This window comes from Bos indicus x Bos taurus, chromosome 3, assembly GCF_003369695.1.
Source record: "Bos indicus x Bos taurus breed Angus x Brahman F1 hybrid chromosome 3, Bos_hybrid_MaternalHap_v2.0, whole genome shotgun sequence".
Taxonomy (NCBI): Eukaryota; Metazoa; Chordata; class Mammalia; order Artiodactyla; family Bovidae; genus Bos; species Bos indicus x Bos taurus.
In genome coordinates, this window is record NC_040078.1 from 20509505 (window position 1) to 20621836 (window position 112332).

The 112332-nt window shown below is 40.1% G+C and overlaps 2 protein-coding genes across 3 annotated transcripts; both read right to left on the reverse strand.

The window, feature by feature from the left end:
* Window positions 1-28346: 28346 nt before the first annotated feature.
* Window positions 28347-37958, reverse strand: PLEKHO1 (pleckstrin homology domain containing O1). Of its 2 annotated transcripts, none has more exons than XM_027534749.1 (6): window positions 37831-37958; window positions 36513-36659; window positions 31987-32127; window positions 30988-31092; window positions 30512-30613; window positions 28347-29173 (listed from the first exon to the last, which is right to left on the reverse strand). In XM_027534749.1, the coding sequence occupies exons 5-6, from the start codon at window positions 30518-30520 to the stop codon at window positions 28469-28471; spliced, it is 714 nt and encodes a 237-aa protein (XP_027390550.1). In that variant the 5' UTR covers window positions 30521-30613; window positions 30988-31092; window positions 31987-32127; window positions 36513-36659; window positions 37831-37958; the 3' UTR covers window positions 28347-28468. The 2 variants fall into 2 exon arrangements, with proteins under 2 accessions (XP_027390550.1, XP_027390544.1); XM_027534743.1 differs by lacking the exon at window positions 37831-37958 and adding an exon at window positions 37346-37699.
* Window positions 37959-42711: 4753 nt separating this feature from the next.
* VPS45 (vacuolar protein sorting 45 homolog) lies at window positions 42712-109361 on the reverse strand. Its single transcript, XM_027534729.1, has 15 exons — window positions 109167-109361; window positions 108397-108531; window positions 105855-105915; window positions 101477-101556; window positions 100354-100422; window positions 100095-100232; window positions 99546-99656; window positions 96655-96789; window positions 96110-96223; window positions 95543-95710; window positions 84065-84223; window positions 83579-83686; window positions 82412-82533; window positions 68386-68517; window positions 42712-43725 (listed from the first exon to the last, which is right to left on the reverse strand). The coding sequence occupies exons 1-15, from the start codon at window positions 109257-109259 to the stop codon at window positions 43638-43640; spliced, it is 1713 nt and encodes a 570-aa protein (XP_027390530.1). The 5' UTR covers window positions 109260-109361; the 3' UTR covers window positions 42712-43637.
* Window positions 109362-112332: the final 2971 nt, after the last annotated feature.

The following is a 112332-nucleotide window of genomic DNA, read 5'->3' on the forward strand; positions in this document are numbered from 1 at the left end:
ATAATGTACTGGGTGGTATGTATCACTCCTCTCTCTCTGATCAGAATAAGATCCTTCCAGATTGTTTTCCTTTTTTTTATTTTGGTCTAAATCATGTAACTTTCTACGTTACTGTTTTATTTATTTTTTAATTTAAATTTATTTATTTTAATTGGAGGCTAATTAAGTTATAATATTGTATTGGTTCTGCCACACATCAACATGAATCTGCCACGGGTGTACACGTGTTCCCCATCCTGAACCCCCGCTCCCACCTCCTTCCCCGTACCATCCCTCTGGGTCATCCCAGTGCACCAGCCCCAAGCATCCTGTATCGAACCTGGAGATTCGTTTCTTATATGATATTATATATGTTTCCATGACATTCCCCCAAAACATCCCACCCTCTCCCTCTCTCACAGAGTCCAGAAGACTGTTCAATACATCGGTGTCTCTTTTGCTGTCTCCCATACAGGTTTATTGTTACCATCTTTCTAAATTCCATATATATGCATTAGTATACTATATTGGTGTTTTTCTTTCTGGCTTACTTCACTCTGTAAAATAGGCTCCAGTTTCATCCACCTCATTAGAACTGATTCAAATATATTTTTTTTAATGGCTGAGTAATACTCCATTGTGTATATGTACCACAGCTTTCTTATGCATTCGTCTGCTGATGGACATCTAGGTTGCTTCCATGTCCTGGCTATTATAAACAGTGCTGCGATGAACATTGAGGTACACATGTCTCTTTCAATTCTGGTTTCCTTGGTGTGTATGCCCAGCAGTGGGATTGCTGGGTCATAAGGCAGTTCTATTTCCAGTTTTTTAAGGAATCTCCGTTACTGTTCTAAATATACATTCTATATCATTTGGTTGTCCTTTAAAAGATCAAAGCCTAAAACCTCTTTGTCCCTGGCTTTATTATATGATTAGAAGGCTTTCTAATTGAATTTAATTAGGGAAGATAGAACAAAACCAATATAAAAAGTCAGCAAAGCAACAGCCTCTAAGAAGAGGTCAGAAGCGATCACAAATTGCTCTGAGCGGCTAAAATAGATATCCATTCCAATATTCTGCTGATAAGGGCTTGTCAGTTGTAGAGAGCTTTAATACTTTCAATTTCATTAAGCAATAAATAAAATATTAGATCTGAATGTATTAATAAAAAGTAATATACTTTTATAGTGAATTAAAATTTATTGATTCTTATTTCTTGTTTATTTCTTCAGTAAAATCAATTAAGCTAGAGAGAAATTTGATGAGAGGAGAAAGTTTCACTGTGTCAGTCTAAACTACTTTTTTATGTTTAAAATATCAAATCTTCAGTCATTTGTAGGTTTTAAAATTCATAGAATCAGGACTTACAAACAAAGCACTTACACGAGGAAAAAGATCATTCATAGCAGACCTGAATAAACCCTCCTAATCTAACTTTCTAAAGTCTGGATTTGAAACTTCTTTTGATATTTTATAAGAATTTTCATATGATGTTTACAATCAATACAAAGTCTCCATTGCCTGATCCTCTACCTTATGCTAAAACACAGAACAAACATTCATATTTCCCCTGACCCTTTCCTTATCGTATTTCCTACATTCAGTTAGAAGTGCAAGTTTTATTTTCTAAGCACTTTGAAAGGACATGAATAGATCTAAGGAGTGAAGCTGGAACATAAACGTGTAAAGACTTTCCCACCAGCCAAGATTTTGGGGGTGGGGAAAGAAGCTGAAAAATCTTAATTCTTTTTTGTTTTCATGCAGAAATGAATTTTTCTTTTATTTCACTCAAATGAATTAGTCTAGAGAGACTTTTTTTTTTTTTTGGCTTGTAAGAGACTAGTATGAATGTTTTGGATAGCTTTTAGTAGTTTTCAGCCAGGGATGATTTTGCTCCCTAGGGACATTTAGCAACTATCTGGAGACATTTTGTTTGTCACAATTGAGATATGGGGGTGCGTTAGCCTCTAGTGGGTAGAGAGGCTGGGAATGTTGTTAAACATACAAGACTGCACAGGACAGCCCCACAGCAAAGACTTATTGACCCCAAATGTCAAATGTATGAAGTTGAAAGATCTTTGGTCAAGAGGATGTTATTTAATTTTTGACAGGCTTGCTTTGATATGTCAGTATTTTTAAAAAAAGTTTTTATAAACGTGTAAGCACTAGAGGGCAGTGCCTCCCCAGCAGTTGTGATTGATACTACGGTACTTTGGGGGGTCTTCTGAACTTAAAAAGGAGCTTGTAATTTACGTTGCTTGAAGATAAATGACTTTAGGAGACCCTTAAAGAACTATTCAAGTAATTCTAGATCAAAAGGCAGTTTTAACGATTACTCTTTCTGAAATCAGTAAAAGCAGAGCAAGCGGGATTTTTCTTCTTTTTATAAATGATGCCTTGTGAACTTTTGCCAGAGAAAGGGGAAAATTCACGCTAGGTTTTCACACACAGTAACACTAACGTCATTGCCACCTACACTTCTATTTGCTCTGTCAAAGCAGGTGATGGAAAGTCGCTATTCTAAGACATGTGGATCATTGTAATGCTGTGGAAGCAGTGTCTGGAACCCCCGGACTACGAGCAGACAGGTGAAGCTGATTGAACCCATTAGATGAGGCAGAGAATCTGACTCAGCCATCTCTGAAACAGATTAAATAATAACCAGTTTGTGTGAAGGTGTTTACATTAGCTAACTGTGCAAGAATGCAGTGCCATTTTCTGTTTTCTCCTAAGGGTCAGTCCAGTTTTAAAAAATGAAATAATATTTTCTCTTTCAGTGTGAGACATCCAGGCTGAAGTCTAAGTTTTTGGGTATTTTAGTAAAAATTGAAACTCCTTCCCCCAGACAGGACAAGCCATTTGTTAAACTCACATGGAACCTACACATTCCTATTTATTAAACATTCAAGGTGTGTTGTTGTTCAGTTGCCCAGTTGTGCCCAACTCTTTGTGACCCCATGGACTGCAGCACAGCAGGCTTCCCTGTCTCTCACTATCTCCCAGAGTTTGCTCAAACTCATGTCCACTGAGTCAGTGATGCCATCCAATCATCTTATCCTCTTTCACCTGCTTCTCCTTCTGCCCTCAATCTTTCCCAGCAACAGGGTCTTTTCTAGTGAGTTGGCTCTTCGAATCAGGTAGCCAAAGTATTGGAGCTTCAGTTTCAGCATCAGTCCTTCCAATGAATATTCAGGGTTGATTTCCTTTAGGATTGACTAATTGGATCCCCTTGCTGTCCAAGAGATTCTCAAGAGTCTTTTTCAGCACCACGGTTGGAAAGCATCAGTTCTTTGGCACTCAGCCTTCTTTATGGTCCAACTCTCACATTTGTACATGACTACTGGAAAAACCATAGCTTTGACTATACTGACCTTTGTTGGCAAAGTGATGTCTCTGCTTTTTAATACACTATCTAGGTTTGTCATAGCTTTTCTTTCAAGGAGCAAGCGTCTTTTAATTTCATGGCTGCAGTCACCATCTGCAGTGATTTTGGAGCCCAAGAAAATACTCTGTCATTGTTTCCATTTTTTCCCCATCTATTTGCTGTGATGTGATGGGACCGGATGCCATGATCTTCATTTTTTGAATGTTGAATTTTAAGCCAGCTTTTTCACTCTCCTTTTTCACCTTCATCAAGAGGCTCTTTAGTTCCTCTTCACTTTCTGCCATTAGAGTGGTACCATCTGCAACACAGCATAAAGAATGGACATTTATGAACCAATTCAATTGAAACCCTCTGTGCACCCTTCACCAATCGCATCCTTCTCTTCCTGCCTCCTGTCCTGCCATCATGCCCAGGAGCCCAGGTAAGTGACTTTGATGTTTAACATTCCCATCTATTTCTTCATAGTTTTATTATATATGTTAAATATGTACAGTAATACATAACTTTTGCATATTTAAAAACTTACCATAAATGGCATGTAAGGATACTCTAACTTGTGTTTCCCTTTCAATATTATGTGTGTGATTTATCCACGTTGATACAAATATCTCCAGTTATACCAATATTTATTTATCATCCTCCTATTATAGTTATTTAGCCTATTTCCAATTATTTGCTAATCCAAATAATGATTTATATGTATTCTCATATATATCTGCTTTTATGCAGTGGGAGAGTTCTCTAAGGCAGGAGTCAGCAAGCTATGACCTGGCCCATAGGGATTTCCATCTATGCTTGTATGATTCAGAAGCTAAGAATGGCTTTTACCTTATTGAATGGTTTTTAACAAAATTTTAAGAACACTGATACTTTATGACACATGAAAATGCAAGTTTCTGTGTCCATAAATAAAATGCTATTGGAACAGCCATACTCATTTGTTTATATATTGTCTATGGCTGTTTTCAGACCCGGTGAGTAGATGCAGCAAAGACTGGATGGCCTATAAAGACTGATATATTTACTCTCTGACCAGTCATAGAAAAAGTTTGCTGCTTTCTTCTCTAGCGTATATACATAAGGATGGAATTGCTAGGTGGCACATATTCATTTTTTGCTGTCTGATCAATTAAATCTGTTTAAAAATTCCAAATTCCTATAATATGTTACATCAGATAGTATATTTCCTCAAACTCTGAAACAAACATGAAAAAAATTCTTTGAATCTTATGCTTTCATTTGGTTTAAGTAATGAGCTTAGACACATCTTTGTTGTAGCTTCTTTCCCCTTAGCTCTGGGTGAGTACTAATTGGTGTAGCGCTACAGAATACCAATTAGATTTATCATTCTTTTGAGAGGGTGCTGGGAATGGGGAAAAGACTAGGAAATTTTTTTTTTTTAATAACTTTTGAGCTCTTTCAAATATCCAAGAATATGTGATTGTAAAAAAACCCAAGTAGTTCAGATTGACTTTATTGGTCACTGGCTGTACTGCCCTTTACTAGAATGTAAACACCATGAAGACAGCAATTTTTGCCTATTTTTGTTTATACTTGTAAATATGCCTAGCACATAGTAGATGTTCAAGGGATATTTAGTTGAATGAATGGATATATAGAACATAATCCATCTGAATTATTCACTGAACTACTTTGGTATACATCATTTAATATTAAACAACAGTATATTTGGAATTATGCAAGATATTTCCTGTTTTCACCTAGGTGTTTTATATACTAAAGGCATGGTTTGTGACTTTGCTCTCTTTGGTGAATAATAATGATACTGGAAATAGCTAACACTAGTCTATAAGTTGGAGAAGGCAGTGGCACCCCACTCCAGTACTCTTGCCTGGAAAATCCCGGGAAGGTTGGAGTCCATGGGGCCGCTGAGGGTCGGACACGACTGAGCGACTTCCCTTTCACTTTTCACTTTCATGCATTGGAGAAGGAAATGGCAATCCACTCCAGTGTTCTTGCCTGGAGAATCCCAGGGACGGGGGAGCCTGGTGGGCTACCGTCTATGGGGTCGCACAGAGTTGGACACGACTGAAGCGACTTAGCAGCAGCAGCAGCAGTCTATAAGTGGCAGGCACAATTCTAAGTGCATTACATGTATACACTCATTTAACCCATATAACAACTCTAGAATGTAGGTACTATTATTATCATCATCTCCATTTTTACTAAAGAGGAAACTAAACACAAGGAGTTTAAGTAGCTGCCTAGGGTTATAAAGCCTGTAAGGGGCAGAGCAGAGGTTTGAACTCAAAGTTTTTGGTCAAGCCACACGGCTTGCAGGTTCTAAGTTCCCTGACCAGGAATTGAAACTATGGCCTCTGCAATGAAAGCACAGAGGCCTGACCAGGGGACTGCGAGGGAATTCCTTGGAAGAATTTTATTGTTTAAACCTGGGAGGAAGGATCTTTGAAGTCCTGTAGTCCTTCAAGGTAAGCTGTATAATAGGAATATAACACGAACCACTTTTTAAAAAGTTTTTCCGTAGTCACATTTAAAAAGTTTTTTTAAAAATTGGTGAAATTAATTTTAAGAATATATTTTATTTAGCCTAATTTACAAAATATTATCATTTAAATACATAATCAATATTTTACATTATTTTCATACCAGTCTTTAGGCTGTGCTATGAATGTTACATATTTGAATTTGCAGGAGGCTCATTTCAAGTGCTCAATAGCCGCATGTAGCTAGTAGCTACTTTAATTGAACAGTATAGCTCTAAGTTATAGCAGAGGGAATCTAAACCTTGAAAGCACATAAGTTGTCCCAAGTCATGCAATTAGTTGGGTGACTCAAAAGTAAAGGTAAAAGTTTTAAGATTTTGGAGATGGTGGGAGTGGTGGCAGGGATGATGGCAAGTGAGAGTTTCTGAAACTCTGAGAGATGGACTGTGACCAGGGCAGACCCTTAGAAATGCACGGATAATATGAGGTCCTCCAGAGCCACAAAGCAGGTTTCACATGGATTGATATTAATGGCCAAGAAGTTGTGTGTTCACATTCTGAATTGAGGTTCATTTAGTATCATTTGTCTGCCTAATATGGTGAGATTAGTAGTAATATACTGTTTGTAGTAACTACACATCAGTTACAGTAACTGATCTCAATTATATTTGATTATTTCACTAGTTGCACTCTAGCTACTAGCTCTTTACCAGTTAGGGAAACAAATAGTCATCATCAGGAAGTTCTGCTTATGTGCAGAAGAGCTGAGGAATGCGAATATGTTCAATACATAGAAACCATGTGATCTTGGCTCTCATTAAGCTTGAAATCTAGTGCGAAAGTAATATTAGTATAGAGATTTAGAATTAACTTTAAACTGTAGTCCTAAAATGTTAAATGCCCAAAGTACTAAATTCATGTTCATTCATTCCAGAAATGCAGAAGGAGAAAGAGTTCATCATGGATTCTGAGTTAAAATGAAATATCTAGTTCTTTCAAAAACAACTTCATATTCATCCTAGCAGTCATACTGGCATTATTTGCACATGTTAGAAACATTAAGTTTTAAAGTTAAACTTAATCTGTTTTGTTCCATTAGGAAAAGGAGCCTTTTAAAATTTGGAAAATATGAAAAAAAAGAAGAAAACATTAATCCATAATTCCAAAGACAACTATTTTTGTATATTTCTTTCCAGGCTTTTAAAACATTAAAAATACTTGTGATTATGAAGTAGAATTGTTTATTTGTTTTTCCTTAAAGTTATAAGCATTAAAAAATGTCCATATATATAATTTAAAATACCTACTTGACAATAGTGAGATGTGTTATCATTTGTTCAGTCAGCCAGGCCCCATGGTTAGACATTCATTCAGATTTTCCACATCTGATGCTTCAGTGACCATCTTTGTGAAAGTGAAAGTCGCTCAGTCGTGTCTGACTCTTTGTGACCCCATGGACTATACAGTCCATGGAGTTCTCTAGGCCAGAATACAGAAGTGGGTAGCCTTTCCCTTCTCCAGGGGATCTTCCCAACCCAGGGATCGAACCCAAGTTTCCAGCATTATGGGTGGATTCTTTACCAGCTGAGCCACAAGGGAAGCCCTACCATCTTTGTAAACAAACTTTTTTCCATATTCAGGATTCTTTTCCTTAGGTCCAACTCCTGGAAGTGGAGCTGCCAAGCTAAAGAGTATACCGTTTTTAAGGTTCCTGATAAATTTTGACACTTTGCTTACCAGAAGAGTTGTCCCCATCAATGTGAGATCCATTTCACAGCAGTCAACAGCACAAAATAGTCTCATTTGTTTTTTATTTGCTAAGTTGGGAGACAAAAAATGTTATATTATTGTTTTAATATCAAGTCTTTGATGATTACTATTAAGTTTGAACAATTCCTTATATTTATGGTTATTTCTTATTTATTTATATTATTATTTACTTTGTAATTTTCTCAGGTTTTATCAGTTTGTTTGAGTTCTTGATGTGTTAAGACATTAATGTTAGTTTTTTTCTTAATGAATAGTGTTGATAGTTCTTTTAAAATTATATTCCTTTAAACACCAATTTTTAACATGTAGGGTTTCTTGGTTTTAAAAAATATTATTTGGGGAAAACATTTAATTTCCTTTTTTTTTTTTTAGGTACTCTTTTGAGCTGGTTTCTCACGCTGCCAATGAATGTGGGCTCAAGTGGTGTAAACTCTTTATACTAAGCAATTATTTAAAAAAAAATAAAATTACAACGATACATTTTCTGTAAAATGTATATAACGTATACCAAAGTGTGGTAAAAAAATGTTTTGGGAAATATTTACTACTTTGATTATCTGCACTATTTTCATATAGTAATGCCACTAGAGTAGATTGTATATGAAAATATTTTTTTGAGTTTTTTACATTTTTTTTAAAGTTTATCTTTTGAGATAAAATTTACATGTGAAAAGATTTTTTCCTTCAAGTTTTGGAAAGCTATATTGTTTGATTTAGAAAGGATGGATGGGCTGTGTACCTTTTCTTTTGTATCCTCAGACCTGAAGCCTTATTGTTAATTCCCAGCACTGACGACCTTTTTTTTTTAAATTAGTACTGGTTTTTATGGGCTGCAAACTTTCCCCAATAGCTGAAGCAGAGACTTCTGGGCACTTTTTCATTTCTTCTTTCTTCACAGTTTTAAAAGAGCCCCTTGCCTCCTCTGTTTGTCATTACGTGTACTGAAGTACAGAATAGAAAATGCAAAACAAGACAGCTGTACAGGAGGTTTTTCTTTTTAAAGAAGTTGATAGACAAATGGCACAGGGTTCACTGTTCTCGCCAGCTGAGAGTTTAGCTTCCAGAAAGCGCTACTTTAAGGGAACAAGTGAAGTAGTGTGCAAGGCATGAAAGGCTTCATTGACACAACAGCCGGGAGGCTCTTGTAGTACATTGTCTGGTATGCAATGCCCTTCGGAAACCAGCTCTCGAGATCTCTACACCCCCAACATCCCCAAAAGCTTAAAAAGTAGGCTTTTTTTTGTTGTTTGCCACTATACTTGGTTTTCTAACTGAAATTCCTGAAAAGGAGTTTGTTTTTGTTTATCTTTTGCCTTTGAGTGTCAGTCAATGATTCACATAATCTCTTGGCTTGCTTAGTGGGAACACTGGGGGTCTGGGCAGTAGGACCAAATGGTTGTCCCTAACAAATTAGTGGTCCAGCATTAGTGTTTGCTCTCTGAACTAGAGTCTAAGAGCTGGAGCAAAAAGGAGTCCTTGGGTGGGGGGAATAAGACAACTTTGAGGCTGATGATTTTGTTTCCTTGATGGTTGATCTGGAGAGATTTAAGTTTATCCTAAGGAATAATACTTTCCAGTAGAAAAAGGTATTCAAACTCATTAGATTTGTATCAGTGAAGTTGTAGACTCACTTGTAGGCTTTGAGAGAGTGCTTTGGGGAAGACACAACCATCTGTGGCATGCTAGTTTGCTGTAGAAGGGCTGGGGCCAGTCAATCTGTTTATCAATGGTTTTCATTCAAGTATTAATAGAGCTCCTATTATGTGTCTAGCCTTGAGAAAGGATGTGGCCTGTGCTCCTGAACTTTGAGGAGCTCAGTGTCATTGACCCCGTCGACTGGAAGATCAGCGCTTCACCCTTATTCTGCAGGCAGCACTGAGGCCCAGTTACTTGCTAGAGATTATGCAGAGTTAGTGGCAGATTTTTGACTGGAAGCTACATCTTTTTACTCCCAGTTTGGTATTTTTCCTTTCGACTGTTTTTGAAAGTGCCCCTTGTTAGAGAACAATTCAAGACAAGATATAATTAAGTGTAAACTGAATAATCAGTTGCCATAGCACATGGGAAAGTTCATCATTACCTGGTTTACCTGGAAGGTTTTGAGGAATGGGTATGATGTGACCATCACAAAAGAACAAGAAAAATCTGGTCTCTGCTTCTGTGCTGTTGGGGGACATACATAAAGAAATTTATATTCTTCAGTGCAAGTACAAGCCTTTAAATGTGCTGTCTGTTGGAGCACGTACATACAGGAGGCTCCCTTGGTGAACATCAGAATGTAAACTGGGTGAAGGTTGGGAGGCTGAGGGTGGGGGGTGAAGTGGAGTCCAAGTGATTCACAGATTTCTGAGTAAGCCTGGCCATCAAACCTCGGAGGATGAACCTAGATTGCTGGAACTTTGAGTCTATGACAGGAGTGGCCCTTGTGGAGGTCTTGATGTAAAGAACCTGAGTTGCTCCCCAGGAACTTCTGCTCAGTTGCTAGGAATTAGTTATTGACCTTAGTATTTGATCTCTTCTCATTCCATGCCTATGCCTTTAGGTTTTCTTTCCCATTTAAGAGCATCGCCTAAAGCAAAAGTAACAATCTTAACCATCTGCTACTTAAACCAGAGGGGATTTATTCCTTTTCATTGAAAGGATACTTGTTCCAACAGAAGGGTATTCTTTAGAGACGAAAGCCTGTGGCAGCACGTATATTTTGGTCACTGCTCTGCAGTCACGTCGTGTGTGTGTGTGTGTGTGTGTGTGTGTGTGTGTGTGTGTGTGTAGGGGGGCGCTCCCCAAATAGCAAATAACAGATATGAGAGTTTGAGGCCAGAGAGAGCACTGCTGGTTCAGGGAACAGAAAGTTTAGTGCATGGGCAGTACGGCTGGAGTGAGGGGTGAGGGGGTGCTGGGCCCTGAGGCATCTAGTAAACGGAGTGGGCAGAGGGAAGGCAAGTCTGCAGAATCCAGATCTAGAGGGCCTTGTAAACCGTGTTAAAGAAGGCAGACTTTAACTCAAGGGCAATGGGATATGGCTATGAGATTTAAATTTTAGATCACTCTGACTGCTGTTGGATTATGGAAGAGGGAGAATGAGAAACAGTAGAATCAGTGAAACAGAATCAGTGAAACTAATAAGAAGAATGTCACATTAGTTGAAGAGAAGAGCTGATGGCCTGAACCTGCAGGGGCAGAACTGTGAATAACAAGTTTGGCATTCAAAGCAAACAGCTAAAAATTGACCTTCAAACAATTCTGTATTTCAAGATATGGCTTGTAAGTGGGTGTGACTGTGATGTGCCTTCCAATAGCTTTCCATTTAACTAAATATTCTGAATAACCAGGTGCTGCTATTCCTTTAAAATACTTGTTTTTTAAAAAGCAAACAAACCCAAACTTCCCTCTCCACATTTTTGTCTCCACAGGCAAAGCACCATCAATTCCTAGTAGTTAATCTCAGGCAGAGGCAAGGGGAGGGAGAGAGGTGATCAGATCAAGGAGATAGTTGAAAAGTAGGATGGACAAGGAGAGCTTTTGAGGGAAAAAGATTTTAAAGTTTTTTTTTTTTTTAATTGAAAGAGTGACACGTACCACAGCAAAATTCAAACAGTACTAAAGATGTACATTGAAAAGTACGTCTCCTTAAACAGTCTAGTACTGTTACCAGTGCTTGTGAATCCTTCTAGAAGCTTTTTGTACTACTGTAAGCTTAAATTTTTAGTATTTTTATTTAAGTTTTCCTTTTTATGAAAATATTTCATATTTTTCTTTTTATAAAAGTAGGAACATACGATACATCCTGCTCTTCCCTTTACTAATTCACTTACATTATATTGTGGCAATTTTGCCACATCTGCTTCATTCTTTTTAGTGATTGTCCATTGAATGAAATGTGTTATCATAATTTTTTGAAATTGATCTCCAAAATGATGGACACTGGTGCTGTTTCCAATTTTTGTTAATTGATTTAGATTTGTACATAAGAGAAGAGGCATGAATTAATAAAGAAGGAATTTTAGGTTGTGGAAAAAAGGTTTCTATATAAACCGGATCCCCTGGCATTTTTGTGACTGCGGAATTACTCTTGCCTTGCCTAAGCCTTAGGGTGAGTATAGTTATGAGGGTGGAGGTGGGAGAGTAGTGAATGTTTATATGCACCTTTGAGTCTCTGAGACCTAAGAACTGGGCGTTTCTAACAGGGATGGATTGAAGCTGGCATAGTCACTTCTTCACCAAGTAAAGATCGTTCAGGGGAGGAGGCTGCCACAGCTGTGGACACTGACCATGCTCCCCTCCAGTAGAAATGCCCTCTTATCCATCCATGGCTGTCAGTCATGGTATTGTACCCTAAACCTACCTGCTGTCACAGTTGTTTACCTGGGCTCCCTAACCATTGTGAGAAACAGGAAGTATTTGTAAAAGACAGAAAGTAGGTTTGATAGCTTGGGAGGAATGAGAAATGGGTTGTTTTGTAAGGCTGCCTCCCACGAGTTCCTCCCTTTGGTTTAAGCACTTTGTCCTCTCCCACTGATGTTGGAAGAGTTAGTTTCAGATGCAACTATTTACCAGTTGCATGATCTTGCGAAAGTCTCAACATCTTCAAACTTCAATTCTCCCCATCAGCAAAATGGGTATAATAATTCCTGGTTGCCACAGTGTTGGTAAGTTTGAATAAACCAATGGATGTGAAAGGGCCTGTGTTTCGTTTTTACTTTTTTCCAAGGCCTGGCCAGAATGGAGTTTCTGAAGTAATATGTAATCCAACCCAAGACAGTGAAGCATATTCTATTCTTTCCTGGGATGTGCCTGCCAGTGTAAGCCTCCTATACCCTCAGCTTTTGTGATTTATTGAATCTTTTCCTGAAAGGGCATCACCTTTAGGAAAATATAACCAGATTTGTATAGCACTTTATGGCTGGTAAAGATACCTTAGTAACAACGATCTAATTTGAGACTCCCAGCAAACCATCTGGGATAAATAGGGCATACTTTATTCCCATGCAACAGATGGCATAACTGAGATTCCGAGAGATTGATATAAAGAAACTGAGACTCAGAAAAGACACGGTAATAAAGAGTAGAGAGCAGCAAGAGGTCCGTCTAGACTACTACATTACTGCTTTCAATCTGCCTAGGTTTGGAATTCTTTGGGTCTTAGTTGGAGCATGTAGGCTCTAGTTTCCTGACCAAGGGTTGAACCCAGGCCCCCTGCACTGGGAGAACACAGTCTTAGCCACTGGACCACCAGAGAAGTGCCTAGCTTGGAATTCTTGAGTCTTTCTCCCCAGTCATGTTTCATATCCTAGTAAAATACATGTCACTTTAAAAATAATTTCTCATTGAAAAAGAGTAGTATTAGTAAGATACTTTACAGTTTGCAAAATGCCTTAAAATCCATGGATGCATTTGATTCTTACAATAACCCCATGAAGTAGGTAGAGCAAATGTGAGTAATTCCATTTTGCAGATGAGGAAATAGATTTAGGAATTGAGACCTGCCCAAGGTCGGACTATCAATAAAGAGAAGAGTCAGGATGGGAACCTGGCCTTCTGGCCAGCAACTTCAATGCCTTTTTATACTTTCATTATTGTTATTATGCTTTTTATTGGGCTATGTAATTCTTTTATTTAAAAATTCAAACTAGATAACCTTGTGCACACATTCATTAAAAAATATTTACTGAGTACCTTTGTAAACTGCTCACCATCTAGTTGGAAGAAAGGTAAATAAACAAATGGTTACCATCAAAGACAAAATAGATTCATCAGTTTGGAAACTTTAGTAAATGGTTTTTAATGACAGCGTGATGACAACTTTTCTTCAAAAATTGATGATCACTACTGACTTTTGTGAAGAGTGGAATAAAGAAGCCATACATACACATACCCATGTGTGTGACCACTCCCCCTCCCCAACATCAGTGAAAGTCATCTCAATTTTGCATTCTAATAAGTAATTTGCTTGGCATGTTAATCTGTAGGAACATGTTTAATTATAGGCTGCTGTTTGTAGTATATCATCAGAAAATGTCAACTAGATTACAGTATTATGTTATTTGATGTCACTGTCCAGCATTGTTTTAGTCTTTTTCTTACTAACGGATACATTTGCTAGATCTTATTTCAACAACATCATGTAAAAAAAAAAGAGAATTTGTAATAATTTCCTTTGTAAACAGCATATTTCTTGTTTGATAATAAAGACTTTGCTTAATTCTGTCCTCTTGCTTTCTTGGGGCCATGATTGGTTGTTGGTCTGCTCATCTTTCTCACTTTCCAGGACAACATGTGACCTAAAGCAGACTCTAAAAGAGGAAGGATAGGTCAGACTCAGAGATTCAAGATTAAACAGAACAGCATGTTTAGAGCACTAGACTCAGAGTTTTTTTTAGAAAAGGAAGAGTAAAACTCCCCAGTATAATGAAGAATTATCTTTACCCAAAGAGATGTCTGGCCTTTGCCCTCAGCTGCTGGGAGGTAATATCTAGGCCCTTCAGATGTCCTACCTGATAGGAGTGTCTTTGTCTGCCTGGGGGGTTTGGCTACTGGCCAGTCTAACAATGTGATTTATGATGGGGGCTTCAAAACATGCCATCCATATCAGTTCTGGCTTCCAGAGGAGCAGTAGACTACAGGTCAGAGATGTGGGCAGTGTGTGACTGAGCCTCAGTAAAAACTCTGGACACGGGAGACTTGGGTGAGTGTCTCTGCTTGGCAGTGCTCTTGAGAGCTGGCACACATTGGATCCGGGAGGAGGTGATATCATCCAGAACTCCACAGGAGATGACCAGAAACTTCATGTTTGGAGCTCCCTGACATTTCACCCCATCTGTCTCTTCCCTTGGCTGCTTCAGATTTGTGTCCGTTTGTAGTGATAATACTTTAATAGTGTGTACCGTGTGTTCCTGAGTCCTTTGAGTAGTTCGAGCAAACTCTCAAACTTGACGGAGTAGCAGGACCCCTGCCTTTGAGGCTCGTGTCTGAAGTGAGGGCAGCCTTGTGGAGGACCGCGTCCATAACCTGTGAAGTTCGGTGGCCTAACACTGGCAGTTGGTGTCGGACATCATTGCATTTCCCAAAACCCGATTTTAGATTTAGATTTTGGCACTTTCCAGGTTGGTTGCTTCTCTCAGCTTCAAATTTTTCAAACATTTATTTTTTAACTTTATTATGTTTTTAAATTTTTGGCTGTGCCCATGGCATGTGGGACCTTAGTTCCCCAACCAGGGATTGAACCCATGCCCCCTGCATTGGAAGGCTGAGCCTTAAGCCCTGGACCACTGAGGAAGCCCCTCAGCTTTAATTTTTTTTTTTTAATCCTTCATCTGGGGGTCATTTCTGCCCTACTTTCCTCACAGGGTTAATTCTTAAGATCAAAATAAATGAACAATGTATGTAAAAGCTATAAATAGCAAACAAGAATATACTATTTAAAAACTGTAAGGAGCCGTCAAAATACATTAATATTATTACGATGAAAGTAAATGGTGGGGATGAATTTGGCAGAGGTGTGCGTGGGTTAGGTACCATTTTATTCAGTCATTCATTATATGAACAACTTTTGCCTTTACTTTGCGTTCAGAGTGTCAGGGAGATAACAGTGAACAGTCAAGACCCTGTCCCTGTGGGGGTTATGTTCTACTCAGGGAGAGAGATAATAACACAGTAAACAAGGCAAGTAATGAGACTGTGCTAATCGTTGCTCTATTTGAGGGATATGATGGGGCAGGTCCATTGGAAAGGGTGCTTCTTCAGATGGATTGGCCAGTAAAGAGTTCTCAGGAGAGCTGACATTTGAAAAAAAGATTCTAAGAGAACTAGAGTGCTTTTTTAGGCTGAAGGAATGGGAAAGGGCAAGGTCTTGAGGCAGGAAAGAGGCTGGTGCATTTGAAAAACAAAAAGGAGATCTGTGTGGCTGCTTCTGGATAACATCGGTAAGAGGTGTGCCTGGTCAGATGAAGGGGAAGAAGTCTGGATTTTTATTTTGTGATCGACGTGAAACTTGGATGATTTTAAGTAGGCAAGTAGCATGAATTGCTTTAAGAATCCAGCTGCTGAATGGGGAAGAGGAGAAGCTAGGGTAGCTCACCAGGTCCTAAGGGACTGAGAAAGGGAGGTCTGTGCGACAACCTCCGGCTATCACTGTGGTTGGTCTTGGGGTGACAGCTGGTAACTTATTGTCTGCCTGCTCTGTTATCTAAATTCCACTCTCTCTCTCTGCTGGAGATGAGTCCACTGTTACCACTGCTGGCTTACCTGATGGTGTAACCCACACCCTTATTCTTTTTTAAAAAATATTTACTTGGCTGTGCCCAGCCCTTAGTTGTGGCATGGGGAATCTGATCTTCGTTGAGGCACATGGGATCTTTAGTTGTGGTGTGTAAACTCTTGGGCTTCCCAGGTGGCTCTATTGGTAAAGAACCCTCCTGCCATTGCAGGAGATGTAGGAGAGGCAGGTTTGATCCCTAGGTCTGGAAGATCCCCTGGAGGAGGGCATGCAACCCACTCCAGTATTCTTGCCTGGAGACTCCCATGGACAGAGGAGCCTGGTGGGCTCTAGTCCATAGGGTCACAGAGAGTTGGACACAACTGAAGTGACTAGCATACACAAGCACACACATGTGAACTCTTAATTATGGCATGTATGATCTAGTTCCCTTACCAGGGATTGAACCCAGGCCACTGCATTGGGAGCGCAGAGTTGTAGACATCCAGGGAAGTCCCCTCACACCCTTATTCTTGAGGTGATCTGAGCCCTGATACCCTTATGCTTCACAGGCTGGGCTGTGCTTGCCATTCATGTCACAGTTAGGCCACAGAGTGCCCAGAGGTGCCCAAGTGGACACCTGTGTTCTGTGTATCCCTGGCCCACATAGTACCAGGTCTACCTCTTTTTTTTGCTGATCAGGGTCAATATTCCTGCCTCAGGCCCCTCTCAAAGCTGCAGCCTTGGGGAATGACATGTATGATATAACTTATATTTTTAAAATGTCACCCTGGCTGCTGTGTAGAACCTGAAGGAAAGGGAGTCAGAGTGGAAGCAGGGAGATAAGTAGAGGTTCCTGTGGTTGTCCAGCTGAGACATGGTGGTTTGGGCCAAGGAGGTGGCCATGGAAATACTTCTACTTGCTAGACTACAAACTCCAGGAAGGCTCAGAGCTATGTCTTGTATACTTATGTATTTTAAGCTTCTAGAAAGTGCCTGGCACAAAGTAGGTGCTCAAAAAACATTAGCTGGGTCAATGAGTGAATAGTTTCTTTCTGAAGTAGACAGGAATCAGGTTTAGGATAAATAAAAGTGTAAGCTCTTCTAAAAAAAAAAAAAAAAGCTGCAACTCTGTATGTCCCCCAGTACATCGGCTAAAGCAGTATTCCTAGGGGTGGAACATATTGTCTTGAGAACAAAGAGGTTCACTAGAGATTGTGTTTCCATCTTTGTGGATGCGAGATGCAGCAATTTGTCTTCTTCAGATGAATGTCCTAGCATAGTAGGCTGCGGGACCCCAAATGACTTTAATGAAAGGGCAAGTCCCTGAACCTTCATGGAGTTTATATCCCACCCTCTTGAGTGCTTCTGTCTTACCATGGCTTTAAGGTGCTAGTCATCTTTTGCTCATTCTCCCCAGTCAGCATAATATCACTGATATAAAGGATCAATGTGATATTCAGTGGGATGTCCAGACAGTCTAGATCTTTACTGACTATATCATGATATAGATTTAGAGAATAACCACGGCCTGGGGCGAAAAACAAAATGAATGTTGTCCAGTTCATATGAATGCTGTTTCTGATCCTCTTTCCTGATTGGGATAAAGAGGAATGCATTTGCTAAACCAGTGGCCACATATCAGGTACTTAAAGTTATATTTATATGCTCTGGCAATGAGACCGTGTCTGGTATGGTGGCTGCCATCAGGGCTTGCATTGAACTGGCAGCAGTCTATAGTCATTCTCCAGGATCCATCTGTTTTCTTTATGGCCCAGACTGATGAATTAACCGGAGATATGGTAGAGACCACTATCCTTGCATCCTTGAGATCCTAAAGAGTGGTACTGATCTCTATCTTCCCTCTAAAATGGGATATGTTTTTTTTTTTTAATCTACCATCTTGCTGGGGAGCAGAGGAGTGGGGAGAGGCACACAGTTTCAGAGGTTTCCATTTGCCCTTCTGCACTGTGACAGCTCTTATCACTTAAACCAACGACCTAATGTGGGGGCCTCTCCAACTACCAAATATATATCAATCTCACCTACACATTCAGGGACTGGGGCAATGACCACCAGGTGGAGCCATGGACCCAGTAAGCCCATTTGAAGATGACACCAACCAGGGCTCCATTTTGACCTGGCCCATGTCCCAGCACTCTGATTTGGGGTGGGGGGAGCTCATAATGACATTTTAGGTCTCTCAGTATCAGTATCATTTCAGACCCTGTGTCCTGTTGGATATCCACCCCCATCCCCCTCCACCACCTAGTTTACAGTCACCCAAGTCAAATGGCTGTGAGTCCCTTTGGGAGAAAGATTGGTGGAATTATTATAGCATATACTTTCTGTGACATTGCAGGGTCCTTTCTCCTGGAGACTTGGACACTTTTTCATTCAGCAGATTTCAGGTCTGAAAACAGTTTCAGGTCTTTGAACTGGGCAAGGGATTATGACTTTTTTAAAAAGTGTTTTAAAAAATATATTTAGCTGTGGTAAAAAAAAAAAAAACCAAACACATAAAATTGATTAGCTTAACCATTTTTAACTGTACAGTTAAGTTCAGTTCAGTTCAGTCGCTCAGTCATGTCCGACTCTTTGCGACCCCATGAATCGCAGCATGCCAGGCCTCCCTGTCCATCACCAACTCCTGGAGTTTACTCAAACTCACGTCCATCGAGTCGGTGATGCCATCTAGCCGTCTCATCCTCTGGCGTCCCCTTCTCCTCCTGCCCCCAATCCCTCCCAGCATCAGAGTCTTTTCCAATGAGTCAACTCTGCACATGAGGTGGCCAAAGTACTGGAGTTTCAGCTTTAGCATCAGTTGAGTAGTGTTAAGCATATTCACAATATTGTGAAATGCAGCTCCCCAAATTGTTCATTTTATAATTTTGAAACTGCACCCATTAAAAAGCAACCCATTTCCCCCTCCCCACAGCCCCTGGAAACCACCATTCTATCTTCTGTTTATATGAATTTGACTACTTTAGATACTTCATATGAAGTGGGAGTACTTGTCTTTTGTGACTGAATTTCTTAGCAGTCCTAAAGGTTCATCCATTAGTAGTATATGACAGGATTTACTACCTTTTTTAATGCTGAATAATATTCCATTGTACATATATACCAAAATTTGTTTACCCATTCATCCTTTGATGAATAACTTGAGTTACTTCCACATCAGGCCCACCTTAATAATGCTGCAATGAACATAGGTGTGCAAATGTCTCTTCAAGATCCTGCTTCCATTCTTTTGGATATATACCAGGAGTGGGATTGTTGGATCATATGGTAATTCTATTTTTTGAGGAACTGCCATATTATTTTCTATAGTGGCTGCACCATTTTACACTCCTATCAACAGTGCACAAGGGTTCCAATCTCTCCACATTGAGGGATCATGAATTTTTTTTTAATTGGTGCAACAGTGCTCAGCCCCCTGTTCATCTCGTCTTGCATTCTTTTTATGTATTAAACAATACCCATCTGTTTTATCACTGCTACTGCTACTGCTAAATCACTTCAGTCGTGTCTGACTCTGTGAGACCCCATAGACGGCAGCCCACCAGGCTCCCCCATCCCTGGGAGTCTCCAGGCAAGAACACTGGAGTGGGTTGCCATTTCCTTCTCCAATGCATGAAAGTGAAAAGTGAAAGTGAAGTCGCTCAGTCGTATCTGACTCTTAGCGACCCCATGGATGTCAGCCTACCAGGCTCCTCCGCCCATGGGATTTTCCAGGCAAGAGTACTGGAGTGAGGTGCCATTGCCTTTTCCGCTGTTTTATCACTAACCAACTCAAATATCTGTGGGTCAAGCTCCTTTGATTGGCTCTTCAATCTTCCTGTTCATTAAGATAATTGTGACCCCCAGGCTTCTACTGTTGCCACCTGGCCTCCATTGGTGTGGGGGAGGGGGGTTTGATTATCTCCATTGCTGTCAATAATCCCAACTCTGTGGTTGCCTCTCCTACCTTCATCCCAGTGTGCAGAGATGGGCCACCACTGAACTTAGTGATGTTGATGCCCCTCTAATGACTGGTGAATGGTGTGTCTTCTGGACTGTCCATGAAGTCTTCAGGCCTCAGATAATAGATCCATTTTAGTACGTCCACTTCCTAAGCTTTTTAATCCTTTCCTCCACTGTCTGATGTAACTTTGCTCAATGTGGGACATTACTTTTTCCAGGCTTCTAGGAGCACTCTAATAACATGTTGGAACCATCTCTGGGGTGCTTTCTAGAAAGTAAATCCTGTATCCCAAGAGCATGCCCCCAAATTAATAAACTCTTATTCAGCTTTATATTCTGGTACTCTTGATCAAGGGCTGCCCAGGTGGCTCTAGTGGTAAAGAACCTGTCTGCCAGTGCAGGAGATGTAGGACGTGTAACAGATTCGATCACTGGGTGGGAAAGATCCCCTGGAAGAGGGCATGGCAACCCACTTCGGTATTCTTGCCTGGGGAACCCCATGGACAGAGGAGCCTGGTGAGCTACAGTTCATGGGGTCGCAAAGAGTTGGACATGACTGAAGCAACTTAGTATGAACGCACACTTGATCAAGCACATTCAAAATCGAATCCATGGCATCTTCTCCTGCTCCTGCTATTACATGCTGGGTATTAGTTCCTTTTCTCCTTTATGAGGTCCAGCATGTTCTTAAATGAATTGTGTTGAACTTAGCCCTAGTTGTCATCCTGGCAGCTAGAAAAGGTGATGGAGCAGATCCTGGTCCCTGCCACCTTTTAGGGAGGGGCCTTTCCTGGGGACAGGGGGTGCTAACTCTTAATGGGGAGGGGTGGGCCACCTTTGTATGGGTAACCAAAGTCTTATGGGAGGTCTACCATCCGAGGGTACCAGATGTCCCCACTCTGTGTGTCAGGGTTCCCGTGCAGGTTTTCTCAACTAGGGCCCTGAACTTGGCTCAATGAATCTACCTTGTCTAAAGGTTCTAGTTACCTGCCTCAGCTGGAAATTTGTCTTTGAAGTTCTGCATGTCTGCTAGTTTCTGGGTTGAGCCTTCATTCTTTATTACTCTCTTAATGGCAGGAGAGAAGAACCAGAGAAGCCTCAGGCTTTCACACTTTGTTTCTCTTGGTTGGGAATTGCTTTTCCTTATCTCCCTGTAAGATGCCAAAGCAGTTGAGTAACTATCAGCCAGTTTTCTTGTCCTTGTATGAGTCATTTCCCTATCCTTTTCAAATACCTGAATCATTTCACTGGCTAGGAGGTCCCCTCCACCAAATCATTCTCCTAAGTTACCAGCGGTAAGTTTTTCTGGCTGGAGACTGGTCCTGCCTCTCTATAATTTTTCCTTTAAATTTTGCTTGCAAACCAAATGGTTCCTTCTTTAGTTCCTTTCTCTTGCAATACCTTATCATTTACAGCTAAGAAAAGCTTATTAGTACATTCGGTATGTTTTCTATCTTCCTAATACCATAGGTGACAGTTTCTTAAATTATTCCACCACTGTTTAACACAAGGTAACCCTTTCTCCAGCGTCCAATAGTAATTTCCTCCCTGTTCATCCAGCCTCTACTAATAGTCTCTTGGCTGCCCTTCTAGCCTCTGTTGGCTGCCTTATCCCAATGCCAATGTCCTGTGTTTTAGGTTTTAATTATGGCAGTTTCCCACTTCAAAGTTTCAGTTTCTACTGCTAAATAACAAACCACCCCAGATTTAGTGACTTTAGACAATGACTTATTAATTTCTCATGGTTCTGTGGGCTGACTGGATGGTTGGTCTTTGGTCTCGAATGGTGTGCTGCATTTAGCTTGTGTTTGCCCAGAGGCTTGAATCCTGGGATGGTTCTGTGTTGTTTCACTGCCTCTTCCCCCACGTGGCCTCATATCCCAGAGATGCTCGGCCAGGTTTCTTACGTGCGGCTAAACTTTAAAAGGGCCAGAGAGGAAACTGTCAGAGCTCTTAGGGCGTAAACTCTGGAACTTATACAATGGCATGTTCCTCTGGCCAAAGCAAGTCACAAGGCAAAGCCAGATTCAAATAGCACTTGGAGAAACAGCAATGCCTCTTGAGTAGGGGAAGCAGGAAACTCACAATGCAAGAGCATAGAGGGAGGTTGATTCATTGAGGGTCACTATTTAAGGATCTACCACACTTACTGCTAAATCGCCTTAGTCAAGTCCGACTCTGTGCAACCCCATAGATGGCAGCCCACCAGGCTCCCTCGTCCCTGGGACTCTCCAGGCAAGAACACTGGAGTAGGTTGCCATTTCCTTCTCCAATGCATGAAAGTGAAAAGTGAAAGGGAAGTTGCTCAGTTGCGTCTGACTCTTAGCGACCCCGTGGACTGCAGCCCACCAGGCTCCTCCGTCCATGGGATTTTCCAGGCAAGAGTACTGGAGTGGCTTGCCATTGAGGTGCCTATTAAAATGGACTACTACTCAGCCATAAAAAAGAACGAGATTTTTCCCATTTGCATCAACATGGATGGACTTAGAAGGAATTATGCTAAATGAGACTAATCAGAGAGAGAAAGACAAATACTGTATGATATCACTTATATGTGGAATCTAAAAATATAACACACTTGGGAATACAACAACAAAAAAAGCAGCAGACTCACAGATACGGAGAACAAAGTAGTGGTTACTAGTTGGGGGGTGATATCAGAGTGGGAGGGTGGGAGATACAAACTACTGAGAGTAAGGTAGGCTCAAGGATGTATTGTACAACACAGGGAGTATAGACAATATTTCATTATAACTGTAAATGGAAAGTGACCTTTAAAAACTGTATTAAAATTTGTTAATAGATCCTATGAGTTCTTATCACAAGAAGCAAAAAAAAAAAAAAAAAAAGATGGGAGTTCCCTGGTGATGCAGTAGATAAGAATCTGCCTGCCAATGCGGGGGACACAGGTTCCATCCCTGGTCTGGGAAAAGTCCACGTCTTGGAGTAACTAAACTCGTGAGCTACAACTACTGAAGCCCGTGCACCTGGAGCTTGTGCTCTGCAACAAAAGAAGCCGCTGCAACGAGAAGACCTCAAAACACAACGAAGAGCAGCCCCCACTTGCCATAACTAGAGAAAGGCCACACACAGCAACAGTGCAACCAAAAAAATAAAAAATAAAAATAAATTATAAAAAACAATGCCTGTTAGACACCCAAGTAAAGGAGCCAAAAAAGTATTTAGCTGTAAGTGCCTTGATCCCAGAGTTGGGGGTTAGGCCAGGAAAGAAATTGGGAATCAGCACATAGCCTTGATGCTTATGTGCATCGTCCTGCCCTGCAAGTTCGTGGTTGCTAAGGCAGAGTGCTAGCAGACAGCAGCCCTATGCACAAGGCTGGGAGAAGCCTAGGGGAAGAGAAACATTCTGCTCTCGCCGTGGCTCCAAGTCCAGGTCCCCACTTGAGTGTAGAGTATTCCACTAGCCCTCTCCTTCTTCCTGCCAGAGCCTAGGCATTAGGGATGAGGTTAGGATGACTGGCTTGCACGAAGAGGATGTAGGACAGGAAATCATTCCACTGCCTTGTCACTTAAAGAAAGGAACCCAGGAAAATGGGGAACAAGCCATCCATGATGCTCTGCTCAATCTTTTTTTTTTTTTTTTTTGCTGTTCTGCATTTGCTGCCAGGTAATGGACGGAGGAGCCTGGTGGGCTGCAGTCCATGGGGTCGCTAGGAGTTGGACACAACTGAGCGACTTCACTTTCAATTTTCACTTTCATGCACTGGAGAAGGAAGTGGCAACCCACTCCGGTGTTCTTGCCTGGAGAATCCCAGGGATGGGGGAGCCTTATGGGCTGCTGTCTATGGGGTTGCACAGAGTTGGACACGACTGAAGTGACTTAGCAGCAGCAGCAGGAGCAATTTGCAAAAGCAACCATATTCCTATTGTTACCACCTCTGACCACTTCCTCTCATTCTTCATCCAGAAGATAGTAGTTTAGACATCATCCCAAGATATCTTCCCTTGTGGCTCAGCTGGTAAAGAATCCGCCTGCAGTGTGGGAGACATGAGTTCGATCCCTGGGTTGGGAAGATCCCCTGGAGAAGAGAAAGGCTACCCACTCCAGTATTCTGGCCTGGAGAATTCCATGGACTATTAGTCCATGGGGTCGCACACAGCTGGACACGACTGAGTGACTTTCACTTCATCAAGATATCTGACATCACTTTGTTCAACCAAAACTGATTACCCTTATTTTAGATTTTTTTGTGTTTCTTGGGAGAAGGGGCTGTTTGCTGTCATGATTTTACTAGCAAGAATGAGATTGAATCTAGTATTTTTGAAAGAAAAAGGTGACTTCAGAGCTATTCCAAACCAGCAGGAAAGACAGGGGAGATAAATCCAGCTTGTCCAAAGGAGAAAGCAAAGAGGAGGAGGGAATGAGTTGGAGGCTGTTTTGCAGATCAAGGGTTCTCTGTTGCCTGCTCTTCTCTGAGTTACTCTTCTCCATATTCTCTTTATGAAAATGAAAACTCCCTTATGTCCCTTGTTTCTGCAGCTATATCAACCTCTCCATCCTGATAACTTAGGAGAAACCGGGAATCTGTATTCTCCAATTGCTCCCCAACCTTCACGTAGTTCTCTCCACACTCGTTAACTCTCCAAGAACTTATTTTTAAACTGGTTTTGCTAATTTTTGCATTCTCCCCAAGCCTGCTTTCAAGAAAGCTCAGGCTGGGGTTGGGGTTGGGGCGAGGCTCCCTCAAGAGTTTCTGGCTCCATCTCATTTCCTGAGCTGTGAGCTGGGCTGTACTAATTGACCTCGAGGGTCTCAGCTGCGCTAAGTTGGGTGTTTGTTAGCTCTCGTTAGGATTGTAATTAGTGCAGAGAATCTGGGTCACAGGCAACTGGTTGGATTGATGATCTCAGGGGGCATGAATAAAGGCGGGGAATAGCAAACAGGTTCCTTGTTTCGTGGGTGGGATGAGCTGGGGCAGGGAATGGTGGGACTTGTGTCATACACACAGACAGACACAGCGTCGCATGCAGAGAGGCGCTCAAGCTCTTAGGGGTGCACGCCTATGTGTGTGTGTGTGTCTGTGTGTGTGTGTGTGGTGTGTTCCCTCCCGCATTTACTCGGGTTTCTTTCCAATCTCTCCATATATGGTGTGGCTCTAGAGCAGGCTGGGGATTGGCTGCTGTTGTTGGGAGACTGGGAGGTAGGAAGAAAGCAGAAAAAGGAACGAACCCAGCAAGGGGAGGGAGTGTGAAGGGAAGGGGGCTGTAGCCCAGCTTCTTCAAGGGGTGCAAAATGGGCTGGGTCCCCTTGCCCGTAAGGTTTAAAGAGGGGAGAAATTCCCTGGGACTGTTGTTTTGTGGGGAATGAGGTACAGTTTACTGTTGCAGAGGGGCTGGCAGAGGGTAGCTATTTCCCTAGGGTCAGCATGGCATGGCTTGTGAAGGCTGGACCCGGGGTAGAGAAATTTGCTGTTTTTCCCTCCTCCTCTTCTTTTCGCCCTAAACAACCTACAGCTCTGCTGTGGAAATAGCATGCAAATTAATTCATCAGCTTTCCAGGTCAACACCTCAGATATTCTTCCTAATGGAGGCAGATCAGGACTGTAGTTCTGTTCCCCAAACCTCTACTTAACAATTTAATGGGAGAAGAACAGGAAAAGTTGAGGAAAATGTCACTGAAATAGGAAACGACATTTAGTTCTTTACCTGCCTCTGTCCCTCACCCCATTTCAACTCTGTCCTGGATCTCCTCATCTCCTCGCCTGGGGCCTCCCAAAAGATTCTCCCTTTTCCAGTTCATTTGTGGAAGAAAAGAATATAACAAAGATGTTGGAAGAGAGGGAAGGAGGAAGAAAAACACACATCCTGAAAAATGTCAGCAACTATATTGTAAGCAGGTTGCCCCACATCCCCTGCTCAATCCACCCATTTACCCCAAAACATGTGACTGGGAAGAAGTAAGGGAAATATTGCAGGTAAAGAAACTGGAGTGATGGAGTGAGGGAAGAGGGATCTGGGAGGAGGGGAAAGCTAGAGTTCCAGCATTGTTATCCTTAAGCCGCGGCCCTCCTGCTCATACTTTGACATCACAGGAGCAGCCCACCAACAGGGTATACTCTAAGATGTTTTTCTAGTGGGAAGCCTGGCTTTGTGCTAAGCTCTGAAATTTTTGAAGCCAGGAGCTCCAGCTCTCCTCAGCCCACCTTTCTATCTGTAGCCTTTAGCACAGTACCTGGCATTCTCTCCTTGAAGAAAGGCCTGTGGGCACACACAGTCCACGAACTGGATCAGCTTGTGTACCAGGATGCAGTGACAGTAAGCTCATCCTCTAAGCCTCATTCAGACTGTGCTCCCACCAGCTGAGCTATGGTTAACAAGCCAATGAGGCAAACTAATCATAGCAGCAGCTGCCACAGCTGCTATTCACCAATCAGCAGGCATTTGCCATACATCTCTACGCTTCCATTTTGCAGATGAGAAAACTGACACTTGGAGAGCTTGTGCCTTGCCCAGGGCCTCATAACTAAAAAGTCAGAGTTTGAACCCACATCTGTCTGGTTCCAAAGCTGGCCTCATTTTACTACCACCTTGCGGCCTGGTTTTGGTGCCTGAAGAGCCCAGGAGTCCCATGGCCAGTTCTGTTTCCTGGTTCCTGGTCTTTCTTTTATGCTCCCCCTCACCATCCTCCTCCTCTCCAGTGTCTCCCTCCATCCTCAAGCTCCCCTGGGAGACAACAGATAATTGGCATTTGGGATATATATGTCACTCCTGCTTTTGTCTTTTTCTTCATTATGTGGGAACAACAAAGATAAAAAAAGGGAAAATGCTAGTAAAATAAACTTATAGAAAGATGCAGACTTCTATAAAGGAAGTAAATACCATTTTAACCTAGACTATTTGTGACAACGGGTATCTCTGCTGACCGTTCTTGGAGTTTAGGTGAGTGAAGCTTGGTTGGAGGACAGAAGTCTGGAGACCCAGGTCCCTCCCCTCCTACCCCACGAGACTCTGGGAGTAACATGTAGGTGGCACCCTGGCGTACTCTCCTCACTCAAAGATGCATGTAATTATGGAACGGCAGGATAGATCTAGGAAAATTCTTCATGACTGTGAATGGTGGGGACCAAAAGAGTGTGAGAATCTCTCTTTCCTACAGATGTTCAACTTAGGTTCCACCATCTTGCTTATGTTGGGTTAAGGAGTAAAGTCAGAGCAAGAACGGCAACTGAGGGTCTTGCCCAAAGGGTGTTGTTTCCCTCCTACCCATCCTCCTGAGTGTCACATGAGGGCAGTCTTGTGGCTAAGATGTCTAGTTTGTTCCCATTTTCTCCCCTTCCTCCCTCTCACCCTTAGGGGAGCTCCAGGTTTTGGCTCCTAGAGGTTAGAGGAAATCTAGGGAAGAGGATAAAGAAGCTAACAAGTGGTCTGCAGTTGACCCTTGACCAACCTTTGACCAAGTTTGAACTGCACAGGTCCACGTACATGCAGGTTTTCAACAAATACTACAGCACAGCTTGTAGTCGCTTGACTCCTCAGATGCAGAGGAACCACGGGTATGGCTGTTAAGTTAAAGGTGGATTAACCCTTGTATTTTTCAAGTGTCAACTGTACTTCAAAGGGTTTTTTTAACCCTTCATTTAATTCAGGGGGCTATCTGTCCCCTTCTTTCCAAAAATCATTCCTATCTGGCCTTTATGACTCATCTCTTGACACTATCACTGTTATTAACTTGATCTTAGAAACTTCAGAGGAAAGAAGCAATCAAAAAGGCTCCCCACAGTCAAGGATGCAGGGGAGCCTGGCGACTCCAAAGGTGGTCGGGAGGATGGTGGTGTGAGTGTAAAGATGTTTTTCTAAAGCTGGGGCTTGATTAATATTGGAAGCGAGGTTTGAGGAAGGAGAGGGAGAGGCTACAGGAAACCCAAGCTTGGCCGAAAGAGGAACCCAGGCACATATTTGGTTTTCCCCTTCATCCTATGCATCACAAGTCAGTTTCTTTTTTAGTTTGGTTTTCTGTCGGGTTGACTATCCCTGGTTCTCCTGTGCTAGGCGCCCCCAGCCAAATCCAAAGCTGTCCCCTCCGTCCAGGGTTGTATCTCTGAATCGGGAAGGGTGTGAGAGATGAAGGGAAGAAACACCTCATATTAAGAAAGCTGGGCAGCTTGATCTCAATCAGAGGCTGCTAGGCATGAGAAGCCAGTGCCTGGTGAGGGCCAGGGTGGATTTTAATTGCACAAATCTTCCTTGGGGCTGGGATAAACTTCACTTCTGTGTGTGTGGACAGGTGGCACTGGCTCTGGAGTTGAGCAGCTGAAATTTCACCCTCAGACTGAAAACTTGGAATGGGACATGAGAGGCCCCCTCCCCTCCCCCTCTAAACTTAGGCGCCAAACACATGGTTGGGAGCAGCAGGTTATTCCTCACCACACCTCAGAGGGTGTGTGTGGGTCAAATGGCCAAACTGAGCCTTCATGACCCTCTCTTCATCCAGGTGAAAGCTTCTTAATATTGCTGTAGGGTTCACCTGCTCCTCATACCTGAGGCTTTAGGGCTCAGAGACAGAGGGGAAGGAAGGAAAGGAGGTTGGGAAATGAGGGCTGTAGGAGGGTCAGGCAGCAGCAAGAGCAACAAATTCGATTGTGTTTTTCTTTTTTGACTGAGGTAAATAAAAAAGCTTTTATCCTGCAACACTTGGGAGATAAGAATCTGTCCACCCCCACGAGTTCCAGACTCTGGCACCGGCCTTCACATCAGGCTCTTCCGGTACTGACTGTGCTGGGTGGTCTGTCTGAGGTGGGAGTCAGGGGTCTGCAGGTCCATCTGTCTGTACAGGTCCCTCAGCTCCCTGACCTCCTGCAGCACCCTCTTCGCTTGGCTCCAATTCGATGATGCCTCTCCCAGCAGCCGCTCCGTCTCCAGCAGCAGCTGCTCTGACTCAGAATCGGGAGGAGACCGAGGGGGCTCCTTGGCCTTTCGCTTCCCATCTCCCAGTCCCTGAACCTCTGCCAGCAGCTCCTGAGTCTTCTCCAGTTTCCTGGCTACCAGGTCCTGGATCCGGGACAGCTGCCCCGGGGCGTGTGGGATGGGGGTTGGGGGGTCCTCGGCCTGTCGTTGGAGGGTGTGGGCTGGCACAGCGTCCCGCTGAGACAAGATCTCCTCCAGGGAGGCACAACGGCTTTTTTCTGTGGCGGTCAACTTCTTGGGTGCCTGTGGGGTGTAGGTGGCCCCTTTGTCTGGCTTTTCCCAAAGTCGGGGAAGGCCACTTGCCCGGTCCGAGGAGGGCTGAATACGGTCTGAGTCTGCTCTCCGCCGGCTGCCTGCTAGCTGGGCCACAGACTTATCCAGGTCGACCCGGAAGCTCTCAGCACAGGAGGTTGGCTCCTCAGGGGAAGGGTCTTCCTCCTGGATCAGGTCCAAAGTCAGCATCCCATCCGAGGTAGAGGTTGAAGCCTGGAGAGGGAGAGGGCAGGAAGGAAGGGGGTAGACTGTCATCCATGGGCATTTCAGGACTGACTGCCTGAGAGAGAAGCAAGCTGTGGTCATTTCCCTCCTCAATGTGCCTTCCCTGAATGAGAAGTCCCCACTCCTGACAGAGCCCTCTGACTTTGTTTGCTCTTTCTTATTCCTTTGATGGTGATTTGAACTTAATTCTTTCATTCTTCTGTGATTTAAAGTAATTTCTCTGGTTGCCCATATTTTCCACTTTACCACGCGCTTCCCCTTACAGTGTCTTCTCCTTCCGTGTTGTGGACTCGCAGCATCAACTGGGTCTGACACACACAGGATGCCTTGCATGGCAGGGCAACTTTTCTTCTCTTCTGTATCCTCTGAGCCACACATCTCAACCCCCTCTGCTATTTGGACCTCAGAACCCCTTGCCTTTAGATAAAACTTGTTCTATTTCCAGAATACTGTAATTTTTTACAGGGTAAAATACTGTAATTTTTTAAAAGATAAAAAAGTAATACTTTAAAAAAGTTATTCAACACCTCACATGTATTGATACACATGTTATTTCAATCATTCCTCACAGCAGCCCTTCACATGGGCACGATTATGCCCCACTTTACAGCTGGAGGTGGGCAGCTTCAGCAAAGCTGATTCCAACCCAGCTTTGTCTGATTGCAAAGCCCTCACTCTTTCTACTATACCTGAGTGCCTCATTCCCTAGAGACTTTGAGCTCGGACAAGTGAAAGAAAATCCTTGCTCCCCTAAATGCCTGCAATATGTAATGCTCTTACCTGTCAGGATAGCTAGCCACCAGACATCAGTTTACATTGCCTCGTAGTATTCATCTCTTCTATTTCTCACTTTCCTTGTGAGTGTATCTCATTCTCCTCAAAGGACGCTAAATCTATTAGGCATCCGTGTGTGCTAAGTCGCTTCAGTCATGTCTGACTCTTTGCGACCCCATGGACTGTAGCCGTGCAGGCTCCTCTGTCCATGGGATTCTCCAGGCAAGAACACTGGAGTGGGCTGCCATACCCTCCTCCAGAGGATCTTCCAGACCCAGGTATCAAACCCATATCTTCTGCATTGGCAGGTGGGTTCCTTACCACTAGGACCAACTGGAAGCCCTTATTGAGGGCACATCTTTCAAATTCACAGTAGGTACTAAATATTTTTGGTTTGGAAGAATCGAGAAAGGGAACAGGGTGAAGGGACTTTCCTAGCTTTTGACCTTGGTACACAAATGCCTCTGGTGGGCTAAGATACAGTCCCGTCTGAGATGAACTGACATGGAGTTAGCCCTTCAGCAATTTTTACTTTCTAAAAATCTTACATACCACAGCCATTAGGTGTCCCCGAGTCGGAGGGCGGCGGGAGTGCTGGATTTTTGCCCTGTCTCGAGTTGGGTGGGCGAGATAGCTGTCCTCCTCAACGGTGACCTGAAGAGCCGAACTGTGAGTCATGGGTGCTATTCAGAGACTCCTAGTCCCAGACCAGCTTCCCCTGAGGCCTGAACACGCCTGGCCTGGGAAATAACCCCCAGCTCAGGAACTGCTCCTGAGCAAATCCAAGGGCAAGGATTTATGGGACATGAAGGGGCTTCTTAGGCTTGCTCACGCGTCAGAAAGCGGGGAAACAGGAGCTGGCAGAAAAGACTTGGAAGCTAGGAGGAGAGCAGGGCTTTCCAAAGGAGATAATGCAGCGGAGCTGGTGGGGGGGGCAGCAAACGGCCCGCGCCACCCTCTTCCCTCTGTAACGGGCCACCCAGCTCCCTGTGGCTCAGCGTCCACCTCCCCACAATTACCCCCCTAACCTCATCCAAGACGCGGTTCTTGGCTCGGGTGATGGCGGAGTTGAGGGCATTGATCCATGATTCCTTCTCTTCCGGACTCACTGCCAGGAAGATCAGGTTAGGTGCCTGTGAGAAGATTCGCGTTTCAGTCAGGGTTTTTACAGAGTTGGCCTCACCTTGACAGTGAAGAAATGAGAAGTTAAACTTCATTCTCTTAGACCCAGCTCTTGGAAGGAGAGAGATTCTACTTCTGGAGTCACCTGTAACTTAAGGAAATCATCCTCTATTCCTGCAAAATGCCCTTGCTTGGAGACTGTTTTAGAAATGACCGAGGAGGAGCTCAGAAGGGTACTGGATATTAACACAGCACTAGATAATTAGAAGAGGTTTGGTGAAGGACAGGTACTAATATAAAGATCTTTAAATGTTTGAAGAAATAGAATGTGACAGGAATGGTTCAGAATTTCAACCACCTACCATGGAACAGGGAAAAGTGGCTGCTTCCCAAGAGGGAGGTGTGTGTGTGTGTAAAGTGGCTGCTTACCAAGAGTGTGTGTGTGTGTCTGTGTGTGTGTAAAGTGGCTGCTTCCCAAGAGGGTGTGTGTGTGTGTAAAGTGGCTGCTTCCCAAGAGGGGTGTGTGTGTGTGTGTGTGTAAAGTGGCTGCTTCCCAAGAGGGGTGTGTGTGTGTGTGTGTGTAAAGTGGCTGCTTCCCAAGAGGGCTGTGTATGTGTGTGTGTAAAGTGGCTGCTTCCCAAGAGGGGTGTGTGTGTGTGTATCTGACAGAGACACAGAGAGAGACGGATGATTTTTGCGGCTGGACAGTTTAAAGTCTGGCCTGCCAGGAAGGAAATGGCCACCATATTCTCAGATTAAATAATAAAAGCTGGTAGGAGAGCAGTAATTCAGGGCCTCTGAGTCAGAGAGCTGAGAGAGATCCCAAAGGGGAAGGTGTTCTCCTCTGGCCTCCACACCCCTGACCCGGTCCGCGTTCCAGGGCCAAGGTGGCAGGAGGAGCATACCGTGTTCCCGGGCTGTTTGGTGTGGGCAAGAGTGAACTTGCTATGATTCTTCTTGCTCCTGCTCTTGGATTTCCGGAGCTCTTCACACTTCTCATAGTCACTCAGGTCAAACACCTCTTGAATGTTTTTCTCATCTTTTACCTAGGGGAGGATTGGAGGTGAGGTGATAACGATTAAAATTACTTAGTCCCTTCTCCCAAATTGTTAGTTTAGACCTGTCTGAGAACCAGAAGAAGCCTGAGAAGGGATGGATGACAGGATAGGAAAAGGCTGTCCTACCCAAGGGTCACAGAGGCCTGATAGTTGGGGGGGACCCCAAGTCCTGATTCCTTGCATGGGTTTCCATTTAAACTCCTCTCACAACTCCCCTCAGTCAAGCTACTGTTTCTAGAACCCCAGTAGGTCTCTTCATTATGACTCCTACTGTGTCCTTCAAAGGACACCATAACAGGGCTCATACTTTAATCCTACCATTCTGAAGTAAGCAGACCTGGATGGCCCTTGATTGTCCAGAGAAGATAAAGGCAGAGCCAACATTAGGGGATTTCTGGAGAGAATGGAGGGCTGCCTCCAGCCTCCCCTTTCTTACGTGTATGTTGATGCTTTCTTACCCTCATTTAGCTCCTTCCTTAAATATATTCTATTATGATGAGACTCATCTATCTCCTTCATTTCAGGAGCTTTAGCACCACAGGGTGGAGAAGGCAATGGCACCCCACTCCAGTACTCTTGCCTGGAAAATCCCATGGACGGAGGAGCCTGGTAGGCTGCAGTCCATGAGGTCGCTAAGAGTCAGACACAACTGAAGCGACTTAGCAGCAGCAGCAGCAGCACCACAGGGACAGCCACCCCTGTGTTCGGTTTGTTCAGATAGGGTGAAAAATACACCTATAGTTCCTACCACACCTTATTCCTTCCAAGGTACCATGACAACCCAATGTAGCTCCTGCAGGATTGAGAAGCCACTGAAGTCACTCCACTGCGCTCTAGGCAGAGACATTTATACCCTCCCTGGAGGACTACTTGAGAAGAGTGTTCTGCTACCTCTTCCCATGATTCCAGTTTGAGCCCTTTTAGTCAGGAAGTTCCTCCTTGTGTCTGAACTGAGCCCTTCCTGCTTGTAGAATCTATCCTGCAACCGGCTCCATCCTTAGCAGCTTTATCCACCATTTGGCTCTTAACTCTCTTGCTGAATGTCTAATGAAAGACCACAACTCTGTCTATATCCTCTGACCCCACAAAGTGAGCGCCACAAAGCAAATTCCATTAAATTTCTGCCAAGGTCTGTTTTAAACCCCTCAGGGATTTTCCTCTTCTCCCCTGAGGTGTTCCCATGGCTCTGGCCCTCTGATCTGGCTTACAAGAGGAGAGAAGACTTTGTCACTGGTCCAGACGGAGGAGTCTGTGATTAGAAAACCCTTTCACCCTCTGCTACTAAGTGCACCTGAGGTCAGAAGACCCTGGGGAATGAGCCTGTTCATGTCTTCTTGGGATGAGAGACGACAACCACCAGCACTTGTTAAAACTAAACAGACAGAAGTAGCGTCATATGTTCCTTGGATGGTATCTACCCTCCCTGACTGGAATTATTTCACAAAAGAGTCCCCACTTCACAAGTTCTGACATAGGAACTGTGAGCATGGAGGTGACTTCATCTATCTGCCTGGCTCTCTCTTCCATCCCCCAACCCATCTCTGCTCTTGTGTCTGCCCATCCTTCTGACTTGCCGCTGGACCCAGGGGACACAGGCCCATTCAGGTGAATGGCCGCTCATACACCCACCTTTGTTTGTTTCAACACGCTGTGGCTCCTCCAGGCCTCTCCCCATCCTGGCTTTGGGCTAGGAAGTGACAGGGGCCTTGAAGGATTGTGGGTGGAAGTGGACAAGATGCTGGTAAGGGGTGTCCCAGAACAATTCCCAGAAACATGGGAGCATGGATGCAGGGTGGTGCATCACTCCTCTCCCCCTCCTTCCTCAGAGCTGAGACTATCAGCAGAGGCCAGAAATCTTGGAGAGGAAAGTGCTGGGTGTGTGTACGTAGCCAGGGGAAGAGAGTTACTTGTTTCTGTTTTCCTTAGGGGAGGGGAGGGGAGGGGAGGGGAAGGGAAGGGAAGGGAGGGAAGGGAAGGGAGGTATTCTGGCTTGGACATGACTGATAAGCAGCTCTGGGGAGCAGGAGACACTGACAGAGGTCAGCCCTGCATAGGGCAGGGGTAGGAGACAGGGTAAGACAAGCAGTGAGACAGTGCCCGGGGAAGATGGACAGCTCCAGGCCCCTAGTTCCCCACTGTATTTTTTTTCCCTCCATCTAATTCATACAGTCTCATTTATAATTACCACCCAGCAAGGTCAACCCTTCCTTTCCCCTGATTCTTTGTCCTTAGGCTACAGAAAGGAATTTTTCCTATGCTTGCCAAAAAAGATGCCCTGAACTCAATTTCCTCTACCATGAGGTCTCCTGAAGGTCTAGTTTCTGTTCCTGTACATCAGCCCCATGGTCAAAAGGTGCCCTTTGACTGAGAATGAGGAGAACAGTTATTAACAACAAATACAGAAGGATTTCTTTGGTTGAGGCAGTTGCAGGAAAAAGACTGGTGCAAATTCTAAGACAGAGGGTTAGGGATTTCCTTGCATTAACATGTAAATTACAGATATTATAGTACATTTTTAAAAACTCTTTAATTCTATTGGCTCTGGAGCTTTCAGGAAGGGGACAGAATACAGCCTACATCCTTGATCAGTTTCACCTTTAGTCTAGGCCTTTGAAGCATGGAAACTGGCTGCAAAGAAGAGTAATACCAATAGGCTTGTTCCCTCTTCCTATGCCTTCCTCTACAGTGGGCAGTTGGCCCCATGACTGGTCAGATGTTCCTGACTCACAGGACACCAGACATCCTAGGCGGAAGTCATTCCATTCTTTCCCCTGTCTCAGTACCCCTTCCTCCACAAATAAGGGTCCGTCACACTCTTTCATCCCCAGACTGTTTTTTAGATTGCTACAAATAAAAAAAATGTCTTGTTCCTTCCACCCTTTCCCTGATCTCATGTTTTCCCCACTGACGTGTGGGAAGTTCTCCCTGATTGCTCACTAGAGTTTCCTGCCATTATGAAGTTCAGGGAAGACAGGAGATACACATGGACACTTGCTTTAAAAAAGAAAAAAAAAAAAAAAAAAAAAACACACCAGAAAGTCAGCAAATTGTGGGGGGGGGGGGAAAACTTGGGTAGGATTTGGGGGTAGAGGTGACCCTTAAAGATAAATTCTCCTGTCAAAGTGTTTTCTCACTTCACTCCAACACCAAGTTCTCAGCTTAGTGTAAACAGCAAGGTTTAAATACCCTTAAGAGGGATCTCTTTGGCCCTGGCATAGCTTAGTTCTTTCTTAGCTGCTTCGGTAGATGTTCTGTTCAAGATGAATACTTTCTCCAGGACTGCGTGTGTGTCTTGTTTCAATACCATAAAAGGATTTATTTACCTAAATATAGTCTAAGCAGAAAGCAGAAGAGGTTAGAACTCAGGGAGGACTTCCCAGTTAGCCCCTGGTGAGGGAACTCACCCTCACCAGGCAGGGGAGGGCCATCCTACCAGGGGAACTCAGGACAGTCTCCTAGGCAATGCTGACATAGTCACAGAGATAGGGATTGGAATGACTTCTAACCCACGGAGGGGCAATTTCAGTTTCTCCACATTCCTGTGTTATTGAGTCCAAGAATTAGGGATAAAACAGAGAAGAGTTTGGATTCAATATGTGGTCTCAGGTTCTGACCCAACGTGGACTGTTTTCATTTTAACTATAGACCCAAAGACACAGAGACATGCAGGGGTTCAAAACTCCACTCTCCCTTCTGATATAATTGGTGGGGGGTGTTGGATAGGAAGGAATGGAGAATGAGTTCCTTGCTTCTTTGTTTTTAAGTGGAGTGGGGGTGGGGAACAGAGAACATGTTAATTAAGGACACTGGCTTCAAGAGAAATAACTGCCACTTAGAAATACTCTACCTGAGGTTACGTGAGACTGCCTCTGGATGGTATGTGTGTTTTCTGTGATTTGGAGCAGCTGTACTACTGATATGACTTGCATATGTCTCTGTGAGAGACAGGAAAGGGGAGGCTAGCTGGGCTGGCGGGGCAGGAAGGAGGGAAGAATAAGCTGAACAGGGTGTTTCAGCAGCAACAGCAAAGAAAAAAGAATCCTACGGTCAGCTTGAGGCCAGGATAGGGGACAGTAGGGGACACTTAAGAGTTTTGGGGACATCTTGGGAGGGAGTTATCATGGCTATCAGAAAGGTATTTTCAAAGGAAAATCTTTAAATAAGATGCAACTTCTAACTCGGGTCTTCTCACTGAAGGGCGACCTTTCTCTGCAGATAAGATGGGGGTAAAGACCAACCGGACCGCTGAACTCGCTTTCGGAACAAAATGAGGAGTGAGGTAAGGGGGAGACGAGAAGTACATATAAGACCCCTTCGGAGAGAACAGGCCAGGACTATGAGAAAACTGGGTAGTTCTCGGCAAGGGCACCTACCTCCTTTTCAGAGATGTAGAGCTGGTCCCCTTTCAGCACCACGTAGCGGTTTTTCCAAATCTCCCTGAAAATCCCTTTCCCGCAGAATTTCCGGACCCAGCCGACCTTCTCAGGCGGTGCACACTGATGGTTTCCATCCTGAGGCCCCTGCCCCCGAGAGTCAGATGAGAATCGCACGGTTAGGTGGTTGCAGCTTTTTCCTCCTCGCGTTCCGTCCCCCGCGCCCTCCCGAGTCCCCGGTCCCCTGCCCGCGTCCGCCCCGCCGTAGCTGGAGTCGGGGAGCCCCGCGTTTGCTCCCCACTTCTTCAAAGCCTTTCACTCCAAGGAACTCGCGTCCCTATCGCTCCCCTCCCCCGTCTTCCAAATAAACAACTGGAATTGCCCGTGCCAGGGGTGAGGGCCGGGCTGGAGCCGAGGGGTGGCCTTCGGGGCTCCGCCGGGTCCCCCGCCCCCTCCCCCAGCTCCCCTCCACGCCGCGCCGGGGTTTACGGCATTTTATTTCTCATTGTCTTCTCGCCGCTGCAGAGCTTGGTGCCAGCGGCCAGCGGCCGCCCGCCGCCCGGGGAAGGCGAGGCCGGGGGTCGGGGTAGAAACTCAGCCAAGTTAACCCCCGGCCCAAGTAAACAAACAAAAGCCCCCGCGGTTCCTCGTCGCGGGCCCGGCGCACCGAGGCCGAAGCTAAGGGGACCGGAGACCAGGCCGGGCGGGGTGGTCGGCCCGGGGCTAGGGCGGGGTGTCCCCGGCCCCCAAGCCGGTCGCCCGCGGGTCCGACGGGGCCGGGGTCCTCGGGGCACAAAGTCAGCGGCGGCCACGGGGCGGGCGGACGTACTCACCCTCTTGGTGGAATTGTTCTTCTTCATCATTCCGGGCTGCCGGGCGGGCGCCGAGGGGCGGCCCCGCGTCGGGGGCCGAGGCCGCTTCCAGGGGGCTCCTGCCCACGGGGAGGGTGCGCAGAGGCCCCCGGCGCCGCCGCCGCTCCTCCCTCCCTCTCCCGGACTCTCCCCTTCTTTGTAGCTCCGGTTACACTAAAGGCCGGCCTCCCTCGCGCTCGCACACACACGCACGCCTGCTCCCCGCCCCTCGGCGCCCTCCATCCCGGCGCCCACGCGGCCCGGTCCCCCGAGCGCGCCCCCGCCGCCCGCCAGCCCGGCCCGGCCCGGCCCGGCCGCTCCCCCGGCCCGGCGCGATGTGGGCGGCCCAGCCCGCGCCCTGCAGCTCCATCCACCCGCCCGCTGACGTTGCGAGTTCAGAATAAAGGGCGAATCGCCGAGCCGGAGAGAGTGTGCTCCCCCCACACCCTCCTTTGTTTCTGACTCACTGAGGGTGAAGAAGACAGACCTACACCCCGCCGGGGAACGGCGTCTGGGGCGGCGGGGGCACCCAGACTCGCACTGACGGCCGGAGCGAGAGGTGGAGCCTGAGAAGACCGCCCGGGCCGACCTGCCGAGGGAGCCGGCAGGGGCCGATGGAGCGGGCGATGGAGAGACAGGCAGGTTCATAAAGACCGGGGATAACCTAGATCGAGATCTTCTCCCTCCCAAACCCCAAACAAAAACAAGAGCGTGAGCTGGGAGGGCGTGTTACCCAGGACTGGCATCCGGAATTCACACGCCCTAGGTGGTGGAGTAGTGGTCTGGGCAGGTCAACTGTTGGGGAAAAGTTTTATGCTTCGGAGGGTACCGATGTGTGGGGGCTCTCCGCTGAAGAACTTAATGTTAATACACATTTCTTCCAGTTTACAAATTATTAGGCCTTATTTGAGCCTCGGGAGAATCACCCTATGTATGAGGTAGATATTATGATCTCCGTTGCATAGAGAGAAAAGTGAGATACAGAATTTGCAGACACATTGTAAGTACTGGAAGGAATAGAATTCTTGTCTCCAAAGCCCTGATCTGTTAGACTAAGTGGCTTTTTTTATAAGCACCAGGTAAGGCTTAAACATCCTGCTATCTGGTGTCTCTCCCTAGTGCACTGACGTGTAAAAATTCTACCCTGTCTACCACAATGCCCAGAGGAGGCCCTGGCTGGAGGAAACTGCTGATCACTCCTAAGCCGAATCTGCCTCCGAGCCCACACACCAACATCTTGGTGACTTCCTTTTTCCCCTCAGTACACATTTAATGGGAAGAGGAGAGGGAACCTAGTTTGGGTACTGGTTTCATCACTGCTCTGTGGCCTTTGGTCAAGTCACTGAATTTCTCTGGGCCTCAGTTCCTCTGTAGGAACTGACTGCCAGTTCCACCAATAGGAAAGATAGGGGAATACATGAGATGACCCATGAAAGTCCTTTCAAAATACAGTATTGCCCTCTAGGGCTAATTACTAAATAATAATGAGCTAACGAACACACTGCCTGGCATATGGCAGGCACACAGAAACTTCCAAATGAATAAAAATCCCTGGCACAGAGGAGCAGAGGAAAGGAAGAACCTCTTTTTCGGAGATGTCTCAAGGTTAAAAAAAATGTTGGTCAAATTGAGGAGTGAAGTGGTCTTGGCTTTCTCTGGTATCTGTCAAATGAAGGAGGGGGTCTTCTCTTTTTTTTTTCTAGCTCCTCCTTTCTCCCTAATCCAACAATATTCCTCTTAACCTCTTCTCATTTACATAGTAATTTATTCCTCTATTTTAGACTGATACAGAAATGTATCCTTTCAAAACGCTCTCATATATAGTTTCTTTAAATCTTTAGTGCCACCTTGTGAGGTATAAATATTATTTCCACTTGGAAATGAAGAATAAATATTATTCCCCCTTGGAAAATGAGGAAACAGGGCATGGCACGTCAACCGACTTGCCCAAGTTAACACAGCAAGTTACTGGCTAACTAGATTAGAATCCAGGTTTTCTGACTCCACAAAGCCTAACACATACACAGTCCCCTTCTCACCATCTCTGTTTTCCACTCTCTGTGGCAAATAGAAGGGGGAAAAGTGGAAGCAATGACATTTTATTTTGGGGGGCTCCAAAATCACTGTGGAAAGGTGACTGCAGCCATGAAATTAAAAGATGCTTGCTTCTTGGAAGGAAAGCTATGACAAACCTAGGTAGCATATTAAAAAGTAGAGACATCACTTTGGCAACAAAGGTGTGTATAGTCAAAACTATGGTGTTTCCAGTAGTCATGTACAGATGTGAGAACTGGACCATAAAGAAGGCTGAGTGCTGAAGAATTGATGCTTTCAAATTGTGGTGCTGAAGAAGACTCTTGAGAGTCCCTTGGACGGCAAGGAGATCAAACCAGTCAATCCTATGGGAAGTCAACCATGAGTATTCACGGGAAGGACCAATGGTGAAGCTCTAATGTTTGGGCCATCTGATGCAAAGAGCCAACTCATTGGAAAAGACCCTGATGCTGGGAAAGATTGAGGGCAAGAGGAATAGGAGGTGACAGAGTATAAGATGGTTAGATAGCATCACCAACTCAATGGACATGAATTTGGGCAAACCCCTGGAGACAGTGAAGGACAGAGGAGCCTAGAGTGCTGCAGTCCACGGGGTTGTAAAGAGTCAGACAGAACTTACTGAACAACAACAACTATTTAAAAGTGATTTAAAAAAGAATGAGAAAACCCAAGGTATCTTCATAAGTGAGGAAGGAAAATGTCCCAATATACTAGTGAGAAAACTACCCTGCTTGATGTTTTGAAAGCTTGCTGGCCCAGGGAGACAGGAGTGGTTTGGACTTTTAAATAGGTTCTTGTTTATGGGGAAAAAAAAAATTAATTCATGACCTGCCTCATCTTCCTTTAGTCAGCAAATACTTGAGTACATCCTGCATGCAAGTTAATAGAGTCTGCTGTGCTGTGTCGGCAAGGAGCTGGAGCTTTGTGGAACATCAGGCAGGGGGACTGCTAAAATATCCAAACTCTCCTAAGTAATTTTCAGATTCCAGAACAGATGCTTGTGGGCTGGAGAACCTTCCCTGTCTATTTGCTCCTGAAGCTGTTACATAAATTTCTGGCTTTTCTTTCTTCATTAACCTGTACGGCTACACTCCCTCATGTTATCATCCTGCCCTACCCCCCCTCGCTTGTCTGCTTTTGTCCGGTTCCTCATCCCTCTTTCCCTAAGCCACGCTCCTCCCCTGGCCTGTTCTTTAGGCTTTACTTCTCTCCACCAGGCGAACCACGTTGTGGCACCTGAATTGGGATCTATGAATTGGGACTGTTTCCAAAGACCAATCTTTAAGTAAGAAATCTCAGGGTAGGAACTTATGGGTTCTTTTTCTCATTTTCATAGCACAGTCTCCTCAGTGAGCTTGACACTACCACACACACAAACCACAAAAATAACTCAAAATACCCCAATTTCCTTCTTTGGTGGAGATAAGATACTGGGGGTACTTATGGTGGGTTACTTCCCTAACTGCACTGCCATGGTAAGACCCAACTGTCAGTAGCTTTGTTCTTAAATTGGCTACTTTATAAGTAACTTCACTTAAAAGAGGAAGAAGGGAGCCGTTAGTGGTAAGGATTGTGAATTGCTACCTGCACATTCACAGGCCAGAAACTGTTAGCCAAACAGTTGTTTAGCTAAATTCAAGCATCTTCGCTTTTGTAGAATGAATGGGACTTAGAGGTTTTGACTAGGGCATTTCAATCTCCTAGAAGGGAGGTCATTAAAAGCATATGAGACCTTAATTAAAATGTTTTTAGAGATTTCTCCAGCAGTCCAGTGGTTAAGTCTCCAAGCTTCCAATGCAGGAAGCACAGGTTTGATTCCTGGTCCCAGAACTAAGATCCCACATGCCATGTGATGTGGCCAAAAGAGTTTTTTTTTTTATGATGTGTTTAAAGGGAAAAAAAGAAAGGGCCAGTAATAATATTATCAGCTCTATAAATCTTAAATAAAAATATGAATCTTTGATCCTTAATAAATGAAGAAATGCCATCTTCTGGTATAAAACACCTTGAAGGTAGGGCTCATTTCTTAAGACTAAAATTTTCCCCTTTTTTTGGCTGTACCTTGAGGCATGTGTGTGGGATCTTAGTTCCCTGACCAGGGCCCCCTGGAGTGGAAGCACAGAGGCTTAACCACTGACTGGACTGCCAGGGAAGTCCCTAGAATTTTTTTTTTTTATTACTTATTTTAATTGGAGGGTAATTACTTTACAATATTGTGGTGGTTTTTGCCATACATCGACATGAATCAGCCATGGGTGCACATGTGTCCCTAGATTTAATATTGCTAGCTGAGCAGGCACGATGGAAGCAGGTGAATAATGAAGAGAACGATATTAGAAAAGTGTTCTTATTCCAGAGTTATCTTGCCAAGAGAAAGGCAAGCACAGGTAATCCTGTTTGGAAAAAGGAGGTTTCTATTTGAAAAAACTATGTAACTTGTAAAATGCTGCATTTAAAACTTGTCTCCCCTAGCCTTAAAAGTAAGGCTGCCTTACTTATTATTATTTAAAAATAAAAGAGAACAGAACTTATTAGATCTTAGCCCTTAGCTGTAATATGGACAAAAGCCTTAGGGGCTTCTCATGAGTGTATGGTGAAACAATGGCCGAGAGCTGAGCGGAGAAGGGGGAGATGGGTCCAATGACCCTTAGGCTCTTCCCTCCTACTTCTTAAACTGCTGATTAATGTAGTGGGAGGATGACAGAAATTCAGTCATTTTGTGTAGTGATTCTGTATCCCCAACTTGGAGACAGAATCCATATTATTTATACTATAAGTCAAATTTCACTGGGTGGTTTACTATGTATCAGACATTGTTCTAAGTGCTTTCTATGTATCCTCTCATCTTATTTAGTCCTTACAGTCCTATAAGGAGGAATTGAATTACTCTCTTTTTGTATTAATAGATGAGGAAACTGAACCACCAAGAGACTTAATAACATTCCCAAAGCCACATAACTGTGACACAGATTTGAGCCTAGGCTATCTGATGCTACAGAAAATTTATCAACATAAAAGGAAGGTTTAAAAATTTTATGCCAAGCACCAGGAAAGGACTGTGGTAGGATTTGAGCATACCATAATTTCCTGGTATTAATGACATTATCAATTTCCACTGCTTTCAACAGAAGTGAAATTGACACCAGAATATATTATTTGCCTTGACATACTTTACCTATCCTTTGGGTACAGGCCATGCCTTCTCTCTGTTTGGTGTACAGCCAGCTCATGCCTCATCTCATAAATTCCCATAAATAGTTATTAACCCCAAAGAAACAAAAACAAATCACTTGTATCTTTTCATAAAATGGACTTTTATTGTCTTCATACATGGTTTCTCAGTACCACAGAAAACTGCAATTTAGGGACAAACAATTTTTGGATGGTTCTTATAGAAATATGAGTTTTCAGAAATGATTTGTGTAGAAATGTGACGTTAATGAAAAATAAAAGGGGTCAAGAGAAGAGAGTCTGTAGTATATGCATCTAATTTTTACTTTTTAAAACTCCTTTAAGCTCTAATCCTGTACTCAAGTAAGAGCCCAACAAAATTCATCAGAAACTGAAGTGATTGTGCTATCAAATACAAGGAATACATTTTTTTGAACTGATACAAATGGTTTAATTTTGTTAATCAACTCCAAATACTGTAAACATCTGTACATACATACTTTTGTTCTTACTATTCAGTTTGCCTAAATTATGAGTTCATGAGCTATTTAAAAAAATTAATTTTTATTGAAGTATAGTCCCTTTACAATGTTGTGTTAGTTTCTGCTGTACAGCAGTCAGTCAGCTATATGTATACATTATATCCCTTCGTTTTTAGTTTCTTTCCCATTTAGGTCACCACAGAGAATGGAGGAGAGCTCCCCGTGCTATAGCTGTATACAGTAGGTCCTCATTAGTTATCTATTTTATACATAGTAGTGTATATAAGTCAATCCCAATCTGCTAATTAAGGAATACACTTATTTATTTGATAAAGAAACCATGAGAAAAGTGGAGTGGAATGGGCTCAGACTTATTCTCAACTCATCACCGGGAGTCTTGGTGTCTGTGCCAACAGTTCAGGAATCAGCAGGCTACCTGGATGTGGGTTATAACAACAAGCACAAAACCCAAGGCTCTTCTCCAACATGCCTCTGGTCAGTGGAGAAAGCCTGCAGCGACGCAAGAGGGGAAGTTGTACCATTCGGCTCACCTCTCCATCACCATTTCATCTTCTGCTTGCTGACCTTGATGTAACCTGAGAGCTTTCCTTGCTTCGGCTGTGCAGTCCAGAAGCCAGAACTTCCTCTAGGAAACTGACCAGTAGACTTGAGTTACTCAAAGGGGAAAAAGAAAAAAAAGAAGAAAAAACAAAAGGCATCTCCAAAACAGAGTATCTTGCTCATAATATCTACGTAGATGAAAGGATATCATGAGTAGAACACAAGAAGCACTGGTCTGATATCTGGGTGCAGAATAGAGGCAGCAGTTGAGCATGAAAACATCTGGACTGGGAGAGCACCTTTTTGCACTTCCCCCGAGTTCTCACTGTGTTTTTAGTTTTAAACTTGCAGGATTTTTCAAGTTTGAAATTTCTAGTCTGAAATCCAGAATTTTTAAGGACAAGGCTGTACAATCTCAGAGCCATATTATATCAGTACCTCTTACTTATACTCTTAAAACTGCCTCCGAACTTTTATTGTGCCTCTCATCTAGTCTTTATCCAATCTGCTATCCAAAGTGGCACCAATTTTCTAAACACAAGTTATATCCTATTGTATACTTTCTCCTCTTCTGCTTTAAAAACTTTCTTTTGCTTATAGAATCATATACAAATTAAAATCCAAGGCTCTTTATAATGTGGCCTAATAACAACTGTTGTATTTATTTTGTTCTGAGAATTGGTTTAAGCTATATGTGTGTATACATATAAACAAAAAATATGTATTTATGCTATTATCCTCACTTTAAAAATGAGAGACTAAGTGACTTGAGAAGGTCACAACAGCTAAGAAGTGGCTTAGCTGGGATTCAAATCCAGCTCTCCAATCCACACAATACTCTCACTTGTCTGGTTCCATCTCTCACCAGCTATGCAGCCTATGTGCCTTTCGTCCCCAACCATTCATTGTTCCCTAAATGTGTCCTAAGCTTTCACACCTTTATGCTTTTGCTCTTATGTCCTAAGTCTTAAATGATTCACTACCCCTCCTTTGTCTGATGAAATCCCTTGTATCGTTAAGGCTGAGGATTAAAGGCCACCTTTTCTGTGAAGCCTTCCCTAACTCTCCTCCATGCTGAACTAGTCACCGCCATCATTATCACTCTGTCCTAGAGCTGTTTTAGTACCATATTATTATTAATTAGGTACTCCATACAGTATTGATGCCAAAATAGACTGTGAGTTACTTAGGGTGGGACTAAGATTTATTCATCTTAGATCTTCAGGGTTTAGCACAGAGGCTGACACTTAGTAGGGGCCCAATAAAGGTATACTGAAGCCTTCTCTGTAATACTGGAGTTTGGGAGGCAGTACTTAGAAGTATGCTGGACTCCTTCTCAGGATACAGGTCTAGTAGCAGGCAGAGGCTTGGTGAAATGATCAGGTAACTTATTATTACCACTGTTGTGGCAGTTTTAGACCTGGAAGATTCTAGGCTTAGAGAATTTAAATTCCAAACTCCTTTGCAAAAGAAGAAAATGGTGAAATAGAGGGAAAAGAGTAGAAGCTAAACTCATCTATTCATCCACTGAACACCTCTGTTAATAACGGCACCTCTGTCTAGCCTGGCTCTGGCCACTTGGCCAGGAGACACTTTGAGGTCAGAAAATAAGTGTCAGGAAATGAGGCAGCATTTTTTTTTTTTTTTGAAAGATAACACAAGAAGTCTTTGATTAGTGACTTTTGGTAAGAATGAAACAAATATGCTGGGAAACCCTATCAAAACCTATGAGGTGATCTTTGCTTCACTTGAGACTGTGCTACATGTGCAAAGGAAAGGAGTGACCTTCCTGAAATTGTACTTAAGGATCCTGCTCTGTGGATCAACAAGACCCCACATTCTTGCCTGCAAAGAGAAAACACTCTATATCTGCTAGGCCTAATTTTGTTCCCCAGGGCTATTGTGGCTTTTTAAAAAGTATCTATTTGGGGACTTCGATGAGTCACTTCAGAATGCTTTAAAAATTATGGGTGATGAACATATTGGTATCTGTACCCCAAATTTAGACTGTTTAAAAACAACAAAACAGAATGATTTTTCTTCCCAGATTTGTTTTAAATCCATCTTACTTAAAAAGCACACTCAAAAATCCCCTTCCCCTGTGGTACTGTAAACCCAGTCAATTCAGCTCAGTTCAATTAAATGTAGCAGTATTTACTGAGCATCCGTTATATGGTAGGCACTTGAGTGAGGTGTCTATATGAACACTTGTTATGACTTCTAAACTTTAAGGGACTCTGAGTCAGAGGGATACACAATCACAAAGCAACGTGAGAGATGGGATAAACAGAGGTGGCACCAGGAGCTAACCTAGTGGATCAGCACTATCACTTGTCTTGGTTTGTGCTGTCATTTTGGGCTCTATGGGTAGAAGGAAGGTGGGCAGAAAAAAGCCCTAATTTTTAAAAGTCAAACTCAAAAAATCTTGCATCACACATTGAAAAACAAGTTTCTTTACTTTTAAGTCTTTGGTAAGGGACTAGAGACTAACACAGAATTTTAAATTTTAATTACTAAAATAATTGAAAAGACTGTGTTCCTAAATAAATCTATATATTATAACAATATCTATCTATCTAAAAAAAAACAAACTGTACTCCACAGATGGAAATTACATGTGAGTTTCTTACAACAAAAACATTAAAGGAATTTAGAATCAGATCTGAAGAGTGGTATAATGGAAAAAAATGAATGGAATTTCTAGGGAGCAAGAAAACAGAATAAGACATTCTGAAAAATAATGAGAAAAAAATCCAAGATATTTGCCTTAATGGAGTAATAAGCTTCTAATTATAGCCAAATACTTAGCTGCAATATCGGAATGGGGGAGAGAAAACGACAAGATGGAACTTCTAATAGCTCAAAATACTGATTACGGTTGTCAGAGCTACTAGTATGTTTCATGTTTCTTTGCTTTTGCATATACTATTCCCTCTGTCTAGAAAGCTGTCCCATCCCTATTGCATTTTACCTAGTGGACCAGTGCATCTTGTAAAACCCAACTTGCTCTCACAGTACAATGCCTCTAGGAATTTATTTGTTTTCGTATCTATTTTCAATGTAAGCCTGTGAGTTTTTGAGGTACGAGTAATACATGAATATATTCTTTCTGTAAAAGTGTTAAATAGTATACATAAAGCTCATCTTCTTTGACTCTTCTTTTCCCCATAGTCTTTCCAGAGATAACAATTTGATCAACAAATATTTATTAAGTGCCCATGTGCCAGGCACCATTTTAAAAGCTCTGAATATAGCAATAAGTGAAGTGAAAAAATTCTGCACTCATGGCATACATATTCCAATGGGGAAGGAAGGAAGATAAGCAAAATTGATAAGTAAAATGTAATAATAATAATGGTAAAAAAAATCACTTACTACATGTGAAGTACAATTCTAATGAGATAGAAACCATCCTACTTCACAATGAAATTAAGGCACAGGAATCAAGTCATATCTTGAACATGACCAAATTGGGATGCATGCAAACCCAGATAATCTTGTTATCTTATTTAAGAGAACAAGAGTTTGTTCTTTTAACCATGATGCTACACTGCCTCTCTGTAATATGTTAGATGAAGAGAATGCTATGGAGAAAAACAAAGCAGGTTTGAAGGAGAGTTGGAGGTAATGATGGTGGTGTGAGATTTTAAATCCAGTGGTCAAGGAAGACCTCACTGAGAGACTGACATTGGAACCAAGACTTGAGTAAGGCAACAGAAGACATATCTGCAGGCTTCCAAGGCCTGGTATGTTCAGGGAACAGAAAGGAGGCAGATGTAGCTGGAGTGAGGTGAATAAGGTATTGGGTGGTAAGAGATGCGATTAGAGAGATTAAGGGAAGGGGACAGAGGGGAGAGTGAAGATGAGCTCATGTGAGGCCTGGTAATAAGGATCATAAGGATTGTGATTTGTACTCTGAGTAAGATAGGAAACACCTGGAGGGTTTAGTGCAGAGATGTGACATTATGTACTTTCATAGATTTGCTCTACTGCTATACTGAGAACACACTACACAGGGGGTTAAAGATAAGGCATCCTAATGGGAAGTGATGGTGGTACAAATCAGGCAGTTGTGATGAGAGGGTATCAGGTTCTGGACATGCTTTGAAGGGAAGGATCACAAGATTTACTGATAAGTCAGCATGTAGGTGAGAGAAACAGGGGAGCCAGGAAGACAAAATTTTTGGCCTAAGCAACTAGGAGAATGGATAAGTCTGAGGGAAGATTATATTTAAGAAGAAATACTGGAAACCTGGTTTGATTACTGTTAAATATGGATGTTTATTAGACATTCAAATAGAAGTGTCAGTTAGACAGTTGGATATATCCATCTGGAGTTTGGGAGAGAAGCTCAGATTAAAAATATTGATTCTCAGGACTTCCCTGGTGGTTCAGTGGCTAGGGCTCTGGGCTCCCAGTGCAGGGGGCCCGGGTTCAATCCGTGGTCAGGGACCTAGATCCCACATGTGGCAGGCAAGGAGCCCTCTTGCTGTAACTAAGACCCAGTGCAACCAAATAAATAAATAAAAATATTTTTAAAAATAGTGAGTCTCAATGGAGAGGTGTGTGATTTTATGTTCAGGGTACACCTGGCAATGTCTGGAAACATTTTTGGTGGCCATAACTGTGGGGCCACTGGCCTCTGGTGTGTAAAGGCCAGGGATGTTGCTGAACATCCTACAATGTACAGGACAGTTCCCCCCAACAAAGAATTATCTGTCCTCAAATACCAACAGTGCTGAGGTTGGAAAAACTCAGACTAGAGATGTAAATCTGGGAGTCATTAGAGGCTATAATTTAAAGCCATAAGACTAGCAAGGAGTGAGGTGTACACAAGAAGAGAGGGAGTCCAAGAATAGAGTTTTAGGGACTTCAAAAATAGGAAAAATGAACAAAAGAGACAGAGAAGGAATGGCAAGTGAGGTAAGAGGACTAGCAGAGTGTAGTTTCTGGAAGCTAAGTGGTAAAAGTCTTTCAAAGTGAAGGAACTGGTCAACAGTGTCAAATGCTGCTGTAATGTCAAGTAAAATGAGTACTAAAAGTTGATTCTGAGTTTAGCCACATGGAAATCCCTGGAACCACAACAAAAGTGATTTCGGGGAATGACAGGCATGAAAGGCTAAATGGAGTGGCTTAAGAGAAGAGGTAAGATTTAAAAGAAGATACAGGTTTAAGGGAATGTATAAGGAGAGGAATCAGAGGCCGTGAGTAAAAACAACTCTTGAAGAATTTTGCTATAAAAGAGAACAGAGAAATAGCATAGAACCTGGGCAGAGACAGGAGGTTAACAGAGTTTTTAAAGACGGGGAAAAAACCTAGCATGTTTCTGTGCTTCTATGAATGATCCAATAGGGTGTGAAAAACCCATTCAGGATTGAGAGAGAAGCAGGTCTGGAGCGATGCCCTAGAGAAAGTGAGGGAATGGAATCTGGTGCCCAAGTGGGAGGGCTGGGCTCAGCCAGCAGCGCTCACCACTTGATGGGAGGGAAGGCGGAGGACAGCGGCAGTGTGGGAGCTGTGGGAGTTCTCCTCTAAAGACTTTTTACCTGCAAGTCCACCTCGAATAATAGCTTCTTGATTTGTGTATCCTCAATATAAAGCAGACACTGGATTAGGTATTTGCTGAATGAATACATGGATCAGATTTCTATTTTTTAAAAGAAGTTGAGACCTCAGCTTAAATGTCACCTATTGTGCTAAACTCTTCCTAAACATCCGGCAGCAATTTTATCAGGAGTAAGGGAACAAGGTGGCTTTGATATCTACGTCTGAAAATATTAAGAATCTCATACATAGAGGTCATACTGCTCTTCACTGGGTGTATACTTTACCAACTTAGAACTCATTATTTCTCAAATGCGATGTACCGTTCCCCACCACCTCCTGTCTTCAGTTATGCTGTTTTCTCAGTCCTGAATGCTCTTTCTTCCTATAGAAATCCAACTTACTCTTCAAGGTCTAGTTCAAATGCTATCTTCGTGGTGAAGCATTTCCTGCTTACGCTGCCAGAATTAATTCTTTCTTTTTTGGACACATTTTATTTAACTTACATACATTAACACTTCTCAAACTTTTGTACCTAAGAACCCCTAAACAACAGAAGAGAATCAATTTATTAGTATTGAGGGTACAGTCCAAATTGGTTTACTGGCTTACAACTTTCTTTGAGGGCTGATACTTTGCTTTAAAAACACATAACAATTTTGTTATTTTTCATAAAAGGGCCTTTTAAATTTCAACATAAACATATTTTTATTTTTCACATAGGAGTTGACCAGTTAAATTACTTAATTCTACTCCTGGAATTAGAAGTCCCTCCGACTTCTAAAGAAAACAGACATCCCAAAAGACGTGTCATGCTTATTCTGCGCCTTTGTGTGACTCTGGTACTAATCATATCCTAATCTGAGAAATACAGGTTTGTTTGAGTTCTCCACCTGAACCATAAGATCATTAAAGATAGGGATCTTATTTTCTTTGTATTTTAGGCCCTGTCTTGGAAAAGTACCTTATACAAAGCAGTTACTCAATAAATATCTTCCTCCCAAATAGTATAATCATAACAATCTGTCAATACCCTTGGCTCACATTTTTTTCTTGCTGCTCTGTGACTAAACCAATAGTAATAGCAACAGTAAACAGAACAAAAAACCAATAACTCAAATGTCTATGGACAGATGAATGGAGAAGCAAGCTGTGGTATATTTACACAGTAGAATGGTACACAGTACTGAAAAATGAATGAACAAGGTTACAGGGAATAGTACAGATGAATCTTAGACATATGGCCAGTGGAAAAGTATGATACAATTTTCTTTATTAAGCTAAAAAATAAGCAAGACTAAACAACACTTGCTTATTTTATGTTTAGAAATACATGGATTAGTGATAAAAATACAACTCTCCCCATCAAAGCAAGGGAATTAAATATAAAATTTAGGATACTGTTTACTTGTTGTAGGGAGATAAGGGATATAATTGGAGCAGAACACACAGACAGATCCATGTTATTGGCAATTTCCCAGTCCTTTGGTGAAGGATCCAAGAGTATTCATTATATTTTCTAACTTATATTTACATATATTCTTGTTGTTTAGTTGCTAAACACTTTTGGGACCCCATGGACTGTAACCTACTAGGCTCCTCTGTCCATGGGATTTCCCAGGCAAGAGTACTGGAGTGGGTTGCCATTTCCTTCTCCAGATCTTCCTGATCCAGGGATTGAAACTGTGTCTCCTGCATTGCTGGTGGATTCTTTACTGCTGAGCCACAAGGGAAACCCAAAACTACTATGTTAAGATATGCTGTTGCTAAGTCGCTTCAGTCGTGTCTGACTCTGTGCGACCCCAGAGATGGCAGCCCACTAGGCTCCTCTGTCCCTGGGATTCTCCAGGCAAGAACATTGGAGTGGGTTGCCATTTCCTTCTCCAATGCATGAAAGTGAAAAGTGAAAGTGAAGTCGCTCAGTCATGTCTGACCCTTAGCAATCCCGTGGACTGCAGCCTACCAGGCTCCTCCATCCATGGGATTTTCCAGGCAAGAGTACTGGAGTGGGTTGCCATTGCCTTCTCCATGTTAAGATATAATTAAGATAAAAGCTTCTATATCTAAATGGTTTCTATACTCTGACGTTTCTCACAATCTTTAACACGCTAATGTGAATCTCTCTAGTTTCCAGGAGGATACAGTGATTTAGTTGTCCAAAAAACTTTTAAAAATATCTATCAATATCTCCCAAACAAGTTTTCTATAGAACAAACCGTGGGAAACACTCAATTTAAGATATAAAATATTTCCTTGATTATAATGAGGTTACTTTACCCCAGGATACTTTCTTACAAACAATGTAACCACCTGTTGTAGACTACTCCTTCCCAGTTTCCACCTTAGTACCAGGACACCTGATTTATGAAAAAATAAGCAAAGCAAAACAAGTAAACAGGAGCCCTTCGTCTTACTTCCTCTCCCTCCTGTGAAGAAATAGGGAAAAACAGCAACCAATGGGATTCTGCATGTATCCAACACTTTGCATGTGTCATTCATGTGAGGAGAAAGGATTATCCTCATGGTCCATAGGACAAAAGATGGACTCCTCAAAGACTGAACTGCCTGTAACATCACTTTCATAAAGGTATGAAAGGAGATTATCATCTGAGAAGAAAGAGAGTGATAGATGTACTTTCTCACTATTGGGAACATTCAAGACCACATCAATTTGTCAGAGCAACAACTACAGAAGTAGAATGGTGACCACCATACCAAAACAAACAAACCCCCCCCCTCCCCAAACCAACAAGAAACAAAGCTCCAAACAACCTCTCTGTAGCAAGCATGGATGTTAAAGACTCTGTGAAAGTCTATTAATTATAGAGGTACCGAGTCTGGAGGTTTCAAAGGGGAAATTTTCGTGAGCAAAAATGCGTGAGCTAAAGTTTTTCCTGCACAGACCACAAAAGTCACCTGCCATTTGGCTATCTTCATAGTAAATTTTGGAGAAGGCAATGGCACCCCACTCCAGTACTCTTGCCTGGAAAATCCCATGGACGGAGGAGCCTGGTAGGCTGCAGTCCATGAGGTTGCTGAGTCAGATATGACTGAGCAACTTCACTTTCACTTTTCACTTTCCTGCATTGGAGAAGGAAATGGCAACCCACTCAGTATTTTGCCTGGAAAATCCCATGGAAGGAGGAGCCTGGTAGGCTGCAGTCCATAGGGTCGCTAGAGTCGGACACGACTGAGCAACTTCACTTTCACTTTTCACTTTCATGTATTGGAGAAGGAAATGGCAACCCACTCCAGTGTTCTTGCCTGGAGAATCCCAGGGACGGGGGAGCCTGGTGGGCTGCCGTCTATGGGGTCGCACAGAGTCGGACATGACTGGAGTGACTTAGCAGCAGCACAGTAAATTTTACCATAACCCCAATATTGCTGGGCATAATAATAGAATTCTGCTCTTGAATTATGTTAAAGTAAGAGTTTTCAAACCAAGTGATTTGGAAGTATGGGTGACAACAGAGGCGGTGATGATGAGTATCCAGTCTTTTTTTACTTGATTTTCCCCCAATGTAATGGTAATAACAGCAGCAGCAGCAAGCAACACATATTAAGTGCTTCTCCTGTGCCAGATTTTCCTCTAATATTTTATACATATTATATCATCCAATCATAATAACAATGATATAAGGAGCTATTATTACCTCCACTTTACAGTTGAGAAAATGGAGGTACAAAAAAGTTAAATAATTTGCCTAAGGTCATACAAGTGGACACATGGCAAAACTAGGATTTATAAAAGGTATTCTGGGGACTTCCCTGATGGTCCAGTGGCTAAGACTCCGAGCTCCCGATGCAGGGGGCCTGGGTTCAATCCCTGGTCAGGGAACTAGATCCCATATGCCGCAGCTAAGCCCTGATGCAGCACTCCCACCCCTCCTCCCCACCAAAAAAGGTAGTCTGGCCCTACAGCCCTTGGTTCTTTAAAAAAAAAAACAAAACTATTTATTTGGCTTTGCTGGGTCTTAGTTGTAGCATATGGGATACAGTGCCTCAATCAGAGACTGAACCCAGTTTCCCTGCACTGGGAGCTCGAAGTCTTAGCCACTGGACACCAGGGAAGTCCTTAGAGCTGTTGCTCTTAACTGCTGTGCTACACTGCCTCTTAAAAGACCAAAGGGTATCACAAGGTGATTTATAAATAATAGGTTTCATTCAAGCCGAGGAGTTCTAATGATAATCCTAATGAAAGAACTTATGTCCTGAAAGATGCATCATTCAACTGGAGAAGTTAAATACAGTTTTGCAGGGCTGTGTAGAGGGTGTGCTACTATATACTTTACTACTTAGTAATTGCAAATGGTACCAAACTGACTTTTAAAACTCTGTGGAATATCTTAAAATTTTTCTCATCATTAAAAAACATTAAAATGCAAGTAACATAAGAAATAAAGAAGTAAATGAGTCGCTCATGTCTCACTACACAGAGTTAGCATTTTTGAGTTTTTCCTTTCATTTAAAGTTTTTTACTGTCTAACCCAACAAATCCTGAAACAAATATGCAAACACTGGATAGGGTCTTACATACTACACAAAAAGGCATAGCCTATAAACTTGCAAAAGAGAATATCCCTTTTCCTTAATGGCAAACTTCTGGTTGCAAGAAACAGAAACCCATTCAAACTAGCTCAAGCAAAATAAAAAAAGTATCCTCAGTGACATAGCGGTGGGGGTGGAGGTCTATCACTGAACCAGTGTAAGATCAGTGCCTCTTAAAGGCACTGTGGAGAGCCAGTGGCGGGGGGCTGCTTTGAAACCACACAGGATCTGCCTCTGCCTCTTATTTCTGGCTGTCTCATTTACTGGTCTCTTATTTCACACTATCTGCTGCTGCTTTTTTCTCTGCATTTGAGTTGAAATAAAATGGTTTTTAACTTTCTCTGTACAAATTATTTTTTAAATTTGCTATTTTTAAAAATCAGGAGCAGTTAACCTTGGGGTTGGAAGGGTATGATGTGAAGGTATAAACAAAACTTTTCTGGATGGCAAATTAGTATTTAAGCATATTAAAAAAGTTAATAGTCTCTGATGCAGTAATTTCATCTCAACATTGCTAGCAGTGCATGGAATCTAGGATGACAGAAATCTGAACCTGAATTCTAGCTTTGCACTTCCTTGCTCTACGACCTAAGGCAAACTACTTAATTTTTCTCTTAATGTTCTAGTTCTTTCACTTGCAAATTGGGACCACAACAATATTACCTTCTGGATCATGAACATTAAATGAGATAATATATGAAGTGAAATCAGCAGATTGTTTGGCATTACTATTATCCTAAGAGAATACATGGACAAGTGTGTAAAGATGTATATAAAATTATGTTTGTTATAGTACTGCTTATAAGAGCAAAAAGTGATAAACAATGACTATCAAAGAATATTTGTTTTGTTCATCACCATGTATAGCTTCAAGATAGCTTCTGGAATACATAAGTGCTCAGTAAGTACTTGTTGAATGGACAAAAAACTGACAATTGGTTAAATAAATTGCAGCACAATCACACAACAGAGGAGAAGGCAGTGGCACCCCACTCCACTACTCTTGCCTGGAAAATCCCATGGACGGAGGAGCCTGGTAGGCTGCAGTCCATGGGGTCGCTAAGAGTCAGACACGACTGAGCGACTTCACTTTCACGCATTGGAGAAGGACATGGCAACCCACTCCAGTGTTCTTGCCTGGAGAGAATCCCAGGGACGGCGGAGCCTGGTGGCCTGCCGTCTATGGGGTCACACAGAGTCGGACACGACTGAAGTGACTTAGCATAGCATAGCACACAACAGAATACCATTCGGTCATTAAAAATGACATATAAGTATTTTCATTGAAAGTACATGTATAGTATATTCCACTTTATTTAAACATGTATATGTATATATTCACAGGAAAAAATCTAAATCATCAAGACATTGACATTTCCAATGCTGAGATGGTGGTAGTATGAATATTTTTATTATCTTCTTTTTGCTTAGCAGCAATAAACTTTTTTTCCTATAAGGATTATATACTGATTTTGTAACAAAAAGCGATTTTTAATTAAAAAATATGTTTCAATATACAAATAAACTGGAATCAGGGGACACACTTAGATTTGAATCTTGGATTAATTTAATTTTTTAAAAAAGCATTGTATTAGAGTTATTCATTTATATGCCTATTTTTCCATTAGACATTGAGACATTTAATGATATAAAAAATGTTTTCATCTTTCTAACACCTTGCACAGAACCTTACACATAATAGCGCTCAATAAATACTTGTCAGTGATAGGCGATACACTCCATCACAGCTCTTGGCAATGGTGTCTTAACATTTTGTTACAAGAGAAAAATCAAACTCTCCCCCAAATCCCTACCAAGATGGTGATAGTTCCAACAGTTTCAAAACTGATTCTGAAATACCTACAAGTGAAGAAGTGTCCTCTGGATTCCTCTTTCTTTGAAATGCAAATTCTGTCATAGGATCCTAATTTTTCAGTAAATAATTCAGAGATCAAACCAACTCATGGTTACAGGAGAAGGTCCAAGTTTCTAGTGTTACTTGTTTAAGTAGAAATCTATAAAGAACCTGTTGATAATATGAATTGACATCCTCCCAGCTTCCTATTTATTTATAGAAATTCAAACTATAAACTGTTTTCTAAGCCCTAAACTGTACTCTCTCAAAAAAAAAAAAAAAAAAAAGAACAAATCAGAATTCTATTATTACCAACATTCAGGCATCATCTCAGGTAGTAATAAAACTAACAGCCGCCACTAGTTAATCAAATTAGTCATTTTTACCCAAAGAGCAACACTGTCTTAAATCTCATTCTTAATTATCATTGGATGGCAAAAACCATGAAAGAAAACTAAACAATTCCTTACTTTTGTACTGTTTTTTCCCCTGCTTTGGTTTACAGTATTTTTTTAGTAAGCAGAAAGCATCACACAATTTCCATTAGGTAAAAACACATCTTGGCTATAAGTGACATTCATAAGCAAGGGATTTAAAAAATCATAGCTAGATAAAACTTCCTAAAATATTATTTCAACTGTGTGCTCAGACTGGAAACAAACTGAGTTCAATTCCAGCTTTGCCACTGAGAATCCCAGGGACGGGGGAGCCTGGTGGGCTCTATGGGGTTGCACAGAGTCAGACACGACTAAAGTGACTTAGCAGCAGCAGCTCCATGACTGGAAAAAGTACTTATCTGCTCTAAGCCTCATCTGAAAAATGAGGTTGATGATAATACAAATACCTACCTCACTGGGTTATGAGAATTAGAAAAAATTTAATGAATAAAACACTACTATCCCACAGAAATGAAAAGCAAGTCACAAAAGGGAGTGGCTATGTAATTTTAAATGTTCTGATAAGCACATTAAAAAGATAAAAGAAACAGGTAAAATAAATTTTAATTGTATATTTTATTTAACCCATATAACTTAGACATTATCAACTTTAAAAATTGAGATATTTTATAGTTTTTGTGTATTAAGTCTGAATCCATTATGTATTTTATACTTGTAACATACCTCAAACTAGGCTAGCCACATTTCAAGTACTCAATAGTTACAGAGGCTACTGGTTACCTTTTTGGACAGCACAGGTATAAAGTACAGTGTCTAACACATAGTATATGTTAAATAAATTTTAATTTCTTAGTGTTATCATAATCACCTCTTAAGAATTGCTATAGGTCACTGTTTCTCACATCATGTGCTCATAACACCAGCTTATATCTGGTGGTTCCCGGGCATGTCACTAAATAGCACTGAAATACATAATGAGAAAATTACTTCTGCAGCCATGGACTGCAGCCCACCAGGCTCCTCTGTCCGTGGGATTTCCCAGGCAAAAATACTGGAGTGGGTTGCCATTTCCTACTCCAGGGGATCTTTCCGTTCCAACGATCGAAGCTGCATTTCCTGCAGTGCAAGTGGATTTTTACCAATCTTTTTTATCCTTCTGACTATATCAAGGAAAAAGTGTCAGTTTGGTACTACAGTGCTATTTTTCAAATTTTTAATTTTTTAATTGAGATATAATTCATAGGCAATAAATGTTCCAATTTTAAGGATATCATTTGATGATTCTGAAGAATATATCCAGTCATGTAACCATTTCCTCCATCAAGATATAGAACATTTCTAACACCTGAGTCAGGGCTTCTTTAAAAATCAAGAAACAAACAGAAATCAAGAAGCGAAAAAAACCTCAACAACAAGAACCATGAAGTCAACCCCATGCCTCTGAATGTTGTTGTTTAGTTGCTCAGTCCTGTCCATCTCTTGTGATCCCATGGACTGCAGCCCACCAGGCTCCTCTGTCCATGGGATTTCCCAGGCAAAAATACTGGAGTGGGTTGCCATTTCCTATTCCAGGGGATCTTCCCACCCCAAGGATCGAAGCTGCGTTTCCTGCAGTGCAAGTGGATTCTTTACCAATTGAGCCAGCAGGGAAGCCTCATGTTGCTTTCCAGAAAAGTTATGGACTTACATTTCTAGTAGCAATATTTGAGACTGCCTCACTGTACATTTATCTTGAGAAAATAATTCAGAGGTACGACAAGGATTTATCGATATACATGATGCTTACTGCAATATTTATATCAAGCAAAAATCTATAAACAATCTAAATGTTGAATAGTAATAGTTAAACAGAGATACACCCTTAAAATTGAAACTGTAGAGCTATTAGGATCATTTAAAATAATTTAAATAATATGGCATAATTAAAAGTACACTTAAAAATAAGCAAAACATGTCAAAACTTTAAAGACAATGAATGTAATGTGATCCTAAAACTCAAAAACTTTCAAGTAAAGGCAAAAAACATCAGGAGGGGCTTCCCTGGTGGCCTAGTGGTTAGGAATCTGCCTGCCAATGCAGGGGACCTGGGTTCAATCCCTGGCCCAAGAGGATCCCACATGCTGCGGGGCAACTAAGTCCACGTGCCAGAACCACTGAGCTAGTAGGGCCCGCAAGTTACAACTACTGAGTCCACGGGCCACAGCTACTGAAGCCTGCATGCTAGAAGCCATGCATCGCAACAAGAGAAGCCACAGACGAGAAGCCCAAGCAACATAACGAAGGGTAGCCCCCACTCTTGGCAACTACAGGTAGCCTGCGTACAGCGATGAAGACCCAGCACAACCAAAAATAAAATAAATAAAAATAAATCTTAAAATAAATTAGGAGAAAATATACCAAAATATTAACAGTGGTTAGCTCTGAGTTGTGTAATAGTATGAATGATTTTGACTTTTAAACTTAATTTTTATAGTACAATAAGCATGAATTAGTTGGGGGGTAAGCCTATTTTTCTTCATCTCTCTTTGCTAGTTAGAAAGAAAAATAACTGAAAAATGAAACAATTATTGTGCAGGCTTATAGTTAATGAGGGTTTAATTGGATCCAGTGGAGTTATAGAGAACCTACTATGTGTAATCATTATTATTGGTTTGAAAGGGAATCTGGCAGTAAAAGGCTGGTTGATCTAGCGTTACCTTTCCCCCTTGTCAAAAGTCTAAAGAAAGTACTGAACTGACGGACAGCAACGTGGAAGGCTGAAGCGCTCTCTTCACACACAGTTCAGGGGCTCAGGCAATGCTGACAGCACTACTGACTACTACAGTCACCTCACCGCCCTCTTCTCCTTCACTTCTACCCTGTACTCTGAGAAGACAGGGGGATTTCATCTATTGGGAGAATAATTCTATCCGTTCTGATCTGGTTCTTGACCTCTCGGCTCACACAGCTAACCTAGCGTGTCAACTGCTTCCAGCAAGGATCCAGAACTCCTTAACACTGATTGACTTGTGAAGTCATCAGGCGAGCCAGCTCAAAACCCAAATCAAGATGCTTATTTATTTGCAAGGTAGGATCACATGCTTTGGAAACACAACTAGAATAATGATAGCCTATTGTGGTGGTGGTTTAGTCGCTTAGTTGTGTCTGATTCTTTGTGACCCCATGGACTATAACTCTCCAGGCTCCTCTGTCCATGGGATTTCCCAGGCAAGAATATTGGAGTAGCTTGCTATTTCCTTCTCCAGGGGATCTTCCTGACCCAGGGACTGAACCCAGGTCTCCTACATTGCAGGTGGACTCCTGCATTGCAGGCGGATCCTTTACTGAGCCACCAGGGAAGCCCCCAGTCTATTGTAGGTGAATACATAATGGGTATAGTTCATGTACGGGCTTCCCTGGTGGCCAAGAACAGTAAAGAATCTGCCTGCAGGTTTGATCCCTGGCTCAGGAAAATCCCCTGGAGAAGGGAATGGCTACGCACTTGCCTAGTATTCTTGCCTAGAAAATTCCATGGACTGAGGAGCCTGGCGAGCTACAGTCCATGGAGTTGCAGAGAGTCAGACACAACTGAGCAACTGACACTTCCACTTTCACACAATTCATTTAGTTTACTTCCCAGGTGGCACTGGTCGTAAAGCATCCACGAGACATAAGAGATGCGCGTTCAATCCCTGGGTCGGGAAGATCCCCTGGAGTAGGAAATGGCAACCCACTTCAGTATTTTTGTCTGGAAAATTCCATAGACAGAGCAGCCTGGCAGGCTACAGTCCATAGAGTCACAAAGAGCTGGACATGACTGAGAGTGCATGCACACACACACACACACACACTTAGCATGCATAGTTCATTTATACATGTCTGGGAAATTTGCATTTTTATAATAACCCCTGTTCATTCTGAACATTTTAAGATAAATAATACTTCTCTTAATTCATTTTAGCTTTGATCACCATGGTAATTCTGATAAAATATAAGTCAGATGTCATGATTCTGCTCAAAACTTTACAATACACACAAAAACTTGTACAGAAATGTTTATAGCAGCCTTATTTATAACAGCCAAAAGGTGGAATCAACTCAAATGTCCGCCACTGACAAATTTAGGTAAACAAAATATGGTATTTCATTTCACACAATGAAATACTATTCATCTGTCAAAAGTAAAGACAGCTATAACACAGATGAACCTTGAAAACATTATACTAAGTAAAAGAAGCCACTCACAAAAAATTGTATGTTACAGGCTTCCATTTAGATGAAATGTCCACAACAGGGAAATCGATAGAGACAGAAAGTAGATTAGTGGTTGCTTAAGGCTGGACGATTCTTTTTGAGGTGATGAAAATGTTCTAAAATTGACTGTGGTGGTGTTTGCACATGTCTCTGAATACACCAAAAACCACTGAATTGTATACTTTAAAGGGGGGTGAGCTGTACGGTATATGAATTTTATCTCCGTAAACCTGTTAGAAAACAAAACCCCAATGTCCTACGATGCTCTCTGACTCAGTAAAAACCAGCCCTCAAAATAGTCTCCAAGGCCCTCCATGATCTGGCCCCCAACACCTCTCTGACTGCACCCCAGACCCCAGTCTCCTTGAATACACTGCAAAATCCTGCCTTAGGACCACAGCCCTGCTGTCCTGAGATGCTCTCCCCAACATGTGTCTGGCTCATTCCCTCACTTCCTCCAAGTCTCTGTTCAGACCTCCTCTTCATGAGGCCTTTCCTGATACACTGAGTAGTGTGGCTTCCCTACTGCCTCCACACACTACAGATTTCCCTTCACTTTGCTCTACCTTTTTTTCCCCATAGAATTTATCATCTTCTGATTTACTATAAAGAATACTTATTTATTAAGTCATTATTTATTTGTCTCTGCATTAAAATGTAAGCTTCATAAGGATGAGGATCTTTGCTTTCATGCACAGAGGCATTCCAATATTCAGTAAATACAGCTGTCCTCATTTGTTCAGTAAATGTTTATCTATTCTAGAATAGATAAACTAGGCCAAAATGACTTCTCACTGTTTCACGCAGACTTTGGTGGAAATATCTGTGGTGATCTAGAACAACTCATGTCATGTATAATGCTGGAAGTTGAAATTTGAATTATTCTCCCCCTAACTGAGGATCTATTAGGCCAGTATGACTAATGAGATAAATGAAGAGGGAGGGAGTAAGGCAGGGGGAAGTACTTCCATAGGAAGGGTGAACACTGAGACAGGAGATGAGAGTCTACACACTGAAACCTGCCTGGACCCCAGAGGCAGAAAAGACTTACTGCTTAGGGCAGGCACATGCACGTGTTCAGGGTACTGTTGAATCCATTTACCTGGGTCCTTTTTCAGGGCAGGTTCTCTGCTTTCAAAAAGGCATTAAAATGATGCCCTTAAAGAAGTCCCTGTGATTGGTTACTATCTTTTATTTTTGTATTTCATTATGTAAAAAAGAAGGGAAAGCAATACAAAATTCAGATTAAACTTCATATGGCTATAGAGAGAAGAAAGTATTGACTACCTCCCTTCATTTGGAAGGCAGTTTTACTAAGAATGTTGCTAAGGAGATAATTAGCTTCTGCAAAGTTCCTTGGTGTCGTAGCAGCAAACACACATCATCTATTTTAAATAGAGTTTAAATCTAAACAAAGATAATTACAATTACACCTAATCAGAGTAGGCCCTATAGAAATAAGTCATATAACTACAAAAGACCTGTAGAACTCTGCTTAATTGTGACCAGTGTTTGAATGGTTGAAAAAATGTCATAAAAGAACTGCTTTAAAGAATTAAGGTATTACTACTTAAGAGAGAGCAGCTTAAAGCAGAACTCTGAAAAGGAAGTTGAATTTCAGATTCAACTAATATATATTTCCTTATAAAATCTAAGGGACATATATCTTCACATAACTTCTGACTTAAAACTTGGCTTACTTATGCATGGTCCCTATTCTTTCACCAAAGTTACACTGAGTTCTGGAAGTACTTCAGAGAGGGAAAGAAAAATTGCTTTTTATTTTTTATTTTTGTTTAACATTAAGATTTTGTTTCAAAACAAAAGTAAAGGTAATGTCAATGTATTTTAGAAATAGAAGGTATCCCAGGATAAAGACTTTTAAAGTTGCTACATGAGAGGTACAGATGATTTTCCAAGATGCAAGAGATCAATTTTGACCCATCTACCTATTACATTAATATCTTGCTCCAAATCATAAACTAGTAAGTGGTAGTGGTGAGAGCTGACTGTAAAATAAATCAGATTTTGCTTAATACACTAGGAAAATCCAGTGACCTGTATCCCAGAAATACCCTGAAACAGGCATTTCCCACTCGGGAAGGATAAAAGATTCTGTATCAGCCTATAACACTCCAAGCTACAAGATATGATTTTCTTTTTTTTTCCAGCCATACCTCTCGTGGCTTGCAGGACCTTAAGTTTCCCAACCAAGGCTTGAACCTGGGCCATGGCAGTGAAAGCAGTGAGTCCTAACCCCCACATTGCCAGGGAATTCTCAAGGTATGATTTCTATTTCTTGCAATGCTTACCAATCCAGATCTTCGTGGGCATGCCATATTTTACATAACTCTAAGTATAAAACAAGGGCGCTCATCATGACACATCTAAAAGTATACTGTTTCCTGGTCACCATAATCTCTCAAAATAATACTTTTGTGAGGGAAAGCTGTGTCTTTATCAGTTATTCCATTGGACTTTTTTCTTAAGAAATAACCCATGTATTACATAGGAAATTATACAGGCACCCACAAAAATTAAACCCGAACAATTCACAGAAACAAATCATTCAAACTTTCTCCCCCTATATAATTATTGCTGCTCACAGCCCTACTGTATTGAGGTATAAAGCTAATTTTTAAAAAATATTAACCTTCCCATTTACTGAGTGTCTGGGATTTCAATATGTATTAAGGGTTGTGAACTGTTAATTACTTAATAGTCTAGTAATACCCAAGGCAGTCCACAATCATCATGAAAAATGAGCCTTTCCTCTAAAAGCTGAAACTGTTGCTTTCAATTACTTGAGCCTTTACAATAACTGGTGTCTGAAATACACATTTCACTATCTTCTTACTGATAGTGAAAAATTTCACTAGTTACTTATTGCTGCTGCTGCTGCTGCTGCTAAGTCGCTTCAGTCGTGTCCGACTCTGTGCAACCCCATAGACGGCAGCCCACCAGGCTCCCCCCGTCCCTGGGATTCTCCAGGCAAGAACACTGGAGTGGGTTGCCATTTCCTTCTCCAAAAGTGAAAAGTGGAAGTGAAGTCGCTCAGTCCACGGGATTTGCCAGGCAAGAGTATTGGAGTAGGTTGCCATTGCCTTCTCCATACTTATTGCTAGAGGCTATGTATTTATGAAAGTAAATTATAAAAACCAGTTTTTGGAACATTTATGTATTGCAAATATTAATTTTTTTCCAGGTTGGTAATTACCATAGCAACTCCCTTTTTCTAAAAGTTTCATTGATCAGGGGCCAGTGAACAATCCTGTCCAAGATTTTATTGAACCTTCTATTGCTAAGGATATCTGCTCAAATGTAATTTGGTATACTGCTTAACATATTATTAGGTCAGACAAAGAAATATTGAGCTGGCTAGTTGGAAGAATCTAGTCTATAGCTTTCACAAAGCTGCTTTATTTTTCTGCCTTACTTTCTTACTTTTACATTAAACATTATTTTCTCAGGACTTGGGACACTAATTTAAAGAAAAACTTAGATATTTAGGGTCTCCCTCCCATTTTTAATAAAATATAGTTTTATTCATAGTACAATTAATTAGCCAAACATACCTGAAAATACATGCATTTTTGTTTATATGTAATATGACTTAATTACAAAGAAATGTGTAAAAATCTTTGCTAATCTATCTTTCCCTCTAAATCCAAAGTATTTTTTAAATTGAAAGTGAAAGTGAAAGTCGCTCAGTCGTGTCCGACTCTTTGAGACCACATGGACTGTCCATGGAATTCTCTAGGCCAGAATACTGGAGTGGGTAGCCTTTCCCTTCTCCAGGGTATCTTCCCAACCCAGGGATCGAACCCAGGTCTCCCACATTACAGGTGGATTCTTTACCAACTGAGCTATCAGGGAAGCCCCCCTTTTAAATGGAGATACAGGTAATTAGTTTTAAAGGTCTAATACTTCAAGTTAAAGAGAAGATGCTATAGTTCTTAGGTATGGGTCATGAGGCTACAAACACTCAATGGGAAATATTAACTCTCAGAAAGATCACTTAAGAGTCAATTAGCCTTTTTAGATTCTGATAGTAAAGCCTATTTAAAAGCAGATAATTATATATACAAACATGAGAGAACTCATTTAGATTAAGAAAATAAAATCCTATATGTCTATCTAGTAGTAAAACATTTTAAACCCTAAATTATTAAATATTACTTAGAAAATAATACATTGTCAGGCTTTCAAGTAATATTTATGAAGGAAATGAAGAATGATCAAAAGCATGGACTCTGGCTCTGAGAACTGGCTCTCTTTGTAACCATGTTTACTTGGGCAAGTTATTTAATCTTTCTGCCTCAGTTTCCATAAGCAGAGTGCTGAAAATAATAGTATATACCTTATTGAGGATTAAATGACTTAATATATGTACAGTACTTAGTAAGTGCCCAGCACATAGTAGATGTTCAATAAATATTTACTACGATTATTATTTTTATTAGCAGGAGCAGGAACAATAGGCTTCCCAGGTGGTTCAGTGGTACAGAATTCGCCTGCCAAGAAGGAGATCAAAGTTTGATCCCTGGGTCAGGAAGATCCCCTGAGGAGGAAATGGCAACCCACTCCAGTATTCTTGCCTGGGAAATTCTATGGATAAAGGAGTCTGGTGGGCTACAGTCCATGGGGTCACCACCACCAGTAGAAGCAATGGGAGAAAACTGAATAAAATAGTTGTGATATTTTGTGTCACTCAGTGCTCAAAAATATTCAATGGTACCCCACAGACTACTGAATTAGGTACAAAATACTCAGTTTGACATTTTAGAATGCACCGCTAAGCTTCCGAATATCACCTAATAGTTTTCAAATTAGAGTAAACTTCATGTAATGTTACTACCAATTTAAACTTTTCCAAGATCACAACCACACTTATACTTCCATTTCTGAAATGAAGGCCAACTAGATAAGGTGGAATTAAATAAAGCATATAGAAATGCTGGATAAAAAAATGACAAACATACTTTTAATTGAATAGCTAAACCTCTTAAGAAATTAAGGGAAACTCTAAGTCATCACAAAAAGGGAACCAAAACTTAGGTTGGCAAGTATAAACCAATGCTTGTGACTACCCGATAAGTACATGGCAACGTTTATAAACAAGGACACTGTATTTTAACAGCCACAAAGGATCAGGATCCAGGGTTTAGGACTCAGTAAGAAAGGGAATTAGAATTAAGACTCTTGAGTAATTGAGAGGCCCTCATTGAAAAGAAGGAATAGAAAAACAGAAATCTGCACAGGAAGATCACAAGGAAACTTAAAATAAACAGGTATAGGTTCTGCATGGTTCAGGAACTCTTCAGGACAGAAGTTAACATTAAAAAAGTTCTGAACTGATAATACTCTTTGGGTACCTGGTCTAAATGAAATAAAAACTATGCAGAAGAGCTGTATCTTCAACTTAGGCCCCTCATGAGTCTTCTCTAAGATAACTCATAACCCCAAATTACAGAACACATGTAGATATGAGTCATCATGAGTTAATATCAGCAGGCACAATAGCAGAATTAGATCTCCAAGGACTTCAGATAATAGAATTAATATGGTTAAAGAAAAATTTGAAAAGGATTTGAAAACATGAGAAAAGAAGAAATTAACAAAAAATCAGGCAAATTGGAAAAAGAAGCAAATAGAACTTAAAAGCTTAAACACAGATTAGGCATGGTTGAAAAGAGAATTACTGTATTGAAGTAGTAATATGAAAAAAATTACACAGGAGACAGCACAGAGAGATAACAGGTAGATAATATAAATAAGAGGTTAAGAGACATGAAAAAATAGATAAATGCCTAACATATAGCTAACAGGAATTCCAGAAGGAGGGAATAGAGGAAGTAGAAAAAATGCAGTATTTAAAGAAATAGTGACTGGAAAATTTCCAGAAATTATGAAATGCCAAACATATATTTTCATACCAACTAAAATAAATAAAAATAAATTCACATTTAGATGTATAATACTGAAACAAGAACATCAAAGACAAAAAGATAATCTTAAAAAGAGCCAGAGAAGAAAATATTGCCTCCAGATGTGAGACAATTATAGATGTTGAGAGTAGACTTCCTAATAGCAACAACTGAAAATAGTATTTCATGGTCATCTTCTTTTTAAAAATTTTTTCATTTTGGCCACACCACACAGCATGTGGGATCTTAGTTTCCCAGAGATGGGACCCATACCCCCCTGCAGTGGAAGTGCAGAGTCTTAACCACTGGACCATCAGGGAAGTCCCTGTATTCTGGGACTGTCTTCTGATTTCTAAGTGCTGGGGAAAAAAACCAAACTATTAACCTGAAATTCTAAACTTGGCTAAACTAAGATATTTTTAGACAAAAACATCAAGTTGACCATGACCTGAAAGAACTACTATAAGATGTTTCTAGTAAGAAGAAAATCGGATTGGAAAGAAGGACCAGGATGAAGAGCGAGGAGAAGTAAATATGTGGAAAAAATACTGAAAATAAATACTGAAAATAATGATTCATTTGGGGTTATAAAAAAAAGTGGAATAAAAATGCTGGACAAATGTAGTTTATAAGTTGAAGGGGATTAGAGATTTGTCTAAGGATCTATTTGTAAGAAAAGTAGAACTGATTAATTTTAACCATTCTGTATTCATTCAACAAGTATCTTTTATGGACAGGTAAAACTATAATAACAGAAGTCATAAGAGCTATTATTGTACATGGAGTTGTGCAAAAAAGGGGACGTGAGGCATAAGGAAGGGTTCCAGAGGTGCTGATAACATGCTGTTATCTGATTTATGTGGTGGTTATGGATGTACTCACTTTGTGTTATGTCATTGAGTTGTCTGCTTATCATTTGTATACTTTTCTGTGTGTAATTATGTATGTATGCACATGTAATATTTCTGCAAATTTTATAAAAATAAGCTCTCACACACAGTTTACACCAAAATAAAACTTTGATAGATTATAAATACAATTTGATAGATTATAAATACAAAAAAACTTTAAATACAAGCCCTAAAAGTCATGGGAAAAAATAGAAGTTAGTATTTATATAATCTTGACTGGGAAAGAACTTTCTAAGCATGACATCAGAGGCAAAAATCATTGGTAACTCTGACTACATAAAAGTTAAAAAGAAGAAAAGTTTTATACAACAAAACAAAAATACCAAATAGAGGAAAATATGTTTTGCAAAATACATAACAGAAAAATGGTCACTATCCTTTATATAAGTGACAAAGAACATGAATTGGAAATTCACGAAAAGAAATACATAAATGGACAGTGAGCTCTGGAAATCGACAAAGAGGTTAACTAATTTGCATAAATTCACAAAAATGGTAAGAGGGAAGATTCGAATCCAGTCTATCTTACCTTTCAATTAATATTTGTTTAATGAATGATTATATATTTAGAACTATAAGAAGTTTTTACCACAGACTACAAAATGCAGGTTATAAAACAGAAAGCTCAATGAGGCAAATAATACAAAGTGAAAAAGTACACAAACACCTCTAATGCCTTCCTGTGTATCTATGTATACATGGCTCAGCATGGATCTCTCAGGGCTCCCAATCATTAAATTTAACTATCATGCCATGGGTCTCTAGTTTCCTCCTCATCCTTTGTCCTTCCTACCTTTAGCTTCCAAATTAATCTTCCTAAATTACTGTGACCTTCTTGTAACTGTACTGCTTGAAAACTTTCAATGATTCCTCATTTTCTACATAAGAAAGCAGAAAAAAATTCTTCAGCATAGAATTCAAGGCCTTCCACAATTATGGCATTCAGTTAACCTTTTCTCTTATTACATACATTCCAGCTAGTTGACTACTTGCTGTTCTTTTTCTATGTATGTTGTCTATAGCTTTCCGTTACTTGTTCACGTGGTTAAATCTGCCTAGAACGTGCTCTCCCGCCTTATGTCCATTTTTTTCTCCAAGGCTCAGTTTCCACACTATCATCTTCATGAAACTAGCTTCTCTTAGCCACTCAGAATCCACGGCTCTTTTACCTCTCTCTCCAGGCACTTGTTTTCTTATTTTTTATGTTCTCTCTTTATCTTACTCATTTTCGTATTCAGTTTGGTCAGCACTGACATTACTTCTTCTACATGAAGGGAATTTAAGTCTTCTTCTCTGGGAAAGGGGAAAGAATTACAGGCCTGAATGTTCTCCCTTACCTTTTTGTGTTGTGCACCGTGGTTCCTCCTAGGACAATCCTCACTCCAGGAGTGGTACGGTTCAGGTTATAAACTGTTAGAGCCTCTTCATAGGTGGCTCCTCCAATGATAAACACAATGATATCCTGAGGTCTGCAATAATGAAGAAAGTTAGTTTTATAGGATAAGGGGGAAAAAAGGCAAAGATATGCTGTACTATTATACACACAGTTTTAATTTCTGAATCTTTCTTTTTTGGTAAAGGAAGCAGAATTAAAGCAGAATAGAATAAAAGGTTTAAAAAAAGTTTTAATTATCTCCAATTGGCAGGAAACAGAGCAGGAAATGCTGAATAGTGATTTGCTTTCTGTTTATGAGCGGATGTCTTATAATTTCTGTGCTGTGGATTTCAGAATAGCACAATAGTGTTTGCTAGAACCAAATGTAGAAATATTCTTTTATATTCAAGAGGCTGAAGAGTACTTCACTGTGATATGGTATCAATATAACAGTAATTTATGCTTACACATCTCCTTTCATATATAAGCCCTTTGTCAAATACTTAGTACAGTGTCATTACAATGGCTTCTGTCCAAGCACCTCAAAGTATTTTGGAAAGTACTGGTATATTTGGATGTCCCCATAACACGGGATCTAGAAACATTTAGTATTTTGAGTGCAAAAAAAGAATGAGACACAAAAATTAATTCTAGAATCCCACCTCTTCTTAAAATCTTTGTTCCTCAATCCTTTGACAAACCAAGAAAAAGAAACCATGGAAACAAACAAAGAACTCGTGGGTGGTTGATATGGGACACTGTGACACATCATCTCAGTCACTAGCCTCATTTAGGTCATACTGTGTTGTTTCACTGTTTCAATCGTTATCAAAATGGCTTTATAACAAAAGCGAGTAGTCCTCCTATTAGGTCCTTCTGTAGATGATATTAACAAGAAGGAGATCTTGTTATTTTCCCTTGTTTCTACATTATTTTCAAAATTGTCTAAGTTTGCTCTTTTCTCATGTCATCAAGAGGAGATAAAATTACTTAATCTTAGTAGGCAAGTAACTTTGTTAAATCACTTACTGGACATTACTTAAAATTACATCAAGTAGAAGCATCTATTTTGGAGGTTACAGCACAAAATTAAATAGAAACATCTTTAGTCAAAGGATGTGCATGCTTATGTATAAATCATGAAAAAAAAGCTCCCCAAAGCCCCAACAACCCTACACTGGCCTTTCTGTTTGTCTCTCTGTCTTATTCTAAAACATCTTAAAGGAATCACTAACCAAGAGAGTATTTGTTCTTGTGGGACTTCATGAAAACAGAATCAGAAATTGTGGCTATTTAAAAACGTTCCGGTGCAGCCATTATGGAAAACAGTAGGGAGGTTCCTCAAAAAGCTAAAAATAGCATTGCCATATGATATAGCAACCCCACTCCTGGGCATATATCCAGGCAAAACTATAACTCAAAAATATTCATGCACCCCTATGTTCATAGCAGCACTATTCACAATAGCCAAAACACGGGAACAACCTAAATGTTCACTGACAGATGAATGGATAAAGAAGATGCGATACACAAATACAATGGAATGCTACTCAACCATAAAAATGAATGAAATAAAGCCATTTGCAGCAACATGGATGGACCTAGAGATTATCATTCTAAGTGAAGTAAGTCAGAAAATATGACACAAATGAACTTATTCATGAAGTGGAAACAGACTCACAGTAAGAGAGAACAGACTCGTAGTTGCCAAGGGGAAGGGGAAATGCAAGAGGGATGGACTGGGAGTCTGGGGTCAGTAGATGTATTACATATGGAATGGATAAACAAAGTCCTACTGGATAGCACAAGGAAATACATTCGGTATCCTGTGATAAACCATAGTGGAAAAGCATATAAAATGAAAGTATACATGTGTATAATGGAATCACTTGCTGTACAGCAGTAATTAACACAACATGGTAAATCAACTACACTTCAATTAAAACACAAAACAAACCAAAAAAATATTCAGAGACTCCCCTAGTGGTGCAGTGGACAGGAATCTGCCTGCCAGTGCAGTGGGCACAGGTTCCATCCCTGGTCCAGGGAGATCCCACGTGTCGCGGAGCAACTAAGTCTGTGCACCACAACTACTCAGCTTGTGCTCTACGCCCAGGAGCCACAACTACTGAGCCCACATGCTGCTATTACTGAAGCCTGCGCACCTGGAGCCTGTGCTCTGAAATGAGAAGCCACTGCAATGAGAAGCCTAAGCACTGCAACTAGAGAACAGCTGCTTCTCATTGCAAGTAGAGAAATAGCCTAGGCAGCAAGGAAGACTCAGCACAGCCAAAAGTAAAATAAAGAAAAAAAAATTAAAAATATATTCAGATAACCTCTGAGCTTCAGAGATACCCAATGAAGACTCCCAATGATGAAGGGATAGTTATTTTGCAATTGATTCAGCAGAGTCAATTATGACATTTCTATGTGAACTTAGGACTTAAAATTATGCCTTTGAAATGTTACTTTTTAAGCCAAAATAAGCTTCATTCAAATCTACCCACTGGAAAAAATGTACTTAGCACCACAATGCTTTAAGTGTCACATAGTGCTATATATTCTACAATCATTTTCTTAATTTTAAAATATATTGTTTTGGTGAATTCCCTGTTGGTGTGGTGGCTAGGACTCTTGTGCTTCTACTGCAGATGGCCCTGACTTATTTCGGGTAGGGGAACTAAGACCCCACAAGCTGTGTGGCATGGCCAAAATAAAATAAAATATCTGGCTTTGACTAGATAAATGTTTGCATATGGTATAACATAAAAAAGGGTATATTGTAGAAAAAAAAAGAAAAAAAATGCTTTCTTCTCACCTCAGTACTCTTGTACCCCAGTTTCTTTCTAGAGGCAAACACTTACTCATCTCTTATGTATATCCTTTCAGAGATACTATGTGTATAAATTTGTGTATATACATGTATTCACAAATTTACATATTTTTATTATAAGATACATGCATATATATGTATATATTTAGTATGTATTTTATATACAGTTTATAAACTGCCTTTTATATATGGCTGTGTGGACATATTGTGCATTTAACATTCTGGTAGTTATCTCCAAGGTGCTCCACTGATGTCATTCTACCAGCAGTTCAGGAAAGTGCCTCCTTTCCATATCCTGTGAGTACTGTGTAGGCTTCTGATCCTTTTAAATTAAGTTGATCATTTGGTCTTTCTCAAAATTCTTTTTTACTTGGTTTCCAGGACATCATATTGTTTTGGTTTTCTTCCTACTTCATTGGTTTACATTTTTCAGTGTCTCATGATGGTCTCATCTCATCTCCTTGACCTCTTAATGGTGGAATGTCCAGAACCCAGTCACTGGTCCTCCCTTCTTCTTGATCTACACTTACTCCCTGGATCTGGCTAATGTAGTAGCCACTAGCCACATGCTGCTGCTGCTGCTAAGTCACTTCAGTCGTGTCCGACTCTGTGCGACCCCACAGATGGCAGCCCACCAGGCTCCCCTGTCCCTGGGATTCTCCAGGCAAGAATACTGGAGTGGGTTGCCATTTCCTTCTCCAATGCATGAAAGTGAAAAGCAAAAGTGAAGTCGCTCAGTCGTGTCCGACTCTTAGTGACCCCATATGGCTATTTAAATTTAAATGAATTAAAATTAAAAATGCAGTTCTTCAGTGTAACTGGCCTTATTTTAGTGCTCAAAAGTCATATGTAGCTAGTAGCCTATCTTATTAGATAGCATGGATGTATAGTACATTTCCATCATGTAGAAAGTTCTATTGAACTGCACTTCCCTAGGTGATTGCACTTAGTTCTGTGGTTTAAAATGCATTTATCTGCTGATGATTCCCAAATCTCTATATCTAGCCCAGATCTCTCTCCTAAAGGCTAGCCTTAAGTATCTATTTGACATTTCTACTTGGCTGTTTAGTTTACATCTGAATTCAGCATGTTCAAATCCCTAATCTCCTCCAAGCTTGTTCCACATATAGCTCTCCCCATCTTAGCTGATGGCCAATCTATCTTTTAACTTGCTTAGGACAAAAACTTCAGAGTCATCCTAATTTCTCCTTTATGGCTGGTGTGAGGCATATAAGTTAGAGATATAGTGAGAGGAGCCTGGAAAGTCACTGGAGCCTGGCTTGCTGCAGTCCATGGGGTCGCCAAGAGTCAGACATGACTTAGGCACTGAACAACACAGTGAGAGGGAGAATCTCGAATCTCATAGGTCATGGGGGGATCACCAAAGGGCTGTAACAGGTTACCATGATCAGATTTGCCTTTTTGAATGATAATTTTGGCAGCTATGTGAGAATGAATTGGGGGCTGCTGGTGGGAAAATTTGGGGAACAAAAGGCTATTAAGACTTGTGGGAAGATATGATAAAATTTGGAACTAAGAAATACCAGAAGTGGAGAGGAAGGACTGGACATAGAAGATACAAAAAATGTAGACTCTTCAGTATTTGGTCAATGATTAAATGTGAAGGATGAGGATAAAAGAAGAATCCATGATAACTTTAAGAATTCTGGCTTTGGTGACTAGCTATAGTAGTTTAAGTTTGAGAACAAAGAAAGCAAGACTGACTGACTTAAAGGAAGACAAAAAGATGCTGTCTTTGAGATACCTGTGGAACATCCCAGTGGAGTTGTCCACCAGACATCTGGACATTGAGACCTGGTGATTTCCCTGAAAACAAGTGGCAACTGAAGCCATGGGAACAGATGAATTCTACCTAGGGAGATCAAGAAGAGTGAGAAGAGAACCAAAAGACAGAGTTGGGAGTGGATTCTTTAAGATTTACAGGAAAAGCAAGAAGAGTAGCTAGCAAAGGCTGCTGAGAAGGAGATTGTCAGAAAGGTAGGGGGAGAAGCAGAGGGAGAGGCCAAGAGATGAGTCTTAAGAAGCACAGAATGGTTAAGTGAGGATTGAAAGAGACCACTGTGTATATTCTTGCAATGCAACTTTTCAAGAACTGTTTCAGTGTATTAGAGTGAAGCAAGAAGCCAGGGTATATGGACTGAAGAAGTGAGGAGTGAAGGCAGTAACTTTATCCAAGAAGCTTGACTGTGAAGGGAAGATAGGTTAGAAGAGAACCCTGACTCAAGGGCTTTAAACTTATTACTTAACAGAGAAACCTGAGTAAGTGTGGAGCCTGCAGGAAAGTAACCAGAGGAAGACAAGCTGAAAATACAGAGGAAGAGGGAGAGGGAGAGAAAGAGAAAGGAGAGACAGTGCAAATAATTTCAAGAAAGGCTTCAGAAGCGATGGTAGGAGTCTAAAACTAGTGATAGCAAAGAGGTTAGTTCTAAATAAGGAAAGGATGTATTTCCTTTAGAATGAAGGAAGGAGATAAAGGTAGATATATCTAACTAATCCTATACACATGGGCTAGACACTGAGGGTGGAGAAGGCAACGGCACCCCACTCCAGTACTTTTGCCTGGAAAATCCCATGGATGAAGGAGCCTGGAAGGCTGCAGTCCATGGGGTGGCGAAGAGTCAGACACAACTGATCGACTGCACTTTCACTTTTCACTTTCATGCATCGGAGAAGGAAATGGCAACCCACTCCAGTGTTCTTGCCTGGAGAATCCCAGGGACGGGGCAGCCTGGTGGGCTGCCGTCTATGGGGTTGCACAGAGTTGGACACGACTGAAGCGACTTAGCAGCAGCAGCAGCAGCAGCAGCAGACACTGAGGGAGCTAATGTCTGACACGTGCAATTTTTTTCACTGTGAAGCAGAAACACTGGTGTCGGTTAGGTGACTTGGAGATTATGGCAAACATTCTAAACTGATGTGGTGAATAAGACAGAGAGAGAGGGTTCTCCTCTCTCTTTATGTATCTAAGGATACATAAATCTGATTGAGTACCCCTGAAGGCCCAAGTGAGGTGAGAAACAATGAATTTGTAGTGGCCCTAATATATAATTTGTATGATCACCTCTAGTAGTACAGAGAAGTAGATATGAGCCTTAAGGCTGTTACTAATCCAATAGTAATCTGGTGCTTTAGACTATACACCAGATTATTTTATAAACTTCCTATAAATTTATAAATCCTTTATAAACTTATAGGAAAGCATCATCACTGTCTACGAATGACTAACATTTTCTACACTATCAAGGTTTTTTCCTTCACATCTTTGCTTCTAGTTACTGGCCAGCTTTTTCTTGCAGAAAAATTTGCTTAAGAGTTATATAACAGTGATAGTATATTTTTCTGCAAAGTATGATGATCTCTCAATTATTCGGAGACTGAATATTCAGGCAAAATACAGGTCCTTGTCTTTTCTTACATCTGATATGTGTTGTTTCAACTCTTACTAATATTTCTACAGAAGTATTTCTCTTAGAAATACTAGTATTTCTAAGATTTCTATGAATATCTAAAACTCAAGTTCCGCTCTTGTCAGGATCTTTAGGGGTTTATTTCATGAAAAAGGGATCAAATAAACTACAATTGGTTGTAACTTTAAAAACTGATATGAGTCCCTGTAACTTTTACCATAGCAAAAGTGAATAATGAATAATCACTAAATTTCTAAGGATATATGTTTTTAATTCTTCCCAATATATTGATTCTAGAGGTACCAGTGATTCTGAGATAATAATGGCTTCTCAAGTGCAGTCTCAACTGGTTTAATATTCATTAAAGGACGAGTTCTGTGGGAAAAAAAATCGAATGTTGTAAGAATGTGCCATCAAGAAGACATTCTACCAATATTTGGTCTATGTAGGGTCTACCAATAGGTCTAGCTATCTAGGGCTAGCCTACATATTTAGAAAACAAGAGGAGAAAAAATACAGGCAGTCACAGTATTCAGAAATAATAAAATCCTCAAAATTGAAATGATTTTTTGCCAGAAAATGAGTATTTTTTACAGTAACATTCCATAAGCAGTGCTCTTTACATTAAGGGATGAATATAGCCTGAGACCCATCTTGCAACTTATTTTCAATAAATACTCATGAATTACACAGATTGCTTCATTAAGAATAAGGGAAGCAGGTTTCTCTCTTACAGGGGTACACGTGACTGACGAGTGGAACTGGACAGTAACACTTCGTTTTGAGGTCCTGGTCTGATATGTGTGTGTGCATGCTTAGTTGTGTCCACCTCTTTGTGACACTGTGGACTGTAGCCCACCAGCCTCCTCTGTTCATGGGATTTTCCAGGCAAGAATATTGGAGTGGGTTCTATTTCCTCCTCCAGGGGATGTTCTTGCCCCAGGGATCAAACCTGAGTCTCCTGTGTCACCTGCACTGGCAGACAGATTCTTTACCATATGAGCCACCTGGAAAGTCCCTGGTCTGATAAGTCAATTTAAAAAGCAGCTGAGCAGAGTAACAAGGCTCATCCTGGAACACGATGTTGCTTTTCCATAGCTGCCCTCTGCCGATCATCTGCTTCTAGAGTATATATCTTTCTTATGGAAAAGAAAGGCAAGAACTGGGAAGGAGTAAATTCAAGTGGGTTTCTAACACAGCCAGAGAATACTACATTTTAGTTTGATAATTTCAGGGTGCCAGAGTATTTTCGTATTGCTGGAGAGGGAAGAAAATGTCACTGGTGGTAACTGTGAGTTTAGGTTGTATCAATGTAAGGACAAACCTACATAGGGATAGGCTAATAGAACTTTACTCAGTTGTGTATCTAACAGACATGATTATGTCACATTTGGTTATGAAAACATTAATAAATGTATCTTCCTGCACTTCCTACTACTTAGGCTGGCTTAAGGAAGAACATCGGTGGAAAAAAATAAAAAATCTCTGACATTTTTCCATTTAATTCCTTTCTCTGGTGAATTTTAAAAGTAGATGTTCTGATGAGGCCAACAGTAAAACATTTTTATATAATGGTTAAAGGTAAGTGGAATACACAAGTTCAATTCTTTGTACACATCTTCCTGTGCTCTGTAATTCACCATAGCAACTGAAAGCATTAATTAATGCAGATAGCAAACATTAGAAAACATTAGTCTGTTCATGCTGTATATAGATATACAGGGACACCTTAAGAACCCAACGAATTTATACCCTATTCCCAGGTGGTTCAGTGGTGAAGAATCTGCCTCCCAAGCAGGAGATATGGGTTTGATCCCTGGGTTGGGAAGTTCCCGTGGAGAAGCAACCCACTCCAGTATTCTTGCCTGGGAAATCCCAGGACAGAGGAGCCTGGCAGGCTACAGTCCATGGGGATGCAAAAGAGTTGGACTAAATGGCAACAAATTTTATTGGAAGATAAAAACATTTATACAATATTTCTGGAAATCATTACTTTAATCATTAATCATTAAGTTAAGCAGAAAAACTTAAAACTTTTAAGAGGCAATATTTTACCTATTTTGTGGGCTGTTATAGCTAAAATTCAAATTTTTGAATTAGTACTTACAGATGGTTAAAGATCATATGAGCATGGATTGGAGGAGAAAAGGCCAATGAGAAAGGGCTGCTGCTTCCATAGAAACAAAAGCAAGATTCTACTCGGTTGGTACAAATGTGAACGAGTAATTCCTTTTTGAATTCTACTAAATTTGGAATGCCTGACCAGATAGCTTCATTTTCTCATCACATGTTTCAGTTGCTTGTTTTTATCAGGGATAAAAAGCAATTCTGGAGCAAGAAAAAAAATTTAGCCTCAATGAGATCTGTGAAAGTACCATCTGCGGAGAAAGATCAAACCTAACTTGTGGATATAGCTACACCGCCAAACAGGTTAACCACTAACTCAGCTCAGGGCTAAAACATTTCTACAATCATTCCTGGTTTTGCAAAGTTGTGTTCTTGCCAGATCTCCTTTGATATCTTCTACTATTACAGTAACAACAAAATCAAGAAGTTCTATCATGATGACACTTAAGTTAACCATAAAGATGACTATAATCAATGACTCTTTTAAATGTGATGATCTAAGGTGAAGACAGTGACTAGAGCTTAGGGTGGGGCTAAGTGAATACAGAATCAAAATACTGTACAGGCAAACTGCAAACATTGAAATTTTCTGGTAATATCAATCAAATTTATTTAGTTTAAATTTCCCAACTCTAAGTCTTGTCATGTCAACCACTACAGGTGGCTACATAAGAAATCTGACAAATCTACTGAACATCTATATGTAAAGCACTGTGTTAAATATTGTGAAAAACCCAAATATTAATAAAACATAGTTCTTACTTTAAGATTAAGTACTTAATACCTAGTGGGAAAGATAGATGTGTATACAACTACTGTCTTTTTTTTTTTTTTTTTTTACAACTACCGTCTTAATATCCAGAGGTAACCATTATTAAAAATTTCTTATTTATTCTTTCAGATATATTTACTGTATTCATAACCACACATGTGTTTGTGTATATATATGTGAGTGAGTGAGTGAAAGTCACTCAGTCGTGTCCGATTCTTTGCGACTTTCCAGGCCAGAATACTGGAGTGGGTAGCCTTTCCGTTCTCCAGGGGATCCTCCCAATCCAGGGATTGAACCCAGGTCTCCCATATTGCAGGCAGATTTTTTACCAGCTGAGCCACAAGGGAAGCCCGCATAGATATATAAATATATGTATAGTCAAGCACAGACTTATTTATATACACCTATGTACGCAATCACATTTATGCTAATATACAGTTTTACACAAAAGGGGTATTATAGCATCTTGATTTTCTATCTAACATATCCTAGAAAGTTTTTGGTATCACGCCATGAAGAGTTATGCCATTTCTTAAGAAGAATGCACAGCAATGTACTATAATCTAGGTAGCCAGTTCTCCATTGAAAAATATTTACCTTGTTTCTGGGTGGGTTTTTTTTTTTTTTTGGTCACCATTACAAATGATGTTTTGGTAAATATCCTTGTGTACATGTCTTTGTGTACTTGTGCGAGTATATCTATATGGCAAATTTTTATAAGTATATTGTTTAGCAGGTCTTTTCAAGTCCTCTGCAGCCTTCCTTCTGTTAAAAACAGGGCCAGGAGGCGGTAGACGCATCTTCTGTGCCTCCTACCACAGCTTCATAGCCAATTTTCTGCCTTCTTCACAATTTTCATTGTCTCAGAAGCTCATGACATAGTTGCACTGTTTTCTCCTGACCTCCTTTCCTGGTCACTCTCTTATTCCCTGAAGACTTTAACTCTGGTTTACTGTCCTCCTTTTCATTCCTGCTCCTTTCAAGATTTTCAGTGACTTTAACATCATCTCACATCCCAGTCTCCTCACCCATACTGATTTGTTCTTCCATCCTTCACAGCCACCAACACCCATGATTATAATATAAACGTTTTCATTACAAGTATCTGCAATACAAAAGGGCTCCCTTGGTGGCGCAGCTGGTAAAGAATCAGCCTGCAATGTGGGAGATCTGGGTTGGGAAGATCCCCTGGAGAAGGGAACGGCTACCCACTCAATCTTGAATACAAGACTTCTTTCTCTAATAACCAGTCCTTCAACTTTCAACTCACTTATGCTAATATCTCTACTAAGAAATATTTCCTTGACCTCATCAATACCTCCAATTCATTCAACAATACTTTTTTCACTATCCAATACCTTCCTTTTTTTTCATTTCCCCAAATCCTGGCTGAACCCAGCTATCAGCCTTCTCTTCATTTACTCTAGCGCAGCTAAAACCTGCTAGAGAAAAATCACACAACTCGGCTCATGGGCTGTATTTTAAACTAACAACACAAAACTCCAATGGGCACTCAACCCTGCTTAGAAGTTTTACTTACATTTCCCTAGTAAATTTGATTCCAAGCCTAAAAATAACAATTTCACAATGTTTTTTCTTTTTATCCTGTACCTCACCTAATAGCTTGATGTCATATTTTACTGAAAAAATAGAAGTAATCAGACAAGGTGGTTTCCATGTTCTCACCATCAAAGCTACTACAGTGAAAGAAGCACCTCTGCTCCCATCAAAATCTCCTCTGCTTGTGTTCTAGCTCCCTCAGACTTCACTTCTGCAACTCTTCCCCCTTCTCTTCTGCATTACCTATTTCTCTTTCTTTAGGATAATTCTCATCAGATTATAAGTGTGCTCTAGAATTTCTCTTTCCCCCAAGCCCACAGTCTCTTCTGACTATGATCCCATTTTCTGACCCTCTTCATGTAAAACTTCTTAAAAAGTGTTACATACATCTATCTGTCATCTCTATCTTATTTCTTGTAACCCTCTCTAATTTGGCTTCCAAACTCACTGAAACTGGGGAATAAAGTCATCGAAGACCTTCATATTGCCAAATCTGATGGATTTTTCACTGTCCTCAACTTTTTATGTCTCAGAAGACTAGTCTTTAGGTAACCACTCACTCCTTGATCTTTATGACATCAAGCTTTTCTGATTTTCCTCCTGTCTGTCTGTCTCTTCTTCAGTCTCTATTGCTGACTCCATATCCTCTATTCAGTGCTTAGTCCTGGACTCTTTCTTTCCCCCTTCTATGCTCTCTCCCTGAGTGATCTAATCACCTTTAAAGGTGACATAGCTTTAAGTCACCAAAATCTTGACGACTTCCAATTTAGCACTGAACATTTCCAATTATCTAACAGACATCTGCAATTTAACAATAAAACTCTTGACTTCCTTCTAAAACCTGAGAATTATTCTTGACTTCTCTCTTACCCATGTCCCATTACTCTACTCCCATTAAGTAAGTCTATTGATTCTACCTTCGCTCCCAGGCTCCTTATCCAAAGCATCCTCATTTCTTACCTGGACTACTGCAGCCACCTCCTAAGTAGTCTTTCTGCTTCTAATTTTACCTTCAATGATCCATGCTCCCCAAAAGCTGATCTTTTAATACATGGTTCAGTTTATGTCATTTGAATGTTTAAAACTCTTTAGTGGCTTTCTATGCCACTTAAAAACAAAAGACAAAAAAAATCTTTACCAGGGCCTACGAGACCCCATGTGATCCAGCCCTACTTCTCAACTTATTTCCTCCTTACTTGCTATGCTCCAACTGCACTGGATTTTTTTCTGTTCCATGAACTTGCCAAGTTTTTTTTCTTCAAGGACTTTGTTCTGGTGTATCCTCTGCTTATGATGCTTTTCTTCCTCATCATTATGTGATTGGTTCTTTCTTGTAATTCAAAACTCATCTTCAATATCACTTCTTTAGAGAGGTTCTCTCCATCTGAAGTAGCCCTCCCCACCTTGACAAAGTACTCTGTAGCTTATTATCCTATTTATTTCCTGAATAGCACTTATCTCATCCAAATTATATTTTTTATTTGTTTACTACTTTACTGTCTGTCTCCTTCATGTAAGTTAAGGCAGGTTCTTTGCCTTTCCTGTCACTTCTACTTCCCCAGCATCTTAAGCAGTTCTTGACATACAGAAAGCATTCAAATATTTGTTATAAAAAAGGATGAAGCAATTGAATTATTAACATATATTTAGGTAATAGTGACAAATGCTTTAACAGATGCTGACAACTGATAAATTGTGCATTTTGCTGGAAGAGCATCATTTTGAAATTTATTTGGAAACGAATTCCCCAAATTAGAAAGGTTTGCTGTCATGAACTAATCATCGACTCTTCTGGTGATCTATTATGTCCCTTTAGCTAATTTCTTGTTCAATAATTCTTATATGAAATTCATAAGAAAAATCAATATTTTTACTTTTATCATGTTAATTAGAAGGCTATTTAATAGAGTTATACTGTTTTTCAAAAAGCCACTCAGGTGAATAGCTTTGGGCTGGCTTTCCTTTTTACCACTTTGCTTGACATTTCTAAATTTTGATTCCAAATGAGTATACTGTCTGAATTTAACCCCAGATGTTCTGCTTCTCAACCCTGGATTTTTAAAAAGAATTTTTTTCATACATGATATTTTACATGTTTCAGTCCAGGTTCAATGCATGATACTGGATGCTTGGGGCTAGTGCACTGGGACGACCCAGAGGGATGGTATGGGAGGGAGGAGGGAGGAGGGTTCAGGATGGGGAGCACATGTATACCTGTGATGGATTCATTTTGATATTTGGCAAAACTAATACAATTATGTAAAGTTTAAAAATAAAATAAAATTTAAAAAAATAATAAAAAATAAATAAAATAAAATTGAAAAGAGAAAAAAAAAAAAGAATTTTTTTCTGTTCTGTTACCAGACTACAGAGTTTTTTTAAGAAAAAAAGTGAAAAAATACATTTTTATCATACAAAAGTTATTTATGTACCTCAAAACATTTTTCTCCTTTTGGAAATTTATTACATTCATAAAACACTATTCTTCCAAGGCCTTAGATTACAATTAGCTGAAATAATAGAAGAATTATACCAACAGTAACAATTCGCAAATCAATCTATCTAATAGGATTCAGCTACATATATTAGGCTCTTTATAATATGTGGTCCCAATAAAAAAATACATAAATTTTTTTTTGTATAGAATTTATAACTAGGTAGAATTTATGTATATTTAAAATTTCAGGTTGGCTTATGTAAGTTTATTCTGGACAAGCTTTGTTTTTATTAAAACTTAACAAACCACCGGATTAAAATGACAATTGCTTCCTTCAGTTAATACCTAAAAAGAAAACCATCCTTTCCTCCAGTGTGACAAAAGGCCTTTGTTAATTAGGTCTCAGTGTGTATACTGGCCACATTTGGCAAAGTCCAGTCCTCGCCAAAAATAGTAACAACCTGCTCTGGATGGCAATCAAGCAGCAAATCTATTTTCAGCTTTAATGTTTGAAACTCCAAATGCTAGATGCCACGGAACTGAACCTTAAATGGCATAAGTGAACTAGTCTGATACTTAAGGACAGGACACAAGTACCTGGAGTGCTCCAAAACATTTGTTTCTGTATTCCAAAAGAAATAATACTCAGGCTTGATAGAGGAATTTAAATCTAACTTTGACACATGTAAAACCAGAAGAACCTGAGAACTGAAACAACTGGGAAAGGAAGAGTAGAATGACAGAATCTTGGTTGTAGTCTCTTATAGTACCCTAAATTTCCTATTTTCTTAGTGTTTCTGATTTTTATTATTAATATCTTTGTTCTCTTACCTGTCTCTGAGTGTGCTGGGGCCTAGATAAGGATACAGGTTTTCTTTAAGCTTTCCTTTGATGAGATGGTCCAGGGTCTCATGTAAGAAAGGTTGATGCTGAGTATATACATTTTCTACTCCCTAAGACAGGGGGAAATGGTTCTTATGTCATTTTTTTTGAAACGTGCAATGTAACTGTTAACGATACTCATATCAGAAAAGGACATGCAATAGCGATTTCGAGGGGTAAGAGTCAACCAGGAATTTTAGGACAATTTTAGTTATTATTTTTATCAATAGAAATGTTCCAATCTTATGAAAATACTCTGTAATTTAAGGCTAGCTATTATAAAGGAATTTTTAAAATGCAACTGCTTAAATTCCTTATCTCTTCACTGATTCATTCTTTTGAGAAAATATTATATGATAGGTAAATAAAAAGAAAAGGACTATGTAGCAAAAGAGACTAGAAACACTCAGGAAAATGAAAAAATTTCAGGAACATAAAGAAAGGCTAGCAGATTACAACGAACTTTTGACCATATTAAGAAAATAGGTAGTTTTAAAAGATTTATAATTGCTTGCTTCATCTTTAATTTCTGTCACAGGAAAAACTACCCGACAAACCTTAAATTATAAACAAATGGAGTAAAATAGTTATGACTAACAGGGCTGCCTTTTTATTCTTGGGTATTTCCTGGAAATATCTTACTATTCCCTTATTAGCTGTTTGGGCCAATGCTGATGCTGTTCCAATACAGAAAGTATTAAAAAAAAAAAAAAAAAGTATTTAAAGAAAAAGCTTTCAAGAGACCGTCTGCTTTAATTTCATTTAACTGCATGCACGCATGCTAAGTCACTTCAGTCGGTCCGACTCTTTGCGACCCCATGGACTGTAACCTGCCAGGCTCCTCTTCCATGGTATTCTCCAGCCAACAGTACTGGAGTGGATTGCCATGCCCTCCTCTACAGGATCTTCCCAACCTAGGGATCAAACCTGTATCTCCTGTGTCTCCTGCATTGGCAGGCGGGTTCCTTACCACTAGCGCCACCTGGGAAGTCTCTCATTTAACTGACATAGTACTAAATCAGCGGCAATCCTGAAGTTACTTGGAAGATCACATTCATTCACTCTCAGGGTCAGGGGCTTCAACTGTTTCTTATTTAGGAAAGCATAGCAATATACCTTTAATCCTTTGAGGAACTGCTTGGTAATAGCCACAGCATCTTTGGGGCTGAAGAGGTCACTTCCTCTGACCCGTTTACCACCATATTCAATTACTGCAGACACAAGCTTTGTTTTAAAAAAAGAAAAAAGAGAGAGAGAGAAACAACTTCTTATTGCTTGGGGGAACAGGAAGAAAATAACTTTATTACGGAAATGAAGACACGAGAGGACAGAATTAGGATCGAACCCAGCCTCCTGCATTGCAGGTGGATTCTTTACCAGCTGAGCCACAAGCCCAAGAAGTGGGTAGCCTGTCCCTTCTCCAGTGGATCTTCCTGACCCAGGAATCGAACCAGGGTCGCCTGCATTGCAGGTGGATTCTTTACCAACCCAGCTACCAGGGAAGCCCATAAAAACAGTATGACTCATCATCTGTCAGAACTAAAAGGCTGTAACAATAGAGTTGGTTCCTGTTTGGCAGGATTCATATATAAATCTGGTTACCTTTCGATACTTCTCAGAAACACCTTTATTCCTAAGGTCCATCATTAATCCTGGTAGGCTATTGCTGCTGTGTCGCTCGTAATGTAGCGCATAAAGCATCACCAGGCGGGCAGCATCAAACTCTGTCACTCTGGGGTTCTGCAGGAGCCTCTTTACGTTCTGAAAAAACAGAGAACTGTTATTTATCCTCCCTTCACTTGGGTGATGTATAATATCTTAGTTCTAAGAATTAATGAATGGTAGTGATACATCTGACTAAGATATCATGACTAAGATCACTGGGCATCCCAGTGGCTCAGTGGGTAAAGAATCTGCCTGCAAAGCAGGAGACACAAGAGATGCAGGTTCGATCCCTGGGTTGGGAAGATCCCCTGGAGAAGGGCAGGGCATTCTAGTATTCTTGCCTGGAGAATCCCATGGACAGAGGAGCCTGTCGGGCTACAGTCCGTAGGGTCGCAAAGAGTTGGACATGGCTGAAGTGACTGAGCACACAAGATGACTACTAAGGCAATGTACAGGTCACAGGTTTAGCAACTGTTTCAACTACAGAAAATGAGATGCCTTTTGCCTAAGATAAGAATTAAATAAGGACATAAATTCTCATTGTAACTGCTTAAGACAAATATGAATTTAACCATGGTTATTTCCTCTTTTCTTTCCTTTGACTGAGATAGTCTAGGGTCTTATGTGGGAGAGATTACAATTTCCCTGCCAAAATAAGAAATACACATTATTCCCACCACTAGTTCTACTGCTTCAGTCAATATAGCACACAAGAGAACTTACCAGTTGACTTGTAAAACTCGACTGCCTTCTTTCAGTGTTAGTGACTGACCAGTGAAATGAAGACACATTGGTAGAATTTTACATAGGAGAACAGGCTTAATCTCCAAGAAGCATCATATGTAACAATATGTCTCAACATGGTTCACAGAGATATGAATATGTGACAGCATGTAATCTGTAAATGAACACTTATGATCTTAAGAGGGCAGGTACTGACAGCAAAGGAAAGCAGACAAAATTATGTTTAGGTTTTATCAATTCTCCCATAAGGAGACTTCCCTACAGTATAGATTTATATTTATTATGCAGTAGAACACATTAATTAGAGCCAACAAATACTTGTGATCACTCTCTAAAGCACAAGGTACTATGTCAGGCACTGGAGGTGATACAGAGATAAGTTAGAGACACTTTCTGTCCTCAGTGAGTTCACAGACAATGAGGATAAAACAGTATAGCTCATTCTTCTATAAAATACATTTCTTAATGTGCTTTAGCTCTACGAGATGGTAAACATGGGAATAACACAAAAGGCATATTGGTTTGTATGTAATTTTTCAGCAAGTTAATATTTAGAAAAGATCAGGGACAAGCTTCCTCTTAAAGAACATGCTTCACCAATATGTTAAGGAAAAAGATGAAAATTCAACGGAAAGTAGTGTTTTTTTAAGAAGTAACTGGCTTTGCAGCTTTAAGAACTGCTGCACTTTCCACAATGTTAAGCTACACGGGGAAAGGGAAAATGAGAATGAAAAGAATGCAAAGATGTTTATCTGTGTCAAAAAGAAAAACAAAACAACATCCCAAAACTGACTGATATCTTCATATTGTACTTTTAATTTTGATGACACAAGTTTCTATGAGAAGCAGATATTTTTGAGGCCTTATTTGCTGAAGAAAAAGACATGAGCCACAAGAGGAGAACCACAAAGGATGGTCTGAGTGCATTTCTAGGTGCAAGCGTTAGTCGCTGTCATGTCCAACTCTTTGCGACCCCACGGACTGTAGCCCACCAGGCTCCTCTGTCCATGGAGTTCTCCAGGCAAGAAAAACTGGAGTGGGTTCCCATTTCCTTCTCCAGGTCCAAATGCCAGTGGAAATTTAACTGTGCTAACATTTTAATTAGGATTGTTATTATTTTATTAGGGCTCTGATTACAAAGTTATATAGATTTTTCTTTCTTTTTTTAGTTATATAAATTTTAAGTGATCTGCTTATAACCCTATTTTCCCATAACCCTTATTTATTTTTAGTCCATGATTTTGCAGAATGTGAAGTTTTCTCAAGAACACATATGTGGTATTATAACAGAAACATATGTATAAAAAAACCAAAAACTGAAAATCAGTGCAATGGGGGAAAGGGAACACAAAGTAAAGAGACGTTCGTCTAGTTACTGAGGAATCATAAAAAACTTCGTTTCTACAAAAGGCCTTAAAAACTAAGCTTTGGAATTAGTTTGAGAGGCTGAAAGAGATACTATTAATAGGGATATGGAAATCAGAGAAAGAAATGAGTTGAAAGACTAGTAAGAGTCTTTGGAGGGCACTGGATTCCGAGGACATAACCACTAACATCTGTATAGTACTCTGCAACTTACAAGATGTTTTTAAATACATTATCTTTTTAGTACTTCACGACAACAATGTCTAATGTCTAAGAACTCGACTGTTCACACTAAAAAGAGGGATGATGATGAAATGCAGAGCCTCCTAGGTAGCTTTCAAGTAGAAAGTTCTCTCAGTAGGATTTCTACTGTTGCTTTTCTGGGTGAACATTTCACTACCATCATCCTTACAGGATCAAAAAGGAAGAAATTTCTCTTCTACAGATTTAAACCCTGCTATCACAAAACTTTCCTTACTTCTTTTCCCTTTTGTGGTAACTTCTCCAGACAGCAGTGACTAAATATAGGCTGTTTAGAATAGCCTGTTCACACATTTCACTAATTTCTATTATAATATGGAGAAATTTCAGGATACAAATTCCTTATCAAGTAAAAATACACCATTTCAGAAGTATCTCAGTCACTTGGCATAAAACATCCATCTGAGATCTCTGTTGTTGCTTTTCTTATAAGCGCAATGTTTCACTTTCTGCCCTTGTAGTCTCTTTTTACCTTAAATCTACTCAATTTCTGACTGATTTGTCTTTGTTATTTAGTTGCTAAGTCATGTCCAACTCTTGTAACTCTATGGACTGCAGCCCTCCAAGGTCCTCTGTCCATGGGACTTCCCAGGAAAGAATACTGGAGTGGGTTGCCATTTCCTTCTCCTGGGGATCTTCCCAAGCCAAGGATGGAACCCGTGCCTCCTGAATTCGCAGGCACCAGGGAAGCCCGACCTGTCTTTGTACATCTAAGCAAACATGAGATACTCAAGTAACTATAAACCCACAAAAACCAGAATGGTGACAAAGACTATTTGCAGCAATTAGTTTATACCCTTCCTATTTGCTCCCTTTCTAATTACCTTCCCTTCGATCTTGACTCCTGGCTCTGTTTCTCATTAATAAATCCACTTGTATTCCTTGAATTGTGGTACTGGTTTTTAGAGTCTGTCGCTTGACTCTTAGCTTTTCCTCGATGAGCAGCCTTGTGATCTGACAGCCCAGATCTGGTCCAAGACTACTCTGCTTTCTCTTGAGCCCTGAGGACCCAACCCATGGCTCAGGTCAGTGTTCCAGTTAAACTCACCTAGTTCCTCATGAAAAGACACATGTAGGTACAAGCTGAATTCTTTCTTCTTTCTCAGTTATATAAGTCCTCAAAGAAGCAGGGCCTTTTTGTCTGCCTGAATGCCACATTATCCTTTGACTTAATTTTGAACTATTTTCCCTCATGGCTACTTGACTCAACTTGACTGATAGTGACATACATTATACAGAGATTCCAGGGTTTTAACCAAGGAAGAGGAGAAAAAGAATCTGAGAGCCTTTAATTGCATAGGCGGTATGTGCTTCATGGAGGTATTTATATGTTAAAAATATGGCTGAATTATATAATGACTTTTTGGTATCTTTTTTCTTATTAAATTTCCCATAACCTTGAGATAATCAAAGGAGAAAAGTGTACTGTTACATAATAACAGCTGAGTAAAGAGTGAAACGGAAAACTACTGTCCACTTAAGAAGATGGGATTCAAAAATGTTCCACTGGATTCTAACATTACTATAGGCCCAATGAAGGAATAGGAAAATAAATGCAAAAACACTATCTGTGAAGGTCAAGTTTCAAAATGGAGCTAACATTCATTCAAAAAGACATTAAAAACAATTCTGATATTTAGAGATCCTTCTGTTATCTTGGGCTGACTACTTTTGTGTTTTCTTCTACCAAAACTATGCTAAAGCAGCACAAGAAAAAAACATTTGTATTGACATACCTATATTTTATGGAGAAGGAAATGGGAAACCGACTCCAGTATTCTTGCCTGAGAAATCCCATGGACAGAGGAGCCTGGTGGGCTACAGTCCATGGGGTCGCAAAAGACTTGGACATGACTTAGTGACTAAAAGATGACAATGACAACCTATATTTTAAACTATTGTACAATACAGTCGAAGTCTGCAACTAAAGATGATTCTCTCTTTTTTTTTTTTTGGCTTTAATTTAACCTAAAGAACAAGCTCTGTACCCTGTTATCAACGATCACAGTACTGTAGTAAAACACTCAATGAATAGCATTATAAGCCAACAGATTAGAATAGCAGATGAAAGCGGCAGAAGTCTTCAGCATGTTGATATGACTTTAAAAACGAGTCTAATCTAACAGTCTGAGAGAACAGTTATGGAGAGCTTATCTAGAAAAAAATGATAGAAAATAGGCGAGATCCAGTTCCAGTTCCACTAACTGGAAAATATATCAGGTTTCTTTTACTTAATGACTAGTCAAATTTAGCTTTCTTGTAGGTCTTCTGCTGGTCAACACTGTTTCTGAAACATTAGTTAAATGATGGTTTAGAGAGACAGGATCATTTTTAATCTTAGTTGGTCAAAGTAAAATTGTCAGCTCAATTTTTTGTGTCCCAAACAATTTTCTTACAATTCTAATGAGAAGCAAAAAAGCTTTTCTAAAATCAGAGAGAGTTCCAAGATCATGAGTGAATTAAAAGACATGTCCTGGATGCCATAAAAAAGAGAATGCACCATAAAATAATAATACTGAAAACAGTGATAGTTAACATTCATTGAATGTTATAAGCACCAGGTATTATATTAAGTGTTTTATATGTACTAGCTCACTGGATCCTCACAAAAATCTTTGAGCTAAGTACCGATATTTCCCCCATTTTACAGACAAAAAGACTAAGACTGGAGTGGCTAAGAATCATTTTTAAACCCAAGACATCAAAGATCCAGGCCCTTACAGTCGCTATTCTATTCTACACTGCTTCAAACAGAACTCTTTACCTTCATTTCTCTGACAAATATTTATTGTCCTATGTGTTATTAATGGCATGATTTGAGATCTTTTACCCAAGGTCAAAGAAATAGAGGAAAACAACAGAATGGGAAAGACTAGAGACCTGTTCAAGAAAATTAGAGATACCAAGGGAACATTTCATGCATAGATGGGCTTGATAAAAGACAGAAATGGTATGGACCTAACAGAAGCAGAAGATATTAAGAAGAGGTGGCAAGAATACACAGAAGAACTATACAAAAAAGATTTTCATGACCCAGATAATCACGATGGTGTGATCACTCACCTAGAGCCAGACATCCTGGAATGTGAAGTCAAGTGGGCCTTAGAAGGCATCACTACGAACAAAGCTAGTGGAGGTAGAATTCCAGCTGAGCTATTTCAAATCCTAAAAGATGATGCTGTGAAAGTGCTGCACTCAATATGCCTGCAAATTTGGAAAACTCAGCAGTGGCCACAGGACTGGAAAAGGTCAGTTTTCATTCCAATCCCAAAGAAAGGCAACGCCAAAGAATGCTCAAACTACTGCACAACTGCACTCATCTCACACGCTAGTAAAGTAATGCTCAAAATTCTCCAAGCCAGGCTTCAGCAATACGTGAACCATGAACTTCCAGATATTCAAGCTGGTTTTAGAAAAGGCAGAGGAACCAGAGATCAAATTGCCAACATCCACTGGATCATGGAAAAAGCAAGAGAGTTCCAGAAAAACATCTATTTCTGCTTTACTGACTATGCCAAAGCCTTTGTGTGCATCACAATAAACTGTGGAAAATTCTTCAAGAGATGGGAATACCAGACCACCTGACCTGCCTCTTAAGAAACCTATATGCAGGTCAGGAAGCAACAGTTAGAACCGGACATGGAACAACAGACTGGTTCCAAATAGGAAAAGGAGTACGTCAAGGCTGTATATTGTCACCCTGCTTATTTAACTTACATGCAGAATACATCATGAGAAACGCTGGGCTGGAAGAAGCACAAGCTGGAATCAAGATTGCCGGGAGAAATATCAATAACCTCAGATATGCAGATGACACCACCCTTATGGCAGAAAGTGAAGAGGAACTAAAAAGCCTCTTGATGAAAGTGAAAGAGGAGAGTGAAAAAGTTGGGTTAAAGCTCAACATTCAGAAAATGAAGATCATGGCATCCGGTCCCATCACTTCATGGGAAGTAGATGGGGAAATAGTAGAAACAGTGTCAGACTTTATTTTTCTGGGCTCCAAAATCACTGCAGATGGTGACTGCAGCCATGAAATTAAGATACTTACTCCTTGGAAGGAAAGATATGACCAACCTAGACAGCATATTAAAAAGCAGAGACATTACTTTGCCAACAAAGGTCCATCTAGTTAAGGTTATGGTTTTTCCAGTGGTCATGCATGGATGTGAGAGTTGGACTGTGAAGAAGGCTGAGTGCCAAAGAATTGATGCTTTTGAATTGTGGTGTTGGAGAAGACTCTTGAGAGTCCCTTGGACTGCAAGGAGATCCAACCAGTCCATTCTGAAGGAGATCAGTCCTGGGTGTTCATTGGAAGGACTGATGCTGAAGCTGAAACTCCAATACTTTGGCCACCTCATGCGAAGAGTTGACTCATTGGAAAAGACCCCAATGCTGGGAGGCATTGGGGGCAGAAGGAGAAGGGGACGACAGAGGATGAGATGGCTGGATGACATCACTGACTCAATGGACATGAGTTTGGGTAAACTCCGGGAGTTGGTGACGGACAGGGAGGCCTGGCATGCTGTGATTCATGAGGTCGCAAAAAGTCAGACACGACTGAGCGACTGAACTGAACTGAACTGAACCCAAGGTCAGGAAAGAAGAATACAGACTAGATTCTTCTTTCAAATGAAAAGTTGTGATATGACAACACAACCATGCAGAGTGGGGAGGGGAATTATTTATTTTCTGAAGATTTTTCCTTTATGGTATGAAAAAAAAATCTTCCTTACTAATCAGTCTTTTCCAAGGCTATGCATGTTTCAATGACAGTACACTGCAGTTTGGTTCTAGTGAAATTCTTCTGAATCAAACTGGATAACTGGTTAGAAGTGGCAGCAATTTTTAGGTTAATTTTTAGCAATATATGAGCTTTTCTTCCCTCACCATCATACAGTCATTATTCAATAAAGCAAACTTCATCTCTACTCAAAAATCAATTCATTGCTTCATGACATTATTATCATCTAAGGTCAAGCCAAGGAATGCTGTATCCCATCTAGGGGTCAAGCCCCTGGCATCCACTCATTATTAAACAAAAGTTCTCTTTATTGACTATTTACATCATGTTGCCAAAGAAATCCTTTATGGTGGTGGAGTCGAAATCAACTGCTCACTGTAAAACCCTAATACCATGGGCAAAAAAATCTTCAAAAGATAATTTTTTTAAATATAGGGATTTCTTGGCAGTCCAGTGGTTGAGACTCCAGGCTCTCAATGCAAAGGGCACGGGTTTGATCCCTGGTTGGGGAACCCTGTATGCTATACTGGCAAAGTGGATCACAAATGGAATTCATATTTTAAAGTGTCTATTTTTCTTTTAAAATGAACAAAAAATAAGATTTCAGGCAAAGGAATTATAGTAGCCATTTCTAAATGCTTTCCATATGGTAAGATACAAATAAAGATACTAAAATTGGCTAGTGATTAAGTTTGGTTCTATTGTTTTAAAGGGAAAGCTAAAATGATAAAGAAACATAAGGAAATTTAAATTTAGTTACAGGACACAATTCTGTTTTTATTTCATAAGAGAACAAAATTCATTTTATTGAGAAAAATAAAAAGTTTTCCTTAGGAATATTTCAATTAGGCCCACAGACCAACTCTAAATTGTTATTAGCAGTATTGTTTAAACAAAGTTGGTGAAGTTAAATAGATAATGAAGTATCTTTACAAAGGAATACTGTTTAGTGATTTAATAGAATGAGTGTTTAGGTTCTAGTCTGGAACAGTCTCTGAGACACAAAGTAAGTGAAAAAGCAAAATGCAGAACTATGTGTACGATATGGTATCATCTGAATTTTAAAAAAGAGAGAGAAGGAAATACACACACTCACACAGGCTTGCACATGCACAGAATAACTGTAAGGATGCAAGTGAAACTACTAACAGATTCAGTGTGTACTATTTATCTCTTTCATCAAATACTTATATTATCTATCTAAGAATTAAAACAGGATAAACCATAATGGAAAAGAATATAAAAAAGTATATATATATAAAACCGAAATCACTTTCCTATACAGCAGAAATTAACACATTGTAAATCAACTATATTTCAACAAATATTGATTAAAAACTAATTAGAATTTAATACAACTAAAAATAATAGTCACCCTAAGAGTTCTTTGTGAAGATTTAAGAATACAGAGATAAAATTAGAACTGCTGACAGAAGTACTTTTCATAAATATAAAGCAATAGCATCTTTATGATTTTAAAAATAATGTTTACCAAGAGGAAATCTTGATAAAGATTTTTAAAAAGTAAAAATCAGCAACTATAAATCACAGTATATAACTAAAGCAACCATAGGTGGGTGAATTTGTTTCTTTCAATTGTATCATATCTTTAAAAAACTAGGCTTAAGGACTTCCCTGGTGGTTCAATGGTTAAGAATCTGCCTGCCAATGCAGGGGATGCCAGCTGGATTCCTGGTTGGGGAACTAAGATCCCACACACTGTGGAGCAACTAAGCCCATGCACCACAACTAGAGAGCCCCCGCACCAAGGAAAGATCCCGAGTGCCACAACTATGACCCAAGGCTGTGGCTGTGCTTAGTCGCTCAGTTGTATCCAATTCTTCGCGACCCCATGGACTGCAGCCTGCCAGGCTCCTCTGTCCATGGAATTCTCCAGGCAAGAATATTGGAGTGGGTTGCCATGCCCACCTCCAGGGGATTTTCCTAACCCAGGGACTGAACGCATTGCAGGTGTATTCTTTACCATCTGAGCTACCAGGGAAGCCCAAGGCAGCCAAAAACAAAACAAAACCAAAAATTATGCTAAGAGGAAAGAAACTAACTTTTACAAAGCACCTATCATGTGGGAAGCACTTTACATTTCACTGAATCCTGATAACAACCTAAAAGTTTGAAATCATTATCAAACTTTATGATAGGCTTGGGCAAAATAAGTAATTTTCCCAAAGAAATGTTGATACATAGAGACAGATATAAGCCAAGACAGTCTGGCTGCAAACCCTGTGTTGCTTCCATTATACCATGCTGGCTTTATTTTACAAAGAAAAATAGCAGGAGAGAAAGAGACTAGGGTTTAGAATATAGGGTCCTATTAGTAAGGAAATGTGCTTCTTATAATAAATGGCTTAGAAACAGCCATTTCCCAAAGGACTCTCATTCCCAAGTTACTTACTGTCAGTGATACCACATTTTGTCATGTCTCAGGAACTTTGGAATTATCTCTCATTTGTTCTCTCTTGTTATCCTTATAGCCAATCTGTCTCTAAATTATTTTCTCCTTTTGATATTGTCTTTCATATTTGTCCTTCTGTACATTTTTACTACTATGAAGAGTTTTTTTAGCCTCCCTGGTTTTAATTTTTTCACCTCCAAGGCATCCTTATTAGATTAAATTTCCTAAAATACTACTTTCATCATATCAACTTCTATATAAGACCCTATGCTGGATCTCTTTGCCTATCTCAGCAAATACAAATTCCTCTGACAAGCGTCTTCATAAACTAGCTTCTGTTTACCAATTCAATTTTATCTCCTATTTCTCTTCCACACCCACTCTCAACAGGTCATGCTGTTTATTATTTTTTTGCATACTTCTGCATCTTTGCTTTGCTGAAATCCTCCTCCAGATTCTATTCATTATTTACAGTCCATCTAAATATCACCTTCTCTAAGAAACTGTCCCTAATAACCTCAAATCTTACTATAGTCAGTACCACAACTCTGACTTAAATATTAACTTAAAATGCTGCCTAATTGTCTGATTATGTTACTTTTCTGCTAAAATCCTCTGATAGCTCCTGTCATTTTAAGATTAAAGCCCTATCTCCTTTCAATGGCCATAACCAGGACTCAATCTGTCCTTCTGGCTTATCTAAGACCATCCCTTATCTTGTATCCAGCACTAGCTACATTGAGTTAGTCTCTGTTCCCTTGGCTTTTTTTTTTCTTAACATCTCCATGTCTGCATTCTCTCTGCCGAGAATTTCTTTTCTTGAAAAGTAATATCCTCATCTCTAAGAAGCTCTAAGAAGCCACATCCTTACAGAAAATAGCCGTCTTTCCTCTGTATTTCCATATCCCTTTGTAATACCTCCAGTATAGCACTTATTGCATATATTATAACTCCTGGTTTACATTTCTTTCTCCCTTACTAATATGTGAACTCTTTGAGGAAAAAGATGGCATTTTATTTCTTTTTGTTCCTCTAGATACTCATTGTACATGGAGCAGGCATTCACATGTTTGTGGAATAAAAAGCAGATGCTCAATAGTATAAATTTCAGTTCAGTTGCTCAGTCGTGTCCAACTCTTTGCAACCCTATGGACTGCAGCACGCCAGGCTTCCTTGTCCATCACTAACTCCCGGAGCTTGCTCAAACTCATGTCCATCAAGTCAGTGATGCCAGCATTTTAATAGACACTGTATCTTTAAATCTTCCTAACAATCCTGTGAGATACATATCATTATACCTATTTGACAAATAAGGAAAATGGCTAAGAAATTAAGCCAACAACTCCAGGTCCCAAAGCCAGCAGTGGCAAATCAAACACTAAAATTTAGATCTTCTGATTTTAGTCTAGCATTCTTTCTAGTTGACTGGGTTGCCCTCCTAAACACTCAGTTAATCGCCTGAACCCTTAGGGAGTGCACATTTTTTCTTCTCCTGTGCCTCTTATCATCTGTCTTGTGTGTGTGTTAGTCACTCAGTCGTGTCCACCTCTTTGGAACCCCATGGACTGTAACCCACCAGATTCCTCTGTCCACGGATTCTCCAGGCAAGAATAGTGGAGTGGGTTGCCATTTCCTTCTCCAAGGGATATCTTCCCCATCCAATGACAGAACCTGGGTCTCCTGCAGTGCAGGCAGATTCTTTACCATCTGAGCCACCAGGGAAGCCCATCTATCTTAAATAATCCTAATTTGTGCTCCTGTCTCAACTCCTTGTTAGACTGTAAATTCCATGTTGGTTAAGAAGGATTACTTGCCTTCGTATCACCTGCTCTGCTTGCCACAGTGGCTTACTACAGTAGGTGCTCATCAAATTGGACCGAACAGATACCTGGAGAGCACTAGAATGGTCGTTCTGACAGGCCAGTTCTTGTTCAACCTCTGAAACCTCCAGCAGATTCCGCTCACTGACCAACCGAGATAGTTCTCCAACCACTGTCACATGCTTTGACACAGTCCCAGACATCTTCTTGAACTGTGGGTAATTCTCAACAAAGGCCTGCCATGAGAAAAATATCAATTGGGGGTTCTCTTATTTCTTGAGGACAGGCATGTATGAAGAAGAGAAAAAAAAGGAAGGGATTATTCTTCTGCCCAGACTAAGGCATCTAAAACTTTCAATCACACAGCATTTTATTATGCATAAGAAGAGAAGGACTGGTATATGTCAGTAGACTGAGTCATTAAATAGTTCAAATATGACTGAGGAATGGAAAGAAGTTCATGGCTTACTATGAAGTTTTTACTATATTGTTTCCTAAAGAGAAACAGAAAATAATCTTGAACCAAACAAAAGGAATCAAGGCAGAAATCAGACCCAGAATATTCCAGAAATGTTGCTTACATGAATAGTTCCAAAGTCTTGCATGTTAGTCATCCATGTACATGTTCAATTTACCTTCATGTCTGCTATTGATTCTAGTTTTTGCTGTTCTTTTGGTTTCTTCTTCTGAAAGTCCTCCATGAGATTCTTTATGTTGCTGCCAATCTCAGCAAAGTTCAGGTACATATTCTGTGAAAAAGGAAGTTGCACACACAGTTCTATCCACTAGGCTGACTTTCAGACAATTTAAAAGGAGTGAAAAAGAACAATGAATACAGTTAGAATTGAAGGGCAAGAAAATTTCATTGTAATTACCAAATCTGGATATTGGCCAGGACACTGGTGATGAATACCACTACTAATCTCACAAAGAGCTACGGATAGGAGGGCGGTAAATAAATTGGGTTCTAATTTTTAAGGTATGAAACAAAGTACATGATTACTAAGAAAAAAGTATTGTTAAAGGGTTAGAAAAAAGTCTTCTGTCTTTCCTTGAGATGCAGTTTATCTATAGGATGCCTCTCGCATCCTTCCACATGAAATCCCACACCTGCTCCCATTCTAACAAATCAGGACTAACCTCACATAGAAAAAATTAAAAAGAACTCTAAACCACTTACGTTAGCATAGAACTCATCATTTTCAGCAGATAAGACCACCTCTCTCAAATCTTTACTGATTCCTGGCACTCTGGAAAGATCAATCCGATTGTTGTTTATACCCAGTAGTTCATGGACCATGGCCTGGTATGTCCACTAAATAAAGAATAATGACAAAAAAATTGGTAACTGACAAAATGTGGAAATATTAATTGGCAGGAAAACAAAAACTGATAATATTCTTAGTAAACTAGTCTTTTTTACATGGAGGCTCTCTAGCTCAAATTTTATTAATATTTTGTGCTATACTAAGCATTAAGATTCTCGTTTTAATTGGTTAAACATCCAAAAGTCAAAATACTTTTAGATTTCACACTTTTGGAAGAAGGGCAGCCAGATTAATATTCCTGATAGAAAGAAAACAAATTAGATCTATCATTAGCTCCAATTTTTGCCTGTGAATTAAGAGCATATTTTTGGCTTCACAGATAGGGCTATATTGGTACTGCAGTTATAAGCTGTACCATTTCCTGTATGCTTCTGTGGTTTTTCTGCAGCATGAGAAGTATGTTCTTGCAGATCTGAGTAGTGCTATATTTATCCTGGGAACACTAATATTATCAGAAAAAACCCTGTAGGTTGATCAAAACATGCATATTCAGAAAGTTGCCTGTGAATCCATTTTATTTTATATTTTTACTTAATATGCATTGTGAAGAAGGACTGGTTTCCAGTTTTACAAAATGTGAACTTATTTGGTAAAATTGAAAAGGAGAAACCCCAAAACTTGCCTTCTCACCTTTTATGGAGAATAGGTTACTTTTAGTCATAGGCCCATTAGAGAAAACTAAGTATTTTCCAGCAAATTACCCCCTAAACCTAGAGTCTAAAACTAAATATTTATATATGTATAAGTGTATACATATATAAATAATCTAGATTTGTTATAATAACTTAAGACGTTATAAAAGAAGGCGCTTTATTTCCTAAAATATTTGCCAAGTGAATCCTTGAAAAAACAAGTTTCATTAGAGCATTTAAAACAAGCACAACAAAATGTTTTATGCTTCCATACACAGCATCCTGTGCATGCTTTTGCCATTAGCACATACTTCAGAATTAAAATGATCCGTTTACTTTCTCTTCATTGGATCATGAACTCTTTGAGAACAGAGACTGTATCTTTTAACCTTTTATCTCCTGTACTTAATACAGTACCTGGTACCTAACAGGTCCCCAGGTTGAGTGAATGATTGCTTTTCTTTGGGAAACAGAATTAAAGGCAACTATTTTTCTTTCTACTTTTTTACACTGTCAAATTTCTTTCATTATTACTAAAAGTATATAAAATATGTAAAGTTATATTACTTTGAATTTTAAGAATATAAGGCAGTCGTATTATAGAGAAGTTGTACTCCATAGCCACAGATTTCCCCTAGCATTAACATTATTATAAGCTGAGATGGAACTGAAATATAGGCTGTGCCTTTTCCTACAAATTTAAAGTCACTATTAATAAAGCATCTACAAACTGTAAGGCACTGCACTTGAATTCACAGAACAAGCAATAGTAAGACAGAGTCTGCCTTGAAGGGATGTACAACCTAGGAGAATATGAAAACAAACGTACAACATAGTGCAGTATGAGACATGAGAGAAAAAGTTCTACAGTAATTCGAAGGAAAAAAAAATCCTATCTGACAAAAAAGTAAAAGCTTCAAGGAGATGTTTCAAGTGGTTTTAAAAAATAAGAATTTTAAGAGGTGAAGATGGGGAGAGAATGTATTCCAAACACTCCAGAGTTCAGATCGAGGTCACAACATGAATAAAATGATGGCAGAGAATAATGAGGCATATCTACACAGTAGTGAGCTGCAGGTTTTCTATAAGGTTGAGCCCACATTATGAAGGATCATGGTGGTCAAGTTCAGGAATCTGTATTTAATTCAGCAGGCAAATGGGAAACAGGTAAGATTTTTAAGTCAGGAGTAATAGGTTAAGAGTTGTGAACTTTAGTAAAAGTAATTTAATAACATTGTATCTGTGAGATACATTATAGTGGAAAGCAATTAAAAGTGGGAAATCCAGTAGATGACTATTTCAGAATTCCTATAACACAGGGGTCTCCAACCCCTGGGCCGCAGACTGGTAGTGGTCCTTGGCCTGTCAGGGACCAGACTGCACAGAGGGAGGTGAGCCTTGGGTGAGCGAGTGTAGCCAAGCTTCATCTGCTACTCCCCACAGATCGCATTACCTGAACACCACCATACAAGGCCAGAACACCACCCCTCTGGCTGCCCTCCCCCTGAGCCCTTCTGTGGGGAAACTGTCTTCCATGAAACCTGTCCCTGGTGGCAAAAAGGCTGGGGACTACTGCTGTAAGAGATTAGTCACACCAAGGTAATGGCAATATGAATGGGAAAGAACAGATAGACACTGGAAAAGTAGAATCTACGGAACCTAGCATGCATGTGTGGTCAGTTGATTCAGTCGTGTATGACTCTTTGTGACCCTGGCTCCTTTGTCCATGGGAGTCTCCAGGCAAGAACACTGGAGCGCCATGCCTTCCTCTAGGGATCTTTCCAACCCAGGGATTGAACCCATGTCTCCTGTGTCTCCTGCACCGCAGGCAGATTTTTCACTGCTAAGCCACCATGGAAACCCCAGAGAACCTAGAAGCTGCCTTACTTAGGAATGGTGGCAGAAAGAGACAGGAAGGATGAGGCAGAAGCAAGAGTTGAAGATGACTGTGGCTAGAACACTGATACCAGAATACTAGGAAATACAAGGCAGAAACAAGAATAGCTAAAAATAAGGAGGCAAATAAATGGACCATGTTCATTTCCACGTCTGCATTTTGATGAACACCACTTGAAATCATCCTTCCATTGTGCTAACAAAGGGCTCTGCACCTGGTTTAGCAATGGGGTGATGGCATCATCGCAGCGATCTAAAATAAGTAGCAGTGGAGGGACCTCAGTCCGTCGGAATTCAAACAGTTCATATTCTTTAGTTATCACTTGCTGTGGGTAAGAGAGAAAGACGTTTGGTCAACCAATTGGTAGCAGATAGAGATGACATAAATAGAAAATTCATACATAAAAACCACATTTACAACAGTTATTTTGCACTTTCATAGGCCTTCCATAAAAGGATTCAAAAGCTTGACAAAATTTTAGTAGCATTCTGTTTAAGGAGTTAGGATTTGAAACTCTTATTTTACAAGTGGTTTAACCGGATCAAAAGAAGTTAAGTAGCTTGCAAATGTTTCCTGAGTTAAACCTAAGAATCTTAGCTCTAATTTGTTGCCTTAGGTCTTAAAATATAATTCCTACCTCTTTGCCAATAAACCTAACAAATCATCTCCTTGGTTTCAGATAAAATATTCCTTTAGTTTTGGAAATATGATAAGGAAATGAATGGTCTTGATGTTTTGGAACTGGGGATACAGAACGCCGTACCTTAACACATTCTGCAAGTCTCTTTGCTGCTTCTGATGAAAGCTGATAACGAATCATCGGACATTTCTTCAGAGATAAAAGGAGAGCTGTCAGTCCTTGAGTTGTTCTGGATAGTTGGACTGGATCCCAATTTCGACCCTTTTTGTTAAAAACATACATTCATAGAACATATTTGAATTTTTTCTTACAAGTCCAATTACTTACTGAATTAACTTCCAACTGATAAACAAACAAACAAAAACCTTCCTTCTTTCCATACCTGGCAGCAACCCAAAATATTGAGGGAAAACAAATGTGGATTCACAGCAATGTAATCACCATAAAATTCCTACAAACAAAGCACCAAGATCAGTCAGTTATTCCACAAGCTCCTAACTGTATCATGCAATAATATTTTTCATATGTGATGTAATACTATGTGATACAATCAAGTTGGAGGAAATGCAGGTATAAAAAAGAAAAATTGATCAATTAACAATTGAGTAACAATAGTCAATGTGAGGGGATTAATAAGACAATTATAGAATAGAAGCAAAAATAAATCTTAAAAAAAAACCCAATCAAAAAACAAAAGTTGTATAAGTATACATATCATATTTAAGGAGACTTTTCAATTAGTAAAAATAAAACACTGCTAAAGATATACAGTGTTACACTCAGATGAGTAAAAACATTGCTGTCCAATGTATTCTCATGAGGGAGAATGTGATTTAAAATAGGTCATTCTTTTTTATTCATTTATCACCTAGCACATCCTTCTAAAAATCCAAAACTTGCTTATTTGCTCCCCTGAGGATGATATTCTTCACCGAGGTGATAAAAGTGTTTAAAACATTTGTGCTAAATGTGTTCAAGAACACTAAAGGGTTTAAGAAGGAAAAGGTAACATGAAATGTTCTAATGTGAGGTATTTCATAGCATGTAGAATATTAAAGAGTTTTCAAGTTTTAACCTAATGACCAATCTGCTTATTCCCAAAGCAAGATAATCACAAACAGAACTTTAACAAACCTCATTCATCCTTTACTTCCTATTCTCTTCCAATCAGACATAAACTATAACTGTGCAGATGAACATTCTTATAGCATAGCTCATAAGACTGCCTTTATCAAACATAACTGCCTCTGACTCCAACCCTCCCTACCAATCCAGTACCATTCCAATCTCCTTATTCCCACTGACTTCTTTAATTCTATTCCCATTCAATTTGATACCTCTTCCAAACTTTCTATATATATATGAGTAGAGTGTGATGCAATGCACATTTATTGTGTCTGATCAACAGCTTCCTTTCTTAAGAGATAAGCACTTTCCTTATTTATAGACTCAAATCTTTCAAAAGGGCCAATAAAAGAGATGTGTTAGAGGAACAATGTATTTACCTGAACCTCAGCCACAACTTCCTGTTCATCAGCTTCAGCTAATGACTTCACATCACTCTTGCTTATCACATTACTGAAATCTGAAATAGACATGTAAGATGTGGTTTACTCAGAGGAGATAATTTTTGTTACAATTAGACATAAAGGGGCCTGACAGTTAAAGTCTAATAAACTAAGTGAAGTTTAGTATATGTGGTACTATACTTTACATTGTGGTATATGTCAAACACTTTCACATTGGAATGAATAACACAAATATGTTTAAATCTGTAAATTCATAATACTTAAAAAAAGGAACCATCATTATAGGCATTGGAGGATGCCAGGGAACCAAATCATTATATTGAAAAGAGCAAATACTTAGGAAAAAATAAGTATTTGTCCTTTTATATCCCAACTGTACCATCAGATAACCAAATAGTATTAATAGATGAGGGGAAACTCTTTATAGCAATTTTCCAGCTAAAAAGCAAAGCAGGAATGATAACAATAGAATTTAAAACACCATTTTTTTTCCCCACTCCTAATGAATCAATGGATAGAAATATTGAGCATTAACCTTTGCTAGTGTCACAGTAAGACAGTCAACAGAAGCACACAACACTGCTGATGAAAGTCTTGTCAAAAGAAAATCAAATCTGAATTTAATTAAACCTGTGTATCCAAGTACCAATTTATTGGAGCTGAAGGACAGTTCTTTAAATTGCAAAGAGCATGTTAAACTATCCCATGTGGATGTAATCAGCAAGATCCAGGCTGAAGGAAACTAACAGAAGGAGGTGGTTTAGTGGTTTATTCAATAAATAGACTGTGTGGGGGTGAAGTTAGAGAGAGGAACTATAGAAGATTCAAGAAATTTCAACAATGTATCTTCCAATAGCAATGTGTGGACCTTGCTGCTGCTAAGTTGCTTCAGTCTGTTGGACTCTGTGCAACCCCATAGACGGCCTCCTACCAGGCTCCTTGCTATGACTCTAATTCAAACAAACTGAGCAGGGAAAAAAAGGCATGAAAGAATTTGAAATTTGAGCACTGAATGAGGTACTAATAGTATGTTTTAAAAACGAGTCCCTATCATTTAAAGATGCACATGGAAATATTTATGGATGAAATCATACAACCTGTTAGATTTTCTTCAATATAATGTTGATGAGGGAGTAGATAGCAGTACAGCTAAAACAAGATTGGTCATGGTACAGTAACTGTAGAAACTGGGTGATGGGTACATTGGGATTTATTAGGCTATTCTATCTACTTTTGTATATATTTGAAAACTTCCACAACAAAGTTTTTTTAAAAATAAAGGATGGGATACTAATACTAATACAAGATATTTAGTACACATAAGAATATACAAAAATACAATTATTAGAAAATGACATAAGCAGAAGGCCAGTTTAGTGCTGATATAAACTGTGCTGAAAGTCTATAAAGAATAAAATCACTATATATAAACTCATTTTCAGTTCAGTTGCTCAGTCGTGTCTGACTCTTTGCAACCGCATGAATCGCAGCACACCAGGCCTCCCTGTCTATCACCAACTCCCGGAGTTCACTGAGACTCACGTCCATCGAGTCAGTGATGCCATCCAGCCATCTCATCCTCTGTTGTCCCCTTCTCCTCCTGCCCCCAATCCCTCCCAGCATCAGGGTCTTTTCCAATGAGTCAACTCTTCGCATGAGGTGGCCAAAGTACTAGAGTTTCAGCTTTAGCATCATTCCTTCCAAAGAACATCCAGGGCTCATCTCCTTTAGAATGGACTGGTTGGATCTCCTTGCAGTCCAAGGGACTCACAAGAGTCTTCTCCAACACCACAGTTCAAAGGCATCAATTCTTCGGCGCTCAGCTTTCCTCACAGTCTAACTCTCACATCCATGCAGGACCACTGGAAAAACCATAGCCTTGACTAGACGGACCTTTGTTGGCAAAGTAATGTCTCTGCTTTTCAATATGCTATCTAGGTTGGTCATAACTTTTCTTCCAAGGAGTAAGCGTCTTTTAATTTCATGGCTGCAGTCACCATCTGCAGTGATTTTGGAGCCCAAAAAAATGAAGTCTGACCTGTTTCCACTGTTTCCCCGTCTATTTCCCATGAAGTGATAGGACCAGATGCCATGATCTTCATTTTCAGAATGCTGAGTTTTAAGCCAACTTTTCCACTCTCCTCTTTCACCTTCATCAAGAGGCTTTTTAGTTCCTCTTCACTTTCTGCCATAAGATATCTGCACATTTGAGGTTATTGATGTTTATTTCAATTAAATAAAACTGTGAAATTGCTCCACCCAAGACATTTCAACAGTCTATTTTTCCTAGGCTTAGTGCTAACTACTTTAACATATATAGTTTTTCCCTTCGACTTCATAGATTCACAGCCTAAATCAATCTCTAGAACCAGAAGAGTAAATACTAGATTTATTATTCATTATTAATGTTGGCCACTGTATCAAATAACTCTTCAGAGGAAAAAGGAGTCTTTTATCTCATGATCTATTCACTTTTTAGTTAAGAGACTCAGCAAAACAGTGATTCTATTAAATGTGCACATAGATTTGGCAGCATGGAGAATCAATCTCTTTCTATAAATGTGTGTGTGTGTGGCTGAATACAAAAGTTTCTATACTTTCCTATCCTAAGTACCTAGCTTGTAAACAGATTAAAAAACTACTGAATGACTAAATATGTATCAGAATGGCTAAAATGAAAACCAGGGACAACACTAAATGCTTGTTAGGATACAAAGAAATTAGATTGCCTGGATATTGCTACTGGAAATGTAAAATGGCATAGTCATTCCAGAAAACATTTAGTTGTTTTTTAAAACATTAAACATGCAGCTATCATATGACCCAGCAATTGATCCCTGGGAATTATGTATTACAGAGAGATAAAGACTTACGTTCACACAAAAACCTGTACACAAATATTTATAACAACTTTATTTGTATTAGCCCAAACTAGAAACAACTAAGATGTCCTTCATTATGTGAACAGTTAAACAAATTGTGGTACAGTCACACCATGGAATAAATAAAAAAAAATTTTTTTTTTAAATCAAGTATTGATACACAACAACCTGGATGAATTGTTAAAGAATTATGCTGAATGAAAAAAAGCCAATTTCAGAAGGTTATATACTGCATGATTCCATTTATATGACATTATTGAAATGACAAAATTATACAAAAGGAAAACAGGTTGGTGGTTGCCAGAGGTTACTGAGGAGGCTGGGATGGGAGGAAAGTAGACAAAATGCAACGTGAGGGATCCTAGGAAGATGGAAATGCTTTGCATCCTTACTGTATCAATGTCAATATGGTATGATGTCATACCCAACTATAGTTATGTAAGATGCTTCATTAGGGGACACTGGGTAAACAGTATATGGGATCTATGTATTATTTCTTACAACTGTATGTGAATCTACAATTATCTCAAAAGAAAAAGTTTAATTGAAAAGGAAAACCTGTGATTATTAACCGAAAAGAAAACAATGACAAAAACAAACATAGGATAATAGAAATGAATAAAATTGCCTATTTCCACCTCCTGAAGTTGTTTTAAAGGCTGAATAAAATAATACATGAGAGTTTTTATAAAATACAGTGTCTTATCACAAATGTTAATTTTTGATACCATTATTAAATTGTAATATATCCTGAGGAAAGTATGTATGTCTTAGAATATAGTCTAAACCCAGAAACTCCAAAGCTTTTAAGTAACCTACATTAATGTTATAAAGATCAATAATGACATCTAGAGGAGAAAAGATGTAACTTCCAAAGCAAAATGTATTAGATTAAAAAAAAAATCCATATAAATTGTATGATAACCACAAACCTAGTTTATTTCCAGGCCTCCACCTCTCTTCCCCTCCCTCAAAGTTGTGCAAATAGGACATACATATCTGATGACTTTTACTTTCAAGTATTACACAAAGTTGCAAAGAGAAGAATGGTATATAAACTAAATCTCTGCTTTTCCAACAAACTCAACTACATCCTCCCTCCAAATAAATAAATCGGCTTCTATGCCTCAGTTCAAAACAGTGTAAACTAGGAATAAGTATACATACATTTTTCGGCAAAGGGGAATGTGAAAGTTAACTACTTACAAGTTTTGACTTATAAAGAAATTTGAAAGGCAAGGTACAACTTAAATATTTTTTTTAACCTAAGCAGTCAATGATGAGTGGAAACCACATTTAGCTCTCAGAAACAGAATGCTGGTCCAATTGACTGGTAATACTTTGAAGGACAAAACACCCACCAGACTCTTAAGAGTGATGGACTCAATTAATTTACTGATGATATGCAGTAGCTAGTAGAACATATTAGCTAGGATTTAGTTACATGATTGAACAGGTGAAAAAATACTTACAAATAAAATATATACTGTATTTAGGTCTTCGGAGCTCCTGAATCAGATAATCCACATTCTCCTAGAAAAGAACAAGCAAACAAAATGAGAAAAACCACTTAAGTGATGAAGTAATAAGTATGTATTTACTAAGAGCCTACTGTGCTGAAGTCTAGATTAAGTGTGCCTATGTCGGGAGGGGTGAGGACTGGGGATAAAAGAGATACATTAAATATAATAATCAAATCATATGTGATATAGCTGTACTGCTCTGGCCAAATTAGTTATTAAAAATATAAAGTACATAGATGTTGAAATACAACATAAAATAGATAACAATTATGCAAATTTGCCTCAAGCTGTTTGTCTGTAAATTTGTATTCATCTGATCAAAATTCTTATTTTTTTGTAGAATATCAAAATTTGTCTAAAATTTTTTAGACACATTTAAAAACCAACATTCAAGAGAAAATATAGTTAATTATATTCACTTGGGCTTTTAACTTATTGGGACCACAGGTGGCAGAACTACAGTATTTCTGAAGTATTTATACATGGTAGGCTAAGGCCTTTTGTATAATTGCATTATTTAAAAATAAAACATGAAATTTAGAAATAAAAAACAACTGATTTTCAAATGGTCAAAACATAATTCCAATTATGTAAGATCATAATGAAGGTTTTATCTGCTTTTGAAACTATAACATATGGCTAAATTTCAGTATAAAGTTGATCTCCAAACTATACATGATATAAAATATCATTTTTGAATGTTAAAAAACCATACATCTCCTTACAGAATGAAAAGTAATGTAAGCAATACATATTGCTTGTTAAATGGAAAAAAGACCTTAAAAATTGTCATTTAAATTTTAAACTATATTAAAAATTAACTTTAAATGTAATCTTAAGGAAAAATTGTTTCTAAGAACACATTTTGAGCTTGAGAGAACATATACATAAGGCTGTGAAAGAGCTTCTCTAATAAAAAAAGTTCGGCAATGATGGACTAAATTATCTTTAAAACCCCTCTCAGAACCAAAATTTCATGACTAATAAGAAACAATTGGAAACTACTATAACAAAAGAATTACTTGATATATTAATTAATTCAGAACTACTTATTGAGTATCTGCTATGTGGTAGACACTGGGGACATAGTAGTGTGAAAATATGGACATCATCTCTGCTTTCCTGGAATTTACTGCTGGTACATGAGACATATTAATTAATCATACAAACCATATGAGACTTCAACCATGACAAGTAATAGGCTGGAGAAGATGGTGCTATAAGTACTTATAAGATTTGCTTGATGGAGTGAAGATGGTCCAGGTAAACAGAGAAACCTGTGCAAAGGTCCTGCAGCATGATGGAATAGTGGACTGAAAGAATAGTGTGGCTAAGACCAAACGGGGAATGGTTTGAAATGAGGCTACAGAAATAGTAGGAACTAGACCATACAGGGCCTTGCAGGCCACACTTAAGAAGGAGTTGTGTGTTTATCATAAAAGCAATGAGAAATCATTCAAGGATTTCAAGCGTGGTGACATGGTCAGATTTGCATCTTGGAAAGTACACAATATACAAGCACTGGAGTTAAGAACATAAATATAAAACAAGAGAATATACAAAATAAGACAGAAATAGTAAAGGATTTTTAAAGGAGGATTCAAGTTAGATTTAGAAGATAATGGACGAAAAATGACTGAAGGCTGCTGCTGCTGCTAAGTTGCTTCAGTCGTGTCTGACTCCGTGCAACCCCATAGACGGCAGCCCACCAGGCTCCCCCGTTCCTGGGATTCTCCAGGCAAGAACACTGGAGTGGGTTGCCATTTCCTTCTCCAATGCATGAAAGTGAAAAGTGAAAGTGAAGCCGCTCAGTCGTGTCCGACTCTTAGCGACCCCATGGTCTGCAGCCTACCAGGCTCCTCCGTCCATGGGATTTTCCAGGCAAGAGTGCTGGAGTGGGGTGCCATTGCCTTCTCCAACAGAAAGCTAAAGAACCTTTAATTAGGAGAAAAGAACAAACAGAGGGCAGGAGTGAGCATGTAGAAGGATCATACAAAGGCCTATTTGGCTGCAGTGGAGGAGAGAGACAGGACATACAAGACTGAATACCTAAGGGCAGACCAGGCCAGCTAGAGGGCCCTGAGGGCTACTAAATATGTCAGGGAAGTAAAATTGAGCCATTAAAGATTCCTGAACATAGATATGAATAAAATGATAAAGACTCAAAACACTGACATAAGTATGTAAGATTAAATGGTAATGGTGTTCAGTGTGATAGGTGTGGAGTTTCATTCAGAATAAAGAGATGTGGGTCTCAGGGCAGTTAGCGGCGTTGCAAGTAGCTAAGAACCTACAAAACATCTTGAAGGAAATCTAGCTGTGAGGAGTGACTGAGATATGGAAAGGAGGAAAGTCATGGTTATAACTGATAAGCCAGTATAATTATGATGCCACAAACGATGATAATAGAAATTTATTTTGTCTTCATAATACTTCTAGATCACAGTGTGTGCTGTATTTGCCTAAGCAGATGCAGCTGTTTATGTAGTACCTTGGTAGGTCGAAGAAAACAAATTGCTTTCAGGTGTTTCATGATCTCTCGATTTTGAGAATCAATGCGTTCAAAAAGGTACACTTCCTTCTGGAGAATTTCTGATTGTGTGTATACCATACTCACTATGCCAGTCTGTAAAGAAAAAAATTAACTAATATTATGCTAGTCCAGAATAATAAAAATAAGCAGCAATACCTAAGACTTAAAAAAATTTTTTTTCATTAATACTACTTACTGGGATAACTTAAATACTAACATATGTAATAACATTTACTGAGCATCTAAAATAATAAGTAATGTACCAAAATGAAATGCTCTCTCTGAACACGGACAACCCATAAATTGACAAAAAATTTCCCACCACCTTAAGAGTTTTTTTTTTTTTTTTTAATTTTGTGACCGATAAATAATAACCTGTCATCTCAGTTTGAGCTCTAATAGCTTTACTTTAAAAACACAACGCTGAGTGGAAACAACAGGGCAATCCCAAAGTCTTACCAGTGGTCTGTCTTATATATCATTTCTTGGCAGAGGCATTTAGAAAAAGATTTCTGATTTCAATCCATTGTTTTGGGTACAAGAAAACTCTCTGGCAGTGGTTAGAATCATTCAGAGTGAAAACCATCTAGGCAAGCTTTATAAAGCCTTTCAGTTCCATGCTAAACTTACAAATCTTTAATTAGATGCTAAACCCTACACTGGAATGGGACCAGCTATTGCAAGGGAGGAGGGTTCCCCCCCCAAACACTGAGCAAAAGCAAACTCACCGTCTCTTTATCCATGAGAAGTACTTTCATGCCAGGTCCGCTGTCCTCTATCATTTTGGAAATGTATTGCTTTACAGCAAAAACCACGTTCATGGTGGCGAACTGACAGGTTAGCCCTATAGCTCTTCCCACCCCCCGTTTTTCTTTCTAAATTAACCCCCGTTCTTTTGGCCGGGTCTCAGCAACTTCCTCCCCGGCCAGCTCGGGCTTCCGGAAGTCCGGGCAGCAGTGGTTTCGGGAGTTGTAGTTCCGCTACGCGGTCCGGGGAACCCAGCCTCCCGACTGAATGGACGAATTCAGCAGAGATACCCCGCCAATCCCGCACGTAATTCTCGATCCACCTCCAGCCCGGAGGTTTTTGAGGCCTCTATGCTCAGACCCCTCCCCTCCCTTAGCCTCGAGGCCTGGCCGCGGCTTGCCAACCCTTCTGCTGGCTTGGGGAGAAGGTGGCGCCTCGCGGTGTGCAGGAACTTGGCATAAGGCTGGCTCGGATGCACTCACGGCAGAGCTTCGCCGTGGTCGCTCTTTGCCATTAACGCTTTCTTGGGTGGTAGTGAAGGATGAAGGGAAGGGAGGAGGCCTTATGTTCCTCGCAGATTCACGGCACTTGGAGGGGCAGCGTTTGGTAGTATCTGCTAAATAGTGCCTGAGATTCGTCTTCCGCGGCTTCTTTGGATTATTAACAAGGCGAGGACACTGCCCTGCAAAGTGAGGCCCGAAATGATTTTCCGAAGACTGAGGGGCATCGGGAGTTCAACACGTTTGTTGAACAAACGAACAAAAGGAACAGGATATTCTGGGAGAGGTCTCACATCCCCTAGGAGAGCTTGGAGCTGTGGTCTGCCGCTGGAACTCTCAGGCTGTGGGTCCAACAGAGCCAGGAACCTCCCAGTTTTGGGGGCCCTGGGTTTTTAGACTCCGTGGGCTTCAACTCGCCCAGGATACCGGGGACCTGTGATGCTGAAACTGCGGGCAGGAGCAGTGAACAGGGTCAAAAATGGGTAGGAATCATGTACTTGGTTGGGCTAACACAAAGAAGCGCTGGGATTTTAAGGAAAAACTCAAAAATTTTATTTAAGAAATGACAAAAACTTAACAACAAAATGAATCTTAAAGCCATCAATTTCCAAATGTCTGCCTTTGTGTTTATACCCTGCGAGTCTTCTCTCCATCATGCCATTTTTCATAAAGGAAGGTAAATACTAGTTTTCTGCACCTTTGCGTTGGGGAATTGTAAAATCAGGAACATATCAAGAAACAACTGCAAGAAATCAGTGACTGTAATTTGCTTGTAAATATTTCTACCAAAAAAGTAACCAGTGTTTATTGGGCTCACAGTTTAATCAATACATTCAATGTCACCAAATCATTATTCTTTCATTCTATTGGGGGAAGTGTACAGTTAAAACTACACCCGGAGCACGCTAACATGAATCTGGCTGTTAAGTTTATTTTATTAAGCTTTGTATACAATTTTAAAGTTCTTTACAGGAGATCAGAAACCCATTGAAATATCATAGGTTTTTGTCACCTCTAAAGTTTCTTTCCTTTTCAGTTTTTCTACCGCATAATAAAACTTCCCTTTTGGCATTCTTTTCTATTTTTGATGTACATTTTGCAAGAAAAGTTATATTAAAGTGAAAATACGAATCTTTAAATGGATACAAATGAGAAAAATCTTAATATCTAAAAATTGTTATTTAAAATGTTATTTGAATTTTTAAATATAATATTTTACTTAAAGTATAATACAATTTAAAATATAGAAAACAGCAAACAATTGTTAATGAAAAAAGTGACTGCAGATCTTGTAAGTTACCACTAGTTGAAAATTCTCTCATGTCATTGGTTTTTGTTTTTTCTTATCTATAATTTGGACTTCCTTGGTGGCTTATTGGTAAAGAATCCGCATGCCCGTGCAGGAGCTGCAGGTTCAATCCTTGGTCCAGGAAGATCCCCTGAGGAGGAAATGGCCACCCATGCCAGTACTTTTGCCTGGAAAATCCCACGGACAGAGGAGCCTAGCAGACCACAGTCCACCAGGTCACAAAGAGTCGGACATGACTTAGCAATTGAACAATAGCAACCTATAATTTGAATTTCAATGTGGTATAAGATTTTTTTCCATTTTATTCATTTTTCAGAAGAAACAAGAAGAGAAAGGCTTGTCTATGAACTTTGTGCTTTTTTTAGACAATTGTCAACCTGTAAGTAATACATGGACACTGCATCCGTTTAAGTATTTATATTTAGACAATTATAACGTTTTAGAGGGGGAGGAATATGCCTATTTTGACAAGACTTACTGACTCATTCCATTGTCCATGAAATTCCCCTGATGTCAGTGGCAGTGTTATTTTATATGTGGCTAAGATACAGTATTTAATAGAATGTAAACATTTTATACAAGATATATATTTAAAGGATGTTGTAATGATCCTGAAGTTTGGCAGCCTGTTTCCTTTTTGAAGAAAACTAAAAGAGCCATTTTAAGTGTCTCCAGATTAAGAACTTCTTTTGTATTCCCGTCCCTCTAAAAATAGGACTGAAACGAATGATCGTCTCCAGCATAAACCCAGTGACTTGTTTTGTTGTAGGCAAGACATGGCAAATCCAGAAGCTAATATGAAGTACCTCGTGTGTGTGTTAACTCGCTTCAGTCCTCTCTGATTCTTTGCAACCCTAAGGAATGTAGCCCAACAGACTCTCATGTCCATGGGATTTCCCAGGCAAGAATACTGGAGTGGGTTGCCATGTCCTTCTCCAGGGGATCTTCCCCACCCAGGGATCGAACCCCTGTCTCTTGTATCTCATGCATTGGCAGGCGGGTTCTTTACCACTAGCACCAGCTGGGAAGCCCATGAAGTACCTTACTTCTATTTTAAACAATTGAGGGTGTAACTAAACCATAATAAGACAAATATTTAATGATAAAAACTTCAAATTTGAAAAAAAATAACAATATTCAAATATAAATGATTATATTAATTATAAACTTTTATTTGAAAATTTTTTTTACTAGATTCAAGGAATCAGTGCTTTAACGATGGAAAACAGAACATTAAAAAATATGGTGTTTATGGATATCAAGAACAGATTTTGGACTCTGTGGAAGAAGGAGAAGGTGGAATGATTTGAGAGAATGGCATTGAAACATACATATTAC

Coding starts and splice junctions, on each gene's coding strand:
- PLEKHO1 (XM_027534743.1), bottom strand. CDS start 37,375: ATGATGAAGAAGAACAATTCCACCAAGAGG. Junction 31,093..31,986: donor CCAAACAGCCCGGGAACACG/GTATGCTCCTCC, acceptor ATCTTCTCACAG/GCACCTAACCTGATCTTCCT. Junction 29,174..30,511: donor GGGGACACCTAATGGCTGTG/GTATGTAAGATT, acceptor CTCCCTCTCCAG/GCTTCAACCTCTACCTCGGA.
- VPS45 (XM_027534729.1), bottom strand. CDS start 109,259: ATGAACGTGGTTTTTGCTGTAAAGCAATACATTTCCAAAATGATAGAG. Junction 105,916..108,396: donor GTTTTCTTCGACCTACCAAG/GTACTACATAAA, acceptor GTTCTTTTCTAG/GAGAATGTGGATTATCTGAT. Junction 100,423..101,476: donor AAGTTGTGGCTGAGGTTCAG/GTAAATACATTG, acceptor CTTTGTTTGTAG/GAATTTTATGGTGATTACAT.